This window comes from Pezoporus flaviventris, unplaced genomic scaffold (genome assembly GCF_033815535.1).
Source record: "Pezoporus flaviventris isolate CSIRO_AGI_PZ_B2104156 unplaced genomic scaffold, CSIRO_AGI_Pfla_v1 ptg000001l, whole genome shotgun sequence".
Taxonomy (NCBI): Eukaryota; Metazoa; Chordata; class Aves; order Psittaciformes; family Psittacidae; genus Pezoporus; species Pezoporus flaviventris.
In genome coordinates, this window is record NW_026892549.1 from 58,713,974 (window position 1) to 58,858,152 (window position 144,179).

The 144,179-nt window shown below is 46.1% G+C and overlaps 2 protein-coding genes and 1 long non-coding RNA gene across 18 annotated transcripts in view; all 3 read right to left on the reverse strand.

Moving 5' to 3' along the window:
• Nucleotides 1-5,523: 5,523 nt before the first annotated feature.
• On the reverse strand, nt 5,524-57,332 carry LOC133272762 (uncharacterized). 2 transcript variants are annotated; one of them, XR_009744561.1, is made up of 9 exons: nt 57,123-57,332; nt 50,950-51,069; nt 16,928-17,121; nt 16,009-16,198; nt 13,824-13,962; nt 9,204-9,324; nt 8,819-8,961; nt 6,170-7,432; nt 5,524-5,613 (listed from the first exon to the last, which is right to left on the reverse strand). It is a non-coding gene; the product is annotated as an uncharacterized LOC133272762 (long non-coding RNA). The 2 variants fall into 2 exon arrangements; XR_009744562.1 differs by lacking the exons at nt 50,950-51,069; nt 57,123-57,332 and adding an exon at nt 22,374-22,532 and having other exon boundaries at nt 8,819-9,324.
• A 19,607-nt stretch (nt 57,333-76,939) lies between these two features.
• SPP2 (secreted phosphoprotein 2) lies at nt 76,940-91,766 on the reverse strand. Of its 3 annotated transcripts, none has more exons than XM_061460130.1 (7): nt 91,568-91,766; nt 91,354-91,478; nt 90,208-90,330; nt 88,578-88,688; nt 86,974-87,028; nt 85,933-86,040; nt 76,940-77,171 (listed from the first exon to the last, which is right to left on the reverse strand). In XM_061460130.1, the coding sequence occupies exons 1-6, from the start codon at nt 91,749-91,751 to the stop codon at nt 85,943-85,945; spliced, it is 696 nt and encodes a 231-aa protein (XP_061316114.1). In that variant the 5' UTR covers nt 91,752-91,766; the 3' UTR covers nt 76,940-77,171; nt 85,933-85,942. The 3 variants fall into 3 exon arrangements, with proteins under 3 accessions (XP_061316114.1, XP_061316110.1, XP_061316123.1); XM_061460126.1 differs by having other exon boundaries at nt 76,940-77,256; XM_061460139.1 differs by lacking the exon at nt 76,940-77,171 and adding an exon at nt 77,554-77,927.
• A 7,098-nt stretch (nt 91,767-98,864) lies between these two features.
• Nucleotides 98,865-144,179, reverse strand: part of TRPM8 (transient receptor potential cation channel subfamily M member 8) — a 50,349-nt gene continuing 5,034 nt past the window's right edge. Inside the window, exons 2-26 of one of the 13 annotated variants that reach the window (XM_061459746.1) lie at nt 138,118-138,222; nt 136,815-136,888; nt 134,277-134,433; nt 130,574-130,751; nt 130,055-130,209; nt 129,280-129,454; nt 128,245-128,312; nt 126,648-126,845; nt 124,204-124,306; nt 123,254-123,372; nt 122,623-122,913; nt 121,930-122,025; nt 120,909-121,038; nt 117,870-118,015; nt 117,283-117,395; nt 116,604-116,820; nt 113,676-113,767; nt 112,518-112,656; nt 111,563-111,734; nt 111,141-111,318; nt 108,313-108,503; nt 105,550-105,649; nt 104,173-104,206; nt 101,917-102,003; nt 98,865-99,955 (exon numbers count right to left, since the gene is read on the reverse strand). In XM_061459746.1, coding sequence (XP_061315730.1) covers nt 101,953-102,003; nt 104,173-104,206; nt 105,550-105,649; nt 108,313-108,503; nt 111,141-111,318; nt 111,563-111,734; nt 112,518-112,656; nt 113,676-113,767; nt 116,604-116,820; nt 117,283-117,395; nt 117,870-118,015; nt 120,909-121,038; nt 121,930-122,025; nt 122,623-122,913; nt 123,254-123,372; nt 124,204-124,306; nt 126,648-126,845; nt 128,245-128,312; nt 129,280-129,454; nt 130,055-130,209; nt 130,574-130,751; nt 134,277-134,433; nt 136,815-136,888; nt 138,118-138,216 — 3,276 coding nt within the window. In that variant the 5' untranslated portion in view covers nt 138,217-138,222 and the 3' untranslated portion in view covers nt 98,865-99,955; nt 101,917-101,952. The other 12 variants (XM_061459736.1, XM_061459726.1, XR_009744461.1 and 9 more) reach the window with 12 other exon arrangements.

Here is a 144,179-nt window from a genome sequence, read left to right on the forward strand (position 1 = left end):
CTGTGGCAGCGTTCAAGGCCAGGTTGGACACAGGGGCTTGGAGCAACCTGCTCTAGTGGATGGTGTCCCTGCCTGTGGCAGGGGGTTGGAACTGGATGAGCTTTAATGCCCCTTCCAACACAAACCAGCCTATGAATCTAAGTTTCTATGGACAGGCTGGAGTATAAGTGCCTCCTCTTCATGCTTCCTCTGCAAAGGCAGCTGCTTACACATGCATTGTGGTAAAGAACATCCAGGGAGAAAAGCTCTGTTACTGGCAGCTTATCAGGGAAAAAAACCAACCACAGAGTCTCTTTTCTTCACTACTTCTTCACAAGATACGAAAATGGAACCCACTGTTCTCTTCTAAATGGTCAAGGACATTCAGGCAGCATCCACCACGTCTCCTTCCCAAAAGAGACTTAGAGAAAGTCCTCTGAGGGATAACTAACTGCCTAACAGACAGGAAATGAGGATAAAAAGACGTGGAACATTTCCACCATGGAAGAAGATCATCTGTGAGATCTGTTCTTATGATCGCACTGCTCACTACAGAGTTACTCACAAGACAGCCACTCAAGCACGTGTTTGGATGCCTGGCCACCAGCAGAGAAGGGAAAGCTCCTAAATCCAAATGTCTTCATGGAAAGGTACTCCTCTGAGCTGCTGCCTGGATGGTGACATGGAGTAGCCACTTGCTCCCTGTGCCCACCTCTGCCTCAGTTTCCACATCCTACCTGCAGGATGAGAAGAGCATGCACAAAACAGGAGGTGGAAACCTTCCAGTGAAAGGGGAACAAAGTCACCCTGGGGACACCCAAAGTGGTCTGGGAGGGGAGACTCTGCTACCTCCTACCCAGCAAGGCAGAAAATGAAACCGTTGCCACGGTCTTCCCATGTTGGAGTTTTTCGAGGTTTTGCTGGGTCTGTGATTGAAGTAGGCAAGGATCCTGTTTACAGAAGGTGCTATAAAGAAAGGCAACATGGATTTCAAACAGCTCCTACCAGCAAAGAGTAGTTGGGGCAGAGCAGTGATATTAATGCGATATTAATCGCATGTCTGCAAAGCGCAGGCATGAGCATGCCCAAATTACAACACCAAGTGACAGTGCTGCCTACCCTCTGGCTTGGCATAATCTGTTCCCATCCAAAGGAGCCGTGTCGGAATTGCATCACAGGTACTTCATGACAAAAGGCAGAGAGGGCCCAGGGGCAGGAGGGAGCACTCTCAGGGTGGGTCTCTGCACCTTGCCTGCTATTTTAGTAAGAAAGGTTTGGTTAGATTCTGTCTTCTTTGCAAGCCAGAGATGGCAGCTAAGCTCTCCTTAAGCAAAGAACAGAAAGGGCAAGGAAAAACACTTTACCAGAGGACTTAGCTCTATGAAATGCATGTTCCAGTGGGATAAGGAGCTCAGAGAGATACTGAACCACCCCAACCTTGTGTAGGCAAGAGCTGAGGCTCTGCATCCTACTTGCAGCTCAGAGAAATACTGCACTGAAGTGTCTCTTTTCTTACGAGGAAGAACTCCCGTAGGTGTTCTTTGGACAGTTGCTGCAGTCCCTCTGGGACTGTCAGTCCAGAATCTGACACTGCTTTTAGGAGCAGAGCTCACAGAGATGTGATGGGGGACAGAGCCAAGCCAAGAGCCAACCCCTACCCCCCCCCCCCCCCATCCCCCATAACAGAGACTTGACTCTGAGGAGAAGCCCTCAATTTGGCTGAATGCCACTGGCAGGACTGAGCCTTGTGTGCCAGATGGGCTTGACACCCCTTCCTCCTCCCTTCTGTGAGCACACAGACATCATGATACTTTCTGTTGTAGCTACCAAACCATTCAATGCAGCTTCCCCTGCCTCTTTAACCAAATGCCATTAACAACAGTTTAAAAGAGGAAGAAACCTTCCCAATCCCACAGATTTAGATCCACTTAGGCCTCCCCATGAAGTTCAAGTGCTCCCCTATAATTATTATAGCCGCTAATGACTCGGCCAGTGACACAGAAAGCCTATGAGTCCTTTGGCAGTACCACAGTGGTCTCTGCAGCAGCTCAGCTTGATTTGAGAACCAGCAAAGCCAGGAACGATGCCAAAGAAAACCACTGTCACGAAGAGACCAGGGCTGCTGAGGACAAGGAGGAATCAGCTCAAGTGGTTGGTGGTGTGTAAGAGACATCCTACAGCAAGCCCAAGGCACTACCAAACTGCAACAGCAGCAGGGACCAGGCACAGGGTTAAAGAGAAGAGCATCTATTGCCTGTGGAACTAACCTACAATAAGGACATCCAGCCAGGGCTGAGCAGTGCCCTATCGGCATCACGAGCCTGAAGGCAGAAGCAAAACTGTGTGTGGATAGGCACAAGTGACGTGGTTTGTATTCAACCTGTGTGTGTATGTATTTGAATAAGTGATTCTCAACTGAGCCAAATGTACATGCCCATTATGCTGTGAGAGTTTAAAAGCAATTAGCAACACAAATCCTGGTGTGAACCCTGCTCTACGTTGTTCGTTTGGTTTTGCCTTTTTCTCCCCATCCATCACAGTACCCAGTAAGTAATTTCTTACAAGTCTTTCTTCCTGGCCTGAAGCTGGGATCTCACACAGCCTTTGCCCATGCATTAATCACTGTTCTTGTCACTCTCAGCCTGAGCCCCTGTTATCTCTGCTTTTCTGCCAGCAGCCAGAGATGAGAGGCTGTGCTTCCCCTGCTCCTGTGCTGCAGGACAGGGTGCTCCACACCAGACATATTCTGAAATGGGGATATCAGAGGAAAAAGGCAGACTCAGTGGCAGAGGAGATACGTGTTTGGAAACTGCATGCAAGCATGAGAGAGCTGGGCTGGTTCAGCCTGGAGAAGAGAAGGCTTCTTCAATGGAGACCTGAGAGCATCTCCAGTGCCTAAAGGGGCTACAGGAAACCTGGAGAGGGGCTTTGAACAAGAACCTTTAGGGACAGGACAAGGGGAATGGCTTTAACCTGCCAGAACAGGGGAGACTGAGATGAGCTCTTAGGCAGAAGCTCTTCCCTGTGAGGGTGCTGAGGCGCTGGCACAGGGTGCCCAGAGAAGCTGTGGCTGCCCCATCCTGAGTGAATCTTGGGGATGAGAAGCTGGAGAGGTGGGCATTTGTGTGGCCCAGAACCCGAGTCACAGAGCAGGCCAATCATGAGGAATCAAGCAGTGATGTGCTGCCATGGCAATACCAGGCCAGGATAAAAAGCTATTAGCAAGGCTTGTATAAGGTGGGTAATTAATACAGTCCTCCATGAGGGGGGGTTGTATGAGATTCTCAACCCCACTAATCATGCTAGCAGAGGAGAAGAGGCTGTGGTGGAAGCTGTCCAGGAGCTGCTGCTGGTCTTCACCAGCTCATCATCAGCAGGGCTGTCCCCCAGCAAATCCAAGCCAGACTGCACCAATGCTCACATAAAACACTCATGATCCATCGTGAATGGTGGGGTTTTGGTGTGAGAAGGGGGAAAGGGACTGGAGACAAGCTGTTAACTCTCACAGCAAGTGAGATGGTAACAGCTTTCAAAAGCTCTAGCAGCTGTGGTTCCAGCATCCTGAATGTTCCCAGAGGACAGGTGGCTTGTTGGAGGTTGGTTTTTGATTGTCCACAGTAAGCTGTTTGCTTCTTCTCGGTTTCCTGGCTTTAAGACATCCTTCTTGAGGCAGCAGGGCTGGTCACAGACCTTTCTGAAAGAGAAAGCAGGGATTCTTAGGCAATTGCATGATTTCAGAGCTGAGGCTTTAACTGAAAGCAGACAACGAGCTAGTGCTGTGGCCTGTTCGCAATGCTGGGGTTTGTTTCTGGAAGGGGCCTGCTATGGGGAGAAGAAATCTCCCTCTGCCAGCCAAGTCAGTTCCTCCAAATAAGCAAATTCCATTATTCAATCCCAGAATTGCCAGCCTGCAAACACAAGCGTTACCTGTGCTCTGCTCCGTATCCGCCTCCCACCCACCAGCTGTCTTGCTGGTGCACCTCCCATCCTGAGCCTGCTTCAGCAAAGGATGCTTTTCCTCCAGAACAGCTTCCCCCAAACACTGTCCTCCTCTCTGCTAAGGAATGGAGTCTGAGGATGGATTTCTTTGGAAGCTGGTGTTCCCCTGTTATCCAGGCTCCTGTTTTCACTCAGGCCTTTCCTTCTCGATCTGCAGAGATGGTCCCAAGCAAACTTGTCAGCAAGCCAGGTTTCTGCCCCATGCATTGGTTCCCCCATGCCAGAGAGGTTAGGGAAAGTGCAAGGATTAAGACAGGCTGACTAATGGCAACGCCAGGGACAAAAGCAATGGATTTACTAAATGAAGCAGAAATTCCTCCTGTTTTCTCTCCTGCTCTTGCTGGGAAGTATCTGCCTGCTCTCCTCCCAGCTTGTATCCAGAACCTTGCAGGAAATAAAACTGTTCAAATATAGTCTTTCTGGTTGCAGTAGTTTCTAACAGATCAAAACATTCTTTGGCCAGCAGCAGCACTTCTTCCTCCCCCCACATCTGGTATGGCAGGGGTTTATGAGCTATTCTTGATAGTGTTTTCTTCCCTCTCCTTTGACCCACCTCAGGTTCTCTACCATTAGAAATGCCTTGCCCTCTTAACACCAGCCTCCTCCCAGATGTATTTGGGGCAGAGCAAAGTAGTAGCTAATATCCTTGGGGAATGCCTGCATTCCCTCTGGCTCACTTTTCCAGGGCTCTCTGGAATCACCCTGCCAACCTGTGTGACCCCCACAGGCCATCAAGTCTTTCCAAGTACTTGCAGAAGAACTGGAAAGTTCATTTTAAAGGAAAAGCAGTGGGGTGGCTCACTCCCTGTGTGCTTCTTCCTCTGCAAAAGAAGCCATATGGCAGTGCTTAACTGCACTTACTGTGCTGGAATTATTTGGCCTTCTGGCTTCCTTCTCCAAGACTGCCCAACTGTGCAATTGCCACCAAGCTGCCACCTGCCTGCCTGGCAAGCACTGTCCCAGTCCCTGCCCTTGGAACTACTGCAGGCAGCTCCATTCCTGGGTGGCTGCAGAGTGCTGCCTTCATCTCACCTCATGTATTCCTGACCTCACCTCTGTCTGCATTAACTCCCTCAATATTTAGATTTATCTGATGTCCCTGAGGATCCTAGACCTTGGGCTGAACCAGGGCTCAGCACCTCACTGCTAATGGGACACACTGAGGGCTTGAGGTGAGGGTAGCTCCTAGGGCAGAAGCCACAGTGTCACAGTGACAATCACTGGAAAGCTTAGGAATGTTTTTCAGATCCCTTTCAACCTGCTACATCTCAGATTTATAGTGGACTGGCTCTATGTGACCTTCCAAAGAGCCATCAGGCAGGTATGTTGCTGCTGGTACCCTCCAAGACCCAGGCTCCTGGATAAGCTGTTCTGTAAAGCAGCATTTGGGGCCATCTGCTTCTCATCTGTCTTGGACCCCATGATGCTTAACAGTACTCTTGTTGTGTACCATTTGGGAACGATTTTTCCCTCAGTCTTGAGGGAAGTTACAGGTAGAAAAAAGCCTAACCAAAAAGCCAACAAACTTGACTGAATTTTGGGGAACACTGACGTCTGTTGCTTCCTCATCACACAGTGCCATGCCTGATGCCTGCACCTTAACTCAAACCATGCCAGCTCTGCCATAAAGGCTTCCTGTGGGAAGAAATGATGACATGACAAGACATCCCTTTTTGGAGCAAGAAACACTCCTTTTGAACGCAAGTCAGTGAGATTCTGGTGCTCGGGGATTGTCCTGTGTGCCAGGACCTTGCCAGAGTCCACCGAGTGCTTCTCATTCCCAGAACCACACAGAACCATGTGAAGAGCAGCTAGATCCAGCCATGTTTTTAGAGCTGAGTAGATGGAAACTGCGGGAAAGGAGAGCCTGATCTGCTCTGAAAAGAAATGCAAAACCAAAGAACATTTGAGGGGAAGCCCAGCAGTTCCTAAATCACAACAGCAGGATTCTGCCTTATGATACACAACAGCGTGAATGATAAAATCCAGGTCTCTGCTTTCCTAGCAAAGAGAAGACAGCCGGGAGGCTATTCAACATTAGAACCTAAGTTGGGAACAGGGTATGGGACCCTTCTGCTGTGCTGGGAGGAGCAGCAGGGGAAAACTAAATGATACCTACTGGAACTATATGGCTGGGTTAAACAGTACTAAGATTTAATATAAAAAAAAACATGTTTGATATTAAACTCACTATAGTTAGCAGGTGAGGCTCACTTCAGTCCTAGGAAAGAAGATCCACTGTGGGTTCACCTGCAACTTAAACAGATCACTTGACAAGTTAATCTAGATCCACTGTCCTAGGGCAGCCAGCCCTTGATTACCACATGGTGGATTGCACAAGCCTGACGAGACTGGGGTTCTTTGGCTCTGCTGTGCAGCTGGGTCAGCCCAGGCTCTGCCTCTGTGTCTGACGCATCCCCTCCAGTGCTGGCAGCCAAGCCCTGGTGCCCGTGGTGATAACACAGGCTGGACCTGGCAGAGAGGGGAGAGAAGAGCAGCAGCTTTAGCACCAGCTCAGCTGTTCGCATACTGCCTCCAGCAGCATTCACCCTCTTAATGCTCCTGCAAGCTCATACAAGCTTAGCTGGAGAGGAGGATGGGCTTCACACAGTTGGACCAGAGGCGTGTGCCAGGCAGCTCCAGCAGAGCAAATTGCCTTTTTCCTAGGCTTTGCTTGTGTCATTTGATTATCAGGACTCAAAACTCCTGTCCCAGACTTGTGGAGGGGTTACACACAGTCAGAGCACCTGAAGAGAAAGGAGTTGCTGCTACCACAGCACCTGACCCTCCAAAGAGGTGGCATTTCAGTCATGTTGTGCAGAATGTCTGCCAGGCACCATGCCCTAGGATCAGGGACTGGCTCAGAGACAATGCAAAAACAGCACCCATTAATTCCACTTGCTTTGTAAAAAAGTTGTATTTTTAGTGCTTATGAGTGGTGCCAGATTGGCAGTGTTATAAATAGAAGGTTGTATTTATCCTGCTGTCTAGGTACCACAGTGCTAAGTCAGTTTTACGACCTGAATAAATCCAGATTAGATTCTCTCAAGGATGCGTCACCACAGAAATAACATTTCCTCTTTGCATTCATATGCATGGATAAGGAGCACGGATTATGGCAAGGGAGGGGTGCTGCCCTCATAAGCCAGCCTGATGCTTTCTGATCTGCCTTGATGAGACGCAGGCTGACATTCAAACAAGACTGTGGATCCCAGCTTTAGCTCTCCAGGTCCTATCTAAAAGGTGATTCCATACCTTGCATTTTGGGGTAAAAAGCCTACGGCAGCACTGGCAGATGAGGCTAGGCCTCAACCTGGGACAGGGAGCATCACACTCTGTTCCTGGATGATGGCCAGAGCTCAGTTGGCAGATGAAGTTATAGAGTCCTTGCTGACATTGGCCATACCCACAGTGACAAAACACCAGGGTAGAATTAAGAAGGAGCTTTGCTTCTCTGCAAAAGTGAAAGAAAGGGAGACAGAAGGTAAAAAGAGTCCTATCTGGTAGAATAACTTACAGGGTATTGCTAAGGTGCTGCTTTTCTATCAAGCTGACTGCCAATAAGTATTAAAACTGAAGAATAATCCTTCCCCTCTTAAAAGAAACAGGAGAGAAGGTAACTCCCCCTCAATTCCCTTCCTTTTTTCCTTCACCTCCTGATGCTGCTTCATCAAATCCGTGGCAACATGTCAATTCCCAGCACAACAGGCACTTTCTAGTGGTCACACACCTCCCTCTTTGAACAGGCTGTGCTGCTCCCAGCACCAGGGGATGCTGAACTGCTCAGTAAATGCACCTCCTGCAAAAACCAGCCCTTCAGGATGCCTGCTCGCAAAAGTGACATCTCATTCCTTATGCTCCCATTTGAGCCTGTGTCCACCTGCAAAAACCCACACATGCAACATGCCTGAAGACTGACTGCTCTTCCTCTAGGCTCTCCTCTGCTGTCTATGGCTACCAAGCAGGAAAAGGCAAGGGAAAGGGACTGGTAGATTTCAGTTACCCTGAAATTACCTAGTTCCCTACCTGGGAAGCAGCCTGTCAGGCTGCTTTGGTGTCTGCAGTCTCCATTGGGAGCCCAGAGAGCAAATACACTGGGAAGCCAAGCATACCAAAGAGCATATGAATGACAGCAGCTGAAGGGTTTTGATCCTTTCACTCTCTGTGAGGTTTTTATAGTTCCACAAGCTGGAAGCCTGAGTGAGCACAAGCTGCTTGGCTTCACATGCAACGTTTTGTCTGGTCAGCTGCTTGGCAGGAGGGAGGGTGTTGGGTTTGGATGTACCACACTGCCTGCCTGCCCTAACTCTTGGTGAAAGCTTGCTTCTCCTCCTCATGTCAGAAAGGGGGTCTGGAGGGCTGGGGGTGCTTCAAGCCCACTGGAGCCCACTAAAAGAATGAAAAGTTGATTGTGGAGAGAACCACAGAATCACCAAATCAACCAGGTTGGAAAAGCCCTTTAAGCTCATCCAGTCCAACCATTCCCCAGCACTGCCAAGGCCACCACTAACCCATGGCACTGAGGCCTCATCTCCACGGTGTGTGAACACTTGCAGGGACGGTGACTCCAGCCCTGCCCTGGGCAGCCTGTTCCAATGCCTGAGCACCCTGTGGGGAAGGAATTGTTCCTCAGCTCCATCTAAACTTCCCCTGGTGCAGCCTGAGGCCATTTCCTCTTGTTCCATCCCTTGTTCCTTGGGAGCAGAGCCCAGCCATCCTCCCGTCAGGCAGTTGTAGGGAGTGATAAGGTCCCCCCTGAGCCTTCTCTTCTCCAGACTGAACCCCCAGGCCCCTCAGCCATTCCCCATTACACTTGTGCTCCAGGCCCTTCAATCCTTACCAGTTTTCTCAGATAGGCTCAATATCTGGGTCTAGAACAGCCACTGGAGAAGACTAAAAGATCGGCTGGTCTTGTGCTGCCCTTTGTGTGCACGGGAATGGAAGAAAAATGCAAAATGAATCAGGGTGTGAGGAAAAGGAAACCTAAAATAGTAATAATAAAATAAAAAGAAGTAAAAGGTACTCGTGCATAGCAAGATGAGAAGAACTAAAGCAAGTCTTAGTGGGAGTGTTATTTGCTTGACGTTGCTGTCTGATTTGAGACTCACATGCCTGAGCTCTAAACCCGCCATGGAGTCATCACAGAGTTGCAAACCCAGCCTGCACTGCTAAATGAGGATGTTGGTGAACTTCCCGGTATTCCCAAGTGTCACTGCTTAACTCACGTGCCAGGCTGGTGTGAGAGTTAGTCACGACTGCTTAAGGCATGGAGGCACCAGAGCTCCCTGGAGGATGACGATCCCATTTCACAGCAGCTCTTGAGGTTTCAAAATGAGTTTCCTCTGCCTGAAATGAAAGCAGCACAGAATTGTAGAATCACAGGATGGGTTGGGTTGAGGGGACCTCAAAGCTCATCCAGTTCCAATCCCCTGCCACAGACAGGGACACCTTCCACTACAGCAGGTTGCTCCAAGCCAAGAACTCATCTCAATTTCCCCTCTGGCAGGTTAAAGCCATTCCCCCTTGTCCTGTCCCTACAGGCCCTGATGAAGACAAAAAGATAAAAAGAGGGGGGTAATATGGGGAATTTTGTTGCAATGTCTATTTTGTGATTAAAAACTGACGCCTTTTCAGGACAGAGGGGATATTGTACTGCACAAGGCACTGGTCAGGAGGATGAGACACCCTGGAGGCATGGGAGTAGTTTGCTACCCCAGTAAGTTTGAACACACCAAGCTCAGCAGCAACACTGCTGTGTCTACACAGAGCCAGAGAGCCAGCATGAGGTTTGACATATAGCTCCTCCACTCTTCTTACTTGGAAAGGGAAGAAGTGGAATAAAGATTTGAAGCCACTCAAATAAAGCTATTAAGGATCTGGAAGGATTATTGGGCGTCCTGTGGCTTGCTAGCACCCTCATCTGGTCTGTCATCACTGTCAAAACCCTTCCAACCCACAGCCACCTCCTACCTTGCCTCTGGCGCTTGCCTCTCCTGCCTGCAGACAGCTCTCCTCTGCTCCTGACACGAAGAACCTCTCGCTGGAGGATATGGAAGTGAGTCTGTCATTCATTCTCCATGAGCTCTGCCTTGTGCCTGCAGTGGTCTCCTGGACAGTGGGCAGCAAATATATCCTGCAGGGTCTGGTCCATATTGTGCCCATCCAAGGCCAAGCAGCACCCTCAGCGGTGCCTGACCCTCTGGTTCCTGCTCCCCTCTGCACAGAGCAGAGCTCCCAGACATACACCAAAGGAGGAGCAAGAGGCTGGAAACCTGACAGCAAGCTGATGGTGTTGGCTTCACTTGGATCCCTCCATAAGCTGCCAGCTCTGCTAGACAGGAGGCTGCTCTCCCGTTTATTTAGTAATCCAAGTGAACGGCATCTTCTGGGAAGCCCATTTTCAATCATTTACCAAATGAGGTTACAACATTCAGGGGTTTGCCTGAGGATTCACATCATGCTGCTCACAGCACTATCAGAGCCTAGATGGAGTCAGGAGTGGATGGAAGGCCTTGCTGAAGAGGCAATCATTCCCCAGCTATGCATGATGTTAAAACAAGCTGCATGTAGAAAGGCAGCTGCTTCCCTTCTGCCATGCCCATCAGCTCATGGCATGAAGCCTCTGTGATCCTGTGTTCAGTGCTCTCAAGGGTTAATCCCCTCCAGAGGGAGCTGGGACTCTGCTCCACCAGTCTTTTATCATTGGGGCTGAGGACCAGCAAGTGAAGGAACAAAGCACACAACCCATGTTCTGGCTGCGAGACTTCTTCGTGCTTTCCTTTTCAGTGCAGAAGGAAGCTAAAGGGAACAGTACTTAAATGAGAAGCAGGGAGAGGGACAGGGAACATTGTGGCTGCAAAGACTCAACCTCCCATATGATTGCTGGGCATGTGGTGCCAGATAAATGTGCTCCTGTTAAATGTGGCACTCGCTGTGCTCACACAGCCCCACAGAGTGCTCTGGAAGCGGTCACAGCCTCAGATGAAGCAGTTTCATTACAAGATGCTGCAGGGTTAAGACTGAAACATTCTGTGCATGGTGGCTCAGGCTTGAAGGGCTGCTGCCAAGGCAGGGAAGGACACTGAATCAGAGTCATAGAATCAACCAGGTTGGAAAAGACCTTTAAGCTCATCAAGTCCAACTGCATTTAATCCATTTATTGCATTGTCCAGTGGAAAGACGACTCCTCTCCAGACCTGTGCTTCCTGCACAACAGCCATGCACTGCTTTAGACAAAGGCAGAAGAGTTTACAGCTTAGAGGAGCACCTCGTTCCATCTCATCTCACAGAGCCTTAATTGCACTCATGGGACTGTCCTCCACAATGCTGAGCTGAATCCTCCAACCCATGAGATGCAATAAAACAGCACTGAGTTTAGAGCAGAAGGAACATGGGATCCATCTTAGCTTTCTCATTTAAAATCCTTAAAGATGGACTCAAGTCATCTCTCAAGTTGACCACAGGTTATTTTCTTCCGTTGAAGCAAATTGCCCAACAGCCTTTTGCCACTGATATCCCTGGTAGGCAAAGCACACTGAGGTTCTGTGCCCTGCTGAAGGGCAGCTCCTCAGGCACAGCACAGCCCTGACCCTGGAATGGTTTTACACTGCTAATGAACACACTGAATCCCAGCCCAGAACCCAAACCAGCAGCCTCTGCTGGGAACAGCACCAGGATCTACAGCCAGCACTGAGCATTTTCAATTCCTCCCTCCAAAAATCATTGAATCATAGAACCCCAGCCTGGTTTGTGTTGGAAGGAACCTTAAAGCTCATCCAGTCCCAACCCCCTGTCACAGGCAGGGACACCTTCCACTAGAGCAGGTTGCTCCAAGCCCTGTCCAACCTGGCCTTGAACACTGCCAAGGACTTTGTGCCCTCTTTCTGGTCCTCAGACAAGAGAGATGGTCTCAGCACTGAGCAGAAGCTGGGAACCTGCCGCAGGTTCAGGGGTCCAGCCCTGTGGTGGGTGAATGCTCTGCCCAGGCATCATCCCCCTGCCCTCCAGCCTTGTGAGAAAGTGCTAACTCCTGTCTCCCCAACTCCATCCTTTGGCAGGGCTCCATCAAGAGCTGCAGTTTAGCACAACTAAATTGAAGCAGCCCCAAGAGTGTGCAGTTTATGTATTCCTACATCATTAAGCCTTCTCCTAGCGACAGTGTTTAAAAGGCACAGTGACGTCTCATTCCCCTCCCACTCCCCCCCGTTGCTGTTTGGCTCTTGAAAATTAAAAGATAAGCTTTGTAAATCTCCCAGAGAAGAGGGAACTGTCACTTCAGCTTTAGGAGAAAAGCCAGCAAAGAAACAAAATGCTGCTTTTGGCAGAGGAGAAAGAAAATCCATTCTGAAAGGCTTAGAGACAAAGGCTCTCAACACAATTAAAGGCAAACCTAAGACTTTGAAAGCAGAGGGCATGACACTGGAATACACACATGAGGTAGAGATGAAAGGCTTCATTGTGGCACTGTTGAAATAAAAGAAGTTTCAATGGCTGCATTTGCTAAACCAAAGGAGATGAGAAGCTTGCTAGAGAAGGGCTGGACTCTTCCCATGGGTATGCACAATGACAAGACCCGCTGTGCTCAGTCTTAATTAGGATCCTGGGGCAGTACTAGAATAGCTTGGGGAGAGAGGGTCACAACATTCAGGAATGGGAAAGAAAACAGGGCTCCGATATTTTCTGTGGGAACTTTTCCACCTGAGAAGCCTAAAATCTTCCTTTCCAGCCTGTTGAGCTGAAGCAAAAGGTGTTTTGATTTGTCATGTCAAGGTGTGTGCTTCACAGGACAGCTTGCTCCGGATGCAGCGCTGCATTGCAGGCATGAGGTGGCTTTCAGCCCAGCCATGGTCTGAAGAGGTGGCTGCCTCTAGAAAGCACTGAGCAGAGTAGTCCTGACTCTAAACTAAGAGCATCACAACCAAGGAGAACCACAACACACCACTGTTGGAGTGCTTGCTCCTAGCAGGCAGTGAAAACTGCCCCTTGCTCTCAAACCCTTTATCTCCAACCAGCAGCACCATGAGCCCCAAACATTCACTACAAGATACTCCCAACCAGTGTGCAAATGCCAGACTGCCAATCATGAAAGTCTGTGCTGGTAAGGGAGCAACACCATTCAGTTAAACCACAGTTTGGCCATCCACCCCCTGCTGTAACTGCCCAAAGCCAGCTCCGGCTTGACCCTAGAGAGTTGCACCATGCTGGAAAGGTGATGATTTCTGCTATCTTATCTATCCTATTCTCAATATAAGGAGGACATGGAGATGTTGGAGCAAGTCCAGAGGAAGCCACGAGGATGAGCAGGGGCTGGAGCAACTCCCTTATGGAGACAGGCTGAGAACACTGGGGCTGTTCAGCCTGGAGAAGAGAAGTTGTGCAGAGACTTCAGAGCAGCTCCCAGTGTCTGAAGGGGGCTATAAGGATGCAGAGAAAAACTCTTCATCAGGGACAGTAGCTACAGGACAAAGGGTAATTAATGGGTTAAAACTGAAACAGGGCAAGTTCAGGTTAGACATAAGGAAGAAGTTCTTCCCTGTGAGGCACTGGCACAGAGATTGCCCAGAGAAGCTGTGGCTGCCCCATCCCTGGCAGTGTTCAAGGCCAGGCTGGACACAGGGGCTGGGAGCAACCTGCTCTAGTGGAAGGTGTCCCTGTTTTCTGAAAAGCAGGGAAAAGAAAGCTCTGTAGACAGTTTTAGCTTCTTTCTTCTGTGTGTTTTCCATTGGTTGGTTTTGTCACCAAGGAGACCAAATTCCTACACATAAATCCACGTTTCTGTGCCAATGGCCATCACAGCACCATTACATAAGGCGCACGTTGTGCTTGTGAGCTATAGCTTTACTCACTGTATGGAGGATTTTCTGGGCTGTTATGTCCACCCAACATCCTTTAGGTCTGCTCGAAGCCCAGGTCCCCAGTACTGAGACAAGAAGTCACCTTGCACCTGAAGTTTCTTGCATGTTCCTCATATCCATGTAGACAGTCCTGCATAAAACACACCAGCACATTAGAGAGAGGAAAATAAACTCTAGTGTGCAAAAGGGGCTGAGGCACAAATTCATTCAGAAAATACCACCGACCCCACAGCACTTGGGTTCCTGTCCTCACTGAGGGAATAGCTCTCTCTACACTCCAATCCTGCTCTATCACTGATTTTTTTTCCCTCCCCCCTCTCAAAACAGCTCCTCAGAGCTCAGTTTTCAAAGCACTGAACAGGAGCACCATTTGATGGTGTTAATGGGAATTCTGTGCCCAGGATGCCTTTCAAGAGAGCACATGTGCTGAGTTTATATCAAGTCCCCCAGGACACAGCCTGTCTCATGTTGTTTGTGCAATGCCTGTCATGCTGACCTCCATCTCCATAGCAATCCACAGAAGCAAATACCTGACTAGAAAATGTGAGGCAGAGCTCCCCCTGCTCATCTCAGTGGGACAATGAGATGGACTGGGCAAGGCAATGTCCACTGTGGGCTGCTCAACTCATCTGGGGCAATGAAGTAGGTAACTGTGTCATAGAATCCCAGAACCCCAGACTGGTTTGGTTTGGGAGGTACCTTAAAGCTCAGCCAGTTCCAACCCCCTATAAAACGTCCCTTTATATTTAACAGCAGCTTTTGGAACAAGGAGCTAGATCTTGCCAACAGATCTGTGGAAGAGATCAGGGAATATCAATTCAGGTGGCTATCATGAAATTCAATCTGCACTTTTGGTACTAGAACCTCAGTGATTTATTCACGTGACAAGAAACCATTAAAGTTTTGCCTCTCACACTTTCTTGTACAGCATCCTAGAAAACCATCCAGCTTCAGGTTCTACAAGCAGTTGCAAATCGAATTCCTCAAAGCCAGAACTGTGTATCCAGCGTGGTCGATGGCCATGGGTCAAAGATTCTATAATGGCTTTCACAGCTGTGAAATCCCAGTGCAAGGCAAACCGACGTCAGATCACTTATATAAATGGTTACCTAATGCTATGTCTTCCTGTATCTGCATCACGGGGAACTGATACACAGCAGAGTAGGCTCCAGTAACACCTTGTGGAAGACTCATCAAGAGGAACTAAGAATCCTGAAGACATCAGAGGTGAAGGTGCTGCCTCTCTGAGCCCCCACAACCAGGCCCAAAGGAGCATCTGCGAGGAGGCCAGGCAGTGAGCTGGTGCACTATTGACAGACACCGCTCTATGCACTTCTTACTGTCTTCTAGATTTGACCCACCAACCTTTCAAAACACAGTCTGAACACATCTCCAAGGCTGTTTTTTTACATCAGCCCCACACTCTCCTGTTCTAGCATCAACAAAAACCCTGGTTCTCAAAGCAACAGCTGCTTTACATGATCTCAGTTTCAAGCCAGCTCCTTAACAGATACTTCCCTCCCCTTCTCCCCACTAATTTTAGCTGTGTTGCTGTTCCATCTGGTCCCCCTGTGCTTGGAGGATTGCCAGTACCTCCTAGGAAAAACAAAAAGCTCTCTTCGATTTGGGATTGTTGGGATAATGTGAGCAGAAGCGGTAGCATCTGCATCCATTTCCAGTTCCGACTCTGGACCATGCCAAGAAGCGGCAAGCAGCTATGAGGCTGAGCTCTTCCTCCGGTGGCAGTGCAGCATGGATGAGACAACTGCATGTTATGTCTAAGCATGTTTTCCCCATGGGTCAGTCTGAGGTACAGGCAGGGGCTGATGTCTACAGCAGAGAGAGAACTGAATCACAGAAACATAGAATGGTTTGGGTTGGAAAGGACCTTAAGATCATCCAGTTCCAATGCCCTGCCATGGGCAGGGACACCTTCCATTAGACCATGTCACCGTAGGCTCTGTCCAGCCTGGCCTTGGACACTGCCAGGGATGCAGCATTTATCACCTCTCTGGGCACCCTGTGCCAGTGCCTCCCCACCCTCACAGGGAAGAACTTCCTTATATTTAACCCGAACTTCCCCTGTGTTTCTGTTCCTAGATCACACAGTACATGAGCAGAGGTCCCACTTCCAGTAACCACTACTATGGGGAATCAGTAAGAGTTAGAAACTTACATTTCAGAGCTGTCAGACCAGACAAGCATCCTGGAAACCATCAGGAAGCCTGGTCCAGGATGAAGTAAAGGCTCTTGGGCACTTTGCATTGTTGCTGGTACTTCCGAGGAAAAGTTCCTTTGTTTTGAGGACAATAGATTGCCTGCCTCCAGGGATCCAAGTGTGGGTTCCTTTCTTCCCTGTGTTACAGCTCAGGAATGAAAAACAAAGAAGAAATTGAAGAAAGAAGCTACAAGTAACCCCAGGAAAGGGTGGGTTTGTGTTCCCCTGAGCGCAGGCTTTGTTTGGGCAATGAGGGCGATGTGAGGTTCTGACAAAGAGGCTTTTCCCTGGTGATATCAACCACCAACCTGCATGGGTCCAGCCTGCCTGGTAAAGACCTACTGCATATTAGTTAATTCCCTGTGATGCAGATACATGAAGACACAGCATTAGGTAACTATTTATATAAGTGACCTGACTTTGGCTTGCCTTGCACTGGGATTTCACAGCTGTGAAAGCCATTACAGAATCTTTGACCCTTGGCCATTGACCATACTGGATACACAGTTATGACTTTGAGGAATTAGATTTGCACCCGCTTGTAGAACCTGAAGCTGGATGGTTTTCTAGGATGCTTTACAAGAGGCAAAAATTTAAGAGTCTTGGTGTCTGGAGCTGCCCTGGTACCCCTATGGTAGGTGTGGGCTTGCTTGTTCACAAGCTACAGCTTGATGACACCCATCAAGCTGTATGGCCAGGGCTGCAGGGCCATCTCAGGGAACTGCAGCCCTGGAAGCAGTTATGAGCTAGCTCAGCTCTGTTCTCTGCTCCTGCAAGTGGGAGGAGCAAGCATCCAGCTCCTGTCCTGAACTGCCTAATCAGAAGAGACAGCAAAGAGATTCATGCTGACAGCATCTGTCTGAGAGCATGGCCATACCTGCAAGGGAAAAAGCTCTGCAGCACTTCTGAGCTCTGGGAAGGCAGGGGATGCCCTAGAAGGTGAGGAGGCAGCTGGCTTATGCCTATGAACAGCATCTTCCAAAGGGAGACCTCCTGCAGCAGGCAAATGACTTCCTCATTGAGATTTAGGTATCAGGCTCATTCAAAAGCAGAAGGAAGCCCAGGGACTTCCTAAGACCAGCAAAGAAAAGGATTACCTTGTGCTTGGAAACACAGTGACATAAGGTAGTCTTTCTTTAAAACCAATATCCCCCCCAACCCTTCCCCACTCACATTTTCAGGTCCAGTTTGAAGGGATTCACAGAATCCCAGCCTGGTTTGTGTTGGAAGGGACATTAAAGGTCATCCAGTTAAAACCTCTGCCACGGGCAGGGACAGTGAAGAAGCCACAGCTTGTGAAGCACTCAGCAGGTTCCTTGCCCTGTCCATTGCTCACCTCCAGTGTGTGCTCATGAGCAGAAGGGGGCAGGATGCCACTCTGCCACCTTCCCTGTGTAGGCCCAGCTTCCTCAGGAGCAGGAGTCACTTGAATTTTCAGCAGCTGGATAACAAAACTGCTGAACTTGTCCTGAACAAACTATTCCTTGAGGGTTTTGGCTGAACTGAGTTGTAAAGTGACTGCAGCAGGGCTGCAGGTATGGGTTTAGTGCAGAGAATTCAGATGGGCAGTCAGGCTTCTTACAAGGGGCAGATGAAAGCAAACTCACTAGTCAGAGAAATGAAACTCCTGATGCACCGGAACAGTGGGGGTTCTTGAAAGAGGGAGAGATTATGTCAGGAAACAGGAATGGAGGAGCTTAGCCTGAATATACATAGTTGGGTGAAACATGACAGAGGGACATGGGTGGTTATAATTGCAAAATCTAGTTGGCATGCTGAGAAGGTGCACGGCTCCAGATGCTAAATTCATGCTTCAATCTCAATGGCCAGACCCACAGCCTGCTGAAGGGAACAAAAAGGCTCATATTCACTTCCACAAGCCTTGGATCAGAGATGAAGTTTTAACAGCCCTTTGCACCACTGATAAATTGTTCATGGGAGTCAGTGAAATGAATTAGGAAGCTTTAGTTATGTTGCCTTTCTCCAAGAGAGAGGGAAGCATCTGAATAGTTTGGGGGTCTTGTGTCCTCTGTTGCCAGCAGTCCGGTTTAGCCGAGTTCAACACACAAGTTATGTCTGATCAACCATGCTGCTGTAACCTGGAACTCTGCTTCACTCTACCAGTGTGCTCCCTCACACTCAACACACTGCTTAAATCCATCAGGACAGAGCTATTTTCTGAGTGCCAATGCTTTTGCTCCTAGTTCACATGCACAGTGAAGCTCAACCATGGCTGACAGCAGAGTCACAGAGGCTGTTACACTCCATCTGCTTCCCTAATAACCACTCCAAACAGTCATTTATGAGGACTTTTGCCTTGGACTATTGCATTTCTTCAATATATGTATTCCTCCCTCACCTCAATAGCTGCATTACCTGCTTCCTTTTTTTTGCATCTTCTCTCAGGCATCCCTGCTGATGCAGAGGCTTTAGAGATGCTGGTGTGTCTCCAGCAGACTCACCCTTTTCCTGGGTATCCTCACCCAAGCACATAGCGGAGAGTTATTGGGTTTGGTTACACACAGGACATAGTAGAGGTGCTGTTCCAGCAAGATAACAGACTTACTATGGACCCAGAGGAGGTCATGGAGAAGCTGCAAGGGCTGGAGCAGCTCTGCTCTGGAGCCAGGCTGAGAGAGCTGGGCTGGTTCAGCCTGGAGAAGAGAAGGCTCCAGGGACATCTTAGAGAAGCTTTTCAGTACCTGAAGGAGGTGACAGGACAAGGAGGAATGGCTTTAACCTGCCAGAACAGGGGAGATGGAAATGAGCTCTTAGGCAGAAGCTCTTCCCTGTGAGGGTGCTGAGGCGCTGGCACAGGGTGCCCAGAGAAGCTGTGGCTGCCCCATCCCTGGCAGTGTTCACGGCCAGGTTGGACACAGGGGCTTGGAGCAACCTGATCTAGTGGAAGGTGTCCCTGCCCATGGCAGGGGTTGGAACTGGATGAGCTTTAAGGTCCCTTCCAACACTAACCATTCTGTGATCCTATGAAACAGATGTATCAGGGTGCTGACTGGCTCTCAAGAGCAGACCACACTGCCTACGTATAGGCAGCACTGGTTCAATATGCTGGAAGCAACATGGCTGCTCCCCCTTTTATGCCTTAGAAGCTACCTTAAAACTGTATCTTTGCTCCTGTCAAACTCTTTTATTCCCTCTGCCCTTCTCAGCAGGTATCTAGCACACCTTGCCCTTCTCTCATTAAGGTCCCTCGTTTATCCTGTGCCAGCCACTCTGACCTGTCCTTTGTGGTATCCCTGGATGTTATTTATGTGCCCAGGTGCTCCCTCCTTGTCTCACCTTGCAGGGAGGATTGATTCTTCTCTTCTACCATCTCCACAAGTCAAACCTTGACAGAGGCCACAAGAGAAGGAGCAGAGCTGAGGGTGTCTGCTGCACACACAGCAGTGCTGGGGGCTCACAGGGTGATAGCATGACAGCTACCCCAGCAAGGAGCAGCACTGAGTCCTGCTCCTGTTGGTTCTGCAGCTCCTCTGGACTGCAAATAGCATTAAAAAATGAAGTATATGCAGCATACAGGCACATTCCTACACCCATCCCTTGTTTGGAGGGTTGTGTCTGCCTTGCGTTCATGGCAGCTCCCTACAGACAACCTTAGGTCTTGGTCCAGTCTTTGACAACATCAACCTTTGGCTTGCTAGATCACCATGACACAAGTCATTATTCCAGGTTCCTCCTGCTTACACCTCACCCAAAAGCATACACTTGCACTGCACTCATCCAAACATTTTGCCTTCCTATGATCCATACCCAGCATCCACATGAACCAGATGCAGAAACGCAGCCCCAAATCATGCACAATGAGACATTCAAGCAGCAATGTCCATCAGGGCCACCCTTGCTGCCTGCCTTCTGCTGCTCAGGTGTACAAGCTAGAGCCCTCCTTCCCTTTGAGCCACCTTGGAATGTTCCTTCTGCTCCACATGAAGCATGACTCCTTAATAGATTAGCCTGGATCTGTCACTCAGTGAAGCAACACAGCAGGCAAACAGAAGGCCAATGCAGTTGTGCAGAGACAGACCCCAGCCTGTGCAGTGAGGAAGTAATCCTTCTTCTCTGTAGGACCCTGGTAATTGCATCTGGATTTCATTGAGCTCATGGCAGGCCATTCCCAGAAAGGCTGACAAACCCAAGCAAGCTCAAAGCTGATTAACAACACACAGCCAGGGTCTTGAGGGATTGATTTATGTGGAGAGATTCACAGAGCTCAGTAGGGCTTGCTCAGCCAAGTTATGATTAAAGGAGATAAGAGTCTGGAAATACCTGTGGGCTAAAAAACTGATGACCCATCATTGTGGGGCTGCCCAGAGGTTAACTTGAAAGCCTGAAGATAATGAAATACACCGTGTACCAGGAGGAGCCTGCACCAGGCTCAACCCTGCTGAGAACTGAACACACATGCAGCAGCACCCATGGGTCAGAACATGCCCCAGGGGACAAAGCAATAGGGCCAAGATGGGGAGGACCCCTTGAATGGTCCCAGAGGGGCTGTGGGTAGCCACTGGGGAGGGAAGGGTTGTCTTTTCCACTGAAGGGTGAGGAGAAGGGCATTGGCTGTCATGCAGCTCTGGGACAGACCATGACACTGGGGCTCTCCTTGCTTCTCCTCTTGGTGTGGTGTCCCCCCAATATGGCCAGCTGTAGACTGGTGCTGCCTGCTCCATTAGCATCAGCAAGGCTTGAGCTGGCCCAGCAGTGAAGACTGTGCAGCAACTGGACAATTCAGTTTGCAAAGTGATTCAGCGATATATTGATTTAACTCTCTGCAGACAAATGACCTCTCTCTGGGCTCCAGTCATCAGCATTAATATCTTAATAGATTTACTGTGTAGTCACTTCTCCACAGGGTGAGGGAAATGTGGGCAGCAATGGGGTGAGGCAGAAGGGGGCTTGGGCAAATCAACCCCATCCCTGGCAGTGTTCAAGGCCAGGCTGGATGGGGCTTGGAGCAACCTGGTCTAGTGGAAGGTGTCCCTGCCCATGTCAAGGGGCTGGAACTGGATGAACTTTAAGGTCCCTTCAACCCAAACCAGTCTGGGATGAACAGAGCACAGGCTGCAAGGTTGGGGTTTTCTGAAAGCAGGCAATGAAAAAAAGGGGTGTCAATATAAAGAGGCACCACTTCCTCCTGGTCTTCAATTAACATTTTCTTAACCACAGTCACAAGAGCAACCCACTTGGCTCAACTTCTCCAGCCTGCAGCTCAGAGGAGGATGAGGGACCAGGACTAAATGGTAGCAGACACCAACTGGACTGTGCAGGGGGCACAGCCAACAGCATCCTATGAGCTGGGTGAGGAACACACCTCACCCAGACAGCTCACAGGCTGTTGTTCAGCAGCACAAGAACCCTGCAGAGGGGGTCCTACATTAATGCAGAACATGTTTTCTTGTACACATACAACCAGCACACAAGCCATAAGCCAGGATCTAAGCTGTTATCAGTCATCACAGCCCTGGAGAAATCCATGCTGATTTACACCAGCTGAGAGCATGCAACTTCATACTGCAGGTATTTCATGACCACATAGCTGCTGTGACAGTTAAAGATGCCATCTTGTACCACAAGGGATCAGCTGTATCCCAAATCCAAACAGTCTGTATTATTCTCTGCATCAGTAACCTATTGCTTTTCACTATGAGCTTTCAGACACTATGATTTAGCTCTCTCTTGCCTCCTGCCAATCTATAACCAGGATAGTACAAGTGTTCTGCTCAGAGTAACTGTCATTAGGATACCACGTAGATGTGATACATCAGCCCAAACTCCCAGTCCAGCCCTGACTCTCACTACATAACCACACATACACATAATTATACACAATTACTCTTCCAAGGAGCCTATTTCCAAAGTAAAAAATAGATGTTTGGGTTTTTTCAGACTGCTCTTTCCTGGGCTCCCACAAGCCTCTTCTTTTCCCTGGGATCACTCAACCTTTTCTTCTCCGCACAATGGAAGGGATCCCAAGTTGCTTTTCTCCCCACTCCCCGAATAGGAATCTTCCACAAAAATGAGGTGTAGCTGAGACCTTCTAATGTAATAACCTTCATTTTTCAGCACATTTATGGGACTATCTGCTGCCAGGCTTGGCCATCAAGCAAATGAGCTTTGATGGAAGAATGAGGTGGGAGCTCTATAGTTATAGAAGCTCAAGTCACCTTGAGAGAGCTCTCTCCTAACCCTTTCCTTACATTGAACCAAATGCGTTTCCTCACACCCAGGAGAAAACACCACCATCCATCTCCATTACAAAGAATGCTACTTGGAATGTCCAAACTCCCTAAGATACTTGCAGCATCTCAAACCTGTTCAAGTCATCTCAGCTCTTTACCCAAAGCCAGTCTGTGTGTGAAGCACCAGCGCAACTTGTTGTCCAGCTCAAGAACAAGGCAGTGGGGCCAGGGAATCACACCTCTCACCTGCTCTCCTATGCAAACCTTCAAGGTTTGGAGGAGAGCTTTAATAACAAAGCAAAAAACCCAAACCTGAAGTGAGAGTCACAGATAACACCTATGGCTCCTTGGGAGTGACACAGACAGGTTGGAACAACAGCATTTTCACCTGTTACTCCAGCCTCATTCAAGGCTGCTGATAAGGCACCTACCCCACTCCAGGAGGTACAGGTAAAGCACTTTCATGACACAATTGCCCTGGATACACAACACCAGGAAGACTGCACTTGCTCACAGATTTCCAGGAAATAAGTCCATCAGCATATAAGAAACACTGGATTGAAAAGGAGAATGGGAGTTCAGAAGATTTCTTTTAAAGACAGCAATCAGAGAGAGCCATCTGAGCTGCAGAAGTTACTCAGTTTGCCCTTAGGCTTCAGTGAATGAGTAATTTTCCTTTTCTCTCAGTATTAATATCATTCTTTAGTGACTTCACCTTCTATTGTAGTTTCCCTTTCTCTGCATAGCCAGAAGGTGAAGTGGCAAGTACTGTTAACAGACAGGGTTTTAATACAGTAAAAGGGCTGGTGGTTCCCTGTCAGGTGTTTATTATGACATGTTCCTCCTGTGTCAGGCACTGGGAGTGGAAGGATCTTAGAATCATAGAACCAACTGGGTTGGAAAAGACATTTAGCTCATCAAGTCCAACCTTTACCCCAGCACTACCAGGTCCACCACTAACCCATGGCACTGAGGGCCTCATCTTCTCTGCTACTTTGGCTGGCAGGATGGAAGGAATGCAGGAGGGCTTCCCAGCAATTCCCATCAACTTCATCTTGCTGATGCTGGCCTTGTAACCCAAGGTCCAGCTAAAAGATTTTCCCATCTAGATTTCAAGCATGCTTGCTTCCAACCCGGTAACTTGAATCATAGAATCATAAGATAGTTTGGGTATGAAGGAACCTTCAAAGGTCATCTGGTGTAACCCCCTTAAATGTTGATAACTAGTCTAACCCCCTTAACCTTTCTAGTGAGGGTCAAGTACCAGAGCTGACACAGCCTCCAAGTAACTCTGATTGTTGCTCGAGGTGTTAACAGAGGTGCAGACTCCAGCTCTGGGTATTTTACAGCATCATCCCTCCCTTCCATGGCTGAGAGGTGTTTGCCTGCACTTTGGCTTCAAGCAGGCTAAATAACACAATAAGCTGATATGCAAAATGCGTGTCTAATCCTGGACAGTTTTCTCCAGCTGACTTTTAATGCAATGTGGTCTCCCTCCCTGCCAAGCCCCCTTTTAGGTTAACTTTGTTCTCTGCCTGACAGACTGAATCCCCTCATCAAACACATGTGAGAAGCTGCTGCTCTGTGGCAGCAAAGGAAAGGCATCCTAGAGAAACACACTTTCCCCTCCACATCCATGGCGTTCGCATGCAGAGCACCACCACAGCAGAGGGAGGCAGGGAGAAAGCTGAGCCCGTTGCTGGAGGAATCACTGGGCACTTAATTGCATGCACTGATTTATCCCACGTGCACACAAGTACAGCTCCTGCTTTGATGCACCCGCCCAAGAAAGCAGAGCAGATGTGCCTCATGTTCTGCAACCCGCATCGGGAAGCTTTCAACACCATGAGGCCCGCAGGCAGGGAAGAAAGCTGCCTTTGGCTGAGGATGAAGGCACCTTCTTGCTCTGGACAATGACAGCTGGACCCAGCTCACGTTCCCTTCAACTGCTCTGGTCTTTCAGTCCTTGCCTCTCTAGACAAAGCAGAGTCTGACCTTACTTGAGCAGTGACCGCTGTTCCTCCTTCCCCTGGAGATGAGACTCCCATTTAAACTCCCAGCCCAGAGAAGCTGTGGCTGCCCCATCCCTGGCAGTGTTCAAGGCCAGGTTGGACACAGGGGCTTGGAGCAACCTGCTCTAGTGGAAGGTGTCCCTGCACATGGCAGGAGGGTGGAACTAAGACTGACATAGTGTCACAGCCACAGCTCCTCTAGACCCTGCTGGTGGATGAAAGAAATCCTTTCTCTACATGGCTATGAGCTAAGGCAAACTCTGCTCCTCCCCATCAATGTTCAGAAGGGAGAGAACTATATTAAGTTTTGCAAGAAGGAGGATATTCCTTTTCCCCTGTTACTAAGACACTATTTCAGTATCTGGGGTGACAACACATGGGACATAGATATCAATGAAAACTTAGCTTCCCAAACTTTCTGCTTTGCTCAAAAAGGCATTTTCCACAGGGAGAAGATTCAGTTGACTCTAGCACAAGGTCTCACATGCACGCAATGTCCTTTCTAATGTTGACATCCCCTGATTCCACACACACAAGGCTGCAGACATGGATGAACAGAGGTGGATGGACTCAGCTGCACGTGCATGAAAGGAACTTAAGAGAAACATCTCACAAATAAGTATGCAGGTTCCTTCTTGCCCATCACATCACCTGAGCGCAGCCTTGCTCCCCACCTCCTGGCTACCCAGCTCACTGCAAGAGCCCCTGCAGTGGACTGATTCAAGAGAAGCAGGAGTTGGCTTTGCAAGAGTATTTCTGACAATGGCCCATCCTGATTTCCCCATCACTAGGTTGTAGTCCACTTGCCCCCTGTAACAGTTAAGGCTGCAAGTTCTCCAAGCCAGCCTACCTGAGCCCTCCAACACCAGATCCAGCTGTGGAACCCTCAGTCAAGACATGCTCACCTCAGCACCCAGATGTGCACTGCTCCAACTGCAATGCTATGGCTGCCCTCCTGGCCTCACAGAGCCACTGTAAGTGAAGGAGCAGAGCTTCTCACAGCACCAAGCAGAGGCAAGAAGAGATGTTCCAGGAGCTGCCATCAGAGTGCTGAGAAGTGGCTCAGGCACCAGTATGACTGCAAGCTCAAGACCTAGAGCCCATCTGACCTTATCTGCAGTGGATCTGTGGAGAGAAACACACGGGTTTGTATCTCAGAGGAGCAGAGAACAGGGGCTCCATCCCCTCTGTGCAGCCTGCTTGCAGCCTGGCTCTCTTTGAAACACAAAATACATGGCTGACCTTCATGTATAAGCATATGGACTCCTCTAAAAGTACTGTTTGGCCTGGCTTTTGCAAGAGTTTTAGTTACTGCACCAGCTTCATAACAGTTTTCTTTGGAGGGGAGAAATGCCTTGGTAACCTCCAGAGTAATTACAACGTTCAGCTTCCACGTCTTGCTTCCTAAAGGCCAAGGAAATTGCTAGGGGCAATAAATAGCAAAGGGTGGCCTGGCAGTCTGGTCCCCAGTGCAAAGTCCATCATTTGAAACTGGCAATGAGATGCTAATCTGCCTTTTTTTAAGGACCAAAGAACATGGATGCATTTGAAGTGGTTGTACTTAGAAGTCCCACACCAAACACAGCCCACTCTTTTCTTCAAGACAAGATCTTTTGGCTTTGATGTGTCCCTGAGAAGCTTCCTCCCAGCCACTGTTTCAGCTTGTGGGGGTAGGGGATCACTTGCTATCTCAAGAAGAAAAAGAATTGTCTAGGTCTGAGCTCTCTGTAACTAACCATACACTCACAGGACCATCCATGCTACACCTGTACATGCCTTAGTACAAGAGAGCTGCCCAGAAAGCTATACAGCTCCAGAGCCCACTTACCTGTGGGTTCCCAGATGCTGCTATATATAGCTCAATACAGGAGCAGCTCTCAGGGCACCCCTATTTTACAGAGAATGTGAAGGGCCAAGTGGGATTTCTCAACCTCTGCCTTACTCCTCCAGTTTCCAGCAGCACACCCTATCCATAATGCAAGGCTGGTTCCTCAGGAAGAATTAGGAAGCACCGGAGATTTCCTCAGCCACAAAATACTCTTTCCTCCATCATATTGTATCCCTGGGCTCCCAAGCAGGAAGATGCAGAGGCTGAGAAGCCCGCATGTGGTTTCCCATAACAAGCCTGGATTTCAGGCTGTGTACCCTGCAGCAGGTCAGAGAGCCCTGCCACATCTCCAAGCAGGAGCCATGTGTCCCCTTGTCACATAGCAATTCCCCAGTGTCAACAGGAATGGCCTGGATGATGTGCTTGGTGTTGAGGAAGGATTACACATGGTTGCTGGCAGGTATCAATACAGAGCAGCCATACAATTACTGAACAGGCTGCACTGTATGGCGCAGAAGAAATAAAAGATATTCACAAAGCCACTGGCAGCACAAAGAAAGCACTGAAAGGTGCCAAGTCAGAATACAGGCCCATGGAATTTGAACTTCCATTACAAAGGACCCCTCACCTTTCAGCAAGATAGCAGGATGAGCCAAGCAATTTGCTACCTTCGAGGTTCTCCTGCTTGAAGATGTGGTGGCCACTCAGGCTGGTCAGAAAGCAAATGCACTTAAGGACATATGCTTGAATAGCTTTACTGCTCTGCCACAAGGACTTCTTTTAAATCACCTCTTTTGGCTGGAAGCAGGCCTGAAAACATGAAGGTTGCTCTTGCCCGCCAGCCCTCTGTGGTTTAATGTCATGGGTTAGTGGTGGACTTAGCAATCCTGGGGTAAGGGTTGGACTTGATGATCTTAAAGGTCTTTTCCAACCTCACTGTATGGTGCCAGCACTTGTGCTGGGTGGGTTTGCTCCTCTTTCTGAGGAGAAGCAGGTGCTTTAGAGCATAGATATCTTCCTCTCTTTCTGTTAGCTAAGAACCACTTTCTTACCTTACTGAATGTGCATTCTGCCCCATCTCTGTTCCTTTTTTTCCCCCACTATTGGCCTAATTCCATCATCACTCATTCCTGCCAGAGGTCACAAATACAGGATGCAACAGCGAGCAGCATTCTTCACAGATCAATGTGGAGATTTCAGTGATTTGCTGTAACGTCTGACCATCTTACATTGCATGTTACCTGAGAAGTTTACACCAGTAAACACCTAGTAGTAAAAATAGCTAATACCAGTGAAGCACCAATAAGAGATCAAAACCCACAAGGAAAAGGCTAAACCATGCTCTGGTCTATGTGGAAAGGCTGGTCTGCCTTATAGACTTCCAAAAATGCAGCTTGTATTGAAAGTCTGACTGGGTTTAAAAATCACTTTAGTTGAATTAGTTTTAAGTAAGACAAAGTGTCTCACAAAAGTAAACATGACTCTTAGTGAAAAATAGGACCCTGTTAGTCTCCATGGGAGGGTTGTGCGGTCTCAGCATGCCCCGAGTGACTTGGAAGTCAAAGAAAGTCAAGAGTCAGTTCAGGTTTTGCTCCAACTTCACAGAAACATTTACTGGTACTCGGGTAGGAGTTTGCTTGCCAGAGCCACTCTCAGAAGAAACAGGCTTGATTAGACCATGCATCACTCCAGTGAGGACACGAGTCCTCCCGCTCAGAGCTTGTCATTAATCTCAGACAGCATCACCCATATGTGGCACAGAGCAAAGGACCAGGCTGGGGGAAGCACAAGCCTGTCTCATTAGCAAGAGCCATGGTTAAGCACAGCAGTCCCACTGCTGTGAGCACTTAAGGTTTGTGAGCACTGCTGTGACACTTCCCTGTCCCCTCAGCTGACTCTCCAGACCTGCAGGAGGCAAGAGGCCTCCTTTGGAGCCAAGCTGGCAAGTTGCTCTCTGCTGCGTTCAGCATTTAACAGCCTCTGGTTGTTTATTGCACTTAAATGCGATCCGGGCGGGAGGACTCGGCCCATTTGCTCTCATTGTGCCTGCTCTTTGCTAGCCTCCTAACTGCAGCATGGGCAGAAACATGCCTTCAATGCAATTAAGACACAAACACAAAGCTTGTTTTATTTGAACCTGCTGCAGGAGAAATGCAATAAAGTCCCCCAGTGCTTCATGCTGGACAGTAGCACTGGGGCAAGCACAGGAAAGACCCTTGCTGTTGAGATCTGCTTTCACAGCAGGAGTGAAGAAGGATTTACACTTGGTTAGGGATACCCAGGAGGCAGATAGCTTAGTTCAGTCCTACAGGGAGTCAGTCAGCAGCAGTGGATGGACAAGTGGGGCACTTTACAGTGGGGGATGAGAAGAGATGCTGTAGAGCAGGGCAGTGGTGGTATCTCAGGGATGGTGCAGTGTACTCTAGATTTAGGGTCCAGCAGACCTAAGGTCAGTACAAAGCAATACAGGGTCTTAGATTTGGGGCACATGCAGAGAGTAAGGCAGAGGCCCTTCACAGCATCCAATGCACCTAGGCTGTGTGATTAGCTAAGGTCTAGCATGAGGCCAGCCCTCTGCTTGCTGACAGCACGAGACAACTGCTTTTTCAGCTCCTTCAAGGACAGATATTCAATCAAGTCGTGCATATGAAATAGAAGGATCCCGATTAACTGCATCTTTGTGAAGGTAAGGATGTAAGGTAATCATAGTAGAGGTTTTGCAGGAAGATCAGAGCAACTTCCAATAAAATCCCTGTGCTTACAAATGAAAATGGGACAGACTTCAAGAGGAAGGAAAAATTTCTTTGGCTCAGTCTGGAAGATATTGACTTTAGTAGTCAACAGCCACTGTTGGCCAAAGCTGGACCTTGGGCAACAACGACAGAGTACTGGAGGGGTTCATAAAGCTGGGGTTGTAGTCTTGACTTCCCATGTATAGTAACAGTCAGGTTTTCTTTGGAAAGAAGCTGCCTCCACACCTCACCTCAGAGGGTGCACCAAGACCCAAGAACATGGAGAAATTTAGTTCAACCAAGGGTGCTTCTACTTCTCTCGCGAGCCACCCCTCCCTTGCAGCACTGTGTGCAGTTCTGGTGTCCACAGCATAAAAAGGACATGGAGCTGTTGGAGCAAGTCCAGAGGAGGCCACAAGGATGAGCAGGGGATGGAACACCTCCCGTATGGAGACAGGCTGAGAACATTGGGACTGTTCAGCCTGGAGAAGAGAAGCGGCATAGAGACCTCAGAGCAGCTTCCAGTGTCTGAAGGGGGCCACAAAGATGCAGAGAGGGACTCTTCATCAGAGACTGTAGTGACGGCACAAGGGGTGATGGGCTCAAACTGAAACAGGGGAAATTCAGGTTGGAGGTAAGGAAGTTCTTCCCTGTGAGGGTGCTGAGGTGTTGGCACAGGTTGCCCAGAGAAGCTGTGGCTGCCCCATCCCTGGCAATGCTCAAGGCCAGGTTGGACACGGGGGCTTGGAGCAACCTGCTCTAGTGGAAGGTGTCCCTGCCCATGGCAGTGGTTGGAGCTGGATGAGCTTTGAGGTCCCTTCCAACACAAACCAGTCTGGGATTTTATGACTCCACTGTAAAAGAAGGCCAGGTCAGCTTATGGCCAAATTGTCATGAACTTTGAGTGCCTTTGCTCTGAAATATGCTCAAGCCCTATGGAAAGCTACAGATCTGTATAATTAGAGGGGACTGACAGACGTGCTATGGCTGATGGCAAGTTGAACACCCAGGAGTTCTCACTCATTCCTGCAATAATCAGCACAGCTACCATACTGCTGCAGGATTTCAATACGCAAAAGGCCAGTTTTTAATGCCAATTAAATTTAGGATTAAATTCCCCCCTCCCTTATTTTTCCTTTCTCCAGAATCTCTCGAGGCTTCAAAGGCACCTTTCACATCACACCAGGATATTTTCTCATTACAGGGAACAAGCTTATCAAACAAGTGCTACTTCAGTCCATAAGCACTGACCCAGATTTCGGGTCTCTGTTAGGAGAAGTTGTCCCATAAGTATTTCAGCCTGGATAACAAGGACATGGCACAGAATAAGGCAGAAGCACATGCATCAAAGGAGCCCAGGAGCTTGGCCTTCATGTTGGTCAGATGCATAGAGATGGGCTCATCTCCAAGCCCAAGGAAATAATGCCCCATACAACAGATGAGATGTTTTTCACATGCTGCTGCAAGCTCAGACCTAGTTTATAAGGGCTGTAGTAAAAGTGTGTGGTGCGATGTTTGAAATGGGCTGGGAATGGCATCAATTGACTGGTTGGCTAAGCCTCCTCAGAGTCTAGCTTCCAGGTTGCCAGGCTCAGGAGGGGAACATGGAGTGTGAAATAAAACATTGAGAAGTCATAAAGAAACCCAAGGAGATGAGCAAAGCAACAAGATGGGTTCCTCCCACCCCAGCTCTGCTAACTCAAAGGCTGAGCTACAGAGGATGAAGTGCTCCAAGAAGCCTGGGACTCATTTTCTCAGAGCAGTGGCCTTTTTCTGTCAAACAAAAGCAAAACCCACAAGAACATGGGGGTTTTGGCACTGGAATTGCCTCTTTTTATCCAGAGTCTGGCACAGGAGCACTTGAATAGATTGCTGCATGAGTGCTAAATAGCTCTTTCCTAGAAATCCCTGCTCCCTGAAGCCTTGCTCGAGATACTGACTGAGCCCAACGGAAAGACTATGAGGAAACAGAGCTATAACATCTTGTGACTCGCAATTGCCAATGCTAACCTATCATTTAGGGATATCTGCCCAGGGCTGCAGGTCTCTTTCTGCTGCTCTCTCTCATCCTCAGTCTGCCTCCTGGCTAGTTTTGCTTTTGTCATCTGCTGCAACTGAGGTTCTGCCCTGCCCCATCTCAGCCTGCACACATGAAAAGCTTCTTCCTAACCCATTAAAAAGTGTAAGACTGGGGACAGAAACTGCATATTTGGAGGTTTCTGGGGAAAGGACAGTTCAGACTTGCTAAATCACAACATTCAGCTATTGGTGAGCAAACTCCTGTTGCATCTCCTAAGGTCCAAGTGACCCACCACAGTGAATATGGCCATGGTTAAATCCTCTCCAACTCATCTGCAATGCAGCCCAGAGCACCCAGACACTGCCACTGCAGGCAGCTCACCTCCCAGAAAGCAGGGCTTCAACGTCTGCCCAGTTTTCTTTCCACATTACTCTGCATGACCCTAGAGCATCTTCTCTTACTTTGACAAGTTGCCATCAGCTCTGCCTGTCCCTCCAGGAGCACTTGGTGCTACCAACCAACCTTGCATTTTGCTGCATCTTCATCTCTGTCAGACTGAAAGGGATCAGTCAGGACTTATTTGGAATCTACTTACTCATAAAACACAGCTAGCACAGAAGCATTTACCATAGTCCTTCCTAAGTCACCACAGATGCAACATGACCTGGAGAGAGGACTGTATTCACTCTCCTCTCTTGCATGCAGCACTGCTGAGTGCAGCACTGGGCAGGGATTAGAGTGGGACCAGTGGCAGAAGGATACTGGTGTTACCTTGTGGGGCACTTGTTCATAGAGGGCCCCTATTCTGTCAGGTAAGGACAGGCATCTTGAAAGAGCCATCCACAAGGAGGTAACAGTAGTAAAAGCCTGTCAGCACCCAAGGAGAGGAGAGCAGGGGTGATCAGCAGCTCATCACTCCCCCTCTCTGCTCCAGGACATGGCTACACATCTGTATTTCAAAAGGCAATGCAAGGCCCATGAGGTCTCATGGAACATGACACTCCAGCATCCAAACCCATTAAAGCAACCACTTCATGGTCTCACCCAGCACATGGGCAAGGGCTAAACAAGCTGTTCCATGCATAGAAACACAACCACTGGGCTCTCCTGGTGCCTTTTCTACTTAGATGTCACTCCAACCAGTGATTCAAAAGAATTAAAGTAGAAATTAAAGGGGAAATACTGATCAAAAGAAGGAACATTGACCTGACAGGCTCTGCCACCCCGTCTTGAGGAGCTTAGCTTGGCTTCTTTGAGCTGGCTTAAGAGTTTCTCAGCAAAATAAAATAGCTTTGTGCTTAAGGACCCTGAAGTAAAAGTCCAGTCACTCCTGGCTTGGCAACACCTTTCCATGGCTTAGACATGACAGGTAACTTTGATGTAATTTCATGCCCCATGTCCATCCCCTGTATGTGTCCATATAGGGATTCTTGGCTGCAGAAGGAAGACTGTACCATCAGACAGAGCAAGCAGCATGAGACACAAGTGTCTGGGGGTGGAGGGATTGGATAGCATCCCCTGGACTCTCCTTTGTGGCTGCTTAACAGCATGCAAATCATCTCCAAGTGCACCATAGTCTGTTGTGACCCTAAGTGAGACCCTGAGGTTTTCCAGCTCCTTGCACACTCTTTTGGCAGAAGTGGCACTGCACAATGTGGGCAACCAGCTCTGTTTAGAATGTCCCACATGAGCAGACTCATTTTGCCCAGACAGGATACTGTCTACACTAAGCATGTGTACACAGGGAATCATTCATGCTGATGCACAGTATCTGATGCTCCTGGCTTTGACCCCAGATCTGGAGAGCTGCTTCTGCCACCTGAGTCACCAGAGGAGCAGCCAGGCACAGCTGCCATCACCCCAACACACAGGCTGGAGACACTGCAATAGCAGTGACCCTGATTCTAATAGACCATGTCACCCAGACAGGCCAAATACAGTCAGATTTGTCAGCACAGCTAGAGCCAGGATATAAAGAAAACAAATCCTGAAAGTCCATGGTGGATCACAGCTGGGCCCTGCAGTGAAACAGATGTCCAAAGCTCAGTGAAAGGATAGGCAAAGCACATCAAAGCTTCAAACAGCTATTTTAATAAAGCCAGTCAGCTGCCTAATGCTGTAGCAACCCTTCTGAGGCATGGGAGGTGAAATCCACCTCCCAAGAGCCAGCAGACACAAGCTCCTCCATCCTCACTACTCATCATACTTCAGGAGGCAACATGCTGTTCCTTTTTAAGGTCAGGACAAAATTTGGGATGGGGGTGAGGCCATCAGGACTGCTCATGTAAAACAGAGGCAACTCTCCCTTGGCGTTGCTTACCAAAAGGAACATATTCCAGCCATGAGATCCATGAACCAGCAGAGCACACATCAGACCAGGCAGATAAGCTCCCAGCAGTGCATTCAAATGCTACTTGGCATTAGCTTTTAGGACTCCATTGCTGGGAATCCCTTGTATCAGCGACTGTTAAGAATCTGCAAGAGGGAAACTACACAGCAGCTCTGATTGCCCAGCTCAGTTTGGATGTGATGGTACCCAGGTGTGTTTGTATCAACAAGCCTTGGAGCTCTGCTTCAGGGAGAAGCTCTGATGTATCCCAGCACTTCCAGTTCCCCGAAAGACACAGATACCAGTTTCTGACACCTCAGGACTAACTGCATAGGAAAGATGGATTTCCCTGTGAAAGGAGACGTGAGAGGGGAGCAGAGACCAGCAAGTGAAGGACAGGTCTCTGTCACTATTTGAGCCCCAGAGCATTTCATCTGCTTCCCTAATGGCTTGTCTACAATAATATTTCCTTGGAAGACTGCTCACTGAAAGCAGATAATTGCTTTAAAGCAGCCAGAATTATTCATTTTGAATACCCCAGCTATCCTCCTCCCTGCATCACCATGCACTTCTGACCATCCCCTGGAGCTGTCATTCCCTCTCCTGCCCCAGCAGCAGCAGTCTGCCTTTCCCTCCCCCCCCCCCCCCCCCACCTTTTCCTAGAGATACCATTCTCCAGGCTGAGGCCAGCAACCCAGAATTCCTCCCTGAGGCCACCTGGTAGAAGACAAGTATCCAGGTTGCTGGAGGCATCCATGCATGCCAGAAACAAAACCAGCCACGCTGGACCCATACTAGGATTTGTCATTCCAGCTTTGTCTGGTATGGGTCTCCAGAGACCTGGGGGAAAGGTTGGAGTAAGGAAGATGTACTTCTGATGGAAGAGGATCAGATAAAGGGATACTAAAGCAAACTAGACATACATTTGTCCATGAGCCCTGGATGGGATGCACTCATGAATGCTGAGGGAGTTAGGAGATGTCATGGCAGGGCCACTTGTTACCATCGATGGATCATGGTGACTGGAGAAGTGCCCAAGGGCTAGAGAAAAGAAAATGTCACTCCTATATTCAAGAAGGGCTAGAAGCAAAACCTAGAGAAATACAGGTCAGACAGTTTCACCTTAAACCTTGGAAAGGATGGAGCAGCTAATCCTGGAAACCCTTTCCAAGCACATAAGGACAAGAAAATCATCAAAAGTAGGCAGCACAGCTTCACCAAAGGGAAGGTAGCTTGACCAGCATGTGAAACTTCTACAATGAACTTACTGGCCTGATAGATGAGGGTAGAGTAGTGAATATTGTCTACCTGGACTTCAATAAGGCCTTTAACACCATTTCCTGTAAGGCATTGTTGGGGCTGACGTTCCACAAAGCAGCTCTGCAGATAAAGATCCGAGGGACTTGATAGACACCAGGTTGAAAGTGAGCCAGCGATGTGCCACTGTGGGCTGCATTAGACAACATACAGCCAGCAGGACCTCCTGAAACACAGGAAGTTCCCTCTGAATCCTGGGAATATTACTGTATCTTCTTCAGAATTAAAACCATGCACTAGCTCATCAGTCTTCATGCATTCAACTTGCCAAGCCACCAGCCACCCTCACTGCCGCATCCTGCCACTAATAACTGTTCAGAAGCACAAGTGACACTTCATGCCTGAAGATTATGTCAACCAGGACACCTGAATTGTCTTCATCATCTGATTTATGGTGTTTGCAGTGGTTGTGCTAAATCATTAATGGGAGGTTAGCACTGAATTCATTTGAGGAGTGCTGAGCTGAGTCACTGTTACTCTCCCACTTCACTTTATCCTTGCAAATCAGCTTCACTTGAATGGATTCCTTATTCTGCACCCAAAAATAACACACAAGTAGAGGTTCATTCGTGAACTTTGCTGAGCAAGTGCTGATTTGTGGCACCAAGTACATTCAAGTTGATAGGACACATTCAGCACTTCACAGGCAAAAACACTCCATGAGAACCAAAGGTTTCCAAGCAAGACAGATTTGATATTGGGAATTACCTTCAGCCTCTGGAATTCACCCAGTGAGTCATACAACTCCCTCCTATCCCACTGGTGCCAAGGAAAGCGTAATTCTCTCTTCAAGGGGCTCCCAAAGGGTTTGCCATTACCCATCCAGACTTCATGGCCAATGAAGAGGGCAAATCCACTCCTGATGGTGAAACAACTAGACATGCCCCAACAGCCATTATGGCGGTCACTTAATCATGCCATGTGCGTGGGGTCAGATAAGCTGACCTGGAGAAGTCAGCCACAGATCTGGAGACATGGTTTCACTGTGAGGTGCCAGAGTTGACACTGAACAAATAATCAGAATCCCAGACTGGTTTGTGTTGGAAGGGACCTTAAAACTCATCCAGTTCCAACCCCTGCCATGGGCAGGGACACCTTCCACTAGAGCAGGTTGCTCCAAGCCCCTGTGTCCAGCTTGGCCTTGAACACTGCCAGGGATGGGGCAGCCACAGCTTCTGTGGGCATCCTGTGCCAGTGCCTCAGCACCCTCACAGGGAAGAACTTCTGCTTAAGAGCTCATCTCAGTCTCCTCTCTGGCAGCAACATCACCATCATAGACATAATCATCAATAAAACTATCACCAGTCACAGCAAAGAGCCCATCAGATTGAAACAGGAACTTCCTCCCTTCTCTTCCAGCACAAAGCTTGGTTGCAGCAGGCTGTGAGCAGACAGCAGGGCCAGCTGCCTGGTTACCCACTGCTGGCCTCCAGTTTGAACCTGGAATTGCCACCAACAGTTCGCAAGCTCCAGAGGCAACAGTTAAGATCTAGCATGTACCCATTCATTCACACACAAGTGGGTGCCTGCTTCTTGGTCAGAGAAAGATTAAACCCAAATCCCAATAGCCTCTTTCCCACAGAAATGACATTAACATAAGGACTTGTAAGAGTATGCTAGATCTATCCCAGAAACTCATGTGGTTGCAGGGATCACCTTACATCAGCATCATTCTGAAACCCTGCTGGGGACCAGCTGGAGCTGCTTCAGTTGTGTTCAGAGCACACTGCGCACACAAGCTCCAGTCATTATGCCTCTAAATGACTCAAGTAAAGACTTGTTGCCATTGCTACTCAATTGGATCCCTGACCCAGCATTGGGCAACCACCAGTACATCCCACTCTTTCAGTGTCTGTCATGGGCAAAGAGCCTTTGGAGGAAAAAAAGCCTTAATATTCCCCGCAAGAAAATCCTGAAGAGTATCTGCTGTGCAATCATTCCCTGCAGGGATGCTATTAGGAAATAAGTGATCATAACCCAAAACCTACTGCATGGAAATTATTGATCACACAAATATCCTGGCATTCTCAGGCAGTACGTGCATAGATACTGTCACACCAGAGCTACTCCAAAGAGCAGCTCTGCTGCTTCCGTAGTTGCTTCACTTCTTTATTACAAGTTTCAGTCTTGTGTGTGACTATCAGAGCAGAAGTCTGCAGCAGGATGGAAGACAGAGCTCTGACTTCAAAGACTTGTAAGGACAGGAACCAGCCCAGCACTGGTGCAGATCCTGACTGCTGACAGGCAAGCAATCCTGCTGCAGACTGTTTTGATTGCAAGGCGAATGTGACTTCTACTTCTGTAAACACAGCTTATTTTTTACCCCTCTTAAATAAGCCGAACAAAAGAAACCTCTGAAACAACCCAAAGTAAGCAAGCTCCAAGTGATTCTGTCACTAGGTGATAGCTCTTAGGGCACATGAGGAGTTGCCAGGAGCCATGCAGCAGGATGCCTGTGGCTCTGCAAGAGAGCTCCTGCACCCGGAAGGATGCAGAGGACATACCAAAACCAAACAGAGGACAATTCCAATCTGTCATTGCAAGGCCAGTAGAGCGTGACCTAAATGCAAGTTAGCAAAGAAAGAACTGCAATAGAGTCTATCTCCTCTGCAGAGTCCCATGGAAACTCATGGGAAAGGAAAGCCTTCCAGGTTTCCTCCAGCAACAAGAGCTGCTGGAGAGACAGGACAAGCATGCTTATTGCTTTCCCCACATCCTGGTTCTTGCATGTTCTTGAGCACCATCTGCTGGCATTTGGTCCATGAGCTTTCCACACAGCTGGTACACAAGGCAGGAGATTTGGGCTGAGGATAACCCACACCATGAGCAGTAGCCCTGACATGGCAGTGTGAGCACATCCCTGGCAGTGTTCAAGGCCAGGCTGGACACAGGGGCTTGGAGCAACCTGCTCTAGTGGAAGGTGTCCCTGCCCGTGGCAGGGGAAGTGGAACTGGAGGGGCTTTAAGATCCCTTCCAACACAAACTAGGCTGTGATTCTAGGCTATAGCTTGCTGCTTTGGAAAGCACAAGTGTTCCCTCCTCCATCCTCCCTGAAACCCCTCTCATGTAGTGCCCATGCTGCCCTCAGAGGGCAGGCTCATACCAAGAACACGCTGCATGCCTTGGCTGATGAATGGCTGCAGGAACAAAGGATACCAGTAATGTGCAGAGCCAAAAGCAGCTTGGCAGCAAAGCTGATTTATCACTGATACACTGCTCTGCACAACAGCTGGAGTTAAATCACAACCTGGCTCTTCCCTGTTACAGCCATACTACTGCTGCTTGCCACCAGATATATATGCATTTGCAGTAATTTTCTTTGAGAGTGACACTAGAAATTACATGCACAGTGCAGATAAGGAGCCCTTTGCATTATTACAGATAATGCAATGACAGAGATACTGGGGAATCTATTCTCTATCATTAACCAAAACAGCCTGGGAGAACACAAAAGCATAAGCACATTCCCTTTAGGAACAAGTTCTCTGTGCTTCAGGAACAAAACACCTTTGAAACATTACAGTGAATGAAAAAGAAATGAGATGTGCTGAAGGAGGAAGGGGAGACCTGCTTTCCTTTCCTGCTTCTCTGGGATATTTTAATGGTAACCCTCCCAAGGTAACTCAGAACTCTTCAGTAGGATAGTTCAGGACAGTGGACTGTTGAACCAGCAAGGCTTCTACTGCCATGGGTGAGCAGTGTGAGGACAGAGACACCTAAGAGCATAAGTATCTCCTCCCCATGTTAATAATAGCCAGCATAGCCAAAGGGAGAGGAATTGCTACTGGGGCTTAGAAGTTTCAGTTGACTTTGCAGTCATCATATCAGAGAGGCTCATCAGAGGCTTGTCCCTGCCTTCTGAGCAGTGTGGTCCTTGCACTGTGAGCTTACACATCATGGGCTTTTTGCCATCAGCCTCTGGGTGACATCCTTTGCCACATGTGTCCCGAGACTCCATTCCTCTTCATGCATTTTTCCTCCTGGAAATACACCTTTGTAGGGTACGGCCTGCTATGCCCATTCCCCTGTGATCTGCATGTAGTGTGACCACAGCTAAGACCAAGGTGGATAAATGCACCTTTGATTTCCTCAGCCATAAGCAACCTCACATCTCCATCCTTCAGAAGGCAGAGAAGGTCTCCATCCTCCTCACCTCACAGACTACTTTGCTGAATAAAAGCATAGACATTTGCTGAGGCCTGAAGCAGCGTCCACAGAATGAGGAACACATCTAAAATCCCAGCCCAATGCATGGTGCTCCATGCCTAAGGCTCCCTTGCTACCACACAGATGCTGCTCTCTTGGTTTTTAACCCTAATTCCTCTTACAGATGCCATGAGGCCACATAGACTGGAGTGAAACTGCCTGTGCCACATTTCCCTTCACCTCAGCAATAATTCATAATCCTCAGCTTATATCTTATGTCATGGGGGTTATGAAGAAAAGACAGGCAGAGGCACCATCAAGACCTCAACAATCACAGACCCTGTGTGTTTTACTACTGTTATTCTAACTCCCCAGGCATATCCTATACATTCATGGCCAACAAGGTTTTGTATTCCAGTTCTTGTCATCTCTTGCTATTGACTTGAGGCAAACCCATGTGTGGATGAATGTAACCCAAGTAACTGAAACCCACTGCTCTCTCTTGCAGTGATTTCCACAAGATAGCTCTGTACTTCCATAAACAGAATAAATGAGTTCAAAATTGCAGCCATTCAGATGGAAATTACTGCTGGACAACGACTATGTTGTAGTTACTATTCAGTTGTTACTATGTGTAACCAAAGTAAAGACGGCAAAATTCCAATTTCACCAGAGCAGGAAAACCTGCATGTTTCCTCAGCTCTAGAAACATAAAACCCCTGGCAACATAAAACAATGAAAGCATATTGGGATCCAGACATTTACACCAGTCAAACCTGAGCCACATTTGCTTGAGTGCTCCTTTACTCTGATGCTGAGTAGGAAAATAACATCCAGCTGCCAATGGTATGAGAAACCTGGGAAGAGAACCCATGAGAAGAGCTCCACTCACACACTCCCTGATTAAACAACAGCCCTGAACAAACAGCCTGGGCCTCAGTTGCTAAATGATACATCTTGTTCACCAAATGGAAAGAGGACACGAGAGAGAACATTGCTTTGAGCTCATTATTTCCAGGCTGATTCAGCTGTCAAAACACTGTACAATATCCCTGTCATGTGAGAAAAGAGCTAGAGAGTTCAAGGTCCAAGTTCCCTAACCATGCAAAGTCAGAGTCCAAGACATCAGAAGTATCTCATCACCTAGGACTGATGTACTCACCTACACACACTGAAGCACTAGGCCTAGAAATGCTTTTCAGTGGGATTCTTGATTTCCTGTCCCTGAGGGTCACTGCTATAACATTAGTCTCAATGTCTCAACAGAAACAATTCTCAGCAAGGAAAAACAGAAAGAGAAAAACCCACAAAAGGATGTTAAGGATGCTTAACACAGGCTCTTCTTCAAATCCACCAAGTTATTTTTGATCTCTCGGTTAGGGTATGAGCACTACAGCCAGTTTCAGGATCTTGTGTCCTCATCTCTGCTGGGAGCAGACCTACAACACAGGCAAGGTAAATAAAAGCCTTGCGAGCCAAGGGCTAATGGAACTTGGGCTCTGATAGATGGGTTTTCATGGTTACAGCTATAACAGTTTCATGTGTATGGGGTGCTTCTTGTCTCTTCTCTATGTGGATTTGCAGGCATGGAGAAAAACTGGAGAGAGTAAAGGATTTACGCAAGTGTGGTTGAAACTAGTAGCACATTTATCCTGAGCTTGTTTATTCAGGCTTTTGGCTATGAAGAGCTCTGTGGATGGTACTGGTTTTCAGCAGTCAGGACAGACCCACAGCCTTTTCAGTCCTGCGGCCTGGGCTATCCCTAGAGAGGAACATCTCCATCCTCTCCTGCAGCTAAGCACTGAAGTGAGCACAAGCAAGGTGGCATTCCACAACTACCTGTGTGCCTGACAGGCCCTGCCTGCTGCTCTTCCCATCTCCCTGCACTTCTGGAACACATCTGAAGCCCCACGGGGTCTGCTCTGCTCCGCTCCTCCGGCACTGTCTGATGAACTGCATATCCATTAAACACATGCACACAACAGGAGGAAGGTGTGGAGCAAGCAAAGCAGCTACCTGAGATGTGAAACACAGCTCAGCAAATATTTGCTAGGCTCGAAAAAAGGTGACTTTCTCCTAGCAGCAAACCAGAACTCAGCCAGGGAGAGGAAATGTGCTGCACTCACCTTCATCAGCCTCCACAGGCTCAGCACTCTCGCAGGACCTGGAGGCAGCATGAGCTGCTGCAGTCCTCCAACAGCACTTGGAAGGAGCCTTGTTTTCCCAACGACTGCACAGGAGAAAAGCAGGAGTGCTGTGGGATCAATGCTGAGCACGTCTCTTCCCCAAGCTATAAATGTGAATCATTTCTCTATTATCATGGCCTGGAGGAAGTAAATGCGCTCGCCTGAAATTTATGTCCCCAGATCCCTGTACCAGAAAGTCTCTAAGCAATTGTCTGCCAGGACACAAACTGGAAAAACAGACTTTAAAAGATACAGAAAGGGTTACATTTGATCAGTTGGTTGTTCTCCAAATCCAGCCTTTTCAGGCTGGGATAATAGCACTGGCAGTAAGATTTGGAAAGGATCAGGGAGATCTCTCCAGGGAAGCAGCAATGGAGCAGGATGTTGACTCCAGTCACACGATGGACACAAGGCCATAAAGAAGGGCCTTGGGATGGGAATTGCAGATGATTACTCTTCCCCACTGGTGAGAAAGGTGATGGTGGGTCACCTGGAGAGGGACAGCTTACAAATCTGTGTTTCTAGCTCAGAAGAAATAAGTTCAGGAGGTGTCTATATTTATTCACTGGGAATACAGGCCTGAAATTTACACCCAGAGCAGCTGACAAGGCTTGTATTAGCTTAGGGCTAATGTGCACCATCTGTCAAAGTCAGAGCAGAAAACAACAACTTGTCTCTTTTTGGGTTGGATTGCCTTTCTGCTGCTGTGTATTCATTGCTTTGCAGAAGTGCAAATCATGCTCTTTATTGCAAAAAGCCATGTTCTTGACTCCCTAAGTGTATCTGATACCTACAGTGAAGAAGCTAGTCCACGCAATATCATGACAAACCCACCCATTTAGTGCAGCTCTTCTGGGCTTTTCCACCTTGGATTCACAAATGCTTCCACCTCCGTCTCTCACAGATATGTCCTTCCCTGAACAGCCCTGGCCATACTCCAGGATGTCATTCTGAACTGGAAATCAGCTGCAAGACCAAACTACCTGCATCTCCCTGCCCGTCACTGAACCATAGTCACAGCAGGGGCTGAATACATCCTTCAAGCATCAGTCAGCAGGTTACTCATCTCTGCACTTAGACCTGCACAGCATTCAAAGTAAGGCAGCCTCCAAATAGGTTCTGCATTCCCTGGCTGGAGCAAGAGCTCCTATTTCTATGCTTGCCCTAGTTGCTGGTCAGAATTCAGTGCTGCATTAAGATCAAGGCTGCTCGGAGCACCTGCACGGCATTTAGAAGAAGAGGATTTCTCCAGAGGGAGTTTTAAAAGCAACACTTGCAGCACTGGTCAAGTTGAAGATGTCCCTGTTCATTGCACAGGGTTTGGGCTAGATGACCTTTAAATGTCCCTTTCCAACACAAACCATTCTATGAATCCATGATGAGTGTATACTAGAATCTGTTCAGAGCACTCAGTTTAAGATCCTGCAATCAGCATGAAGTACCACATCTCATGACAGTGCCCTGCACATTCATTTGAGCAGGAGAAAGCAGGAGGAAGGGCTAGACAACCTGCTGGTAACTGCTGCTGCACAAAGGCACGTGGGTATGGGGTGGTGGATGACAGGCTGGGTTTGTGGGCTACTCCAGTCAAACTGCATGAGGGAGGAAGGATTTTAAATACCAGGAAGCAAGGAATGAAAGTAGGGAGGGGAAGGAGGAGGAAGAGAATAGACAACCAACAACTATTTATTTAGCACAAAGAAACCAAGATGTCAAGAACAACATCAATCAAGTCATCAATTGATGAGACAAATTCTGTAATTGCCTCTACACCGATGTGAGAAGCTTGGGTAATAAACAAGAGAAATGGGAATTGCTCATTTACAGAGCATCAATTTGACCTAGTTGGTACCACTGAAACCTTCTGGGAGGAATCTGCATGATTAGAATGTGTAAAAGAAGTCAGTGCCCATAACCTGTTTGGGAAGGGGAGGGATGACCTGTGATGGCACTATCCATACGAGCCACGGGTGGTTGGAAGGACATTATCTCCAGGACGTACCCTGCCCTGTACTGGCTGCTCTGGAGCTGATGGGAGAAGGGGCATTAACCTCTTCTCTACAAAACACAAAGTAAACTCTTTCCAGGGGGCAACCCAAGTGATTCATCCTGACATTTCCAAAGCCTCTCCCCAAGACTGTAAGTCTTATCTAAGAAAAGCTGTTCAGAATTGACCACAAGTGTCTCTAAAGCTGCCCCCTGCAGAGCTCTGCCAACACAACCCTTTGTCTGTGAAGAGAAATAGGGGAAGCAAGCTGAACTGAAAGCCAGCCTTTGCTTCAGTGCAAGCAATCAAACTAATCTTTTAATGCACAGACAAAGCAAATGCCAAACTAATGAAACACTGGCTTATGCGTTCAAAGGGGGAAGTTTCAGAGTGAACATACTCAAGGGAAAATAGTTGTGAGAAGTTAACAAAAGTCAAACTGAGGATATTTCCCCACAAAACCCCTCCAAAAATAGAGCTAGACAACCACAAATACCATGAATCAAGACTGCTGTTCTGAAAAGCCTGGGGCTGAGAGGCCCGTTGAAGTGATGGGCAACATGTAATCTTCATGAAGAGAAGGAAAATTAAGGAGGGATTTGATGCAAATCAGTTATTTCATTCCTAGATCATAGTCATTGGGAAGGGAGGGGTACTCAATTCAACATCCAGGAAACTTCACAAGAGCTTAAAGAATCCTTGCAATAGAGATGCTATTTCTGGTATGCCAAGAATAATACAGGGATTAATGATTTGCTCTGCATTTGGGAACAGGCACAGGAATTGCCTTCCCTCCTTATGGCTGACATCCCTAGAAACAGCCACTCTATTCCATTTCTTTTGCACCCTCCAAAGAACAAGCAAGATTTTCTACATGCTTTGGGGCCATTCTCTTAGGAACCAAACTCACTTCCAGCACTGCAGCCTCACAGTCCCAATCTTGGTACTCCACATACAAACATTCCCAGTTCTTGTACCCCCATTCAATAAAGTCCACGAGAAAACAAACTCTCCAGCCCCTTTTGTTAAATTCTTCTCTGTGAAGGTGCTGAGGTGCTGGCACAGGGTGCCCAAGGAAGCTGTGGCTGCCCCATCCCTGGCAGTGTTCAAGGCCAGGTTGGACATAGGGGCTTGGAGCAACCTGCTCTAGTGGAAGGCGTCCCTGCCCACGGCAGGGGTTGGAACTGGATGAGCTTTAAGGTCTTTTCCCACCCAAAACCTATTCACTGAACGAAGGACTTGTACATTTATCACATGAACTACCCGGAGTGTAATCTATCTGCTTTAAAATGTGTCTATACAGGCATGAGCTCTACACGGTAAAGCATTTCCTACAAGCCCCATGAAACTTTACAACTGCAAAGGATTTACACTGCTGCAGCTGCCTCCTCTTCTGTTTTCCAGCCTTTCACTAGAGCCAGGGTGACAGATCAGGGAAGCCCATCATGTTCATGGACTTCAGCTTGTGAGCTTGTCATGTACAGTACCATCTTTCTAGCTAACTGATGCCTTGGTGAAGCTACTTTGCTTCTGAAGCTTAAGACCAATCCAAGCAAAATAACACTGCCATGGTTAAATAATCCCATAGTGGTCAGAAATCCTTTGATGCTCAAATTCATGTAGGAAGAGCCTTAGAAAAATTGGTGGCTTTAGCTTAAAAAGAGTCTACTCAATATGCTAATCATCAAGTGATGAACAGATAGTCTTACCTCTAAATCATGCTGATCTGAAGAGACTCCAACTTTATATATGAAGATTCTTGCCAGCTAATTTAAAGAAGCAAAAGTGAACACAAGCAGAAGTAGCTGCAGGAATGAAAGACTACTACACATCAATTCAAAGAGCCAACATTTTAATAAGAAAGGAAAAGCACTGGATGCAAGAGGAAACAATAAACATCGATCTAAGCATAATAAATACACCAAGTCATATACTGCAGCAGAGAAACATGGGTTAATGTTTCAATGAGTCTGGATCTCCCAGGATGAGTAAGCCCTGCCCTGCAGACGACTTGTGAAAATCAGGTTGCCACAGGTTCTCAAAAGAATCAACTGTAGAAGAGCATCCCCATGAGAACTGAGTCCAAGTGTTGGTAGCTGGGCCAAAAGGGTCCCACAGCTGTAAAGGTGTAATTGAAGACAAGCACTAGAGAAGCACCAAGAATGACAAAGGAACACTTAGAAACATACTCTCTCACATTCAAGCACTTGCAGCAGGCATGACCAACCATCCACTTCATCTTAAGACAGAGTTTGTCCCAAGACCAGCAAATGCTGGAATTTACTTTAAACCAGCCACAGCCTTTACACTCCAGAGCAACCACTCTGCAGTCATGTCTTGACTTGCTGCAGGTATTACTTGGTGACAGGAGCTCTGCACCTCCTGTTGTCCAGGGCATGGGACTAGATGGCTTACCATCTTCAAAACTGCAACTTAAATATCTTCCTGGCCTGACAATCTTTTGAGTCAAGAAAGAGAATGAAGAGAATATGTCAAAAGACACTTCAATTCTCTCTCATTATGCTGCAAATGCAGCTGCATGTTTGGTGCTTCATTATTCATCTCCAGAAGACTACCTACTTACTGTCCCTTCACATATACAGCCCATGACATGAAGGAGGTATATTACTTTAATAACTTGCAGAAAGAAGTTCCTATATATGCCCTTGACTACCCAGTTTGCATTATGCAAGCTGTCCATGAGCTCAATAATTTTTCATCTCTAAGCTGGTTTAAAGTGCTCTTATCTCTTCCACACCAATTTAAATTCACTTTCAGCAGCATTGCCAAAGATGTCATCTCACAGAAGGCTTGGCAAGTGAGTTTTCTACACAGCTATGTGGTTTTTAGCCTCTTAAGCACATTCGTTCATTTGAAGATCCAGGGATGCAGTTATTCATCCAAATGAGCTATAATATTACATAGAAATATGGAACTTCTCTATTGACAGAGGACAGCACATCTGAAAATATTTGTTCCAGATAGTGACATAAATTTTTCATGATGCAAAATAAGTGGATTCACTTAAACACCTCAAAGCCAGGTTGGACGGGGCTTGGAGCAACCTGCTCTAGTGGAAGGTGTCTGCCCATGGCAGGGGCGTGGAACTGGGTGAGCTTTAAGGTCCCTCCCAACCTGTTATCCTGCTTGTCCTGGGAATACTTTACAACCCCTGAAGACAGATCCTTAAGTCTTGCAGTTCATCATCAGCATCATGGCATCTCAGATCCAGCCAAAGTAAATACACAGATTCTCTAACACCTTTTGCCACTAATGCAAGAAGGGTACAAGGATGAGGAGAGTTCTAGTTTCTTCTCTTTTAGTGCTTTAGTTTTACTCATAGAGTAAAAGTTTTATGCATAGAGTAATTCAAATTCATCTATACATCACCACCTGACAGTTCTGTACCTTTCCCCCTTCCCAAGATGGTTTTCGGCTGTATCTTTATTTCTCCATCAAGGCATCTTAAAAGCTCACCATTTCATTTTGTAATTTATGCATGTTAAAGTTGCCCACTGAAATTCACTACTCTCCATCCCCACTGCTGTGGTGGTTTATGGGGCAATTGCTTTGATATACAGCAGCCTAGCACAAACAGAAGTTTAGCAAGCACAGCAAGGCACCAAGATTTAGAAAGAATTAAAAGAGTCTCAACAAGAAAGCTCCTCAGAGGCAGGCGATTCATTTCCACTTCTTCTACTACTATTTTAATTAATATTTATCCTACCTACTTACATGCAATAATCTGTGCAATGTTAGCACTGGAGTATTCAACAACTGATGCTGTTAATTCTACCCACCGTGGTGTCTCCCTATTCCAGATGCAAACTGAAGCAAACACCAGAGAACATTTATGTTTTTGCAGCCTCTCACTGTGCTGAAAAAGCAGCACCAGCTGTAATAGCATGCTAAAGCAGATAGACATTACAACACAGGAAAGCTTCCCATGTACATCTTTAAAGCATCAGCTTTGTCTTCCCTTCATTTGCAAGAAGTGCCTGCTGTCAGCCTAACAACAGCATTTCAGTAGTGCTTTGCAAAGCAAACAGCTAAGAGGCCACTGAAGAGCTCTTCAAAGATTCAGCTTGCAATGCTCCATAGAATCATAGAACGGGCTGGGCTGGAAGGGACCTTAAGATCATCCCGTTCTAACCCCCTGCCATGGGCAGGAACAGCTCACACTAAACCATGTCGCCCAAGGCTCTGTTCAACCTGGACTGAAGCTGCATAACCCCCAGAAACAAGGAGCTGGTATAAGTCAAAGCAGCTGTTCTCCGGGTTGCTCTGGTAGCCATCTGACCACGTAAGACAGGAAGTTGGGAGGTGTCCCTGCCCATGATGAGCTTTAAGGTCCCTTCCAACCCAAACCAGTCAGCCATCCACAAACCTTGTTCAGGTTTCAAACTGTAGAGCATTAGAAGCAGAAGAATCCTGATATGTATCAGGGATCCCTATCAAGATAATTATTTACTATCAGAAACTCTTCAGGCAGCGTGCAGCCTCTTCTAAATATAGATCCATTTAAAGCTTTGAGGGTACAAGAAGAGGAGGGGGAGGAAACCAAAGTTAACTTGGGATGAGAAGTGGCATGAAGACAGAGCCACAGCAGCACAGACAAGGCAAATCACTCCTCAGGATGGAAACTGCCTTGCTTAGATGCTCTACTGATAACTAGCACATAATAGCTCATCACTTAGCCCTTGACCAAAACCAGTTTCCTGGCCTTATGCACCCCTACCAAGGTCTCTGCACTATAACAGTTCCCAAGAGCTGGGTGCCTATCTTTTACAATTGAAGTCAGCAAGAGCTAGATTTTGTGGACTGCAGCGTTTACCTCTAACAGCACCTCAGGTGAGAGGAAACCTGAAGGGCAGCTCTCTTTACTTACATGTACGCTACTGTAAATATAACTCCTCTGTTCACATGCAAGTCCAAAGGACATCCAGAGAAGGGTTTGTTCAGAGTATATGCTTCCATAGACACCATGGGTATGAAGATCCTTTTGAGAATAGCCACTTTGGAAGCCAATTAAACTAAATCAAATAAAAAGCTACTCTGATTCCAAAATGGTGATTTTAATCATGTTGGGTTTCTCTAATTAAAACAGATTCATTTCTACTGCATACATAAGATACAGTATCCTTATGTCAGTGTATTACCCTCACTAGTCAAAAGATATTAACACGTCCATGGTAAAGCTCATTTTTTTCCCCATATCCAGCATAAGAGTTTAAGCCCTTCCTGGGTGTCAGGAACTTGCAGATAGGCTGTAACTGGAATCGAACCCCTTCTATACTAAACATCCACCCAGCTGGGTCATTCCTCTGTGTAACTACATGATGTTTAGTATCAAGTCATATAAAATCACCTGGTGTTCCAGCAGCCACTTCTCTCTTGCCTACCTATTTCTTGCAGAGGGCACTTTGGCTTTGCACTACAAAGTGAGCTGGCTTGCTTGCCTTCAGCCTAGGAGAGCTTATGGTGTAAAGCTCACCCTGAGCTGTACCCCAGGTAAAAGTGTACTAAGAAGAAAATCCATTTCACCCAACACAGGACTGAAGTTCAGCAGCAAACCAAGCCACTCAGCAGCCGTCTCTGAGGTTGGCTTCAGTGAGAAGAGACTTGCAGCAGGATTAGTGATGCTCTCTATAGGGCTGCAGGCAAACAGTCAGTTTCAGATTCTTCCAAGAGGGACAAGCAATTCTAATTTGGAAGATGCTTCGTAATACAGTTGTGGGGCCTTTTTTTCCTCCTGCTTTTTAGAAGTCTGGTTTGAGACTAAAGGAAAGCTTTGAAGCAGCACTGAATCTTAATTGGCCTTGCACGTGCAGAGGCAGCTGCTCCCTGCCACACTAGAGCTGCTCAGAAACATGTATATACCTTTTCCTTCAAAAGACAGTTAAAAGCAGCCTTAAATGCCTTTCTTTATTGCACACGGAACAACTGACTCCACCAGTCCAAGACCATCCACCCCACTGCAATCGATCTCTCTAAAGGAGAATAAAACCACTGGATCAAAACTGAAGACAGGCGTTAAATCACAGGAAATCCAAGCAGCTTTGTGGCAGAGGAAAACAAAGCAATAGAAAGGTCAGTACTGTTCTCTCCCTCCAGGAGAGTCATAACTAGCTGGATACCCTTACCAGTCTTAGGAGAAATGCTATAGCCTTATCCTGTACCCAATGCAAGGAACAGCACGAAGGTCCCTTCCAACCCAAACTATTCTATAATTCTACAATTCATGTCACAGGTGAGGCACAGTGTGAAGTGAGGAAAATGCAGTTAATGAAACTCCTGGTTTAGGTCTGCCAGCAGGAGCAGAGGAGAGGTGATGCAGAGCTCCCGGAAGAGTAATCAAAGCTGCCTAGCACAGGATGTAGTCTATTTCTTCTTTAATGAGCTGCCCCATTCCCAAGGGATGTTTCTTTGCTGCATTAGCTGCAGTAACTAAAAATCAGCTACCAGATGAAACCAAGGTCTTTCCAGAGTACAGGCATGGCAGAGGAGCTTGGAGAGGCCACCACACCTGCATCACACCCTGCAGGGATCACCTTGCCTCCATCCCCTGCCCTGTGTGAGCTCAGCCTTCCCACTCTTGTTTTCCTAGGACAACTATGGCTACTGGTACCTCAGCAGCAGTTACAATGACCACTTGCCAAAGGCTCTGCAGTTCATGCAAGGGTGCCCATGCTTCCTTCAGCATGGCTGCAGAGCTGTAGGACCGGCTGCTCATGACCTCAGCAGTCTCACAGGGAGTACTTGGGCTCCCAAGTTTTCTCTAGAGATGTCTGGTTTGCTTCCCAAAGCAGAAGCCACCCCTGAGGATGTTCCAGATCTTGCATCCAAGTGCAAGAGCTCTTCCCTTGTGCCCAGTACTGAAGGGAAAGGCCAAAGCTTGGTGTTATAGAGTCATATGATGTATTGCAAAGTGAAGAGTAGCTGCTCTGACACACAAAGCAGAACAAAGAGGATTTCTCTTCACAGATGACAGCTGTGAGAAAGCCTGGGCTGCACTCCACTGTTTGTCCCCATTCCCTAAGCACATCCCACCACTCATCTGGCCAAAGCATTTCCAGTAACCATGTGCAGAGTCAGCATTCCTGACAGCCATCGTAGAGGCAGCAAGCAAAGGGACAGCACCAGGGGCTGGGGACTCCACAGTAGAATGTGGAGCATTGCTCAGAAATGCATACAGAAGCTGTTGCTCAGGAACTGTTTGCAAGCTGGCATACATAGAGGTACATAGGACATACAGGTACATGTGATATACGCAGTACAATGTCAATTGAAAAAGTCTATAGATGTACAGTGGTGCAGCTCACTTTAAAACAAGATGCTACCAAATAAAATAGACCTAGGGAAGAGATCAAGTGATCCAAGAAATCCTTAAGTATTCTCTTCATGCTAAATGCAAATGTCACACATCTGAGAAGCCAGTGGCAGCTCAAGTTCAAAGCCCTCTGCAAATCATTTGTCATTTGAGTATAAATGATACTAAGCTCTATTTCTGAGCCAAGTCCCAGAGCTGGCACTGATGACATTCAATTAATCCTTAGAGTAAGAGTCTAATATCACTTTTTAAACCCCACAAAATGAGATGACTGAATATTTTCTAATACTTGTACACAATACAATTTATGAAAAAGATAACAAAACCCATCCATCTTCATTTCTAAGTCATGGCTTGTGCCTTTGTTAAATTTAATTGCTTCCCCAGTGGCTTTAAATCAAGGGCAGATTCTATTAAAAGTAATTACTTTGCTGTGCAGCTGACATAGCAAAGTTGCTTGATAAAGGTTAATCTACTAAGTGATGGCAGCTACTAAATGAGGATGATGATTTCCATTAATAACTTCATGGTAGAGATGATGCTAGAACTTCCACATACATTGATATGATAGCCACAGTGACAGCTCCAGAGCATCTGCTTAGCTCTTGTATCCAGAAGTCTTCGCCCCAGCTAAGTGGTGAAATGGGACACAGAAGACACTGCTACCATGGGGTCTTGCTGCAGATGCCAAGCTACTTGCAGAGGACAACCGTGGACCAAGTGCTGGCAGCTTGCTTGTTGCCCATGCGGTTGCTACTCACACTTAATTCCAAGGATGTGCAGCTTGGTGCGTAGTCTTGCCAGGGTAAAGAGATTAGTACCTTGCTGCTAGTCCAGTGTAGAAGCACGTGATGAAGTTGCTCCAAGGCATTTGCTTTTTGGGGTTCATTTTTTCCATGGGAATAAGTTTCTGCTGCAAGGAAAGCAGGGGCAGAAAGCTCCTAATGACCAGGAGATGTAGTGGGACAAAATGCAGGAGAAAGGAGGGAGTTATATTGCTTCAAAACCAAGCAAACACCTTCATTTTACTTTCTGTACTTCCTTCCACTTCATCTCTTTTCCTTACAGAGTAGCAGCCATAAACATCCAAATGCTGCAGCAAACCCTTTTTTCTAATACAAATTTCCAGCTATTTCCATGTCTCCTGGGGGATTTTGTCACTTCTGCTGCTCCTGACCCAAAGGAACAGATAGGCAAAAGCACTGCCATTCACTCCAGACTAATTCTGCTTTTAGGCCCAGCATCCCACCCAGGACATGGCTGTTCAGTGCCTACTCTGGCAGGTTTTTAATAAAGCAAGTCTTGTCATGTTCTTAACAGGCAGCTCCTGGAAGCACAGAACCTGGTTGTAGAAGGAAGATGCAGAATGTCATAGAAAGCTAGACTAGCTCTCAACTGCAGGGAAGTTTCACACTGTAAGTCACAAACGACTCTGAATTCAGAAGCGCAAGCAAAAAAGTAAGAATTAGAAGTTTAACACAGTAGCTATTTTTAACATAATGCTTAGAGTAACACCCTGCAAGTGACATGCACACATGTTCTATGAATACAGTCAAAATACAGCCTTCTGCACATGCCTGCCCCTCTGCAAAGGGAGCTGCATGCTGAAAGGATTCTTTTCCATATGTCATTGGGCACCACTGAGAAGAGTTTGGCATCATCCTCCTGGGACCTGCACATAACATCTCCAAGCTCCCTGACTCTCACAGAATCACAGTATGGTTTGTGTCGGAAGGGACCGTAAAGCTCAGCTGGTTCCAACCCCTGCCACAGGCAGGGACACCTTCCACTAGAGCAGGTTGCTCCAAGCTCTTGTGTCCAACTTGGCCTTGAACACTGCCAGGGATGGGGCAGCCACAGCTTCTCTGGGCACCCTGTGCCAGCGCCTCAGCACCCTCACAGGGAAGAACTTCTGCCTAAGAGCTCATCTCAGTCTCCCCTCTGGCAGGTTAAAGCCATTCCCCTTGTCCTATCTCTCCATCCCTTCTCCAAAGCCCCTCTCCAGGTTTCCTGTAGCCCCTTTAGGCACTGGAGCTGCTCTAAGGTCTCCCTCTAAGGAGCCTTCTCTTCTCCAGGCTGAACCAGCCCAGCTCTCTCAGCCTGGCTCCATAGGTGAGAAAAGGTGTTTCAGACGTGTTAAACCCTCTTTGTTTCTACGGCCAGGACAGGGTGCACCAAAGACAATGCACCTTCCCAAATCTCTCCTATGGTAGCAGGGACAGGCTGGAGACTTCTATAGCCACACACAGGTTTACACAACCGCATCTCTCACAAAGCCCTGCAGTTGCACAAGCAGCACATCCAAGGCCATGCAGAAAAATGTGTGTTGCAGCAAGACATACAGGTAGAACTCTTATTTTCGCAGCATGCCCAGCATCATCAAGGGCTGACTAGAAACCAACTGCATGTGACAGAGAAAGAGGAAAGAAGTTCAGCAGGGAAACAGATGCAAATACTTAAACCAAACTACGTTATTTCACACAACAGCTCCATTTGCTGGCACAGGAACCCAGTTAAAAGGAACCTCCCTGGAGATAACATAACACTAATTGCAGCCCAGTATTTCAGGGTCTCAAACAGTGCCCTGAGGCTGGACCTCACCAGAGAAGCATCAGCTAAAGATGACACTTTACCAGTGCCTATCTCAGGAATAAACAAAACACCCCCAAAACAACCACCCTTCAGATCTTCAGCTACAAACAGCATATTAGATGGAAATTCTTCTGCAGTCTGTATAAATCAAAATGAGAAAGAGTACACCCAACCTCATGGTAACCCACAGAGTGGGATGCTCATGAACACGAAATCAAGATTTAGGAACTAACTCAAAAGCAGAGCCTCTAATTCATCACTCTTTAAATTGGTTTCAATCCCACAAGAAATGCCTCAGGAACAGTGAACTGAACCTGGCAGCCACACAGGGATAGCAAAGAAGCACACAGCACTTCTAGAGAGAACCACAGCACTAAGCCTTGGACACTTGAACTGCTTTCTGTGGAATAGCTGTAATGAAGTTTTATGTCTCCTTTACAGCCACAATAGGATTGGCTGGATTTCAGCAACCTTCAGTGAAAAACATACATAAACCAAACCTTTTTAAAGAACAAAGCTTTCTGCTTTACAGATGATGCAGTGAGAAGTTAAAGAGAAACTGGAAAAAAATGCCCTTCCCCTTAATCAAAGGGGTTTTTCCTCCCTTGAGGCCCCAGAAAATAAAGATAATAATGAAAAAGCTGAATGAAGCACAAGTTTGGCGGAGGTTCACATGTGGATTTGACCTACATACAGTCACTTGCTTGGGATTCATTTGTAGGTTAGAATGTTATAGCAGAGTGCTCGAACTCTGCCTCTAAAACAAATGGGACAGAGCGTCCGATTTCTCTCTCACACCCCTTGATAGACCACTCAATATCTGCATATATTGAACAGATCAAAATTCAGTCTTTTCCCTTTGAATCCTGTATGAAGATAGTTTTCTTTCATGCCCTGCAAATTGCATTTGACTACAAAGGGACTGGGATACTAAAGGAATATGAAACCCTTTGCCAACATGTGAAAAGGCTGTGGGAGGCACCAGGTGCTTATACCCACACTGAACATTCCACTCCACCTCAAAGATTGTGTAAAGCTCTTCAAACCAAAAACGCAGGTGAAAAGGGTTTAAAAAGAGAAAAGAGAGCAAGTGAATAGAACCATAGAATCAGCTAGGTTGGAAAAGACCTTTAAGATCATCAAGTCCAACTGAATAGGGCTATTGCTTCTTGAGTTTCACCTGCAGGTGTTTTCACTAGTCCCAGAGCTCACTGAGACCCAAACACACAATACTTCCCCACTTCTGCTCCCACCCACAACTGGGTTTCTGCTTTTCAAGAGGCTGGTTCTAGTCTGTCTCTTTCTTATGCCACCTTAGAAGAGCCCATTCCCACCCATGGGAAGGCAGCTTTTGTGGATCTCTGGCCTGGCATCACCTCACCTCACTGGTAAGTGGAAGTTACATCATTCCTTTAGCCCGCTTCAGACACTAGAAGCTGCTCTGAGGTCTCCACACAGCTTCTCTTCTCCAGGCTGAACAGCCCCAATGTTCTCAGCCTGTCTCCATACAGGAGGTGCTCCAGCCCCTGATCATCCTCATGGCCTCCTCTGGACTTGCTCCAACAGCACCTGAACTTATTTGGCTCCTAATGCAGCTATATAAGATTGCATAGCTGGCTTCTCTTATCACCAGGACCAGCAGCAGGCCAAAGACAGACATTTGCAGTAGATACAGTAGGGAAGGAGTGAAGTAGTTTTTATTAGAAGAATTGAGCCTCCTTAGATATCTATTAATTTCCTATGAGACACGTTCACCAAGATCTGAAAGCAGGGAAAATACTTTGCCCTCCCTGATAGGTCCCTGGTGATACATTCTCACCATGCTTTAGGCAACCACATCATTAATTTAGATGAAAAATAACAAATGAGAGCATCTCTGCCAGGGCAGAGGTAATCTAAGGCTGGTTTGAAGATTAAAACCCCTGCTTTGGCTTGACAGATGCACGCATCTCATCAGACCATGATTCTTAACCCTTCTTGAGCTGACTGCTGAGGTTTCCTTCATTTGCACCAACTAAGCTTTCCTGGCTCACCTATGATCATTCCAGGACTATTCTCCCAGTTCTAAGTCAGCCCTGGATACTCAGGTCATGTTCCACAGGTTTCTGCAAGCAATTAGTCTCTTGATGCCAGCCTGAACAATCAGGACACCCAAAGCCTGGCCAAATAAACCAGGTGCTAGCATCACAAGCATCTCTTTCTTCCTCCCCCAGTGTCTCAACACCCCCCTTGTGAACGCAGCCTCCTTTTCTCCCACTAGCCACAATGACACTGTTTGTGCACAGTGAGAAACAGGGCAGGCAACTTCACTGGCAGATACCTCTTGCCTGGTGAGGAGTAAGCAGCTGTAGACAGGGCTCATCCCTAAGCTTGGAGTGGAAGACAGGAGGGAAAAAGTGCTATGAAAATTTACTTTATGTTAATCTCCTTCATGGCTAAGGTTCAGTTACCATTAGTCTCACCTTCCAACTTTGCACATATTTGCCTGATCTCAGGAAGATGAAACCTCCCAATGGTCTCTCTGCTTTGCCAACATGCAGCCCAAGTCTCCCTTGGTGTAATTTCAAAGCTCAGATATCATTTGATTTGCCCTATGAAGAGACCCAAACAAGGGAAATCCACAGATTTCCATGTGAAGCAGTAACACGGAACTCTTTGTGGGTTCATGAGCTTTGCACCACTCTGAGGTTGCCTTTTGCAAGATGCCATTTGTGGGGACAGAACAAGGCTGTTTTGGAGAGAAGGAGGCAATATCACAGCAACAGGCAAGGTACATGAATACCTATACAGGTATCTATATCTCCCACACGCTTTGCAGGACCAGGTAGCACTGTTTAAAAGCAGGACAACCACCCCATTTGGCCCCTTCCTCACCTGTTTTCACCAACAAAACAAGATGGAACTCATTGCTACCATAGTCTGAAGCTCATCAGCTTTTCTGCATTATAGCCTGATTATTTGGCCAACCTCAAACAGGAGAAGATCCTGAGCAAGACATGACAAAGAAAGCCCAGAAGCTCAGGGAAAACTTTTGCTCGGCTTCAATACCAAGGCACTCATCGGCAAAACACAGCAGAAAGAGGAAAGGTGATATTCTCTACTGCTAAACCAGCATGGAAAGTTGCATTTCTTTCTCTGTGCCGTCTCCTGCGCTGCTTGGCTTTCTCTTTCAGCCAATAGCCTGGTATTTTTGTGGGTATCTCCCTCGAGGTTCTTATGGAGAAGATTCTTCAACACTACTCTCACCCTTTCCATGGGGAGCTCAAAGCCTTTCTAATTCTCCTAGCCCACAACCTGCATGGCTATCCAGCTGGGAAAGCGATGTCTGTCAACAAACCACAGCAAAGGCCTATAGATCTGACCTTCAGGACAAAGGATAGCAATGGGAAGGAGACACTGATGTCAAAGAAGGCAGCCAACTCACATCGGCATCTTCACGCATTTCATGCTTTCACCTGGTATGGATTTGCCTTGCCCTAGAGAAAAGCATTTTAAATAGAATAGAGGAGAAAGTTCCACTTCTTACTACTTTGTGCCCAGAAGGCCAAAATCAACATATCCCTGAAAACAGACTGGAACAGGTACTTAACAGCTGAAGAATGTACTTTCCCTTAGGCTATATATGTCTAAGTGACATTTGATTCAAGTAATGGCAGACTCATTAGTATTTAGAAAAGTAAGTGTGAAACATGAGCTTATTTTGAACAGAGTCAGCATTGTGGTAGCCAAAGCTCATTAATTATGAATTTTATCAACTGCTCACTGAAATTTGTTCTGCTAGCACAGTGTAATTGCCTGCAAAAACAATGGCTTTGCATGAAGACATACCATGCTCAAAAATAACACATATCCTTCCTTCTCCAATAGCTATCCCATACCTGTTCCAGAACAATTACAATGTTGGGAAAACCGTTGAGGTTCTTTAATCTTATCAGAGGAACCACAGCAACAAATACTGAAGGGCATAAATTCAACGCCAGGTTGGACAGGGCTTGGAGCAACCTGCTCTCATGGAAGGTGTCTCTCCCCATAGCAGGGAGTTGGAACGGAATGAGCTTTACGGTCCTTTCGAGCCCAAACTGTTCTGTGATTCTATGATAATCTGGCAAAACATGGATGCAGAGCACTGGAATGAACTTTCCTGATTGTACCTTAACTGCTACATGCATGTAGCACACACCAGGGTCCCAGCAGGCTGCCTGGCATGGTAATGTAGTCCCACCACTCAAACATCATGTTACGCTCACTCTTAAGGCTCCTGTTTAAGCACTGAACTAACAGAAAACAACAACTGACAACTCTGCAGGACACAGGCAGCATTTAACATTAAAGTTATTTATAGACACTAATTTTAATCAGCAAGCAAACCCTCACTAATTAATTTAATTTCACATGCACACACAGACCTACCTTTAGAAAGGGAGTTCAGCATTTTGGTAGTGATGAAGATCACTCTCAACAGAACAGCATTTTTACATTAGATGCTTTGGGAATGCACAAGTACAGCACTTGCAAACACCCCTAACTCCTTGAGTGATTTGATTTGAACAAGTTGCCATCCAGTTCAAAGTTGCTTCACTAATAAATTACGCCTTACACATAGGCTGCTATCAGCAGCTTCTCCCTCCACTCCCTATTGCTCTCTGGGGTGTTTGCCCTTGCTTTAAACACCGTTTACCCAGAGGCACCCCTCGTGCCAGCATCGGGGCACCAGGACACCTGCACCCAGTACAAATCACTTATAACAAAAGGACAAGTAAGTGACTCATCTGTATTCAAAGAGAAGCTGGTGGGCTAAAACAAATTCCTCCCATCTCAGAACTAATAAAGGGTATTCAGTGTTATCCCAACTGGAGTTAGTGAATTAAATCTAACCTGGGTAACAATGATGTCAGGAGTCTTGGATGAGCTGGCTGAGATCTTCATTACCCCCTTAGAACAGCAGGAAAGCTCTAAGTGTCTTGCTGATGTGGTGGCACCACTTCAGATTCAGATTCATCATGATTCAGATTAGGCTACTGAGATGATGACCTTCACAGTGACATTTCTATTAGACAGGGACACTGGAAATGTACAGTGAGGTTTAACTTGCCTCCTTTGTTACCCTAATGAAAGCATTGACACAGCTCATTATTAGAGAGGCCTCAGACAGGAATGTTAATGACTATGAAAGAGTTTCTGTTAATCAGTTGTCAATGAACAATGATATTTCTAGGATCATTTCCAGGTGCAAAGCTGTGAAAGAATATTTTCATCGACGCTCTGCATTACATTTCTTCCTAATCAAGTTCCCAATGATATTTTGATTGGGATGAAAGGAGACATAGAGTATTACTCAAGCTGAAAGAGATCTATTTCTCTCATTAAGTGGAAACACTTCAAATAAAAGACATGTAAATGTCATGAGATGCAAGCCACTAGGACACACATCCCACCCAACATGGGAGAGAAAAGCAGTGGGGAACCAAATTTGAGCTGACAGTTCATAGAATCATAGAATCACAGAATGGTTTGGGTTAAAAGGGACCTTAAAGCTCATCCAGTTTCAAGCCCTGCCACGGGGGCAGGAACACCTTCCACTAGAGCAGGTTGCTCCAAGTCCCTGTGTCCAACCTCGCCTTCAACACTGCCAGGGATGGGGCAGCCACAGCTTCTCTGGGCACCCTGTGCCAGCGCCTCAGCACCCTCACAGGGAAGAACTTCTGCCTTATATCTAACCTGAACTTCCCGTTTCAGTTTGAACCCATCACCCCTTGTCCTATCACTACAGTCCCTGATGAAGAGTCCCTCTCCAGCATCCTTGTAGCCCGCTTCAGATACTGGAAGCTCCTCTGAGGTCTTCACGCAGCTCAATGTCACTATAAAAAAGAACTGTGGTGAGAGCACTGGATATAAAATGTGCTAAAATGAGACAGATTCACAAAATACCACCAAGCTACAAATACTCTGTACTTGAAGGAAGCGACTGCAGAATGGGCAGCCATCTGTGCTTGGTTTCACATGCCCAGCCTGCCAAAGCCTGTGATTAACGCTGTCCGGACGGATCTTCTCCTGTCTGCTGTCAGCAGTGCTGTCTGTTCCAGAGCCTGCCCATGGCACTAACAACAGATGTCCTTAGCATTTCAAAAGCTTGCCTCAAACTCCAAGTTTGCATTACAGTTTCTACTGTGTAAGGTCTATCACTGGTAGAGATGGGAAACTTGAATTAAAAAGAAAGTAATTAGTTAAAAATCCTCTTCCTAGTGTATTAATAATTAAGCTAAAATTGTCCACTTGGCATCTTCTCCACACTGGAGGAAACCTCAGCAGAATTACCACCAGGTGGGACAATCAAGAAAGCAGCACAGAAAGGCAGACAGGGCCAGAGCTGAGCTGTTAACGTGAAACAAGGATCTGACGTGTTGGATCCTCCTTCACAGGCAACTCTCAATGCTCCCTACTGCTATTTTGATAAGATTACAAAGGTTATGCCTCTTCTTTTCAACCTAGGATTTTTTTGCAGTTATTCCTAGAAGGTACCATACACCCCATTGGCATTGCTGTTAAAACATAGGAAAGATCCTGAAAAGCATCACAGGATGGTTTTTACTAATTACACTGCTTTCAATTAGTGCTTTTCAATTTGTTGCCACAGCAGTGTATTTGTTGCCACAGCTTCAAGCCCAGCCAGGATAGATCTGACTTGTTCAAGCCCATGTATCAAGGCACTGATGTGCAGAATATGCTCTCCACTTGCACTCTCCCAGAGAGAATTCCACAAGTAAAGAGAAGAGAGAACAGATTCACCATAAACCAGTCAGCTGAATAAGAAATAAACAGTCCAGAGGTACGGCAATAGTTAATGCATATTTGAAACACCCAACAGCTACAGGGTGTAAGCTGTGAGGCCAGGTCTCAGTAAAACCTTCTGGGAACACTCAGTTGTATTAGCTCAGAGGAGCAACCACGTCAGCAGCCTGACAACAAACACTCATATGAAAAGCCTCTACAAACCCACTGATAGCTGTCAAGTTTGAAAGGAAGCAGGAAGCAAGCCAGGGGCAAGTTTGAGCGGATGTGCAAGTTGAGAGGTCCTGGAAAGTATTATGTTAGTAAGCAAAATACTCATCTTCAAATGCAATTGGTTGCTGCTATCGATTAATAAGTAGTGTACTTAATATTAAGGTCTAATTTGAGTAGCAAGTCAGAACATTAATAATTTGGCAAATGGAAAAGCATCTCTAGCTATGTGCATTACAGAGGGCTCACTCTAAAGGTACACAGGTAGGTAGCCAGGTTAGTCTCATCCCCCTAAGTGCTCAGGAGACAATACGAGTTTGGTGCTAAATTGATTTGAAGGGACATGAAGAGTCTCAGGGATGTCTCTCAGAAACCTGCTGCAAACTGTACCGAACCCCTGATTCCTGTCTGACAAAACACCCACAGGACACACAAAACATCTTCCCACCATTTGCAAGATACCACACTAGAACATGACTGTAGGTGGCAGAGGTCTCAGTATTGAATAAAATGAAGGAAAGAACAAGGATGTCCAAAGATCCAGCTGAAAACCATGGGAGACTGGAGTTATGAATGGAGTCCAGGGGTTTGTACCCAGCAAGTGCTTTTCCTACTCAGGAAAGAAGCATTCTGGACCATAAGCTGACTTTGTTTCATGCTCTTCAGAAGTACTTGACCATGTACCTCAAGCATGCAACTCCCACTGGCATTTATTCCAGCCTACATGAGGTAACAAGAGCATACACCCTCCTGCCTGTTTGCCAAGTTCCTCTTGGGAAAAACTGATGTCTCGGGCAGCTTTTACAACCTTCCATACAGAAGGAACCCCAGCATATCAAAGGTGATTTTAAGACTCCTTGCAGGCTGCTCAGCCTTGGATCCTGCAGAATCCAACTTCCCACAATTACTGCTCCAAAGAAAGGTTTTGAAATCCCTGTCCAAGTGCATTTTATCACCTTGGCGGTAAAGCGACAGGCAGCAAATCTGACCCTGAGTTTTGAAATCCCACTCCAGTTTGAAGTGTAAAAACCTAAAGGTAGGTTTTTTATTCCCACTTTTCTGTGACTTCCTGGAAAATCAGCATGCAGACACATAATCAAAAATAGAGTTTACATGTGACACAAAGTGCTTTGCTTTCAGAAAGCTGAAGTGCAATTGGGACTGGAAGTGTAACAGGGTATTTGACAGTCACTCTTCCACACCATTTCCAGATCAGAGTAATGATGGGTAGTACAGTCAGACATGAGCCAGGAATGTCAGCAAAGGGTGGTGCTGGCTTTGTCCCTGGGAGTCAGCATCTCTATTGCCACAACAGCATTACTGTTTGCATTCAAAAGTCGCAGCACTTCTTGGTTTATATAAGGGAACCAAGCTTGGTTTTGCAGAGTTAAATTTTAGCTGGTATATAACTGGGTGGTAAAAACACTTCTGGAAATCAGGTTAATTAAACAGTGCCAGAAGCTTATGCATGCATGGTCACTCGCCATATGATCTCAGCACTTTACAGGCTCCTACAGAATAGGAAACCCTGGCTAGGGGTACTTTCCCCTACTTCCCAACATAATTGAATTGTATAGAGGGACTAGTAGCTTCAAGTAATGTTTTGCTCCATTTGACAGCCACTTCTGTTGGGGTTACCAGCATATGGCTGAAGGCAAACAGCAATGACTCCCATGTTGTGGGTCTGCTTGCTTTTACAAGGACAAAACTGATTCATTCTACAAGACAAACATTTCTCTCAGGGCAGAAAAATCCTGAAGGTTGCTAAAGACAGACAACCTTGATAGCTCTGGCACTATTTTTGCATTGAGCCTATCTCTGTCCCAGCTGTTTATTCAAGTCACACCATTTACAGTAGCCTCTATCACCCACCCCTAAAAGTCCAAGTCATACCACTACTGAAATGACTATTAATGCTACGAAGACTTTAAGAAATAGTAATCACTGCAGGAAGCTTCTGAGGGCTATACTGCTCAGAGCCAAGACCATCCACTGCTGCACACATTGGGTGTGAAAAGACTGGAAATAAGAGAACGTGTTATCGTGCAGTTGGAGACCAGGAACTGATGCTTGGTGCCACCTGCCACTGACTCTCACTGAGGTGGTAAGTGGCAGTTTTCCAAACACATTGCTCCCACAGCATATCCAAAGCCACAATCCATATTGAAACAAGGTCAGCCCCTCTTGCAGAAGGTAGAGACACCCTACACATAGCCCAGCCCCTCCTGTGAGCACAGCAAACCCTTTCTCATCTCAGCCTGATAAAAACTAAATATTGGAGAAAGCGTGCAGGCAATGCAGTAGTAGATGCCAGTGTTCACGTTGTTACAATCACAATCTGTCGCTGGTGGATCAGGAAGGATGAAGGGAAGGGAGAGGGGTTTTTCTTCACTTGTGACTCAAACAATCACCAAAATTTCCACGTCCACGCAGGGAATGTTCAGCTTTTAATCCTGATGAAGGCAGAAAAAGTCAAACACGTACATTGAGGCTCATTTACTTCTCAAGTTTCTGAGCCACGGGTCAAATTTTAGTGTCTGCTTAAGTCATGAGGTAATGACTTAAGTCATCAGGGTAATGAAACAGGAGCCCTTTCTGGATGTGCAGGAGTAGCAACACTGCAGCAGCAGTTGTTGCTGCTATGGAAGGGCACTGATTGCTCCAGGGAAGCAAATGGGAAAAGGATGTGGATAGGCTTGGACTGTCACATTTTCACCCCTTGTTTTTGTATCAGGGTTAGGATTAAAGCAATTTTAAGGAGCTACCACAGTGCCACCAGCTCTCTCCTGCTTTGCAAGCACAGATCTCAATCTCTAACTTCTTGTTGTTGAACTTCTTGTTCAACAAGCTACTATTTCATTCAGCCTGAATAATTTAGAACCAGAGAACATGAACAGCACTGAACACACACATGCAAAATAGGAGAAATACTTCAAGCCTCTCTAATTGAGCAAAGGTTTTGCAAGCATGATCAGAAGATAAGACGGGAGCTGTTTCTAAAATGATCACTTCAACTCTCAGCTGCTTCCCATCCCTGCTCAGTGAGCTGCTCTGATCAGTGCCCTTCTTGCATGCTGCATTAATTCCAGCATCTCATTAGCTCCTTGGGTTCCACTTCTGAATTGGATGCGTGGTGTTCACATTTACATCTGGTGTGGCTAAAGGGTATTAGTCTGTTTTCGTTCTCCACATTCCTCCAGCTGCTGGCTTCACCTCTCCTTTTCTCACTCTGCCCTTACTCTCTGAACTGCAGAAGTCCCCAGGGGAGCTGCCTGTGCACAGCAGCTGTGACCACCCTCCTCACATAAGAGCAGGGAGCATTTTCCTGCAGAAACCCAAAGATATCTCCTTCCACAGCTGGTGCAAAGTGGAAGTGTCAAGTTTCCTCATGGCAATAAAACCCCAAACAAGTAAAACTGAAGAGTATTGAATCTGATATTGGCTCAGTCAGATGTTTTGAGGTCAAGAGGAAACTAAAGTGTCTCCAAAAACAGAAGGACTGGGTTTAAAAGAGCTTTCAGAAAGAGCTGTGTTTAAATGTGGGAAAATGGTCAGAAACCAAGACTACAAATGGGCTCTATCCACGGTGTTTTTCTGACTGACACCTGCTGTTTCTAGAAATAAACTAGGAACTAGAAGAGTTTAAGGGATCTGCCTTAGAGTAAGAAAGGTACCTGCTGTTTCTAGAAATAAACTAGGCACTAGAAGAGTTTAAGGGATCTGCTGTTTCTAGAAATAAACTAGGAACTAGAAGAGTTTAAGGGATCTGCCTTACAGTAAGAAAGGTATCTACATATTTGCATCTATAGGCCAAATAAAGATGCTTACTGTGAGTTTTAGAACAACTGAGATGAGCCTAGATATAATGCAGTGTAAGAACAGATAACAGGGACAAGGGGAAATAGAGTGCTAAATACTTCTAAATACCAGAGGCAGGCAGGCAGGGGTTTGGGGAAGAAGTTCTCCTCTCAGATTAGCTTACAAAGGCGATCTCAGGCGAATTCCAGATAAGAAAATCTGCATGAACAGGAGCTCAACATCCATTCTGTAACAAAGGTCCTTTCTCCTCATTTCTTGGCAGGCAGAAAGCATCTTGAGCCCTGTGACACAGAGGTACACTGCATCATCATTTGGAGTGCAGCTTCTTCTGCAGTCCAGCTATGAGAACTCACAGTTCCTCTTGCCTGCAGTGCCTTCCTGGTCTCCTCCTCTCCATCATTTCAGCTGTACTACTACTGTCAAACTGAGCACTCACTGTCTCATCCAGACACCATCAAGACTTCATTACAAATCCTTTTTTCCCTGCTATCTAATATGCTTTAGAAGCCTTTGTGCAATAGGAGATGCTTGGAGTGTGCATCTTGTATCACACACGCCTGGTTTAAATCAGGGCACTGTGGTTACTCAACATGTTCACAAATCTTTCAGGAAAGGAACCTCAGCCAGTTCTGACTGGCATAGCCAAAAACCTCCTTCCAAATAGAAAGCGAGGTCTACATCCAATATATTACAGACTGTTCTCTTAAAACACATCTTCCTGAGCAAATGTGTCTGCTGCTTTGCAAGCTAATCTGAGAGAACTTCTTCCCCAAGCCCCTGACTACCTGGCCACGATAGTTAGAAGTATATAGCACTCTGCTTCCCCTTGTCCCTGTTACCTCTTATTATGCTGATCGCTTATTAGGGAAAACAAATCCAGGAGGAGGATAAACAGGTTCTTTTTCCAGATACCCAGCTGAAGTACTGGCAAGTTCCAGAGACTTGGAGGTTTTGTTCAATGAGCCATCCATCTTAACTTGGTATGATGTGACATTTAACACAGATGATAAATCAGGCCCAGATTTCTCTGTTCTGGAACAAGATCTCAGCTGCCTGGACTGGAGAAACAGCTCGTACAGCAAAGGCCCATGAGCAGCTGCTAGTGCTGTAGTAGCTGCCAGGAAAGAAGTGGGAGGACCACAGACTTGAGTCAGCTTCAGATACACTAGCCTGGCTGAATCAGAAGCAGCCTATTTTTACCAGCATGTAGCTGCTCTGAGGTCTCCACGCAGCTTTTCTTCTCCAGGCTGAACAGCCCCAAAGTTCTCAGCCTGTCTCCATACGCGAGGTGCTCCAGGCCCTGGTCATCCTCGTGGCCTCCTCTGGACTTGCTCCAACATCTCCATGTCCTTCTTATGCTGTGGAGATCAAAACTGCACACAGTGCTGCAAGTGGGATCTCACGTGTGTACATGCACATACACATTTAGTCTCCAGCCATCCCCACCAGTCTGCATTAAATAACCACACTGGCCATGGGAACCCAATGCATGTTTCTATGCTTCTGGAAATAAAGAAGTCATCTGATGGGCCCAAAGAGACTGGCTCTTCAAGCTAACTCCTCATGAACAGGAGTTTGATTGGCAGTATTTACACTGCAAACATCTGGACCTGAGCAACAGTGATGAATTTGTGTTTTTAACTGCAAAACCCCCCAACTTTGTGGGCATAGTTATGTCATTGCAAAGTCTGCATCTATAAATCTAACAACAGATGCAACGAGTTCCCACAAGCCACTCTTCCCTCTCCAAGAAGTTGGTGGGGGGTGTAAACACAGATCTCTCTTCTATTTAGACTACACTGACACAACTATCAGCATGACAGATTAGCTGTGATTTGTACAACTCACACCAACATTCCACTTGCCTGAAAGAAGTATCTGCCAGGAGAAAAGCAGAATGAGATCTGAACCTCCAAGGCTGCTACTGCTTCTATACAGAAAGCCACTGGAAGCCCAGGAGATCCAATATTCCTAATACACCACAAAACCTGCTCTGCCCAGGGGTTCAGTGGGTGACAGCAAAGCTAAGTGCAAATACCAATAAGTAAAATGAAAAATTGTCTTTCCAAGCTGCCTAAACAGAGAAGGAATAGCTGTACAGATGGTAAATCCCAATACCAAATGATGAGTCAACTCTCAGAACAGGGTAGTAGTGAGGAGACCCTGCAGTGCGCAGTAAAGCCAACACGAAGTTGACGTAAGGGAACTACTTGCCTTCTGGGAGATGCTCTTGCGGTCTTTCCTCTACATCATTCACTCCCACATGGCTCCTCTCAGTTTGTGTCTTTGAGATCCAAACAGTAATGCAATCCCGTGATAGGCTAATCACACCATTTCATTAATCATTTATTTCATCAATCATTTTGAGCAATTTCCCTAGGGCCACCCAGCCTTGCCTCCAGCTGCCAAATTTCAGGCTCGTTTCATCTCTAACCTAGTTTCAGAGCGGCCTTGTCTCCCTGCCTTTCATGTTTGCAGCTTGCATCTTACTTGCACATTTGAACTGGCTGTCCCTGATCAGTGAAGAGGAGAAGGAAGGGGGAGAAAAGAGGGGAGCCAGATTTTTATTGGTTTTTTTTCTGCATTCAGTGTCTTGGAACCAGATGGTGGCTGACTTGTTTAATTCTACTCTAAAAGTGCACTCAAAATGAGCAAGTAACTTCAATCTAGGCAGCACTCCACACCAGCAAGCACCTACAGGTCCCTAACAATTGCAAAGCATTTGTTCACTGTATCTTCATGCAACAGCATGTCTTGGGGTTACATTAAATGGGATTAGTGCAAGGGAAAGTGGCAAAGAATTTTGGTCCCTGCTAGGCTCAGCCACTCAGAACATTATTTACCACCTCCGTCATGAGCAGATGCAATATTTTATTAACATATTAGTGGCTTGGGAGGTGTATTTTTAGCACAGCAGCAGCACAGCAGCCACATACGCTGAAGTACAGGGACAGCAGGTAAGAGGTAAGACATCTGAAGAAGGATAAGACAAAGTGCTTACAAGACTTTCAGCTTAGCCTTTACGGAGCTCTGCCATGTGTCATGGGCTGCTAAAGAATAAACTTCCCATCCTGGCAAATCACACATACGGGCAAAAAAAGCCTTCATCTTCATGCCTCCTTTTAGTTGGAAACTGAAAAGGAGCAATTCCATGCAAATACAGGTCTCTGCTGTTTCTCCTTCTCTCTAGAAAGAAAGAGGAGGTACAAGGACAAGAAACCCCCTTGTGCCAAATCAGTCCTTGGCTCTGACAGCTCCTAGGTAAAACAAGCCCACATCCTTCCACCACCGCACATACTGGGGCTGTATAAAAGATGTTAGACGTAAGAGTGCTCAGAGTTAAATGGAAAAACACTTAACGCCAGGTGTCACAGATGCCTTATTCTTAAATGAACAGCCCTAGCATCAAGTACCCCAGACACAAGAGATAGTTCTAAAACCCAGACATGAGTCTTGCAAATTCTCAGGTTGCTCAGAGGTGCACATTGCAGAGATCACGCTCCACTCCTACCAGTCAGGCTTTTGGGTGCATCGGCTTTTGAAGCCCAGAGCCCTTCAGTATCACCAGAGCATGGGTATGAATTCAAAACAGATGGAAGTCCCTCCAGCAGCATTCACATTCAAACCGTGGCAGTTTCCAGCCTACCAGCATATCCCTGTGGAAATCCAGCCCTCTGCTCTAAGTTGCTCTTCCCCAGCAGAGCCAACACTGCAAATGTCAATGGATGACAGGCATGAGCACCATGCTGAGCCTCTGTGCTTTTGTTCACAGTGGGACCACACAACAGTTTCAATAAATAGTAAGTTCTCCTAAAAATAGGATTTTTAGGGAAATTCAATTATTGGCAACTTCTTGCAGACTTGTTTCAGCCAGAGAGAGACAAGAAATCCAGAAGTGTCAGAACATCAGCTTGTTGTGCAACAGTAGATAGTAACAAAACAGTGATTTAATGATATGCTATATGCTGTGGCAGTCAAACCTCAGGTTTAAAGGGTGGGGCCAGTTCTGCACAAGCTTCACTTCACCTAAAAAATCCACTGCGCAGGCTGGAAGGGCTTACTCTCACTTGTCTGTTTGGACAGGCGAGGGTCGGTAGGTGACAAGGTGCATAGGTGGCTGCAGATCCAACCTTGCATGCGGGCGGACCAGCACATGGGTAGCTCGAAATCGCTCAGGAGATGACAGCCCTGGTTGGACACTTCCTGATTGTCTAAGCAGCCTTTTTTCCAACCAGATTTGCATATCCTACTTGCCCTTGGTCATTGTGCTTGTAGCAAGCGTGGTTAAAGCCCTTCCCAAATCTTCGCTTGTGAAGCCAAGCCATCATATATTTCATTATATAATATTTCATTATATATTCAAATAGTCATAATGAATAGCCATTTTAAAAAGGATTCGGTCATGTAATTGGACAGAAAACCAAGGCCTAACATTTCAGCTTCAGGTTCTTGTTCCACCCTCTTTCCACGAAATAACTGCATGTGTGATACTCTTTAAACCATGGTCAAACAGCAATAAGCACCCAACCATTAAATGCCCCATTCCTGGCAGGAAATTTCAAGGCCAGGCTGGACAGAGCCTTGGGTGACATGGTCTAGTGGAAGGTGTCCCTGCCTGTGTCAGGGGGTTGGAACTGGATGATCTTAAAGTCCTTTCCAACCCAAACCATTCAATGAAACTATGATTCACTTCTGGTCTTCCTCCAGACACCCCCACTTCATTAAGTATATTTGCAAGCTTTGGCACATAAGATTTTGGACAAAAGGTTGTGTTCTGGTTCTGAATACGTTGCAGCAGCACAAATGCGTTGCTCCGAATCTTTGAAAGAGGTAGGTTTCAAATGCTGCTCCTGTTCCTGTGACAGTCTCTCAAAGCAATGACTTCATCTAAGTCACATTCATTCTGCTAGAAAGGATGCTGTGAGGCCTGGGCTATCTTTTGATACTGCCTGTTCCAGAAAATTCACCATCAGGACCTGTGAATCCTTTTAGTGGAACAGGCTGCCCAGGGCAGTGGTGGATTCACCGTTCCTGGAAGCTAATTTCAATTTATATTCTTGATGTGGACACAAGGCTCTAATTCCCAGGTTTCAATGTTTCTGGCCTGCATTCTTCCCTTTGTGATGAGATTATGGGCTTTTTTCCCCCCATTTATATCAACAGCCTTCAGTTTGGAAGGCTGTCAGTTTTTAATCCATTATTCATTCCAGATCAAGGGGCTCAGCCAGCAGCAGCACCTCCCCATTGCTCAGAAAGAGATTGTCTCCAAAAGCACATAAGATTCTTTTTAAGTCCTCATTAATCATGGCCTGTAATCCCTGGGATCCTGCCAGGCTCTGCGGTTTTCCTGGTGGTCTCCTCCTTCAATTCCAAGTCTCACAGATAGCTAATGCCCTAAAACAGATTGGTCTCTAGAGTCCAACAAGAAATCTCCATTTCCTTCTTAGGCTCTGTTTCTTCCAGCTTAACCTCCCCCTGACTTAATCTGCAGTGAACATCTAGACCACTTCCAGGAGCCTGACTTCCTTGAAAGAGTTAAGACCTATCATAGCATTAACTAGATTGGAAAAGACCTTTAAGATCATCAAGTCCAACCATTTTTTTAAGCCTCCCTTTCTAGCACTGGCTTTCTGCACACTCTCTGCTTGTCACAGAGAACAAGTAATGCCCTTGGAGGCATTGTGTCACCATGCCCATCTTCTCAGAAGCCTTCACCACATGGAGGATTGCCAAGCGCACTATGGGCCATCCAACATTACCTGGATGGAAGCTGTAGGGGAGATCCACTGCTGGTCCTCACAGCAAGTACCACACGTGTTGACAATCAGGCAGATGTGCAGATAATCCTGGCTTCAGCATCGATCTGCAAAACAAAGAGTATTGGGAAGATGGGGAGAGTCATGAGCCCAGGTACTCCATGACCAATCTGATGGCTCCCCAAGCATTTTAGTGCTTGAGGGATTAAACAGGATTAGCATTCTCCTAATGCTATCAGCATCTCAGCCTCTCAGTAAAGGACTGACTTCTGTCTTGCTGCTTCCTCATGGAAGGAAAAGTGTTTGTTTCCCAACAGCTCAGTTGGGAAGCAGTGACAAAGTAAGGACTGGACTCAGGTGCTGCAGAGATCCCTGATGGTGAGCTCCTGATTCACCAAGGAAAGTGACACATGAGATGGTGTGAAGAAAACCCAAAGTAAGCGGGAAAGGAACATCCCATTCCGGGAGAAGGACCAGGTAAGCTCAGGACAAGCACACACATAGCACTCCCTGTCCTGAGAGATGTTTTGAGCCACCCCTGACTGAGACCATAAGCCAGCAAGAGCATGATAGAAATACAGAGGCATAGAATCAACCAGGTTGGAAAGACCTTTGAGATCATTGAGCCCAACCATTACCCCAGCACTGCCAAGCCCACCACCAACCCACGTCACTGAGAGCAAACTGATCTCCCCTCATGGCTGCCCCTCATGATCTCCAGTCACAGCCACCCCTCATCTCATCCCCATAGTGGCCCCACACTCCATAGCTGCCGCCCCTACCCCTCATGGCCACCCCTTGTCTCCTCTGAAGATCTCCCCTGATGGCCACTTTTCACATACCACGGCCACCCCTCCTCTGTCCTTATGATCTCCCCTCACAACAGCCCCTACCCCTTATGGCCACCCCTCATGGCTACCCTCATCTCTCATCATCTTCCCTAATGGCTGCCCCTTCACTTCCCTCACCATCTTCCCTCACGATCTCCCCTCATCGTCTCCTCTCACCCCTCATGGCCACCGCTCATCCCTCATGGCTACCCTCATCTCCCCTCATCATCTTCCCTCATGGCCGCCCCTCTCCTTCCCTCACGATCTCCGCTCACGATCTCCTCTCACCCATCATGGCCGCCCCTCCTCTTCCCTCACGATCTCTGCTCACAATCTCCCCTTGCCTCTCATGGCTGCCCCCCTCCCCTTCCCACCAACAGAAAGAATGGCCTTTCCCCACCGAAAGACAGCCACAGGCACAGCTCACCTTGGCCAAGATGCTCTGGGCCATCCCTCCAGGGCCACCCCATGGCTGCGGAACCCCACCAGCCACACGTGCAGATGCTCACCCAAGAGAGCTGATCCAAGCTCCCACTGATGTGCTGGTGCCATTTCTGGCAGTGGGGCTGAGGCACCTGGGAAGAAAGGGAAAAACAGAGGATTTAAAAGCCAGCAGAAGATGTGAAAGGATAAAACCCACTGGCAGCTGTGACAGCATCTCATTTCTTCCTGGCTGGGCAAGAGCTCTTAGGGCACCTCATCTTTAGAGCCATCATGATGCCTGTGCTAATGTCCACCAGCAGCGGAGCTCTTGAATAAGAGATGGGAATAATGGGTGAGGGCAAAAGGTACAAAACTTCTACTATAAGATCAAACTCTCTTTGCAAGCAGTGTTTCTCTCGCTTTCCTCTTACCAAAGGCACCTTACAGCCTGTAGTGCAAGGCAAGGGATGGCTGGGACGTGTTATTTAAAGCCATTTTATCAAACAGGACCTCCTGACACACGGGAAAGAGCAAACCCAGATTTGTGCCTGGAGCAGAATTAAGCTCTGGGTTCCCAAGTGCAGAACAAGCACTCTAACTTGGCCAGGGTTTTTTGTCCTCATCCACTGCTCTCTTCACCATTGAAACAAATGACCTTTCCCAAAGGTCAACTGATCACACAGCATGCCAGGAATCAGAAGGGAAAACAAAATAATCCCCATCATTTGACGACTGGGGCTGTCTCCCTGTGCCAGCCTTGAGTTTATTCAATTCTGACACCTAGTGGGCATCACCACTAGTGGGAAGCAGGAGCAGAAGGGGCCCAGCCACGTTCAGCAACTGCCCCTGCAGTGATTAGCACTAATTCTGCCCCGAAGGCTCTTCTCCATCCTTTACACATCTGTGCCTCCTTAAAACCCTCCCAAGCCTCTGCGTTGAACTTGCACATGCAGACATCCTGACATCTGCATGTTCCAGGGGAGAATCAAGACTGGAAAATGCTCAGGACTTGATCCCAGCATCTCACTATGAATCAGCACAAGGGTTTGGCGATTAACGCCTATCTTTCATTTCTGAGAGATCATCTAGGGTTTAGTCTGGTTTGTCACCCACCTGAGGTTATGTTGCTGACAGTATTGCGCACACCCGGAAATCTCCGCATTCCTTCAGGATGAGCAATAACCTTTCTAACAAGGGCTAGGCTCCATCCAACTTTCACTTGAGGTGATCTCTGCTCTCTCAAAAACTTTTAGGGCTAGTTTCACATAGCACTGAGCCCTTCTTAGTTGCTGGTAGCTCTACCCCTTCCCCAGCTAGCACCACATGAGCAGAATTGCTGTGGGGCTGCCAACACACCACACGCATCCTGTGGTGGCACAAAGGATTTGCTCATCCTGAAGAGAAGGCTCCTTAAGGGGAGACCTTAGAGCAGCTCCAGTGCCTAAAGGAAGCCTGGAGAGGGCCTGTAGGGACAGGACAAGGGGAATGGCTTTAACCTGCCAGAACAGGGGAGACTGAGATGAGCTCTTAGGCAGAAGCTCTTCCCTGTGAGGGTGCTGAGGCGCTGGCACAGGGTGCCCAGAGAAGCTGTGGCTGCCCCATCCCTGGCAGCGTTCAAGGCCAGATTGGACAACAGGGGCTTGGAACAACCTGCTCTAGTGGAAGGTGTCCCTGCCTGTGGCAGGGGTTGGAACTGGGTGAGCTTTAAGGTCTCCACACAGACCAGGCTGGGATTCTATATGACACTAGTATGAGTCTATACTAGCATCAAGCAGCAATTATCACTGAGCACGTATGGCATGATGCCAAAGATTGAGTTTAGGAAATGAAATGCTGTGGCACCCTGGAGCCCAAATACTACAGTTTCCCCAAGTGTTGACTGAAGGGCAAGAAGGGAACTGAGCCTGTTTTTATTGCAACATTACCACATGGTGTTGTCTTTCATCCACACCACACCATGGGAAGTCCTGCTCAAAGACTGCCAGCATAAAGAGGGATTTCGTTTGAAAAAAGGAGGGAGAAAACACATGTGAAGAGGATCAATTCTGCCGTGAGTGTAGGTTTTACTGCTTTTGAAAAGACAGCAAAGAGTCAGCAGTTTCCCACCTTCCACAGGGACAAACTGAGGTACTGGAGGTCTGCATAGGACATGTTCACTATGCAGGGACAGGTCCCCTGACACTGCCTAAGCAGCAGCTGCAGATGCTCCTACTAATTCCTTATGTTATTGAACAAGTCCAAATCAATGCTTCTTCACTTCCTTCCTCATCCTGCAACTGCTCTGCATTGAAAGGTGACTACATTTTTACCTTCTGGTGTGGCAAAGCTCAAACAATCTGCACAAAGCCCCTGTACGCAGCAAGCCTCAGTCTAAGAATTTGTGGTTTTGCTGTCTCCCTTCAGACATAGCTCTCTTTTTTGCTCTCTCAGAGTTTCTGAACAACCTCAAAGTCTACGAGGGGAGAATTTCTACTCTGCACATTCCTTCCACTGCAAGTAGTATCTCTAAGAGGTCAGGGAAAGCTCTCTCTGTCCCTGCTGCTGCATAGATCTTCACTCTCCAAGGAAAATCCAGCAGCAAAACTAGTGCTCTGCTTACACAGATCCTGCCTCCTCCTAGGGGTACTTTGCTCTGCATCTTGCTCTTGGCAGCATCCCTCCTTTCTCTGCTAAATGGAGAATTCTGAGGTGCCTTGTACAACAAAGAAAGGTGGTACGTTACTTGATGAACTCCAGTGTAACACCCTGGTTTTTGGGGGACTCAGAGCTTGGGAAGAGTGGCCATGGACAACATAGCATGCCAATGGACAAGTCAACACGTTTCTTGGTGCAAGACTGCAAGAAGAGCTTGATGATAAAGCTTTCTCCCTCTGAGGGAGGCAGTTTTGGAGTCCACATAAGGCTGGGAGTCTCAATTGTGAGGATGTGGCTGAATCCAAACAGAACCACGACTGCGGTAGGATTCCAGGTTGCAGTCACAGTGAGGGTAGATTTGCTCTTGGCACCGCTGTGATGTTTCAGACCAATCTCTCAGACATGGGAGTCGGAAGGGAACATCCGTAGCAATTACCATTGTTATGTTGGAGCAACAAGTGCTTGAGTCAGCACAGAGACTTGAGACCACAAAAGACTTGAGTAATGCAGGCAAAGAAAATATTACTCCCTAGCGCCAGATAAGCATCTGCACAGCAGATGCCACATCAGCTTCTAGGTGTGAAGGTATTTGTTTCTTGGCAGCAAGGAGCTTAAAGTACTCGTAATCCCTTTTGCTGGGGGAAAAAAATGGGGTTTTTTTTTGGATGCTCACATATGATTATATTCTATGATTCTATGATTAGCATAGAGGTGTCTCAAGCAAGCTGGAGAGGGCTGGGCTTTCATTGTTTCTGTCAAAAGAAGGTGTTAGACCCAATGCATGTGCTACAATGATGCCTGCAGACAAGCTCCTGCTCTTGTTCCCAAGGGACATGACTGCAAAGAAGTCCTGCCGTCTAAGTTTTAGCTTGTTTTAGCAATGCTAAGAGATCAGACCTTTCCTATACAAGGGTCATATCTGGAGGTCAGATGCAAGCTCAGTTTTCATTCATTCTTTAATAGTAGTAAGTTGCTTTAGCTCAGGCAACAATTGTGAATGTAGAATAATCTAAATGTCCACACATTGCCAGTGACAAGGTACTGGCAGCTTATCCTGTGAGTGATGGAAATCACTGTGGGGACAGATCCCTGCCACCAAACTTCTGTCTGCAGAGGGCAGAGAAGATAAATTGATGATGCTGAAAGTAGCTTCCTGAAGAAAAACATTGCTCCACTCTTGTTTGCTTACAGATGGTTATTTCCCCAAAGATACAACACCTGAAAGAGCTCTATTCTTCATTCCAGGGTCAGCTAGCCCATCCTTAGCTCAAAGACAAGTTTTCTACTCCGCTGTCAAACTCAATAGGCTCTTCTGTCTCTTTCCCCTGATGTACAGAGCCACAAGATAAGGATTTTGTACAAAATGCTCCCCACCTACTTCACTGATGCAGAGGCCTGACACGACCCTCCACCAGCAAAACACAATGCTGCCTGTTGGGAACTGGGAAAAGCAAGAATGAAATAGGGAAGAGCACAAGCACAGCTGAAGCTGGCTATTGTGTCAATCCACCTCATTCCATCCAGGAGATAAAGTCAGGTCCTGGAGGAACAGCCCAGAAAGTTCTGCTCACCCATACTTTGCCTAGGACAGGAAGATACTCGTATCTACATGAGAATATGAGGTGCATGATCACTTGAGCTCAGGAGGTTCAGAAAGTAGCTAAGCTGGTTCTTTCTACCAGCTTTTAAATGAAGAGTCATGGGTCTACCTAAAATCAGCGCAAAGGTGTGAAATCACTGCTATTAGGAAGAAGATGCTCAGCAAAGATTACCTGAAGGGTTGATGTTCCCACTCCTGTTGACAGAGGCAAAGCAAAATCACCACGAGAAAGGAAAACAGCCCTTCCCCTGCTGGACCTCTACATGTTAACAGTACCTTCCACCTCCTTCTATTTCCTACTGCTAACCATCGAGGGCTCTGACTACATGTTCTTACACTTTTGAGATAGAAATTGGGTTACCTTGCAGCAGTCAGTACAGTCAGCAGGGAAAATGAACCGAGAGTCAAACCAGATGGGAGAGCTGCTTTAGTCTGAAAGGAGGGACAGTTACATAACTGATAAAGAGCTGATGATCCATTCTGCAGCTCCCATGACCACCACTTACTGAGCAAGAGAGCTGGGTACTAGCGAGTGCAGCAGCAAAATGCAAACCAAGACAGTGTGCTGGGTGGGGGGAGGGAACAGAGATGGGAGCAGATCTTCAAACTCAGCTTTATTATATCCAAGTGTTTTGAAGATTTCTACAGCACTAAATGGCACTGTTGTATTCCCACCAGACATCCAACTAATTTGCCTGTTTCTATCTTAGGAAATTCACCTCTTATTTTGATCCAGTTTGCCACAAAGCCATCATGAGCATGAGAGAAAACACCTAGCTGGATATCCAGCACTCAGTCAATGGGCATCTCTCCCAGAGGCCTCTTCCATTCAGTAGCAAAGAAACAGAGCTGGAAACAGGAAAGCAAAGACATAGAGAAAGACAGGGGGAAAAACATACTTGGTCCCAGAACTGCAAGCTCCTCACCTGTTTTCTTTGCACTGCATCCAGGTGCAGTGGAAAGCCATTCTTCATAAGGTGCTTCATAAGAGGAAAGCTATTTCATTGTGATCTTAGTGTCAAGTAACACACAGGGAATCAAACTGCTGGCTGCACCAAGAGCTTCCTGTGTGCAGTTTGAAGCAGGGCCTGCAGCTCAGTCAGGAGAAGGTCCCCTTCACCACAGGGCTGCTCAAGCTTTATAATCCTGCTGATACAGGTGCCTGTGCACCAACCCAGCATAAAGGTGAACCTTTGCTGTTACACCAGCTACATACAAAACAACTCTTCAGTACCTCACTATGCACACAACAGCTTCTGTAGGAACAGCTTCTGTTGCCTATTTACAGATGACTTGTGTGTGTCCAGTGGGGTCACATCTGCACTAGGTGAATTAGGTGTGCAGACCCCTAACGCCAGCCTGCACCATAACGAAAGAGCCCACTGAGGATTACTGAGAAAGCTGATGCATTTTCACTGCACCCAAAGGAAATTTTTAACAGGATTCTTTATATATACATATACATTTTTGCATGCATACATTTGTACATATATATATATATCTTTGTGTGTGTGTACTGGTTTACGTATTGGATTGCAGCTGTGTGTGTATTAGCTTTAAGTCAAGTTAGAAATCTTGTGATTCATCTTCAAACTGTGAATGAAACCTGCACTGCTGCTGGACACACATATAACCTCTTAACCCTAGGCATAAACTGTTGACCAAGTTTGAGACTAAGACTGGATCCAGTCACGAGTTCAGAAAGCAAGGGTCCATGCTGAACCTTGTGACTCAACAGGAGGATCTCCCTTATCCCTTTATATCCCCAGTTTCTGTACACATCACATTACTCCAATTCTATATAAATCATCACCAATTTTGATAGTTTCCTTTTGCATGTTGTAGAGTGAACCTTGCCATCAAATTCTGTTGAATCAATAAATCTCTAACATCACTTTTGCTGGTATCTCCAACACTGATTCTTTGAGCAATTCTAACCACTCTTGTCATGACAATTAGTACAATCACTGTCACAGATTCCCTCAGCTCTCCACATGAGTCAAGTATCCATTAAAGCTTGATTACTTGTGGGCTAAAACTTGGATTTGCAGGAAGACACCTTGTCTATAGCTGCTGCACCCCAGAGAAAAAGAAATGGAGTGTTTATTAGTTTGACTAAAGATTACAAGCAACCAGAGAGCAATGCAGAACAAACAGATGGAATAATGATCCTTTAATAGCATCATTAGAGGATGGTGCACCACATACCGGACATGTAACTGTGTCTAGGTGTCTGAGAGAGTCCGCCCACTGAGATCTAATGCATCAGAAGGCAGCTATCAACTCACAAGTGTGGGCACTTAGCGTCTCACGAGCTCGTCCACTGGCCATTTGACATCACAGCAGAAAGTGAGCTTAGGGAAAGACTTCCATTTCATTATGGAATGGTTCTGTCATGGCAAAGGAAAGGAAATGGCATCAGCTTCTTTATTTCCATGCTCCATCTTTGAATCTTGATTCTTCTCATTCTCCGATCTACTTTAAGACAAGGGAGGGGGAGAAATGGCATAGCTCAGGATTTTTCTCGTACTTGACAGAAATAAACAAACATCCATGGCCTCAGATAAAAAAGTGCATCCAGCTTCACTGAGCTGCTTATTGATTGGTTTAGCATCAGAATCACACCATGAGGAATCTGTCATTGTGCATCCACAAACCACTCCACATGTGCACAGATGAAATGTCAGCTGTTCATTGGTGTAAAGGCAAAAAAGAACCAGACTGATAGAAAAGATAACAACAGGGACGTAAGTATAGGACACTGATCAATAATACTGCAAAGTCTCAAAGCAGAGCTGGCTGAGGCTGGAAGCTGATTTCTCAGATATGCATCTGAATTAAGAGCTACAATATGGGGAAGAAATCTGGGATGTGTTTTTCCAAGGGAGCATATGACTGCTTCCACAGCAGTCTGTAGCCTGCAGTGTATCTTCAGCAACTTTGTCACCATGGCAACCTGACATTCTTCTGTAAGACACATTGGTTAATAACATTTTAGGGATAGATTTGTGCCAGAAGGGAGCATCCACACATGACAGATACAGCAACCCTCTGAGAGGAGCTTGTCCAGGAGCACCTGGGTAGTGCCCAGCCCTGCAGATGGGGGATGCAGGCCAAAGAACCAGGACCAGCTGCAACACTAGGCACTGGGAACAAAGAGATGAGAAAAATAGGAACAAGTGAGAATATGGGAAATTCCAGCTCAGTTTAAGAAAAAATCTTTTGCTGAGAGAGCTGGGCTGGCTCAGCCTGGAGAAGAGAAGGCTCCTTAAGGGAGAGACCTTAGAGCATCTCCAGTGCCTAAAGGGGCTACAGGGAACCTGGAGAGGGGCTTTGGACAAGGGCCTGTAGGGACAGGACAAGGGGAATGGCTTCAACCTGCCAGAACAGGGGAGATTGAGATGAGCTCTTAGGCAGAAGCTCTTCCCTGTGAGGGTGCTGAAGTGCTGGCACAGGGTGCCCAGAGAAGCTGTGGCTGCCCCATCCCTGGCAGTGTTCAAGGCCAGGTTGGACACAGGGGCTTGGAGCACCCTGCTCTAGTGGAAGGTGTCCCTGCCCATGGCAGGGGTTGGAACTGGATCAGCTTTGAGGTCACAGTATCACAGTATGCTAGAGATTGGAAGGGACCTCAAAAGATCATCTAGTCCAATCCCCCTGCCGGAGCAGGAACACCTAGATAATGTTACACAGGAATGTGTCCAGGCGGGTTTTGAATGTCTCCAGGGAAGGAGACTCCACAACCTCCCTGGGCAGCCTGTTCCAGTGTTCTGTCACCCCCACTGAGAAGAAGTTTCTTCTCAAGTTTAAGTGGAACCTCTTGTGTTCCAGTTTGTACCCATTACCCCTTGTCCTATCACTGTTTGCTACTGAGTAGAGCCTGGCTCCATCCTCGTGACACTCCCCCTTTATATATTTATATACACTGATAAGGTCACCCCTCAGTCTCCTCTTCTCTAAACTATAGAGACTCAGCTCCCTCAGTCTTTCCTCAAAAGGGAGATGCTCCACTCCCTTAATCATCTTTGTTGCCCTGCGCTGGACTCTCTCCAGCAGCTCCCTGTCCTTCTTGAACTGAGGGGCCCAGAACTGGACACAATACTCCAGATGCGGTCTCACCAGGGCAGAGTAGAGGGGAAGGAGGACCTCTCTCAACCTACTAACCACCGCCCTTCTAATACACCCCAGGATGCCATTGGCCTTCTTAGCCACAAGGGCACAGTGTTGGCTCATGGTCATCCTGTCGTCCACTAGGACCCCCAGGTCCCTCTCCCCTACGCTGCTCTCTAACAGGTCATTCCCCAACCTATACTGGAACCTGGGGTTGTTCCTGCCCAGATGCAGGACTCTACATTTTCCCTTGTTATATTTCATCAAGTTATTCCCTGCCCAACTCTCCAGCCTGTCCAGGTCTCGCTGGATGGCAGCACAGCCTTCTGGCGTGTCAGCCACTCCTCCCAGCTTAGTGTCATCAGCAAACTTGCTGATAGTACACTCAATTCCCTCATCTAAATCATTGATGAATATATTAAATAATACCGGTCCCAGTACTGACCCTTGAGGCACTCCACTAGTTACAGGCCTCCAACTAGACTCAGCCCCATAGACTACAACTCTCTGGCTTCTCTCCTTCAGCCAGTTCGCAGTCCACCTCACTACCTGATCATCCAGTCCACACTTCCTCATTTTAGCCGTGAGGATGCTGTGGGAGACTGTGTCAAATGCTTTGCTGAGGTCAAGGTAGACCCCATCCACCGCTCTGCCATCATCCATCCACCGTGTTATTTCCTCATAAAAGGCTAAGAGATTGGTCAAACATGATTTCCCCCTGGTGAAGCCATGCTGACTTCCCCTCATAACCCTCTTATCCTTGATATGCCTTAAGATGGCACCAAGGATAAGGTGTTCCATCACTTTCCCAGGGACGGAGGTGAGGCTGACCGGTCTATAGTTACCCGGGTCCTCCTTCTTGCCCTTTTTGAAGACTGGAGTGACATTTGCTTTCCTCCAGTCCTCAGGCACCTCTCCCGTTTCCCAAGACTTGGTAAAGATGATGGAGAGTGGTCTAGCAATGACTTCCTCCAGTTCCCTCAGCACCCGCAGGTGCATCCCATCTGGACCCATGGATTTATGGATGTCCAGATTGCTCAACTGGTCTCTAACCCATTCCTCATCGACTAAGGCAAACCGCTCCGTCGACCTGACTTCATCTAAGGTCTCAGGGGTACAGGGCTCTTCAGGACTGCCTGCAGCAGAGTAGACAGAGACAAAGAAGGCATTCAGTAACTGTGCCATCTGTGTATCTTCTGTCACCAGGGCACCCATCCCGTTCATCAGTGGGCCTACATTGCCTCTGGTGTTAGTTTTGTCTGCCATGTATTTGAAAAAGCTCTTTTTGCTGTCCTTGACCCTTCTCGCCAGATTTAATTCTAAGGAGGCCTTAGTCCTCCTAGCTGCCTTCCTACATTCTCTAGCAGCAGCCTTATACTCTCCCAAGTGGCCAGCCCCTCCTTCCATGACCTGTAAACTCTCCTCTTCCACTTGAGCATACCCAGCAATTCCCTATTTAGCCACACAGGTCTCCTGGCCCTCTTCCTTGACTTCCTACGTGTCGGGATGCTCCGATCTTGAGCTCGGAAAAAGCAATCCTTGAATGCCAACCAACTATCTTGGGCCCCTTTACCTTCAAGCAGCCTTGCCCATGGGATTTCCCCTAGCAATTGCTTGAAAAGGCCAAAATTTGCCCTGCTAAAGTCCAGGGTTGCAATTCGACTTGCTATTCTACTGGTCCTACCACACAAGATCCTGAACTCCACCATCTCGTGGTCGCTGCAACCAAAGCAGCCCTCAACCCTTACTGCTTCAACCAGACCCTCCTTCTTAGTGAGGATGAGATCCAGCAGTGCTCCTCTCCTGGTCGGCTCATCCACCATTTGCAGGAGGAAGTTATCATCCATACACTGAAGGAACCTCCTGGACTGCGGCTGGGTTGCCGAGTGGTCCTTCCAGCAAACATCAGGGAAGCTAAAATCCCCCACGACGACGACAGCCTGTGACTGTGAGGCTGCTCTCAGCTGCCTGTAGAAGGCCTCGTCAGCTTCCTCACCCTGATCTGGTGGTCTGTAACAGACACCCACAACAGTATCCCCCCTGCCAGCCTGCCCCTTAATTCTCACCCACAGACTCTCAACTCGCTCGTCATCTGTCCCTGGACAGAACTCGGTGCATTGTAGTTGCTCCCGTACATGAAGAGCAACCCCACCACCCCGCCTGGCTGGCCTGTCTTTCCTGAAAAGGACGTAGCCCTCCATGACTATATTCCAGTCATGTGAGCTGTCCCACCACGTCTCTGTAATTGCCACCAGATCATAGTCTCCTGACTTAACACAGGTTTCCAACTCCTCCTGCTTATTTCCCATGCTGCGCGCATTGGTGTACAGGCATTTCAGGGAGCGAGCTGAGCACACCGATTTCACCCTAGGATTATAGGAGGCCTCCCAGTCTTCATTAATTCTGGAGCGCTGCCCCACTGGGGCAAGCCCAGCTACAACCCCATCCCCTTTGAATCTAGTTTAAAGCTCTCCAAATGAGCCCTGCTAATTCGTGCCCCAGCATCCTTTTGCCTCTGTGAGATAAACCTTTCCCACTTGTCATTGTCCAGACTGGTGCCCTATAAAACCAGCTGTTATCAAAGAATCCAAAGCCCTGCCTGCAGCACCAGTCTCGAAGCCAATCGTTTATGGACTGAATTTTCCCATTCCGTCCCACATCATCAATGAAAGATGGAAGGAGTGAGGAGAAGATCACTTGAGCCCCAGACTCTTTCACCATCCGCCCCAAGGAGCTGTAGTCTTTCTTCATCCCCCTCAGACTGCGGGAAGCAGCTTCCCCCTCACCTGTCTGGAAGACCAGCAGTGGGTAGTAGTCTGTCGGGTGCACCAGGTTGGGGAGCGTCCTGGTGATATCCCTGATCCGGGCTCCAGGCAGACTACACACTTCCCTATGATGAGGGTCAACTCAGCATATTGGGCCCTCTGTTCCTCTCAGAAGGGAATTGTCCCTTCGAACCCAAACCAGTCTGGGGTATTCAAACCTCATGAACATGGCCCTGTTTGAACCAGTGCTGGGCTTCCAGAGGTCCTTCCCAACCTTTGTGATATTTTGACAAGCTCATTTTTATTGCTTGCAAAATCCAACATTAAGCAGTAACCTGGAAGACAGTCCTCAGTCGGTCTAATCCTTCAAAACAGATCCAGAAGAGGTGGACAAAGAGCAAGGCAAAAATCACTGCCATTCAGAATAGCGATAAGAGATTATCACAGCAGCTCTCCTCTCTGCTGTAACACCTCTGCTTCAACCCAGCACCATGATCTGACCTGAGCATCAGGAAAGGTCCTGCCTCGGTCTGTTTCAACTTCAGTCCTTCATTCTGAGAAGATGAAAGAAGGGTGACTTCTCTGCTATAGAAGCCAGATGACACCAAGGACTCAGCTATCACAGACAGGCTCCAAGGCAGCTTGTCATTTCCTCCACGTTGCCTAAGTGATAAATTGCTCCAGCTTTCACTCTTAAAACCGATTGGATATGGAGCTCAGGCACTGTGCAACAGATCCCATTCTGCTGGGATTTTCCTTCCCTCTGATGCTTCACTTCTTTCCCCCAGAAAGCAATAAGATTATTTCTGAGAGCTGCAGAAAGTGGAGTGGGTGAATGGAGAGGAAAAGACAAAGGCAGAACATATGAAGCCATGAGAATACAAAACTGGAACTAAAATCAAGCAGCTTCTCAATGAGGACACAGAGGATAAAAGCCCTGCTTTCCACACCCCAGGAGGGTGATGCACCCTGCTCCGTTATTGTTTTTGTAGAAGACACCCCAACAAGCATCCATTTCACTCTGAAGGTTGGATCCTGGATTTCTTGGGTTTGACAAGAGCCCTGATATTATTCTTCCACTGAAAACAAACCACTACTATTCAATGATGCCAGGCCATTCACTTCTGCTTCTGCAAGGCTGCTAATCAGCTTCTAACAACTGCCCTTGCCACATTCCCACCGGCTGTGGGCTCTGCCTGGTGAGAACTCAGCCAAAGAGCCATTGTCACAGTCCCTTGGCTTGATGCAGACAGAATTTGGCATTAACTATACTTTCCTTGTGTGATTAACAACAGTAAGAATCAGCATTCACAATCTCCATGCATATTACAAGCAAAGGCAGGAGCTTTCTTCTCAGTTTTCCTGTTCAAGGAAATGAAGCACTGCTGGCGAGACTCCCTACAGCAGTCATAGGTCAGACTCCACCCTGAGGAACATAACCTGCCTTAGGCAGTTGATTTTGGAAGAGCAGAGTGTTGGGGCCCTTTTCCTTTGCTTTCTGGGGTTCAAGGTGTTAGTGAGTTTGAGCCACTTTTTCAGCAATTCAGAGCCACAAACACCATCAAGCGGGTTCCAACCCAATGGAACCTACCATTTGCTCACACTGTGGTGACCAACACAGCTCCAACTAACTCTACACACACCTGGCAGGCCAAGCTCACTGATGACCTTAATGCCTGTTGAAGGCTAAGGCTGTGAGGGTGACCAGATGTTGTGCAGCAGCTGGCTCTCCTGCTATCTCTCGCTGACGTGCCTGAGCTCCTTGTTGGCCCACAGCACAACATGTGAATTTTACAGTTCCGGAGATGCACTAGGAAGTAAATCCAGCAAATCTGATTAGGATTTGTCACTGAAGTAAGCTCGTTAATCACTGATGTGGTTCTTTCCTATGCAGTTTGCTAACTCCTGCAGGCACCAGCAGGGTCTGAAGGCTGCAGACTTGGAAAAGTTCTTTATATAACCACTGCACTGATCTTTTTTTCCTCTTGAATATTAATATTCTAATAAATAAAGAGCCACAAAGCACTGGTGAGCTACTTTAGCCTCGCTTTTTGCATAGACTCAGGCACAGGATATTCACATTTCCTTACTTAATTGACGATTGAACTTGTCTTGCTTTGCCTCTCAACAACAGGTTCTTTGAATTACAGCTGAAAGTCACCTAGTATTAAACTGCTGCTTCCTCAGCCTCTGCCAAAATACTCTCAGATAAGCTGAGCTCCTGCCGTCTCAACACACAGCATGTATTTTCCATTACCCACCAAACACAGCCATCAGAACATGGCTTGTAAGGATGCCAGCCATGATCCCACAGGTGCCAAACAGAGGGGAAAAAGCCAGGAATAATATGAACTCATCTGGATATGTGCAGCTCCAAATTGAAGCCATGGATGAAACGCTCTAATTCTAAATACAAGTGAAACTGAGAAATAAGACTTCTCTCCAGACTTTAAACCTAATAAGTCAAATGAATAAAAACAACAGGAAAAGGGAGTTTTGAGGGGGTTTGAAATTCTCCCTTAATCTCCTGATGTATCTGCCTCTGAGATGGCCAAAACCTAGGACACTGATATAAAACACGGCTCTATAAATGACACTTACAACCCATTTTCAAAAGCAAGCAGAAAGTATTAAAATCACAGAATATCTTGAGTTGGAAGGGAGCCATAGGAATCATCAAGGCCAACTCCTGCACAGGATTTCAAGAACCATAAATCCCTCCCCATTTGCTTCAAATTCTCCTTCCAGGAGATTCGACAGCTTGTTTCTAGTGTAGAAATCTGTTAGACATTAGATACAGGAACACAAAACATTTGTGATTACTGCTTAAAGGGGTCAGCTCCCCTTGTGAGCCACAGAATTCATTTAAGATACCTGGCACTTTCCAGATGCCAAGACAAGGATATCTCACCATTCAGAGCACATGGATACCCTTGCACACAATTCTTCTGGAAGACCAGTTGAAGAAAACCCAAATTCACTCAGCCAGACTGAGAGATGCCACTCTTCAGTAAGCCTCAGTCTTTTCACACCATCTCCTTGGATGAAAGGTACCCAGAAAGACACAGAGTGCACACCAGAATGGCACTGCAATATGCTCAAGGAAGTTCAAATACACTTAGGAAAGCTAAAGGTTCTTATGAGAGGAAAGGCAGTGATTACAACAGCCTATCACCTTTTCTGGCTCATAGATAAACTAAAATAGCATATGGTTTAATGAAATCCTTCTCACAAATAAAGACCTGCCTCAGCAGAATGACTGGGTTTTCCTTTCAGATCTAAATTTCAGGAGAGTAGGGGTTACATCTCCTTCAGCACATACAGATATATCACAGATGTGCTTATGAGTAACATGTTAGTTTTCGGTGAGTCATCTAAGGCTGTCTTGTTGCCAATGCAGCAGGCCTGAACTGAGCTCCATGCACATGGAGCATTAAGTTCTGGCACTTTCCGCAGGGACAGGGACCTGCTAATGAGATGTACCCAAGCGTGTGTGCAAGCCTTTTAATCACAAAGACATAGTGCTAAGTGATTTCGTCTTCATTTTCCAGCTACTTTAGAACTGGTTAGCATGCCAAAGAACATCCTCCATTCTGTGTTCCTAAAGCTCTTTCTTCCCTTTAGATTAACTCCATCAGACAGCAGGTGAAATATCAGCAGCAATTACAGCTGCTCCCACATAAAGCCTTAGAAGTAGAACAGCAAAGCTGGTTTGTGTAGGATAGACCTTGCCAGCTGCAATGAAGCATGAACACCATCTAATATCATTCCCATTAACTCAAACATCTCCTTCACAGCTTCTCTGCAACAAACATGTGCAAACAAACAGAGTAAACCTCATCTTGGTCCTCCCAGATACCATATTACACATTCGCTTTTTGTCTGCTGACCTGTGTAGCCTCAGTGCCCTGTTGCATTAGATTCAGCACAAAGACATGGCCTGCAAACGAGCTTGCAGTATAAACAGGTACAACAAGCCAGAGCACCAGCACAAAAGTGGTGGGTGACTTGCTGAAGGACTGGGGTACCCAACAACTCTTTGCCAATACACAGCCAGAGCAGTCCACTGGCACTGGAGGTTGCACCCCATCCATGGTGCTTGTAGTGCTGTTTGTGTCCCTGAATTTCTCCATAAGCAAGTCCTATAAATGCTGGGAGTTACATAGCTTTTAACATGTTCACAGCCAAGAAGCACATTCTCAAAGAGGTCCTTTATCCTGAGTCACTTGCCCACCTTGTTGCAAAACTGCATAAAAGCTACCCTTTGAATTTTACTTACCCAAAGGGTATTATTCCATCTTGTCAGAGCTGAAGTAGCTGGGTTTATGCCAGTCTCCACGGCTGCTGCTTCTTCCCCTTGAAGGGAAAGCTTCAGGAGCAAATATGTCTTTGAAAAGAAGAATACAGAGACATACATGAGCATTGCATACTTTCAAACATGCATTCATTCAGCACTTCACATAACAACAAAACAATCTCAAGGATGCCCAGAAGTACTCATTACAGAATCATAGAAAGGTTTGGGCTAGAAGGGACCTTAAAGCTCATCCAGTTCCATCCCTTGCCATGGGCAGGGACACCTTCCACTAGAGCAGGTTGCTCCAAGTCCCTGTGTCCAACCTGGCCTTGAACACTGCCAGGGATGGGGCAGCCACAGCTTCTCTGGGCACCCTGTGCCAGTGCCTCAGCACCCTCACAGGGGAGAACTTCTGCCTGAGTTCTAACCTGAACTTTCCCTGTTCCAGTTTGAACCCATCACCCCCTGTCCTATTGCGACAATCCCTGATGCAGAGTCCCTCTCCAGCATCCTCGTATCCCCCTTCAAACACTGGAAGCTGCTCTGAGGTCTCCACACAGCTTTCTCTTCTCCAGGCTGAACAGCCCCAATGTTCTCAGCCTGTCTCCATACAGGAGGTGCTCCAGGCCCTGATCATCCTAGTGGCCTCCTCTGGACTTGCTCCATCCTTCTCATGCTGAGGACACCAGAACTGCACACAGTGCTGAAAGGGGGGTCTTATGGGAGCACAGCAAAGGGGCAGGATCACCTCCTTTGAGGTGCTGCTCACACTGCTGGGGATGCAGCACAGTTACAAGAGCACAAATCTGGTCATCCAGAAAACATGTACACAGACCACACAAGCCTCAGCATTGCCTGCTTCACACTTCCTCAATGAAACATCCCTCTGCAATGGAAAAAGCAGCTGGCTACGACCTGAGCAAACTGCTTTCCTTGTCCCTCAGATAGATGATCTTCAGGTGGTCCAAGCAGATGATCCAAAAGGCAAGCACATGCTAGTCCAGCATGGCAGGAATGGCTTACCTTCTCTGGGGCTGCTGCCTCGCCTGTTGGGGTTCATTACGGGCATGTGCATAAACTGTAAAGGAAAGATGTTTCTTATCAGACCTTATCAGAAGTCTCCCTCTCCTCCATTTCCCCATGTACTGTGTGATCACTCCCAAACATCGTTATTCACTCCTCTGAAAACAAGATCTCTGCTGATACTATTGCAAAGCACTGATGTTGCTAAGGAAATCTGCAGGCTCTCCAGTCAAAACCTTTTGTCCTTCATACCTTACCTGACCTTCTCCAGCCAGGCCAGCAGAGCCTGCAGAGCAGAGTTAGTCTGCTGCAGTCACACAGGGCACCTTTGTGACTCATTTAGCCCAAATTACTCTTTTAAAAGCTCTCTGTACTCTTCTTTTGTTGCTCTCTATCCAAGTAAAATGAGCCCAGACTCAGCCAGTCACAATTCCTTCTCCTATTCAAATGCCACCAGCCTACAGGAGCTACACCACATCATCTCAGCCAGGTTGAGTTACAGCTCTAGAGCAAGAGCTACAGTGCAATTGCTGCAGGTCTTTGCAGAAAGAAATACTTCCCTTTTCATGTGCAATAATTCCCTTTGGCATTTATTTCTTATTAACATTGCAGGAAATATATTCCCTAGCAGGAGTATTGGCAGCAGGACTGAATTTTAAGTGATAGTTAAAGAAGACTTGCAGAAAGATGCCTGCTTGTAAAAACAAGTGTTTATACTGAGTGCCCTATTAAACAAGAGTTATGCTTAACCCACAGAGGACAGACTGAGCATCCCAGACTATGTTACATATTTCAGTACTTCACATGCAGCCTTTCTGTTCTGCAAAGCAAGGCTTCCTGTGGTGCATTCACTCCATGGTTGTGAATAGAGCCTGAACAACAAAGATGTAAAAATAAAACTAAATGGGAAGCCATGTTGGCAATTCAAAGCAAGGAAAAGTGACACAGAATCCCATTTGCTGCAAGTTATTCATTCAGTTACTCGCACTTCCCCAAAATAAAGGCTGTCCATATCCTCTGGCACCTTGCTTGTGAAACTATCCTGGCTCCCTGTATATAATCCTCAAGGACAACACCCTCTGCAGAGCTCCGCAGCAGGCACCTAGGTTCATGTGTCAGTTCATGGAAAAAGTGGACATGAGCATGATGTGAAGAGCTCAAGGAATTCACAGGTTGGGTTGGCATTTAATCACACCTTAAACCCAAATAAGAGCTCAAAAACAGCATACAAATCTCAGTAGAGCAAATGTTCTTCAGCTGTACTGTGATTATGCTCAGCTGGGAGCTGGCTTTGGTAACAGAGCCAGAGTCAGGGGTATTTGTTTCTGCCTAAGACGTGTCAATCACTTTTCTCCAGGCATTGTGTCAATGAAGAAGGAGTGCTGGAGCTGGTGGATGTGCCAGACTGCTGCAGAGATTCACACTCTCCCATGGCATCCATCAGGCAAGGTCAAACTTCTCAGCTGATGGCAAGTGAAGTGTTACAGGAGACAGCTGGGTCTTGTGATCAAAACCTCAGCTGCAGCAGCACCTGACCTCCTTTAAAGAGAATGAGCTGAATTTTTGCTCCCCAAGCAGTAAAACTGAGCTTTCCCCTCCCTTACCTCCTCACTGCTCAGTGATTCGGAGCTGGATGCACCTTGATGGCACTGCACAACAATGTTGGAGATGAGCTCATCGGAGACTTCCACAACACTTCTGCAGAAAGTGGTTGGCTGTAACAGATCAAACCAGAGCAAATCTCATAGAGCAAAGCCACAGGACAAACCCTCTCACGGGGCCTTCACTGGGGATGGGAACTTGTACAGGGATTAAATTCCAAGAGGAAGACCGTACACCTCTCACATTATCAGAGCAGACTCTAGTCAGGTAAATATATTCTGACAGCACATGACTACACCCAAGTCATTGCTCCACAATTACATGTCAGCTGCATGAAGCCTTCAGCCTGCTTGAGGTAGAAGAAAATCTCTAACTCCTTTTCATGGCTTTGGCATCACCAAGCACAAGCAGAAGGGCTGTCCAGGGCTATGCTGATGGGAGCTCCAGCTCTACAAGTTAAACTACCTTTAAGTCAGCTACCTTTAAGAAGCTCCAGCAAAACCTGCACCCAAGTTTGGAAACAAAATATGTCCTCACACTACCTTTCATACTGCATTTCCCCAAGAAGAAAAGCAGAGGGATGGTGTCTGTCCAGGATATAGTGATAACTTCACAGCAGCCAACCCTTGTATCATTGAAGAATATCTAGCAACAACCATCAGTTTCATGTTATCCCACCTACATGCACACACAAGGTGCTTAGCTCAAGAGTAGTGATACTCTGAGATGTTTGCTCCACTCTTCATGGAGTGGACTACCTCCTGAGGTAGTAGCATGACTCATAAGCTATGACGAAAGCCTTTGCAGCATCTGTCCTGCGTCTTCCCAGAATCCCTCCTGCTTCCTAACAATTGTGCCCAGGAAGGACAGGTAAGGTTACAGACATTCACAGAGGAAAAATAGTGTTTCAACATCTCATAGAATCATTGTAGAATCAGACTGATTTGTGTTGGAAGGGACCTCAAAGCTCATCCAGTTCCAACCCCTGCCACAGGCAGGGACACCTTCCACTAGACCAGGTTGCTCCAAGTCCCTGTCTCCAACCTGACCTTGAACACTGTCAGGGATGGGGCATCCACAGCTTCTCTGGGCATCCTGTGCCAGCGCCTCAGCACCCTCATAGGGAAGAGCTTCTGCCTAAGAGTTCATCTCAATCTCCCCTGTTCTGGCAGGTTAAAGCCATTCCCCTTGGCCTGTCTTCACAGGCCCTTGTCCAAAGCCCCTCTCCAGGTTTCCTTTAGCCCCTTTAGGCACTGGAGCTGCTCTAAGGACTCCCCTTAAGGAGCCTTCTCTTCTCCAGGCTGAACCAGCCCAGCTCTCTCAGCCTGGCTCCAGAGTAGAGCTGCTCCAGCCCTCGCAGCATCTCCATGGCCTCCTCTGGCCTCGCTCCAGCAGCTCCACATCCCTCTTGTGCTGTTGCCCCAAGAGCTTAATCAGGACTGCAGGGGGGTCTCCCCAGAGCACAGCAGAGTGGCAGGATCCCCTCCCTGAGCTGCTGCTCATGCTCTTGGGGTGCAGCCCAGAAACCACCCGTGTCCTGTCAGGTCACTGGGAGCTTCTCCCCATCCAACACCCTCAAGTCCTTCATCCTACATCAGTTTGGGGTTTCACATTCACACCACATTCACTTACCACAAAAGGCCCAATTCTGAAGTCACATGTGAACGGGTCTCTCCCTGACGCTTTCGTGCACTCTGTTTCACGGATGCTGAACTGCAGCTCCAGTCTATAGGCATCACTGTTCCACATGTCAACCTGGTCAAAGGAAGGTCAAGACAATACGTAATTAGTGCCTGTCATTCCTCTATGCCTGCTACATGGCAACCTTGCTTCTTTGTCAAGCAGAAGCCGACATAAGGGCATTATGGCTCAGTGCCCAATTTAGAGCCGATTACTGTGTGTGAGAAAGTCTCTTTTATTGTGCTCAGGAATTTGTCTCTTAGTCAGCAACACAGAACAGCTTTCCATGGGGGTCTCACTTGAATCCCTACAACCACTGCAGGATCCTCCTACTGCTCAGAGTCAGCTGGGGGGACTTAGAGCTCTCAGAGGTAGATAAGCATACCATTACCCTGTGTGCTACCCCATCTTCTAAAGGAAGCAGGGGGCTAACAGCTCTGCTTTGAATATCTAGACTGCTGGGAAGCCTATTGTGCAAGTAAATAGGCTTAGAAAGTAAATCCCACCACTGGAGGCAATTGAATTAACACAGTTAATACAGTCTTGCATTGTCTGCTCAGGTGCCTCATGGGCAGTCTAAGCAGTGTTTTAGCTCAAGCCGGGAAACTCACCCCACTCCCCACTGAAACCAAAACCCAACAACCAACAACCAACAAATCCCCACTGTTTTCAAGTAGTTTTCCAAATTAGATCAATCCCAAAGTCATCTTGCCATTCATCCTTGCAGAGGATTTGATACATGCCATCTATAGAAACAGAACAGTTACAGCATGTTACTCCTTAATTCTGGGTACCCAACATCATTCTTAGCAATGCAAATTAAAGCAGATAAAGAATTTCCTGCCTGTATTTAGACACTAACAGATTTAAACCAGCATTGGTGCATGGAGACAGAAGACATAAATAAAGACTGGAGAAAGAAAAGAACATTTCAGTTCCCAAAGCCATCATTCCAGATAATGCCCCAAACCCACCCTCTTCCAAGCAGCATCAGAAAACTCCAACTAAATTTGGGGGTTCAGGGTTGGATGAAAAAGAGTTTTCCATCAGAACAAAGCATATTTCAGGGAAAGGAACGCTGATTCTCTGTGCACTTACTCTTGTGACGTGGCTCCTGACAACACCATACAGGTTTGTCCCCCGTGACTGAGAGTTGATCCTTGCAATGGAAGCATTGAGAGCCTCTTCTGTGACAGGGAGATCATAGTCGTACACTGGAAAGCCTGAGATGAAGGCACAGTTCCGTTACAGGTTCATTGTGGTCTCCTAAACCACTGTAAGAAAGAGGCCACGGCTCCTCTGAGCAACTTACCTGAACATGAGAAAATGCCCAGTGTGAGGACAAAGATGAAGCTCCTCATAGTGTGCCTTTCCATATCCTCTGGCCTTTTCCCTTTCCAAGCAAGGATTTCCAGTGCATATTCCTCTGTCTTTATATAAATGCAGCCTTGATCCTTACACCTGACCTTCCTGTGTCCAAGCTCTGCTACAAACATTGCACTTTAAACAGAATTGATCTGACAGTAAATATTTGATGTCCGCTTTCCTCCCTTTAGCAGCAGCTCTTTGATAAGAGATGGGCTGCAGTGCCTGTTTCCCAGTACTGCGACTAAAAGGGAGCACTGAATTCCTGCTATCTCCATAGCCAAAAGCAGAATCTGGTTGTTTTGTTCACTTTTTAGCCCATAGTTTCCCCGGTGGAGAGTCAACTCATTCCTTAGCACTAGATCCAGCATGTTTGTGCCTCAGCAGCGACTGGAAGCACTTACAAGCGGGTGTCTAAGGAGGGGACAATTCCCCAGCACCAGACCACAATGGGGTGAGGTGTTTATTATACCCTCTCCAACACATGGCACTCAGCACTCGCAGGTCTTGCTTTCCAGATACAGGCAACGATCTCATCACTGTACCACAACTACAACACAACAGAGCCACTGAAACACTTCCAGTAAGGTTGAGATGCACCTGGGCTTTAAGTGTTTAAAGGCTGCCCATAGGGGTTGGGAGGGAAACTGCTGCCTTCAAACAAGGTCACCCATTGCTGACTGTTCACAAGGCAGAAACGTGCCTCAGCATTTTCACTTTGGAGATCCCATGTATGAATGTCCTCCATTAATCTTCAAATCACAGCGCCATGGGAATGATGCGGCATTTTAAGAACCTCCCAAACAACAGGCATTCGAGGAAGGACACAGGAGGCGTGCGAAGTACCAGGGGTCAGATTTAATAAGGAAGAGGATAAAGTGGCTTCTGCTTGTAAGCTGTCAGATTGGAGGATGGCATCTGATCACAAAGTTGTACACTGGGGGAACAGGACTCCTTGGGCGACAGAAGGAGCTGGGTAAGTTTCACTCACACTGCAAGTATTTAAGGGCAGAGACCCATAAAGGCAACACACTTGTAAGTCACAAAAGAAACCACTGCCCAGTTGTGGGCCCTGATGGTCACTGGATTCATTTCTCATTATTGCTGCAAGATCCTAGAAAAGGAACCTGATGAGCCATGGCACATCCCACGAAAGACTTTGTGTCCTGGTTGGCAGAGCTGCATATGAGCACAGAGCCTCTGCTGGGAACAAGCTGTGCCTGGAGGGTGACAGGTAGACGCAGCGCCAAATAGAAACCTGCCTGAGGCCACATCACAGGCTAGTGCCACACCATGTGTGTGCCATCCCACCCAAGCATTGCTTTGAGAGAGGAGGAGGTGGGTGTCAATTCCAATAAAAGGGGTGGGCACTTTTTACCAGCCAACTTGGATTCCAGCATTGGGAACACACTCAAAAACACCGACTGAAACTTTGCCCAGCCAAAAGCCAGAGCCTCTGTGTACAACCATTCGCCTTGTTCACTGCAGCTGAAGACGCCCTTTCCTGCCTCTTGGACATGCTCATCTATAGCAGGGCCTGACCTTTCTGCTTCCCAGTTCTCCTCAACTGCTGTCTGTGCCAGGGGAAGGCTGGTAATATTCTCCTGTGGCTGCAGCCATGCCAGAACACCACAATAGGGAGGATTCAGACTAAGCTAGAGGTTCTCAAGAACAGAGTTTGCGGTGCTATGCCCAACTTCCCTGCAACCACAGCCACGACCATGCTGCCTCAGATCCAGGAGGAAACCCTCCCGTTCACTGTTTGATCTGCTTCTACAGTGGTTTCTCTGCAATCAGACATGCTGCTGTTGTGGTAATGAAACACAAGAAATGAGACTGCTTAAACCACTCCGGGAAGAACTTGGCACCTGCAGCCCCAGGGAGCTTGGAGCAACCTGCTCTCATGGAAGGTGTCCCTGCCCACGGCAGAGGGTTGGAACTGGATGAGCTTTAAGGTCCCTTCCAACCCAACCTGTTCTACGATTGTTTTCCAGCACACTTCACCACCAACTCGCTGCAGTAGTCTGGATAACATTTAGCTTCCAACTTCACCCCTAGAGAAGGAAGCATCTGCCTCTCGTATGCTGGGATCCTTTAATATTCCACCAGAACCTGAATATGTAAAAATGCTTCCTACCTGCCAAGCCACAGCGTTATAGCCAGTCCAACAGTCATTTTAACTATTGAACCCACTGTGGGGCTTCAAGATATTCCTTTTAGAGTAGCTACTAAGAAATGCTGCCAGCAGGACTGGAGTTAATGCTGAGTATTAAAAGTGTTTAATGAAATGAAAGTTTCTCTGCAGAGCTCTGTCTGCCTTACAGCATCCAGAGAACAGAGATGTTTGCTATTCCACCTCTCTGAATCCTGACTCATTACGTCTCTATTGAAACTGGTAAATATTTTTCCTCTCTTTACACAGATCCATTACACACTCTAGTAGATTCATGTTACAGCAGAATCTGCTTCCTCCACTCTCTGTGTTAGAGGCACGTTTGGGTTGAGGATGCTCAACCCAGAGACAGGAACTGGGGGAGAGTTAGCAACTGGGGTGGGCAGGATGGGAATGGGGTGAAGGAAGAGTCTCTGGGGAGAATAGGCTGGCAGGAGGAAACGCAAGTCTGAGCAGTGTTGTCCACCTCCCAGGGAATGCATCTGCATGGGTACCACCTGCCTGGTGCTAACAGGGCATGTGCAAACAAGAAGAGAAGGAGTGTTTTCCTTTGGGGCAGGGGTTGAGAAAACCATTCTTGGGAAACCTCAGCTTTGGGTGCACTTAAGCAGTGGAACCAAATTTATATTCTCAGACCTGAAGTGTTCTGAGGGGCTCTGAGTCTTTCACCACATTCTCTTCAAACTGGAGACTAGAACTGAAGTATCAGGTTGCTTTAGTTGAAACACCACTGAATTTGTGAAGCCAAAGTGGAATTGAACCCAAAATTCCATCCTTTGCAACAGATTTAAGAGGTCAAATTCCCAAACCCGAAAGACACTTCTGCTATTGGCATATTCCAAATGGAAAGTTACTGCCTCATCTATGCTAAGGAAACAACAGGCATGGTCACACAGACTGAGGACAAAATCCTCTTGAAAGAGAAAAGCATCCCACCAATGAACCGGGCTGAAGGAGTTTGAGAAGACTTTTAGAGAGGGATGGTAGAGCAGAGAGCAAAAGCATCTGGGCACATATTGAGAGGGGGCAAGATGGAGACAGACTCTTCACAACTTAAGGACTCAACTTTGTCTCTACTACCAGCAAGTAATAGATGTCAAGCACCTTGGGGCAGAGGGAGGGGGTTGCATCCAGTTCAATCTACACAGCAAACAGATATGTGTTATTTAAGAAAAGAGGAAATTGAAGAGCTCCTGTTAGAGGCTTATTTTCAGCCCACTCTCACTCCCTGCAATCAGGAGTCAGCTCTGTTCCCAGACTACTGGAAGAACAATCATTTCTCTTTGTGAGTGAAACACTGATAATTACAAGACAAGTTTTCATTTCAAATGTAAATCACACAGCATCATGACATGCTGAAAACCATCTAAACAGCGGCTAAATAGCACTGAGGATCTCTTCCTGATCCCTTGTTTCCTGCACATTCAGATGACAGACAAAAAGTTAATGGTCCCTTCAGATAAAAGAAAATCCAACTAAATTCAAAGCAACATCTTCCTTATTTTCCCCTAGCTCTTGCAGTGTGTCTCTGGCAAAACCAAAAGGCTACCTAAAAGTTCTTCTCTATGGGTAACCTCATCACACATGCAGAACACATCAGCTGATAGAGGTAGGAGAAAGGCCTCTAGATTTTGCTCAGCCTAACAGAGGCTTTGAGACTTGATCAGTAGTTCACAAACACCAACAGAGACTCAGCTTTGATTCCCTTCAGCTCTTGTCTGTGTGTCCCTTGAGAAGCTAGCAGACAACCATAGAGTCAGTACAGACAAATGCTGCCCATAGGCTGCTCACTGTTTTCCAGCGCTGGACCACCTGAGAAGGAGGAAACATCTTTTTTTACTCCAGTTTCTCTATTTGCTTTCGTAAGATCATAGAATCACAGAATGGGGGGTTGGAAGGGACCTTCAAAGCTCATGTAGTGCAACCCCCCTGTAATGAACAGGGACATCTTCAACTAAATCAGGTTGCCCAAGATGTTACCCTCTGCCACACTGTCTGTGTTTCTCAGTGCCAGATAAAGCCTTCCACTGTGAAGCACTTGAAGATTAGGCAGTCAAAAGGAGGTTAAAGTGAAGTGACTACAGTGACACCTCAGCTTCCCGCATCTACACTATTAAGGATGAAACCAGGTGTATTTCCTAAGCCTGAAGTTTATACCATGGAAGTCTCATTGTCTGCAAGGTTTGCCATTGGAACTTATGTCTTAACAGTAATTTTCCTAAGATTAAAGGAAACATCTTTGTAAATGCACCAAGGCAGAGCCGAAACCCTTTCACTCTGCACTTCTGAAGCGCACCATACATGCAGCTCTAATGGAGGCAACCTAAACCTACACAAGTTCTACTGCTGTGGCAGGAAGTGGACTTTGGGAGTGAAGCAATGCAAAGCACACATTACAGCAGACAAAACCCAATAACACATCCTGCATGACTGTTCTGAAACATCACAGCCTGCAGCAGAACCTCAGAGCTCTCACTTCACTGCTTTGAGCCTTTGAAACTCTAAATATTTAGATTTGCTGTGCCTGCCAGGTCAGCAGTTACAGCTCTCAGGGGTCACTGGCACATCACTGCGGCTAACACAAGGCAAACATTACCTCCAGACCCACAGACTGTTACCTGAAAAGCCAAGAGCTGTATCTGGGTTTAAATGTATTTATTTATTAAGCCTTGCTGACCATAATCATACTTGTCCAGGTTTTCTCCCTCCTCTCTTCTGAGACGTCAGTGTTTGAGTGCCTTGTAGTTCTACTGGAAGTGTTCAAGTTGGACAGGGCTTGGAGCAACCTGGTTAACACAAAATGTCAGGGTGCTGTTGTGGCCCAGGTGCAGGATCCAGCACTTTGCCTTGTTGAACCTCATTCCATTGGCCACAACCCATTGATGCAGTCTTTCCAGATCCCTAATGTCTATTTGGTCACTATTTTGTAACCAGAAAAGGAAAGAAAGATGAAGTTTGTGACTAAATGGTTCATTATAAGTGAAGCCCTTTCCTTTAGCATCTGAGTGCACTCCAGCCAAAATGGGGCATGCTGGAGAAACCAAGCAGCACTTCACTTCCACACAGCCGTGTGGTTACAGCCTCATCCTGCAGTCTTGCTCCTGCTAGGAGGAGGAAACCATCCTCTGTTTATGAACCTGAAATTTCACTGAAAGCAGATTTATTGCAATCAAGGTTTTATTATGGCCCATGATTAATTCCTCAACTCCCTAAAGCCCTTTTCCCAGTGCCTGCATACCAGGCACCAGCTTAGGCAAGCAGAATACTTTCAGCCTTCACTTACTCAGATAGCCTTTCTCGAGCCAATACTTTTAACTGTCATTTCATTGTCTCCTTGACTCAGCCCACACTGCAGATAAAACACAATGGCTTTCAGCTATTTACCATAAAGAGCAAATCTACATCTTTCGAGCAAAGTAAATACCTCTTCAAGAAAAGAAAGGGCATTTCATATGATCTCATTAAGATTCCTTTTCACCAGAAAGATTTCCTGATTGCAGAAAACTCATCTCATAAATTAACAGGGAGAATATTAGATTTACGTGTATCTTAGCTGACAGCTTTATAATGCTGGTACTGGAAACACATTAACATCCTACACATAAGAAAAATAGGAATGGCATAAAACAAGAGCTACTACCCAGTTATATGGTGCTGCAGGAAAAGAACTCGACACAAATCTGCCTTGAGACAGTATCATATCAATGTTTTAAATCAAATTAATAATGGAAAAGCAGGAGACAGCCAGGGGCAAAAATATGTAAGCTACCTCCTCTGTGAGGAAAGCCATATTTACAACACCCAGGCACCACTTTCATGCTAAGATCCCCACGGCAGGCTCCAGCAGCACACATATCCCTCCTTACCAAGAGGCAGGGTCATTCCTCCAGGAGCCTCAAGTATCAGCACTGAGCCATGCTGCATCCTCCCGTCCCTGTGGTTCTCCATCCCACACCAGGGCCTCCACCCCTGGGGACAGATGTAGGACATTTCCACAGGAAAACAACCTGCACTATAAGATGTTGAAAGCATCCATCAGGTTAGGGAAGAGTCGTCCTAAAATCAATGCCCAGGACAGCCCAGTGTTGAGCAGCACATGGATGCAAGGTTGCCAGGAGGCTCTGATGGGACCCAGGGTGACAGGACTGGCTGCCTAAAGGCCAGCTTGTGTACACATAGTACCCCCTCATACCCACAACAGTCCAGAGTCATCCTGAAACCAGCCAAGCCCTCACACGTCAAGAACAGCAGACAGCATTCAGCTCCTTTCAGGATGTCTGAAACGGATGAAAAGGATGTCAGCTCCTTTCAGGGCTGAAGCAGCTCTGCTCTGGAGCCAGGCTGAGAGAGCTGGGCTGGGTCAGCCTGGAGAAGAGAAGGCTCCTTAAGGGGAGACCTCAGAGCAGCTCCAGTGCCTAAAGGGGCTGCAGGAAACCTGGAGAGGGGCTTTGGACAAGGGCCTGTAGGGACAGGACAAGGGGAATGGCTTTAACCTGCCAGAACAGGGGAGACTGAGATGAGATCTTAGGCAGTTCTTCCTTGTGAGGGTGCTGAGGCGCTGGCACAGGGTGCCCAAGGGCAGGGACATGTGTGGGATGCAGGCAGGTGGTGATGGGATGCAGCAGCAGGCAAGGTCAGACACCAGGGTTCTGAGCTTTCAGAACATGGTTCCAAATGACATTCACCATTTGAGAGAAGAACAGATCACCAGAGCTACTGGCGAGTACACTGCAGGCTTTATATATGAAAGGCATGAACTTAAAAGCACAGTTTTCACATTCAAGGCATACAAATAACACAGGAAAAGTAATTTCTAGAAAGGAAACTTGTCATAGTTTATGATGCAAAGCCCAAGAAAGAAATGAAAGCCTGAGCCCTTTCTAAACCTTTCAACAGGAAAACACAAAATATTTCCACATGTAAACAAGTAACAGTGCTATTGGTAGTGCAGCAGGGCTTCATACCCCAGCACTGAAGCAAACACCCAACCACACAAACCAGGCTTGTCTTCACCATCTTGGACCAATTTGTTGCCACAGGAGACCCAAACTGGAGCATGCTCTTATGCACACAGGCTTTTTGGTCAAGTGTATGGATTATGATAGCCCTTGCCAGGCAAAAGGAAACTACCTCAACCTTCAAGAATCTAGCACCCTGGGAGATGGTTCATTCATTGTTCATGGGGATGAAGACAGACACAATGCTTTGCAAGGTAAATAAGTGCTATTTGTAGCAGTTTCCCTTCAGTTAGTCATGCACCCAGCTCTACCACACCAAATGCCACACAATTCTGCTGCTATTTCAGACAGAAAGCAGGAAGAGCAACTGTGCCATAGAGAGCATCACGATAAAGTCTTTCCTCCATTTCAAAATGCAAACATCTGCAGTCACATGTTAAAATGAATTGCAGTGATCCCAGTATACAAATTGTCACTAAAGAAACAAGCAAGGGTTGCACATCAGGCCTTTGGAAACACTCTGTAGATTAACTCAGTCTCTCCCATGTGGGGCTGTAATAGCTGAGCTTCTGCATTGCTGCACAGTTCCAGGAAGAGCAGGAAGACGTCCCCACTGGTCATGTAGAGTCAGAGCTGTGGATGCAGGGTTGGACCAAAGGCTGCCTTTCCTCCAGGGGATGATGCTGAAATACATTGTATTGTGGCATGCCAGCATTACAGACCTCAGCAGGTCTGACAGACAGGCCATGCAGTGAACAAGCTCGATCTGGCTACTACACAAAGGAAAGAGAAGGGAGATTGATTCATTAAGACAAGTAATTAGTGGCTAAAGGAAACCCATGAACAGGCCCCTTTGAGTGAAATTGAAAAGCAAAGTGATTTTGGCAGCAGCAACAGAACTCTTGGAATAAGGAGTGCTTTTTAACAGCAGCTGACAAGGACTAATTGCTGCCATTGAACATCAGGGGAAAGGAGGAAAAAGGAAAGCTTGGGCAGAATGGGAGCCCTGCCAGGAGATAAACAGTCATCTTCATGTTTTACCATCATCTTGCAACTAGCAAAAATGGCTGTTTGATCAAAAAAATTAAACCAACAAAAGAAATCCTAGTAACTCCTGCTGAGACATTGATGGTCTGGTGGGTCAGTTACCATTGGCTTGGTGGCTACTGCCAGCTCAGAGGAACTGTTCTTGATGAAGCTGTACCTGTATGAGCAAAAGAAAAGAAGATAGAGTTGAGCTCCTAGGCCAGCTCAACATTCTGCTTTCATCCTCATGTATCAGCTGAGAAAACTGGATGTCTTGTGCAATACTTGGGATAAAGGAGCTCTTCGTAGCATCCATCCGGAATAGGGTGTCTTAGCAGAGTAGCAGGGATACTAACTGTCAGGAACTGAAAGCAAAAGGAACACCTGCGTGCAAAGGACCTGGAATGGCCAATCCAGCAGCTCATCCTGAAGATGGTCAACGCAATATAAGTACTCCCTTTCAGATGAGATAGCAGAATACACACATTTGCTTCCTGTGAGACACTAATGTCTTTGTTCACACAATGACTGTGTGACTGGGGACTGGAGCTGTGCCAAGGCTCAGCTCCAGAGCCAGGGCAGCTCACATGCAAACCAGTTTGATCACACCAGGATGCCATCCAGACAGTTCACCAGGCATGAACTGGAAAGGGGCTCCATCTTGTCAAGGCACTACTTAGCTATAATGAGAGGCTGTTTCCACAAGCTCCATCATAAACACGTATCTTCTTTCCCAGGCTATTTAACTGTAATTCATTCACTCCTTTCTATACTTTATGTTGCTAAGGCTTCCAGTTCCTCTTGGCATTGTTCTGAACTCTCTGCAGCCACTCCATCATCTTCTTTAAAGCTTAGTGCTAACACTGGATGCTGTACCCAACAGAGGATTCATTGCACTATAAGCAGCAGGACTACTTCATACATCTCACGGACAGCAAAAGATTAGCTATTTACTATTCCATTCTATGATTTCAGGCCCTTCTCCGTGCAACTGCTGCCTCATCAGATTTTCCCCCATTCTGTGCCTGTGTAGCCAGTAATTCCCAGGGAACTGTAAAATGTGCATTTGTTCTTGCTGAATTATAACCTATTTCTCAAGCCAAACTGCAGCTAACTTTCATCTGAGTTGGTGCTGTTTGGAGCAGGGTCGCACTAGATGACCTCCACAGTTCTGTTATTCCCCTGACTATTCTCTAGGTGACCTGGAGTTTACTGCATTCAAGAATAAGCCCAGTAACTGGGGTTCCTTACAGCTTTTATTATGTGGCTGCAAGTCATTCGTAAAGAATCTGAACTTCAGGTCAAGGGAATATAAAGTTATCCCTGAAAAATGGTGAGACAATGGATTCAGGAATGTTTGGAATAGGTATAAGCTGTTTTGCAGGAAAACCTCCTATGGGACAAGGAGCCAGGCTCTGATGTTCAGGCTGATCAAGTCATTCCAAATTATCCTTTTGAACAGCTACACTTCTTAACCTGTTGTCTTTAAAGAAGTCAGCATTCTCCACATTCATCAATATCCTGTCTGGCTTTCACGTCTCACTGGAACCTGTGGTTCCAACCGAGTTCTTCCGCAGAACTTGATGACAAAGGACACAAGGCTCATGACTGGACACTGAACTGCAGCTCTGGAGACTTTGGGTCAACTCTTGACTCTGTGGTTTATTGTATAGGACACAGGCAGGCTCTAGTCATCCACCATAATGCCCCAGTGTGAGAGTGGGAAAATAAACCTCTTCCTACCTACAATTCTGTCCTCTCCATTTGGCTTTTATGTTCTTCAGACTTAAAATGAACCAAGAGTAAAGGATCCAGCCCAGCAACTCCAAATTTTCCAGAGGGCCGCTAACACAGAGAGAGCTCAACCCTGGGTTATTCACACTTATTCAAAGGCAAGGGAGCAAAATAAGATGCTTCAAGCTGTGCCAAAAACTGCTAGAAACACCATCTGGAAAACGGTGGTTTTCATAAGAAACAAACAAAGAACAGAATTTAGCTCTTATTTCTTTTCTAATATTAGACAACATCAATACAAGCATCAATAATTAATACTAAGTCTTCTTCCAGAGACATCCTGATTTAACGTCACAGATACTGATAACTTATTCAAGTCAGAGAATGGATTTAAAGAAGGCTTACCCTGCTCAGGTGGGTGCTCTTGGGTTTCAGCTGCCTTCATTTGATTTTGCTGGCAATCTCTTTGAGAAGGCCTTTCAAATCAGAGAGCTTAGAAAAGAAAAAGAAAGAAGCATCTTGGGTTATTTAAAGTCAATCTTACTCATTCCAACAGATGATGGCAGCTTAGGATGAAGGGAAAGGAAAAGAACAAGTAAGCAATAGTAAGTTCCTTGAAATACCCTAGGAAATACCTTACAACATAGCAAGAGCAGGCATTAAACCCCCTTATTAAACCCCTTATTAAACTCTTGCCTCTCTGACTACCCTGTGTAGATGCCAGTCACTACTTTTGAGCACCGTCTGCTTCTTGTATTCAGTAGTCACAGCGTGGTGTCAATGTTGTTCTCACAGTAAAGCAATGCTAATAAATCACATGCTATGAGTAACTGCCTCTCCAAACGTTACACAAAATGCAACAGTGCTTGAAAGGACACTCCCAATTGCCACTTTCATCATTGCAATTAATGCAGCGAGCATTACTGCATGTGTCGCCTAGTTAACAAGCAGGCACCAGGCTCCCAACTGTACTCCAACTCCTTGTACTCCTTTTTAAAGCAGAAACTGCACATCAGTGGAATTCCATGGACTATTCACATGGAGCTGACTCAAACCCTTTCCCCTTGTCCTAAATGAACTCTCTTATTCCTTGGGTCATCAGGTTTAAAGACAAATTTACCCCACGACCAAGGCTCATGCTTAGGACTCAGATGCATCCTCAGGGCTGCTTTTAGGACATCACTTCAAGTGAGAGGCGGTGAGGTATGCCTGGAGTGCCTGGCTCTCAAGGGCACTGCTCCTAAGCACTAGCCTCAGTGTCTTTCTCTCGCTAAAGCTGAAGGCATGGATAGACAAAACAACTTGCTGCAAGATATTCCCTCAGAGAATAAAAAGCACCATTTAGGGATTACCTTTCAGCAGAGAATTAAGGTTGCTGTATTATACTTTCAAGAGGAGCATCACTAGACACATCCTCAGTGACTCACCATTTCCACTTCAGTCTTGAAAGCAAATCATTACCTTGCAATCTAAATGATTTGACAGCAGTCAAAAGCAGTATTCTGAAGTCTATAGGGGCCTTTTCACCCTTGGACTTCTAACAAGTCTGTTTTTCACAGCAAAGCAGCTCCCTAGCATCTCAATCAAGTCTCAAAGAATACCCATTGCAAAGGTCTTTTCAGTATCAGTCATAAAATGTATACTTGTATGACACTTTTGATAATAATGTGCTCTCCAGTAGATTGGTAGCTTTATATTGCTTCAGCACAAGATATTTCTCTGAATCAGATAAGAATTGTTCATTTTAATTGTAATTAAAGGTCTTCCTGCCCTGCAATATGTATGGAGCATCCTTTGTTTACCTAGAAGATGTTGCCTGTGCTATCTGAAGCACCACCAAAGTTGCCACAATATAGCTAACTACCACTTCATTTTATCAGCAGACTTTAAGCAACATCAACAACAACAAAGTTGGGTTCATCACCTCATGTTTTCAGCACTGGAAGCTGAACTTGACAGAACATGTTTGAGAAGGGCATACTCTTAAGTGTGTAATGCCCTTTCTTCCATCAGTGCTTCATGGGCCTGTTACACAGCAGAATACTGAAGTTTTAACAGAGAGAGGTTATTTTAAATTCTATTCTATTCAATAAGGAATACCAAGAAACACTTTAGTACTAGGCAGCTATCTTTCTACTTCATTTTCCAGCACAGTTTGCAGCTACATTGAATCACAGACTGGTTTGGGTTGGAAAGGACCTTAAGATCATCCAGTTCCAACCCCCTGCGATGGGCAGGGACACCTTCCACTAGAGCAGGTTGCTCCAAGCCCCTGTGTCCAACCTGGCCTTGAACACTGCCAGGGATGGGGCAGCCACAGCTTCTCTGGGCACCCTGTGCCAGCACCTCGGCACCCTCACAGGGAAGAGCTTCTGCCTTATCTCCAGCCTGAACTTCCCCTGTTTCAGTTTGAACCCATCACCCTTTTTCCTATCTCTACAGTCCCTGATGATATTGGAAGGCTGCTATGAGGTCTCCACACAGCTTCTCTTCACATATGGGATCAAAGGTGCGTGCTCAAAAAAGCCCAGCCCAAACGGTGCCCTGGTAATAGTAACAAAGACTGCACATGACTCTCAGTGCTTGTCCTCATGAATAATACATGGATACTACTTTACTAGATAGAAGTGCATAACCCAGAACAGTCTGAAACACAAGTACCTTTGCATCCAGTTGTCTAAATCGATGCACCATCCTGAAAACAAAGAGAAAACAGAAGAAAGGATGAGTCCTGGTAATGGTGATGCCTTGGCTAACCCCCCTCCACCCTTTGCAAAACTGTGCAGAAGTCTGTCTGGAGCTAAGAGATCTAGTCCTCATCTCTCGCCAAAGAGTGGAGCCAAAGCCACTGGAATCAGTTATCAGAAGGCTGCCCTCTTCACATGTAGTCAGAGCTCAGTAACAAACCAGGCTGCTTGGGAACACCAGTGTTTCATCCTCCCAAGAAGGCAGGGCTCCAGGAGGCTTGGCATCAGTTTCATTACAAGTATATGAGTTAACATATGAATTACCATTAATGCTGTGCTATTCCATTTTCTTTGAAAAGACACTTCTGCTTCCAGAATCAAAGCTATTTTTTGTGTATTTCTTTGACTTCTGAGTGCCTCTGGGTAGTCTTAACCTAAACACTTCACTGTGAACAGCAGTGTCTACAGCAAGGCCAGAGGAGCATGAAAGAGTCTGGTCTTTCCTGCCCATTCTTATCAGCTCTTCCATTACATTCAATTTAGAGGGTCAGGCTGCTATAAGCTAGCCACAAAATTAAGCCATCAGACACAGACGTTACTGTTCTGTTTCCTAGATTTCTTTATCCTCATCCTATTACTTTGAAAACACCAAGACAGATTCCAAAGATAAAGTGTCATGAGATAGCAGCCAAAAATGAGTACTCCAAGTCACCATCATACCAGATAGCATCTTCCCCTCCTGAGGTCTTTCCTGTCATGCTATCAGGTACAGATCCATAGATTATATACATATCCATACAGATACACAGATTGGTGATGTGGGAATGCTTGACATTCCACATCTCACACTAAACATTCTATAACTGCATAATCCTAGAATCATTTAGGTTGGAAAATACTTTTAAGATCGAGTCCAACCATAAACCTAACACTGTCAAGGCCACCACTAATACATGTCCCTAAGTGCCACATGTACACGTGTTTTAAATAGCTCCAGGGATGGTGACCCAACCACTGCCCTGGGCAGCCTGTTCCAAAGCCTGAGCACCCTGTTGGTGAAGGCTTTTTTGCTAATATACAATAAAAACCTCTAACGGTACAAAACCGGTCAGCTGATAGCACTACTTTCCACAATGAGACCTCGAAACACTATAGGAACATTTTCTCTTTTGGTGAAAAAAACAGGACAAAAAAACCCCATCAACTTCCTTGGAAGAATAAAGGGCACATTTATTCTGAGTTTATTTATTACTCATTAGTTTGCAAACATTTAGAGCTGCTGAAAACTTGCCTGCACTACAAATATTCAACAGAAAGTTAAGAGAGTGAAGACAAAGAAGGGCAGACATACTCTTCTGACGAATCATTTGCTTTGGTATTGATTTTGACAAGGTAATTTTCCTTCATGACAGCTTCCCATGCCAGAATCTCATTGTCCTCATTTTTTGAGCCTGGGAAATGGATGTGAAGAAAAACAACAACACCAGATTCAGTTAATTTGACTTGCCAATGCTAAGATGCAAAAAGGCTGGGTTAGTGCTTGCATTCCAAAGCTAATGAGTCCCTTCTCTGCATCCAAAGCATTTGCAGCCCCACTTCCCACCTGTGACATAGCTCTGGTAACAAGAACATTAACACATTTCACTGTATGCTCCTGACGACCACAGTTGGTTAAAAGAAAAGAAAATATGAACAAAACCCCCTAAGAGGATCTTTTTTGGGTCTTGGTCAACACCAGTGAAATGGCAGCCGCTTCAACAGGTATAGGACATTCCAGAAAGTTCCTATCTGGGTTTGAGCTTTCCAGTTGTTTCTACATTGCCCTATATTAGATCACTAAGAGTAATGTGTTAAGACCTGTGGTGTATAACTTATCTCTGAACTAAAACAATCCAAAATGATGAGGCGCTGTCTTCTCTACAAAGCATCTCCTACTGATGTAAATTAAGGAGTGACACAGAGCAAACCACTCTGAGGCAACAAAGCCCTCCAGGATAATATTCTATATTTGATCCCGTCCCAACAGGACAGCACAAACCATGTGGGATTAATAACAGAAAGATAAGAAGCCCACAGCTAGCAACTGACTGAAGTTACATTTCCTTCACCCAGCGCTTGTCTGGTTTGAACCCATCACCCCTGGTCTTATCGCTACAGTCCCTGATGCAGAGTCCCTCTCCAGCATCCTTGTAGCCCCCTTCAGACACTGGAAGCTGCTGTGAGGTCTCCACACAGCTTCTCTTCTCCAGGCTGAACAGTCTCAGTGTTCTCAGCCTCTCTCCATACTGGAGGTGTTCCAGCCCCTGATTATCCTCATGGCCTCCTCTGAACTTGCTCCAACAGCTTCACATCCTTCTTACATTGAGGACACCAGAACTGCACACAGTGCTGCAAGTGGGGTCTCACCAGAGCAGAGTAGTGGGGCAGGATCACTCCTTTGACCTGCTGGTTATGCTTCTTTTGGTGTAGCCCAGGATATATCTTTATTTCTTTTAGAACTGCAACATCAACTGTGCATCACTCAAGCAGAAATACCTGCTGTTAAACCACCTCCGCAGCCAGGAAACCAAACAGTGATTTGTACATCCAAAACAATTTAGTCAGTGTTAAGGAATTTATACCCCAAGGCAGGCATCTTTCTCCTGAACTAGTGACAAAACCAGCCTGTGCTGCAGGGCAACAGTCAGGTTGCTGATGGATGGGAATAAGTCTGTCAATTAACTCAACTTATCCTCTCTCATCTGCTTCTAAATAGCTCTTAAAAAAGGGAGAAAAAGAGAAAACACTCCATGTGTTAGGGGGGAAAGCTTGTTAAAACAATTCATCTCTTTGCTCTCGGAGAGAATAAATAAGGGGGAATAGCTGCAGGACTGACAGAGCCACTCCTGCATTTTTGAAGCAGTCTGCCTATTTGGCCATGCCCAGAGGGTCAGAAGAATCTCAGTTCTCTTTCAGTGACCCACTAACTAACAAAGACAGGGGAGCCTCTGAAAACGACTGTCCTCCAGCAGGCTGCCCTAGCAGGTACTGTAATGGGAGGACAGAAAGAAATGCAACTCCAGAAGGCAGATTGGCAAGCAGAGACTAAGAGCACCTCTTGTACTAGTTACCTAAACATACAGAGCCTGCAAGATCAGGGATCTCTGCCACCAGATAACAGTGCATGAGGGACACCCTATCAGATGTTAATGGCAAAAGGGATCATAGAATCCCAGACTGGTTTGGTTTGGAGGGACCTTAAAGCTCACCCAGTTCCAACCCCCTGCCACAGGCAGGGACACCTTCCACTAGACCAGGTTGCTCCAAGCCCCTGTGTCCAACCTGGCCTTGAACACTGCCAGGGATGGGGCAGCCACAGCTTCTCTGGGCACCCTGTGCCAGCACTTCAGCACCCTCACAGGGAAGAGCTTCTGCCTAAGAGCTCATCTCAGTCTCCCCTCTGGCAGGTTAAAGCCATTCCCCTTGGCCTGTCTCCACAGGCCCTTGTCCAAAGCCCCTCTCCAGGTTTCCTGTAGCCCCTTTAGGCACTGGAGCTGCTCTGAGGTCCCCCCTTAAGGAGCCTTCTCTTCTCCAGGCTGACCCAGTCCAGTTCTCCCAGACTGGCTCCAGAGCAGAGCTGCTCCAGCCCTTGGAGCACCTGCATGGCCCTCGTGTGGCTGGTTTACATTTTCCATGCAGACCATGAAGATGACTTTCACCTGCTGCTGGCTCTGGATGAACTTATTCAGTGCTTTAATCCAAAAAAAAACCCTCCCAAACTCTCAAGGCACAGGCAGCCCTAAACTGATAGGATTAATGTGATTTACATATGTGAGGTAATTCTGCCTTGAAATGGCTTGGACAGGACAGCACTGGCAAAGTCTGCACAGTACACAAGTATGATTTGAATCTTGCTGAAGAGATTTCTAGCAACCCAGTGGATTTGCATTTGATAGAGAACACAATGAGCTGCTCTTCATTTTCAGTACAACCACCTCCTCCAAGGTCCACATTGCCCTTGGGTACTTCCTATCAACACACTAACCACCTGGATTAAGCACAGAATGCCATGGAAGAGTTGCAATGCCTTGGCCACAGAGCTGACTTTTAGACAGTAAGGAATGATCCAACTCACAGCAAATAGACGGCTCTTTACTTTCTTTCTTACAGCAGATTTTGATACACTTCCTCGTCACCATGAATATGTAGGCAAAGATGACGAAAGGGAAGGGGATAGTCAAGCGACTGCAGTATTCTTGGACCAAGAAGTAACGCTGGAACTTCCATACCTGGTCGTTGTTCTCTTGTACTGATCCAACAGTGTAACTAGGAGGTGAAGAAAGAGAAAACACATACAGCATTATGACCTCCATCAGAGCCAAGTAGCACAGTGTTTCCTTTCATTATACCAGCACTTAGTTTTCTAAAGTCATCCCGAGGCTGGAAGAGGGAGAAAATACTGCACCTACTTTCAGTACCTTCGCTCTAGGCAGTTTTCTTCCAGCCTAGACACATGAGAACAGGATGCTGCTTTGCAAGGTACTGTGTCTCATTAACTCATCAGCTAACTTCTTCCTAAGCAAAACAAAAAGGCCCTAAAAATAAAACATTTACAAGAGAATTAAAAGCTCCTGAGACTTTTTTAAAAGCATTAAGAATGCTTCAGGCATGGAGCAAACCTACTGTAGGAACCCGACAAAGCAACAATCACAGCTCAGACTGCCTGACCCTTCATCACTGACGCTAAATGGCAGATGGATGCTTTCAAAACATCTGTGCTGAGATCCTAATAGACCCTTACACAAGAGAAGCTGAAACCTTCACCTGGTGGAAGCTGTATTTTGGTTTAGAAGATAAATATGATCCTGAATTCCAAAAATGAGGCACTGGTTGGATTGGTGTCTAATAGACACCAGCATGGTTAAAGACTGACAAATACTATGTACACATTAGTCATAGAAGGAGATGTCACAGATCTCACACATTTCTAACTGCAGCAAGAGAAAATGAGCTGGGACTGCTGTCTGCCCACTGGGCTTCCTGACTTCAGTACAATCCAGTGCTCCTGCTTGATTTAGTTGCTCAGTTTGCCATTAAAATGAACTATGGAAAGCTTCCAGAGTGTCATTAGCAAATTCATGCTGGGTCTTTCCACAAAATAGGCTGAACTGGCAAAACCGAGGGGTTTACTGACATAAGTATCAGCTAGAGCATTTACTGTGCTGTTAAAGTAAGTGTTCTAACACGTATCAAAGACTTCTAGGGTAGAGCTGGCTTACTGCTTTACTTTGTTAATTGCTTTCACCCTTCCAAGGGAGTATAAGCACTGTCTCCGGTCCTGCGCAGGTTAGCAAAACACATGTACAATAAATAGATATACTGCACCAGTCCCAGCTGCCTTGCCAAAAATCACTTCTCTGAGTGACCCTGGAGTCCAGCTCAGCATGGGAAGAAAGGTTCAGAGCAGAGGGGAGAGCAGACCCCAAAGCTGAGGCATTCTCCACTCACCACACTAACACATCTCAGGCCAGGAAAAACTGGCACTGCCATTCAGCAGAGAGAGCCTCTTGAGGTGGATCAAGAGTTCTCAGCAATTCTGTAAACAATCCTGTTGCCAAAGCAAATTCCTGCTAAGCCTGTCACTGCCAAGGTCCCATCAAAATACACAAGTAGATGTAGTGGACCTCAGGAATATGTCCAGGCTGTATTTGTGTTATGCTGCAGGGGAGTGTGAAGCAGAAAAGAAGCAGAGATGGGCTGTAGAACAGAGGCCCAGCACCAATACAACTCTATTCACAAGTAAGAAATGAGGCAGGAGAGCAACACACTCCCCAAGTCTGGTACCAAGGACTTGCCACTGTTAACTGTGTGTCAGAGCTTGCAGTGCAAATAGCAGAGATTCCTGACAGAAGCTGGAAAGATTTTTCCCTGCTCTTGCTGGTCCCAGTGCAGTCAATATATATTAGATAATGTGCACACCAGCCACCATCTTTATTTGCAAACCACTGCTGAATACAGTCAGCAATTTCCAGCACCACATTTCAGATGCCTGATTACATGGTGTTACATCTCCCAAGATGCCAGAATAGGCCTCCTGACTGGCAGACCCATAGACAAATTACCATATCAAAATGGTTCACACAGGGGGTTGGTTTCATGCTTACAGAGGCAGTAGGAGAGGCAGCCATCCCTCCCCAGAACGTAACAAATTTGATCAGGCTGCTGTGAGAAACGTTGCACCACTTTGCCTTTGCTCACCTCCCCACAGCAAACCCTTAACTTGAGAGGTCTGTTTCAAGCTGGGAGCCCTGTCCAGACTAGTCCCAGCAATTCCTCTGCAAAAGACCCAGGCACAGTGGAAACACTGGCTTCCTGGTATTTTCCAGGACTTCATTCCCTTTCTCAGAGGGATACTGATAGAGAATCAGAGAAACAACCAGGTTGGAAAAGCCCTTTAAGCTCACCCAGTCCAACCGCTCCCCAGCCCTGCCAAGGCCACCACTAACCCATGGCACTGAGGCCTCGTCTCCACGGTGTGTGAACACTTGCAGGGACGGTGACTCCAGCCCTGCCCTGGGCAGCCTGTTCCAATGCCTGAGCACCCTCTGGGGAAGAAATTGTTCCTCAGCTCCATCTAAACCTGCCCTGGTGCAGCTTGAGGCCATTTCCTCTTGTCCCATCCCTTGCTCCTTGGGAGCAGAGCCCAGCCCCTCCTGGCTCCATCCTCCTGTCAGGCAGTTGTAGGGAGCGATAAGGTCCCCCCTGAGCCTTCTCTTCTCCAGACTGAACCCCCAGGTCCCTCAGCCGTTCCCCATCACACTTGTGCTCCAGGCCCTGCACCAGCTCCACTGCCCTTCTCTGACCCCACTCCAGCACCTCAGTGTCTCTATTGTACTGAAGGGCCCAGAGCTGAACACAGGATTCAAGAGAACACAAGCAAGTGATTGCTGCTTTGTTACATACCCAAACATGGCCACAAGCAGGTTCACAAGGAGGATGTTAGTTGAAAGCATGTAAATGCAGACCAGGGGAATGGTAATCCACTCCGGGAAGCGGGGTTGGTTGTTGGCATCCAGCTCCACACACAAGGGCTTGGACTCATTCCCAGAAAATGTGCAGCGGTCAAAGTTGTAGGTGGTACCTCAGAGGGCAAGAGAGGAGAGCAAACAGTGAGCCCGCCCTCTCCTCCTTCTTCTGCTGGGTTTAGCCCCAGGGACTGCCATTGACCACAGCACAAGCGGCCTCTTCCTTCCCCACCTCCCCATCAGACATCAAATCTTGCCTCAGCGCTTGGAGGAAAGGAATCAGCACAGGAGTTGACAGCCAGGGAAGCCTTCCCCTGCCCCCCAACCCCGCCAGGAATGATTCCCACCCAAGATAGCTACCGTCAACATCATCAGGGTACTGGCCAAACATAGCCAGGTATGGCTCATAGATGACAGATCGAAATATCCACTCCCAGCGGTGCTCGTTCTTCCTCAGGATCCCTTGCCTGGCCACCCCAAAGGCCACCATCCACACAGCAAAAAGGAAGAGGAAGAAGAAAACGTCTATCATCTGAAAAAGAACAACAAGCAGTTGCATCAGTGCCCCAGTGCATGCCTGTTCCAAGCCACACATGGCTTGCTTTCATTCCAATTGGATATCAGGGTGGAAAAGAAACAAATACTAGAAAGCACAAAGGAGTAAGCACCACCTGAATGCAAGTTTTCAGATCACTGCTCCATGAATTCACAGTCACCAACACACACATGCAAATAATTGACCGTTCCCACTTAGGGAACTTCAAAACTGCTTATGTAACCACAACACTACCAGGGATGTGTTCGATAGGAAGAGAGAAGCCCACTCTCTTCCCATTACCTTTCCTTGTCTGCTGGCAAACACCCCTTCCAGCTACAAGGACAGAATTAGCCACTCCATTAGGCTCCTCACCACCCACCTCTCCAGTTACTTGTATGATGGATGCAGTGGAAGACAGAAATCCTCCTCCTATAGCATTTACCATCCATCATGTCTTGTTTGGGGAATGCTCATGTGAGTAACAGGAGTGATGGAACATCGCTGAAACATGTGAGAAGTGGAAGACAAAAGCTACGAGGAAATATTTCCTCTTCTGATCTTCAGCCTGATCTTTATTCTCCCCCTGTGCAGAGGGATAGAAAAAGGCCCTGCACTTAATTAGGGCTTTTTAAATCTTAATTCATTCTGTTTAGCAGATTTAAGAAGAGAGAACTTGCTGCTCTCATAAGAACAGTGGCAATTTTCACTTTTGAGGAGCAAAAGAAAAGGTGTCACATCATTTATTCAGACTCTCTTGAAGAGCTGCCAGAATCTTACCATCCTCTGCAGCATAATGATTTTGGGTCCTAGATTTCTGCTAACTGTGAAAATATGGATCAGCCTCAGAGTAAAAACTATGTAGTCCAAACAGAAAATGACTCTCCCAGAATACCAAGAGCTTTCATCGGAGTGAAGCCTGATGGAGACAGCAAAAGAGAATGAAGAGAAGCATTGTGTAAAGCATGAAGAAGTCAGACATAAATACACTGAAAGGAGGAGTGGAAAATGAGTAACTGGAAAACACAGCACAGCTACCAAGGGCCCCATGCTCTGCCACCCACTCCCACCTGATGGCACTGGTTAATGTACAACATGTTTACACCCTTCCTATCTTAACTACATTGCTGCTGGGTCTCCTCTACCCCTCTAAAACTAGGATCAGCATAGAAATCTTGTACCTTTGCTCCCACAGCCCTCCAAACACATCAGTGCAATGAGCACTCTCCTGCACAGAGACAACAAAAACTAAATCACACAATTTAGTAATTTACATTGGCTGCACAATTACACTGTAAACCCTGTTTCCATCGTTCCCTTGTCATGGTTGTTAACTCACCCATTCATGTAAAACAGCTTACATGAGCTATTGATATGCTGTTAGACTGCTGTGAGTACAACTACAGTCTCCTTACATACAACACACTAAAGCTCAAAGAGTCCAGATTGCCACACTCAATAGTCAGGAAGAAGAGTCATGGAAAATCCCAAAGAACTTCTGACTCTCTCAGCTATTAAGCATCTCATCCTGCAACTCTGATACAGTCTATACAGCCAGGCTTGAAGGCAGTGTCATGAAACCTAAGTTTACTTCAGTCATACTCTTCTAAACATGCTCATCCAAACCTAAGCATTAAGAAGGTCTGTCCTGCTGGCCAGAAAGATCTGAGCTTAGAAAAGCCATCTTTGAGTCCAGGGATAGACTCAACTTCCATTAAACATAGAATAAAAACCAGCACATGCAGATGTTCCCTAATGACTTTACTCTCTGTATTTGCTTTTACAGCTTTAGAGTCAAGACTTGGCAGTATTTATGGTCTTCAAAAAGAAGAGGGAGCTTCATGAACACATCACTTCCCAAAATCTCATTACAGATTGTAATCAAAACCCAGAAAGGAAGCAAAGCATAACATAGCCACAAGAAAAGACACTACTCACCTGAACACAATCCCTGCTATGAAGTAGAAGATTGCCAGTGTATCCATAACATTCCACAGATCTGAGAAATACTTACTGCCATTCATGTACCACTGGGAAGGAAAAAGAGCAGAAAGTAATGACTATAGAGCACTGGCCAGCAGGGAGGGAGCTCATCCTTCTTTCCCTATCTCTCCCCACTGGACATCCTCATGGGTAAATACTCCACTCACTGCAATAGGAAGGATTGTTTCCTTGCCCATTTGATTTTCTGTCACACATAACAGGTACAGGAGAGATCAGATTGTTTTTAACTTTCCCTAAAAGAGGGAGTTTAATCTACCCAGGAATGCCAGAAATCATGGTCATTGAAAACATATTGTCACTGTTAAATTCTAGTAAGACTACTGGTCAAGATTTTGTGTGTTTAGAACTCCTTAACCTGGATGTCCTAAGTTACTACTGCTCTTGCACTGGGAGCAGTTAAGCACATGGGTGATACATTACACCACAGTGCAGGTTACTGTGCTCAGAGGACATAACACAACCACATGGGTGCTTCTGAATGGGGAGAGGAAGAACCAGTTCTGACAAGAGCTGAGATTGATGTACTTGGTGCTCACATGTGTACACCATTTGAGCTCATCGTGGATCATGTCATGGTCAGCAAACTGCTGCTAGGTATTACATTTATTCTTTCCATTACCTGACTTCCTATTTCTGAATTGCAAGTCTAGTGGAAATCTCTCCCCATTCTCAGTCTGATTGGTACTGCACCCTGGACCAAAAGATTGGGCAACTTCTGGATCCAATTCAGAGGGGACTAATTAAGACAAGTAGCTTAAGTAGGAGAAACCTCTGCCAGGCCTGAAGAAATAGACTAAGTCCCTGATCCTAATTCTTTTAATTTCCATTGAAATCAAAGCTTAGTAGAGTACTGACTCTATAAGCAGTGAGCCTCTGGAACTGTCACTTTGCTATTCCAGTTGCACAACTGTTGCATTGTGTTCACACAATGGGATCCACTGCTAAAAATGGACAGCCGTGGAAGTGACTAGGGTGTCAGGCTCAAGGTATTACCAGACACTATTTCAGCATCTTGAGACTCACACACACCTTTCTTACTACTGAAGCTACCAGAGGCTGTGCACTGAGTAGGGACAGCATTTCTGACACCAATGGCTTTGGGTTGTCTCTGTTTAGTAACCCCCTAAATCAAACATAAGTTGTCTTGCTATAAATGGCAGCGAGCAGTTTTGTATGAACAGCTGGATGCATCTGGTCCAAATGTCCTTCACAAAGCAGTAAGTATATCGCTGCACCACAGCTGTATTAAATGCAGCAAGTTTAAGCCTGATCCCTCTTCTATTAAGGACACAATTGTGGGTGGAGGAAAGAGATTTTGGTCTAAAGCAGAAACAGAGATAAAGCCAAGGTAGGTGTGTGTAAGGAGATGAGAACAATCAGGGCTGCAGTGCTGTTCAGTCCTTCAAATATCAAGCACTTGCCATTGCTAAAAGCTTAATGTGCATGGAGGTTTGGTCCAGACTCCTTCTCCATTTGAGAAAACAGGGCTTTCCTGCACATCCTGTAAGTTTTCCCAATCACCTCACTGGAGGCTACATCCATGCGGCTAAGAAGAGAGCAGGAAAAAGGCATCTCCCATTTCATTATTGTCATGACAGCTCTAAACAGGACATGAGAAAGTAGCTCCAGCTAGTTAAAATTCCCTTAGAACTTCCATCAGAAGTGAAAACAGGGCTGAGCCAGTCAGTGCCTTATGATTCAGATACAGCTCAGTCCCCCTGAACAGTGACACAACCTGTTTTACATTTGGAACCACGTCTAGCTGTCACTCCCGCAGACACCACTCTAATCAGAGGGCTGATTCCTCCCCAGTTACCTGACTGCAGCAGCTACAGCGTGACTCCAGGCAACATCACTCTTACTGGGACATTGCCCTGCATCTTGCCCCTTAGCAAGATAGGTTTGAATCCAAAATAGGCTTAAGATAACTTTAAACCCTCAATAAAAATCTCTGTTTTGACTCCCACAATCAAACTTTGGCCAACAAAAGTTTGGCCACCAACTAATGGGATTCCTGGGATCTGAAGCTGTTCTACCTGCTCAGGGTACTGACAAATAGTGACACTGGGAGGAAAAAAAGGGTTCTATCCCTAAGGTTTTCCCCAGGACTTTTGCTGGGTGCACACAGGAAGTGCAGTGACAGATCCAGAGACAGAGCCTAAATCAGCAGAAACAACACTCCATTGGTGTTCTCATTGCAACAGTCTTTGACTTTTTCCCCCATTTTCCTTAGCAAAGAAAGCTGCCTTAACCAGGGTACCCACCACCTTGACTACTGGAAAGGAAAAAGACCACACAGCAAGTTAAGCACAATAACATCAACACTCAGCAATGTCATTTGATCTCAATGTAAGAAATGTTATTGCAGGGTGGTCTGATCCAAAAACACTCATATGGAGACTGCCTTACAGGACAATGGGAAAGCAGCTCTGCACTGAAACCACACATCCTTTCTCTTCTGAAGAGGCAGAAATCATTTGATCTAGAGGTATGCACCAAGATAAATGTGTTAAATCTAACTTCCTGATCTCAACTGCTTTGGAAATCGAAGCCAAGCATTCCTGAGAAATATCTCCACTGGCATCAGTTTAATCCACACAGCTTCAAAGTCAATACAAATTCCTCTCGGTGCATGGACTCTGCAGCTATTGGGACACAAATAGGAGGGTTAAAAAAGAAGTTAACTGTGCCTTGAGTTGCCTGAACATATCTACCAAGAAGTGGTTCCCCTTTAACTCCGAAGCAGCCTGCACTTCCTCACGCTACTAGGAGGGTAAAAACCACAAGGCACTAAGTATTTTTGGGTTTAATTTAACTTTTTAATCTAGCACTAAATGGTTTTGGGTTGCAAGCACTGCCTACTTGTCTCACTTCATCACAAAGCAGAATGAAGACCAGGACGTAAAGGATGATCTCCAGGGCGGTAGGTTCCTTCTGGAAATCCATAAGCAACACGTAGGCGAAGAGTAACAGGAAAGCGATGTAGAAGATGACATTCCAGGAGAAGACCACAAAGGGGGAGGTGAAGAAAGACACATAATACAGAAAGAGTTTCTTACTCTTCTCCACAGGCTTTTTCCTGAGGAATTGAAAGAGGGAAAAGGTGTCAAAGCAGAGCTTTTACACCTGGAAACATTTCTGTTCTTCATCAAAGTGAAAATGAGAAAGGCTCAATGTCTAGAATAGGGCATTACTTTCAAGGTGAATGCATGCTCTGACTTCAGGCATGCAGTGAAACTGGCACATCTTAACTCCAGAGCAGAGTGAGGATATGATCTGTCAAAATTCTATTCAGCTATTAAATATCTGTTTGAGAGTGACTGAACACCGAAGCAGGTTCTCCACAGTGGATTTAGAGTATCCATCCTCGGAGATACTCAAACCTCAACTGGACACAATCCTGGGCAACCTGCTCCAGCTGACCCTGCTTTGAGAAAGGGGTTGGACTGGATCATCTCCAGAGGTCCCTTCTGACCGGAACTGCCCCACGTTTCTATGACTGACTTGTATTGCTTCTCATAATGAGAAGCCAGTTGATTACCTGAATGAGATGAAGCCACAGCCTATTAAAGGGAAAAAGAACAGACACAGTATAATCTTCCAGTTATTAGTATCTCTTGAAATCTCTCCATACCACTGCTTGGAAAGGAAATTCTGTAGGGAAAAAGAAAATATCCTCATTTGTTCTAACAGCAACAAAATAACCTGGGAATGCTATTAGATTTAGGAAAAAAAAAAAAACAAATCATTGAGATTTCAATCAAAATACCTGGGATTCCTGTTTCAAAAATACAGCAAGCTTGGTGTTACTAACAGTGTGCTGGTTCCTCAGTCCAGCCATCTACAGCCTACACAATGAGGGGTTAAAAATGAGGTTTGATCTGATGTATAAGGTACTTCACAGTGGGTAGCACATCCACACTATGCAGACACAAAGCTGTGCAAGGGAGAAGTCACTTCAGGTGGTCTTTATCATCCACCTCATCGTGATTTACAGCTCTTCATCAGCTCTTCCTCTCCTGACTTAGCATTTGTGGGCAAATCAGCCACCTTCTATTTCCAAAGAAGGGTATTTTTAAGGTATTCAGAGTTACAGTAATCGATGCACCTTCCTTTCTGTGCCGTTACCTGCACTCCTGGCTGTGCGATGAACTGCTGGTCTCTAGCTTCCACTGCTAGTTTCAGACAATTGCTCCCTCCCCAGGCTTCACAGGAGTAAGTCATCAGCTGCTCAGCCAGATCTTCGTCATTGCTGTAGCACTCAGTGAACAACTCTAGAGGGAAGAGGCAGCCCCACACTGAGCTCTGTGCTCAGATTCAATTTCCCACCAACTTGGGTGCAATTGTCTTCAGTGATTTCCAAAGTGTAATGTTCATAATACTAAAGCATGCAGACACAAGAACTCTTGCCGCACTTTCAGCATGGTAGAACAGGTTGTGTGTTGCTTTACAACCCCACTTTCATGTATGAAGAATTCACGTCTGGATGGAAAACTGAAATACTAAACCAGCCCAAATTGAGCTGCTAAAAATTGAGTGAGAAATAGGAACTTCTCCTACTCAAATGACTCAGTATATCTGCTTGTTTCATCTTCTCATTCATTTAGCATTGATCTAAGGCCAGGCTGGATGTGGCTGTGAGCAACCTGATCAAGTTGAAGATGTACCTGCTCATTGCAGGGGGGTTGGACTAGATGACCTTTGAAGTTCCCTTCCAGCCAAAACCATTCTATGATTTTAATGACCTAGTCAGTCTCAGTAGTCCCATATTAACAGTAAGGTTGAACAAGGTCAGAACCTTAATCTTTTTCACTGGGAAATGCACTACAAATATAGTTGAGTTTAGAACAGCCCCAGTCATCTTATTCTGCCCATAGATTTTTGCCACTAACATGCATTTAGAGTAAAAATATTTCTCTTTCCAGCTCTGGATGTTTCCCACTCAAAGGCACCGCTCCGTATTGGTTTATCTGTGACAGCACAACTGCCCTCAAGAGTGATCCAGCCTCTCCTAAAACACAGCAACCTTCACTAGAAGCACTTCTCTCCAACAGCACATTTCCCCAGGCATTTCAAACAGCTGCATCACCATAACAGCAAGGATGTACACACACAGCAATGCTTTTGGCTGGTGTTATCACATACCCTGCAATATGCAGACAGATCTTGATAGACAGACTTCAATGGGATGTGTTATTCACAGTGTCTTGCTAAATAATCAAGGCCTGAGGGATGTATATAGCTTTAGGAAAATCTACTGAAGCAGTTTTTGCCTTGTGAAGGAGGAGATACTTTCTGGTAACAAGCAAGATATTTTCAGTGTGGCCTCGAGCCACCCCTCAGTGAATGGTGAAATAGCTTTGCTGACATGTACACTCAAATCAAGCTTAAGTTCAACAGGCCAATCTAGTCTCCACTAGCCCAGAAAAAGAACAAACATGGTCTGCTTTTAGGAGCAATAAACCAATATCCATCTGTGGAGACTATTGTGACCTTTCAGTTTGGAAAAGGAGCCTGTAAGAAAGATGGGAAAAGGCTTTTTAACATGGCCTGTTATGACAGGACGAGGCATGATGGTTTTAAACTAAAAGAGGGGGGATTCAGGCTGATGTAAGGAAGGAGTTTTGTACAATGAGACTGGTAAAACCTGGCACAGGCTGTCCAGAGAGGTGGTGGATGCTCCATCCCTGGAGACATTCAAGGCCAGGCTGGATGTGGTTCTGGGCAACCTGATTTAGTGGAAGGTGTCCCTGCTCATTGCAGGGGGGTTGGAACTGGATGAGCTTTGAAGGTCCCACCAAACCCAAACCATTCTGTGATTCTGTGATTTCCAAGATTTGGCTAAATGAAGCCATGACTGAACAGATCTATTCCTGGGGACAACACCACCTCAACAACAAGATTGCACCTGAGACTTCCAGAAGCTGTTTCCAGCAACATTTCTATGGCTTCGTATTGAACCTGCAGGACTACTACAGTTTACCTGTCACCTAATCTGATGTATGGTGGTGACAGCAAATTGCTGGGCAGCAAAGCAGTTACAGAGATCCACTGTTTTCTGCACCATGCAAGAGAACAAGGCCATAACCTGCAACACAGCCCCAGAGGAAACACCCTGTTGTATCTCCCTACGAGTTTAGGAACCCAGGTCCTGCACCACAGGGTTCACCACAGATAAGCTTGGCTTTGTAAGTTGTGGGTGCTACAAATGGATCCCTGCTATGGTATCTGGTTTTCATTAGCATGGTTCTCTGAATAACTTGCAGAATAACTGGACACTGAGGAAACATCAGCATTATTGCTCCAGAAAATGGAAGTGCTAAAGCAAAAGAACATCCCCCTGCTCTCCTGTCACCCATCACCCCCATTAAATAAGAAGCTACTGGCCACTCAAGCCCAGGAGATGCAGAGCTCCATTCTGAATCACTTGCAAATGGGGAAACTGAAGGTTATATAGAAGAAAAAAGATACCAAAACCTCAGATAGCTCTGAATTATCGATTACCAACAATATTACTTCCCAGAATAAGGAAGGTATATGATGACTTTGCAGCTCAGAATTGAGGAATTCAATACACTTTTTTACTGCCATTTCTTCTCACTCCCCCAAATAATACCTGAAAGGTGGCTTTTCTCAACCTGAAATTACCAGCACTCACACAGAAAACTTCTCTTACTCTATATTCTCCTATTTCTGGCAACCCTGCCATTAAAGGTAGGTAGCTTTTCTTCCCAGGGAAAGAAATTCTCTACCCAAACCTTCCCCCACAACGCCCACTCTTAGAGACAAGCTGTTCAGACAGGACACACAGTTTCTGCTCGGAACAGATGGTGTGGAAGAGATTTCCAAGCAGTAAAAACACATTAAAAGGAAGCATTTAATGTTGGATATCTAGTTTTCTAAATAAAGCTTTCTTTCTACTTCCTTTGGAGATGCCATTTCTCTTCTTTAACATCCAGGCTGGATTTCTAGGCAGCATTTCAGGCAAAGTTCAGCATTTTTGCTGAACAAAACAAGCAGGGTTATCAATTTTGCCCTGCACAAAATCAAACCAGCACTATGCAACCACTGATAAAGCACCAGACCTGGAGAGCATTAAAACAAGTTGTTTTCCTGATCTCTGCCCCCTCATATTACATTTCTAAAGGACTTAAGGAAGGTACTTACCTACTGCTCTTGTTTCATACTCATTAGCAAGTTCCTCAGACTCCCCAGCAGCATTTATATCATTCTTCACCTTTGCCATGCTTTTGAGGAGCTTACTGGCCCCAAGGGCTGCCAAAGTGCAGCCTCTGGTCTATGGAGAGAGAGTTCAGTCATGCAAAGCCCTCTGCAAAGGGAATGTGACAGAGTCTTTAAAGCCATACTCCTTTCTTTGCAGCTGCTCAATTCCCAGTCAAGACTGGCAAAGGAAGATCGTGTCCCACAAAACTAAGGATAGCTATCTGACTTGATAATAGCACTGTGAGCAACTGGAAAAGGTCTTGTGTTCAACAGTTAAGCATCAGCTTTGCTGATATCAGTATCTCCAGCTGAAGAGTCACAAAATTGGGTCTGCTTTGTCACAAGCTACACTACGAATTCCACTGTGCACCCAGCTGGACTAGTTAGGTGTACCCAGAACTGCCCTAATGGACTACATTAGTCCATTCCATTCCATCTACATGTGCAGGGAAGAAGCACTTTGTTTTGGACACATGCAGTCACTTGTACAGGGAAGAAACAGTTTCAGACATGAAGACCAATGCGATCAGGAGCATCCATTAGCTTTGCTTGCATTAGCCTCGCATTTTCAGACTGAAAATATGTATTTAATACAGTAAATGTAGTGCCTAATCAAGATTAGAAATTGATTTAAATCAAATACCTGGAATCAGAACACATCCATAGTGTGGAATGGGTGGGAGGTCTGCATCCAAGTTTGAGCACAGACAAGAACACAGAGCTATAGGTAAATACTAGCTTGGACTGCTGATTCAAACATGACATTGGGAAAATGTCATCCAAAGGAAATCCACACTCAAACACAAAATTGACAATATCAAACCTACTTACAGAGTCAGCTAGAAATTATCTCCTCTAGTTTTGTGTTTGAAGATGGATCCAGAGCCTTCAAAGGCCTATAAACCAAAGACAAGGAACACCACTGTGCTGTTTGCTAAGAGGGATAGAGGAGAACTCAACTTACTTGCTCCCAGATGACTTTAGACAACTCTTTCTTGTTCTGAAGAACTGACCAAATAAACAGAGCTTGCAATGGGTGCCTTGTGATAGGACACTCATCCTGAAAGAAAGAGCAACAACTCCTCAGACCCAGGCTCACCAAACTGTTCTTAACAGGAGCAAATCCTAGGCTGCCACTCTCCTGCTTTCATACTTCCTTGCTTTTACAGCCAGATCCCATTGATCCTCTCTTTTGGCTATCTAGCACTTATCACACACTTAGGTTATATTACATGAAGTGCAAAAGGACACTCCTGCAACAAGCAAGGTTTAAGATACTAGAGTCTGTACTAAACTATGAGTGCAAATTCCTCATGCTCACCTGGCACCTCTGTATCAGCCTCTGGATTGACACTGGTATAAATTATAACTAGAGCATTGATTGCTCCAATAGGAAATACTTCAACTCAACACCCAAACTCACCCATTTTTATTGTGCTTAAATGACCCTTACATGCACTTGTAAAATGGGACAGTATATTAAATGTAAAACAAGGCTGATACAAGGCCAGGCTGGACAGGGCTTGGATCAACCTGCTCTAGTGGAAGGTGTCCCTGTCTAGGGCAGGGGGGTGGAACTGGATGAGCTTTAAAGGTCCCTTCCAACCCAAACCAATCTGGGATTCTATGATAATTTTAATCCCTGTTCATCACTTACTGAAAGCTGTATCTCCATCTCATCCTTGCTATTTTTGTCATCTCTTTTGAGACCCCTTCGGAAGTCTTCAACCATCTTCCACACGAATGTGAGGAGTGCATCGTTATAGGAGTTCTTTGCGATCTGCAGGTTCTTGAAAACCAGGCTGCTGAAGTTGTTGGTGTACAGCTCTCGAAGGACCTCTGTGGTTAGGAACTTCCTCAGATTCAAACCATTTTCCAGGAAGAGTCGGACAAATTTGGGCCTGTCTTTCACTAGGGCTGTGAACATGACATCCTGTAGGTCAGCAGACTAGGAAGAAATGGAAAAGCAACTATTAGGGAGCATGAGAGACATGTAAAGATTACTAAGGGCCTGACACATGTGGCTACCTGCCACATTTTCCTTCATGCTGCCACATTTTAATCAGTTTGTTCTGTATGAAACTACCTTTGTTGAGTGGCCTAAAGTACTTCTGGCATGGGCAGATAACCTTTGCAGTCAGTGTTGTCAGTGCAAGGAGGAATGGACGCTTGTACTTATCAACCTCAGACGGTGCTGAGATAGTGGCTGCTGTTACGATGTTCCTCTTCCCCCTGCTCCCCTTTCCCATGTCTCTGACATGACACAGTCAGACAGAAGTGGTCTGTACCTCCCAGTTTCGGTCATTAGTGAAGATCTCATCACTGGCCAGGTCCAACTGGTTCCATTCCAGCAGCAGCTTCAGCTGCCCATTCCAGTTATCCCTGTCATGTTCATTGGTGCTGAAAGCTGCAGAGAAGAAACAATCCTCCAGGTAAAAAAACAGAGGCAGAGGAGCTTCCTGGTGTACTTGTTTGTCTCTGCTTTCACAGTCTACCTGACAAGACCCATATCAAGTGTCTTTCCCCAGATTGATGCCCATCTTCCCAACTGGGTATTAGAAGATGCTGGCGACTTAGAGGCATATCTATTGTCCAACATAGACCACAGATGAACTGCAAAGAGCACATCATTAACCACAATCAGCACAATGTATCTTTCAGGCTCCTCAGTATCCTGCATCCCCTACACATAAGAAATTCTGCAGGAATTCCTCTCAGTCGGGCCCTATGCAAGAAACATCACGAGAAGCTCCAGGGTGGACAGGGCCGTGGGTGACATGGTCGAGTTTGAGGTATCCCTGCCCATGGCAGGGGGTTGGAATTGGATAATCAACATATATACCAGAAGATACTTGTTTTTACATTGGAGGATGCCGAGTAATCCATTTACAGGATAAACAGTATAACTACAGAAGATCCTTTGCTTGGCTTCCCGACTCCCTGTTGTCTTGCATACTTGTGTGCTGCTCTCAGAGATGTCACACCAGCATTCTAAAGGCTCTGCTAAATGCCTTCCCAATTATCTGGACTGTGTCTCTATCTCACCTGCACTAACACATCCCATAATGCTGCTGTAGCCTGTCCACACCACTCCAGATGAAGACAAGCTCCACACCGTGTCAGAAGCTTAAGGAAACCTGTTCTAAAAAGCAAATAGCCATCTTTGTTTCATTTATTTAACAGAAGAAACTCCCCCTGAAAACCAACCAACAACCAAACCAGAGAACCAATCACTTGCCTTTGTAGAGAGCGAAAGAGATGGCATTGCTCACAATTTCATCTCCAGCTTCTTCTATTTTGATAACTGTCAATAAATGAGGGCTCTCAAGGACTTCTTTGATCTACAAAAAGCAACAGTTCCATTTCAAAGCAATCTTGGCTGTTCTTTAAAGGAAATTTCCCACCACATCACAGCAAAGCTGCTTCCCATCAGTCCTATTGCCGTGTACAGTTAAAATTTAATCAAGTGCAGATAGCAGTAGCTTATAAGATTTATTTTCAAGTCACCAAAGTACAAGATTAATTCTCCTCTGAACATACAGCAAAGAACTGTGAATCGCCTATGCAGAATGTCATAACCAAAATGATCTAATCTCAGTAATTACAAACTACTCATCAAGAAAAAACAGATTGTAACAGCATAAGTTTCAATAAAGGTCTTGTTTGTTAGAGAACAGTTTCTACATCCTCGTGCTTTGTGAAAAACAGAGGACACTTCTCACATAACCAGCCCTTATAATGTTCCTTCCATTCGAGCATGTAGAAAACAAATAATCTTAGACAAGATTATTTCAAGATTTACTAATCTTGGACAAGATTATTTCTCTTATTACAACCTTATTACAAATTTGTTAATCTTAGACAAGATTATTGATCTTCAACAAGATTACAAGAGACATTGAGGTTCTGGAGCAGGGCCAGAGAAGGGCAATGGAGCTGGTGCAGGGAAGCAATGGAGCAGGTGCAATGGTGCAGGTGCAATGGAACCTTCTGGAAACCAGAGGCTCAGGGGCTGTTCTTCCTCTTTGGGGTTGGATGCCACAGCCCCCAGGCTCAAAGTGCAAGTTCAGATGTGGTTTCTGCAGGACTGTCTCTGCAAAAGGCCATTCCTACCCTTTTCGCTGTAAGTTTCTTATTAAAGAAGCAGAAAATTGCTGAGATTGGAAAATAGCTCTGGAGATCTAGTCCAAGCCCGTTGCTTGTAACAGGGGCAAATGGAGAAGGTTCCCCAGTGGAACTTGCAGGTTGTCCCATGGACTCACTCTGCCAAGCTCTGACCAAGAGATTTTGAGTGGAGCCTTGCCAGAAACAACAGCTGCTTGAACTTCAATAGCTGTTCAGACTTCAATTCCAGCAGCTTTGATTGGTTTATATCAAAGAAAATACAAATGTTTCACTGTCTGAATTCCTCTCTGGTGCCTGCAAACAAGTCACAATGGCGCAGTCATGAAAAAAAATACAGGCTGGGGTGCAGAAAACTGAGAGAAGGGGCCTTAAATGCAATATTCCCTTTTCCACCCCCCACTATGAGCTTCAACTGAGATTTGAATGTTCAGTGACTCCCCACTGTGAGCGTGGGTAGGAGAAAATTAACCAAGAGAGGAAAACCAAATCAGACGCCAAGCTAAAGCATTGGGCAGTTAACTGAGAAAGTCAATTAGCTCAAGTTAATGGCTTGTTCACTGAGCTGAGAAGTTCTTGGAACTAACACCTCAATATCAAGAACTCCAATGTTTTAAAGATTGCAGAAGCATATCTAAAATGAGGTTGTCCTGAAGGTCAGGTAGCCAGAGAGTTACATCAGGATTGACACAAGCAACCTAAGCTAGCAGATGCTCTCCTTACTTCTCCAGTTTTCCCAGTCTCCAGAAAACACTCTTGTAATGAACAGTTCCATATGGGTGACTATATCCTGAAAGCACTACCTCTGCTCAAAGAGGTAAGGAAGAGTAAAAGAAGATTTTGCTGATGTATATGCAGTGTTGTACCTTCAACTTCATTCCACGTACACAGTGTAGTAAGTCACTGCTAACAAAGTCCTGATGGAGATGGCAAAGGGACGCTGCTGTGGTGAAATCCTGACCAAGTAAGCCTCTAGTCCTAAACATCCCACTCCTACTCTGGAAGGGAAATCAGTATCTTAAGGGATGCAGGAAGACGGGAACTTTAGCAACAAATGAAAGAATGCCAAAATAGAATCACTCCAGTATCAAAGTCCATGAGGTAGCAGCGCTAACCCTTTGTCTCTGAGCAGGATGTAGCAGCGTGAGGCCTGATTCAGCAAACAGCCCGTTTCTCCACGTTTACAAAGCACACAAAATAGCAACCCCAACCAGCACATCAGCCAATAGACACCTACAGCAGACATTGCTCCAGAGCAATAGCAAGCATCCAGGGAGCAGACAAACCATGTGGTTTTGGCTCTCCTGTGCCTGGACATGTGCTGCCCACCCAAAAGATTGCAGTCCCCACTCTTTTTGTTCCAATCCCTGTAAGTTATAAGAGTTTGGGATTTTTCTTTTTGGAATCTCTATGGATATACCATGGCAAGGAGCCCCACACATCCTATAGGTGTATCACCAGATAACAACATCACTGATTTAGAAGTCACTAGCTGCTCCTGACCTCCTGTTTCCTCTATCATCCTCCCACTTTCAGCTCCCTGAAGTAGCCTACACTTACCCATTTGATCCAGCTTTCAGTCTCCTCTTCCGAGAGCCTTGAAATGGTGCGAGGCAGATACCTGAGCAAGCTCTCCTTGACGCATGAAGAAGCAAGAGTGCCTTCTGCCTCCATCAAGCTAGCAATAACATCAGCAATCCGACCAGAGCCTTCCACCACAACACAGGGAATCTTACTCTTGATGGCCACATTGATAGACTAGGGAGCCAGAGAAGGACAGGTGATCACTTGAAGCATGACTGTGTTAGGAGATTACTATTCAGTAAAAAGACTAGAGATTGTAGAGTTAGGTGAGAAAAACAGGAATCCATGGTCCAGAGCAGGGCATATTTAACATTTCATTTTCAGGTTTGCTCTAAAACCTGAATGGATGCTTCATTTCATCTTGGGACCTCTGATTAAGACACTGAACTCTGCATCTGTATTCACTTACAATCTATCTGGGAGCAAAGCTGAAATTAATCATGTGAATGGAACCCAAAGACCCAGGGAGCATACAGGGAGGCTGGGATAACGGCCTGGTTCAGAGTAATTGATTAATCTTAGCAGTGAAGCAGTTACAAAGAATGTCCTTTGAATTCCCATTATCATCTGACAAGCCAATCTGAAGGGCATAGCTCTGGGCACAAAAGGTAGTACCAAGATCACCCAAAAGAAAAGATCATAAATATCACCTGTTTCAGTTTTATTGACTCAAGCACTGACATACTCTTTTCACTGCATTCTACCCTCTTGCAATTCCAGCCCATTTGCCAGTTTTTTCTCAAAGTCCTGCAGCCCAGGCTACATCAGCTCCTCTTCTTGCTGTTCATTAGAGCCATCTCATCCTCACAGTTACCATGCCCTTCCCACACATCCTGACTGCACATGACCTTGGTTTGAATTCCCTGCTGCTAGGTCCCTTTGCTCCCTCAGTCACAACCCCTCTCTGTGCAGGCCACTCACCTTCACTCTTGCAAGGTTCATCCTCTTCCAACTTGTCATCTATCTGAAGGTGATGCCTGCTCCCTCCCTTTCTAGGCTTAGAAGGGTCAGAGTCAGAGGAGCCCTCCTGCCTTGCTCAGCTGCCTACACCTAAAGTAGGTGCAGACCACAGTTCTCAGGAGCAGCAACCATGAGGCAGTTCAAGCAAGCTCAAAGCCAGAGTATCTCCAGCACAGCTCCTCCCTGTGTATCACAAGGGAGCACTCATCTCCACTGAGCATGAGCAAGCCAAGTTTTCCCAAAGCTAAGTTCAGGCAAAATGGTACTAAAAAGCTTGACACCTAAATGACTGACAAAGACACTTCTGACTGCTGCTCAAATTAACACAGGAGAAACATTTCCATGCTGGATTTGCTATGGAAGAACTGAACTGTCCCAGCCAACAGTTTCCAAGGATGTCAGCCTGAGGCAGAAACTTCTTGCACAGAAAATCTTAACTGAAACAAACTTCAATCCAATTGCAAGCCAAGTCTTTCCACAGCAAGTGCTGGGCAAGCTTCAGTAATAACAGGACTGTCTACTTGATAAAGGTGCTTGTGGCATAACCTCTCTTAACTCCTAAAGCAATGTCCCGGTTGTCACTCTTGGAAATGGGTAAAAGAAATAAACTTACTTTCAAAGTCTCTTTTCCTCCACCTTGGGCAAAACACACGATTGGAATCTTCCCACCATAATTAGATTCTGTGAAACATGCCAAGAGAAAAGCAAGAAAGGAAAAGAGTGAACCCATTGATGCAGCTTGAACACCTCCTTTTTCCTGACAGATTTACAAGCAGTTCATGCAAACACTTCACTACTGGATTACTGTTGATTTTGCCAAATCCATTAACAGTTCTTCCTGGTTTCAATGGAGAGTTATTTTTGCCTGATGTTCTGCACAGCTCTCTTCAGACACCCTTCCAACAGGTGATTGTTTCCTCCTATCAGGTATCACTTTTAGTAGCTCCAGAGTCCCCCAAATGTGATTTTACTGTAGTTACTTATTGCTTTGACCACGCTGTGGTTCTTATCCCAAGCCAGAACCTCTGATTCCACACTTCCAATAGCAAAGGAAAGCGAGGAATCCCATAACTCTATGAGCTAGTGTTTAACAGACATCCCAATTTTTGTCATGATTCTGGGTGCTTAATCATGACTAACAGCAAGGATGCTTCAGCTGAGGTACACAGTAAAAACTAACCCCAAAACCTCTTTAACTCAGAATTTCCTTTCAAGGTTTTGGGTATTTTTTACCCATTTTGGCAAAGAAGGGCCTGAAATCATTCAGGAGCAGTTTGCAGATGGATTTCACAAATGGATTTCTTCAGAGAAGCCTTATTTCAGCTCCTGCAACAAGTTATTGTGCTTCAGCTACATGGAATTCAGCACCAAGGTAAGCTTCCAACAGATAGCAGAAAAGGAGGGAAGGCTGTATTGCTAAACCAGACCATTTGCTGTGTCTCACAAAGGATTACTATCACATAAAGGAAGGAAGATAAAGGGAGGGGCATTTTTCTGAATAGCACTGGGTGTGCAGTTACCACATCTCTTCCAGCTCAGCATCCAAACAATGCTATCACTACCCTTTTGTCCCCAGGAAATTACTGTACATCAGCCCCAAAGCAAGGACTAAGGAGAAGGAAGTCTGCAGCCTCCCATTCACACGTACCTGGGATAACCCGCTCTGAAATGTACTTCTCTAACTGAGTTCGTACTTTGGCTTCTGTCGCTGGCTGTCCATGGGTGCCATTATCAACCAGTAAGAGATGGGTGTGATTATTATCCAGGCAATAGAGAGGGTCTCTCTTGAGATCATCCATTATGTAGTGCGCCAAGTAGTACCCCTGGAAGCACAAGCACAGCGTTTGTTTTAACAGACCCAAGGGCAGAGCATGCACAAGCCTTCAAGGACAAGCTGGTGGCAGCTGAACCCCCCCAGCAACCAACTATTCCTCATTAGTGGTCAAGACCAGGTTGGACAGGGCTTGGAGCAACCTGCTCTAGTGGAAGGTGTCCCTGCCCGTGGCAGGGGTTGAAACTGGATGAGCTTTAAGGTCCCTTCCAACCCGAAACAACCTGGGATTCTGTGAGAACTGTTTAGTTTACTCCTATTCTAGGAAGAACTTCTGATGTTTTGTCTCACTGCTACATACACTGAAGAAAAGCTGGGCCCAGGTTGAATTGCTGAGGACAAAGTAGTCCTGTTCAAGTACACAGAGATGTGCTTCTACACAAACACTACACTGGAAAGCACTCTCCTGAGCTCTGCTTTCCCAGACATACAAGCAGAGCTTGACTGAGCACTGAGCTCAGACATCTCAGGGCTGACAGCACCAGCCTAGCACAGATACTGTTAAGACGATAGCAGCAGTCAGTCAGGGACATAACCTGTATAACTAATGGCCAAGCCTCCCCCTTCCCACCAACCCAGACATGGTTCTTACGTCAGTATCACCACTGCGGATCAGGCTTTCCCGGTTGGAAATCATGCCCCAGGCTGCTATGCCAATAGCCACCACATTCTCCTCTGAGCTCCGACTGATGGTGTTGTCTCTGACCACCTCCCCGATGTACTTCATCAGCCCGTAATGCGTGCCTCCTGTGAAAATCCAGGCCCCTGCAGAAAACATCCAAAAGCCTGGAGAGATGCACTGGAACATCCACCCTCCTAATGCAGTACCTTTAGGATACAACATCCCATATCCCTCTTAAGACTTCAGAAGAGTCATTTATTCTTCAGTTAAACACAAAAGATACGCTACACACCTTACTTTATCTGGGCAGCTCATGACTAGTTCTCAACCCTGTTACTTCCAAACCATTAGGTCACATTTGCCCCAAGTGTGCCAGCCAAGCAGAAACAAATTGAATGCCCTGCTTCCCTGCTTGATCCTTTGAGCTGCTGCCTCTCCAACAGTATTATGCAGGAATACATTTGTGCAGGCACACCTGCAGGTCTTTACCTTTGGACTGGGCGATGTAGATCAGCCTGCTGAATATCTTGCGCATCCGGGGCTTGAGGGCAAAGTTCTTTGCACCCCCAGTGACAGAGATTACAAGGTTTGGTGTCTTCAGGTGCCAGTGCTGGGTCATGAGATCATAGAGTGTTTCAGAGTCTGTGTCGCATGACAAACGGATGTACTTGGGAGAGAGAAAAGAACAAACATAGCAAGAAGTAAATAGTGATAGTTGGGAACATGGTGCTCTCTAACGAACAGTCTTATGCCAACAGCCAGCAGACAAAAGGTGATGAAGTCTTCGTTTCTTCTTCTAAAGCATCTTTATCTCCCCCAGACATCCAGCCCACCTTCCTCTAGAGGAAGGCAAGAGCACTGACCTTGGAGTTCAGAGGAACATTGGAAGGATGCACATAACACTGAAGAATCTTATGGTGTAACAATTTTAACTGTACCAGTGCTAATTATAGCTTAGATCATGGATTAGTGGTAGCATTGTTCCAAGTGATCTAATAATTACAGTTGTATGTTGATTACACTACTAAGCCTTTATTGAATGAGCTATAAATTCCAGGCTCCACGTGCGTGGTGTCCCTATTGTAACATATACCCACAACAGCATCTTAAGTATAACCCATAACTTCATTAAATACGTAGTAAAGCTTGAGCAATGTATGTGAGAAGAAAATGTTCATATCTTGAGAGACATTTAACTTCACTGAAAGGGCCTATCGATGTGTTCCAGGACAGGCTCCCAGGAGTACTTATTGCATGTGTCTCAGAAAAGCATATCATGGAGGAAGCCTAACAGGCTCCAGCAGCTACACAGGAGAGCCAGGGGACTCCCACAGCTTCTGCTCTGAGAAGCATCAGCCACATGAAGCTTTAGGTGTTTTTCAGGAGAGAAGGGCCTCTCCCCCCATAGAGCTTACCAGCAGAATTAAGTGCTCCACAGGGCCATCCCCACAGCACATTCTCTTAGCTCTGTAGTTAGAAGGCATTTCTAACTACAGAGCAAAAAGTACCTTGAACCTGTATGACTACCTCTGTTGCACCAACAATTAAGGTTTCCAATTGAACGACATGTCGTTTTCATCTATACATGTTGTTTTCATCTATACATGCTGTTTTCATCCCTATAAAGCAAGTACCAAACAAAAGATGCTGCAGCCGAGTTGCTTGTACAGCTTCCCTCATACATCATCACAGTGTATAACTGAAAGCACACTTCAATTACACTTAAGTTTCATACAAGGTACTAGCAACTACACGTCTGACGCTTAAGTCCTTGGCAAGGCTCTACTCAAGCAGCTGAACCTCCCCCCAGTGCAGGCAATTTCTTTCTCTGAGGTACAACGGTGCCATCTCCTGGTGCACACCAACCATGACCGATCCAGCCCTCCAACACAGACGATGCCAAGTGTTTCAGCACCTGAACTCAGAGAGGTGTTCAGAGAAGCATTTATCAGCTTGAGGGTACCAGAACATAAAAGACAGCAACTGCAGTGCTCTTGGATGTTACAGGAGCTGAGCTACACTGCAGAAACAGTGAGCATTTAGGCAGAACTTACAAAGTGCTGAGATGTGATTGGTCTGTTCATACCCAATAGATCTGTCCAGAGCCTTTTAGGACTCATCTGTCCTAAAAAACATGATGCAGGGTATAAAACTTCCCATCCCTCACTGATAATAGTCGGCGGTTCTTAGGTTACCTTGGGTTTGACATCCTCCCCATCGCGCATAACAGAAAGAGAAAATACTTTGCCATGTTTTAAGACATGCCTTACAGTATAGGGAATGAGAATGGAGAACAGAGATGTAACTCCAGCTGGCGTGTTGATGGGATAAATTAGGAGACTTATCTGCAGTATTTGAACAAAGTATGCTTTGAAACATGCACATGGACCTTGAGAGTCCTCCTGAAACAACTATGAGCAAACTGATTTGCAATGGGGAACACAGCGTAAGGAAAGAACATTTAAGCTTTGAGAACTCTGAAATGTGGCAATAGAGAAAGCTATTTCTCCTTTCAGTAAAGGTACACAGCAACGACAGCAAAGTACTACGAAGCTAAAAGAGACATATCAAGAAATATGTGAAGTACTTGGATATGGTTTAATCATGATTCAAAACCCTCAGTCTTTTTTTCACACCAAAATACTTCATTTCTGCTACTTTGCATAAACCAAACTCAATTAATTTACATAGCATGTTCTCATTTCCCTCATTTATTTTGATTGTCTCAAGCAAGCTGCACTGTTGGTAAATACCAGTCATTTAGAAGAGACAGATGAGCTCAGCCACATGTGACTCCTCATACAGTACCACTATAAATCATCACAAACAGCAATGCCAGCTCTTTACTTCTTCCCACCCCTCCACTCCTGTCCCCACACCAAGGAAAAACACAGGAAAAGATTAAAATCCAGCAGAATAAAACCTCTGAAGTTTCACTGATCCCTTAGATTCCCAGTGAATGTACTGTCACTGTAGGATCTCCACCCTATATTCAATCAGTTATAGGGCTGAGCAAGATGGTCTGTGAGGATATCCTCTAAGCAACAGATTTGGCTAGAAAACCTTGCAGAGCCCTTCCAAACAAAATTACCATAGGAAGATGTGGAACACCTGTCCCAGCACTGCACAACATCCTGCAGAGTGGCCAGACCAAGACCTAAAATACTACTGTATGGAACGGAGCACAGTACACCCACAGACTGCAATGACCAACACACAGAACAGCTGGGGAAGAAGGGAATATAGGTTGACAAGCTCTGTAGGCAGACACTGGATGACATGCTGCACCATGGTAAAGCCATTACAAAGCATGAATAATGACTTTATGGAGTAGTAAGCAGGTAAGTGCAGCTTCTGCACTGAACAGTGCAGATCCTCCAAAGAGAGGTCTTACACATCTACAGATATGAAAACCCTATGATTATCATCTCCTGGATCCTGCTGCACCTTCGAAGGCAAAGCATGTTACACATACTCCTCACCCAAGACTTGTACTAGTGTACACCCTCACATCATTTTATTTCTAAAGCATAAGTTAGTCCACACTGGAAAGGTGCAGTATTCCCCAAAAACCCCAGCCTTGTAGTGGTGTTAAAGTCAAACAGTCAGGAACAAAGTATCTTGATCAGGAGCTTGATCATTCAGGTACTTCAGCTTATCCTGTTAGGTTCACCACTAAAGATAGGTAGAAGGGTGCTAAGCTACTCTTCAACACCATGACATTTCCATATAGACAGGGACCACACACTGGCCACTGTAACCACACACGGACATAATCAGGGTACAGAATTCCAGTGAGACACAGATCTAGTTGAAATTTAATTCACCTAGCCCAAGACCTTTACAATTGTATTCCAGGCCAGTTGTAATAAACCCAGCTACTAGGAAAAGCAAGCAACCACCTCATCCCCCCATTCTTCTGCCCTGCCTGGAAAGAGAGAACCTCTTTTCCCTCCCATCGCCAGCCTATGAAACAAATAACAGAAGAAATTATTCTTTCTTACCTATATTCAGGGCTTGAGAAAGAAGCTTGTTTCCTTTGTAGCCTAACACCTTCCATTTCCATTACAATAATATCAACTTTGTCTTCCCCTTCCCTGCTTTTCAAGAGTTCCACTGGCATAGGGTTCAGGACTCTGGATACAGTGCTCCCAACAGGCGCCTGACATATACCCTCAATACTCCCGCTTACCTTTCCTCTTTTTCCCATGTTTTCAAACTGAATGTCCCCAAAGGCATCAGTAGGAAGTTCCTTAGTGTGCTTCTTGTAGTTCCATTTTTCATTGGTATTAATCTGAGTGCCCTCTATGTGCTGATTTTCAGGGTATCCACATTTACATAAGTTACCCCTGAAAGAAGAATGAACACACACAGAACCCCAGGTTATCATCCTGAGCACGGAAAAACAAGTTCTGACATGTTTATTAACAAAAGACAGAACATTTTCACAGTTTCTGCTTAATGAGGAAATTCCCAAGAGGTGTTATGCCCCATCCCTGGCAGTGTTCAAGGCCAGGTTGGACACAGGGGCTTGGAGCAACCTGCTCTAGTGGAAGGTGTTGCTGCCTGTGGCAGGGGGTAGGAACTGGATGAGCTTTAAGGTCTCTTCCAACCCAATCCATTTCAGGATTCAATGATACTGCAATGAACCCAGAGCTTGTAGAATAAAGGGTGCCTAAAGCAGCAGTCACATGAAGCGCAAAGTCTGGGAGCAGGGTTGTACCAACACAACTCAAGCCAAGCAGCAGGTGGAGCTGCAGAACCAGTTGTACGAGGGACTCTACTCGGATTTGCAGCATGACAAGTCAACAGCTAAGAGACCAGCTACTTCTTATCAGCTTCTATATAGCACTGGGCAATGGAGTGGAGCATTATCTCAGGAAGCAGGCTATGTAGAGAGATGAGCTGACACTTCTGGATTGCCTTGCATATAGGCCCTTTTTCCTTATCACAAATAAAGTTCGGTCACCAGCTGCATATCTGAAACTACAACTCTACATAGAAATGAAGAACATGAACCAGAACATCAGACACCATCAGAAGTGACCTAATCTGCTGCTAACCTGATGGATACTTATGATTTCTTTCCCTTTTTGTGCTCTCATCCATATGAAGAGCTCACTAAGATGACTACCAAGAGTAACCATTTTCAATGCAAAATCCGGGCATGACTGACGGCTAAGCATGCTTAAGACATATTCAAATCAAGAAGCAATGGGAATCTGGTCTCTGAGCAGATTTTACAGGCAGTTTACTGTGTTCCTAGCATATTTCCACCACCACCACCTCTTATCTGATGCACGGCACGGTGTGCAGTCACTACCAATGCCCTCCTCACCAACACTGAAATTGCATCAAAGGTAGGAAGAACTAGGACTTCAGTTGTGCAGGACTAGGGAAAGCTAGGAAAATTCAGATCTTGGGCAGAAGCTCTTCCCTGTGAGAGTGGTGAGGCGCTGGCACCAGGTGCTGATAGATACAGCTGAACAGGAGCAGCTTGTACCCAGGCAGCCAAGAAACCACCAGCATCCTGGCCTGTATCAGCACCAGTGTGGCAGCAGGGCCAGGGCAGGGACTGGCCCCTGTACTGGGCACTGGTGAGGCTGCACCTCGAATCCTGTGTTCAGCTCTGGGCCCCTCACTACAAGAGAGACATTGAGGCGCTGGAGCAGGGCCAGAGAAGGGCAATGGAACTAGTGCAGGGCCTGGAGCACAAGTGTGATAGGGAATGGCTGAGGGACCTGGGGTTTCATTCCGGAGAAGAGAAGGCTCAGGGGGGACCTTATCGCTCCCTACAACTGCCTGACAGGAGGATGGAGCCAGGAGGGGCTGGGCTCTGCTCCCAAGGAACAAGGGATGGGACAAGAGGAAACGGCCTCAAGCTGCACCAGGGCAGGTTTAGATGGGGCTGAGGAACAATTCCTTCCCCACAGGGTGCTCAGGCATTGGAACAGGCTGCCCAGGGCAGGGCTGGAGTCACCGTCCCTGCAAGTGTTCACACACCGTGGAGACGAGGCCTCAGTACCATGGGTTAGTGGTGGCCTTGGCAGTGCTGTGGAATGGTTGGACTGGATGAGCTTAAAGGGCTTTTCCAACCTGGCTGATTCTATCAAGATACTTGTGTATTAACCCCAAAACCTGTTATTTCCAGTTTTTATACAAACCCCAGAGTCTGGAGCAGTGAACTCCAAAGTGAAAGGTGTTTATTAAACAAACTTGAAAAATGTAATATCAAAACTGTTGTTTATTTCATCTTTCTCTCATCCTTTTTTGATTGCTGTGTTTATGTCTGGTTTATAATGTATTATTACTATAGTAGATATATCTAGCTCATAAATAAACACATACTGGGGGGTATGCTCAGCAAGTTGTTACTGATGGGCTGTGCAATGAAATTGTTTGGAGATCACTGGTCTGGAGCTGGCAGAAGCACCCCGGCATGCCCGTCCAACCACCGGCCTTCCTGTTATTTTGACTGTGACTGCAGAATACCCCAGGCACATGCAAACAAGCCAAGCAAGGAAAGAAGTTGTCCTGAGGTCAGGCTGCATTGCTGGGTTCAGCCTCTTCATAAAACCCTGAGAAGTTTGCTTCCCATTGGCTTAGCAATAAGAATTATAATAATCATGATACTATAGAATTATACTATACAATTCTAATTAATCATTATAAGAATCACAGAACATCCTCAGCACCCCCATGCCCATAAAACATGAGAATATCTGCTTACATTGACTTGGTGTCCTTTGTAAAAAAGACACATTCTCTCTTCTTAAAGTTCTCTTGGATGAAGCTGACCAAATCCTTGAAAAGAATTAAAGAGAAAATTTTACTTACAATAACTCCTAAACCAGAAGAATAGATTTCATGCCCTAAGAATTGCTGGAGAGCTTATTTTAATGTCAGCTTTTAATCCAAAAGACCCACATAGAAAATACGTTACTTGATTTCAGTAGCACAATCCAGGTAGCTGTAAACTATGAAGCATTCCCATTTGCATGCACTGCCATGTTTGCAGTAACTTAGCACTACCAATATCTTTGGGGTTAAGTGATGCAGACTGTGGCCAACACTGTTTCTTCCCAAGGAAATACAGAAGTAGACTTTAACACCCTCTAGGGTAGGAGCTATTTTCATTCAAAAGACCCCAGCAGGAGACCTGAACAACTTAAAAGTGGAGCTTTATGTGAGCTCAGTGGAATGCCAAGTCTCTCCAGCTTGTTTAAGCATTAACCTGGAAACCACAAGCACAGGGGAAGCTTTCACATTTGGGAAATGCAAATTCATTCCTAATATGCCCTTGCAAGGTAGGAAAGCAATAAAAGATTTCTCACTTGATGATAAAGGTTTGGGAGTTTTGTATTGAAGAACAGATTTACCTCGGGATGAAAAGGGAAGACGTACAACTATTGTTAGTTTCCCACTTTGACAGAACCCTAGTAGTTAAACAGCAGTTCAATTCCAAACAGAAAAGCATTAAAAGTATAAAATCCAAAAAGAAAATGGAAAAGAACATAAGCAGCCACAACGATGCAAGACCAGAAAAATAAAAGGGAGGGGGAACCACTTGCTAACGACCCAAGAGCTTGTCATTAGGCCTTCAGAAGCAAGAAAACTGCCAGACAATCGCTGTGATCAGCAAAGCATTGAGGCTTGAAAGGGATGTTTAACATAATGATATGTTGTCTGCCTTTGCCATCAAGTTGCATGAAGAGGTTGGGGAGTTCTTTATAGAGACTTCGAGATGAGAGGATTTGTCTCTGAAATAGGAAAAGGAATTGAAAACCAGAAGTGACTAAGAATGTACATAAAAGTTACAGGGATCAAAAAGGAATGCAATGCATCTTAGACTTTAACCATGCTAACAAAGCACCAGGGCTACTGTTGCAGGGTCACTGGCTAGGAAGACTTTCTCCATAAAGGGAAAATTGACAAATCAATCCCTCTCCTTCTGACATGACCCAGTTCATAAAGGACTCTAGCTCACTCCCAAGACAACAGGCAAGCTTAGCAAGGAAGGAGCAGCTACTCACAGCGTCACTGCAGGACACATCGATGCTGCGAGACATGCTGGAATAAAGGAGTCTGGAGCTCTCAAAATTGCCATTTCTTCGGTGCCGCATGGTGCTCATCGAGACCTGAAAGAGCACAGCGGAGGGGGAGAGGTACCAGTACCCTAGGAAGGCAAAGGAGAGGTTAATTTGAATCCAGCATAAAGAATGAGGAGGAGTACTGATCCCTAAAAGGTGAAACTAACATTTAGAGAAAATATTTTCTTTCACACTACACTTTCCTCTTTCTTTCCCTGCATGAAAAAGAACTCCAAGTCAACATGCTTTGAGAAAGGAACATACCTTATATGCCACCCCATTCAATTCATTGCCATGTCTCAATTTGCCTTCCTTTCTGATGGGCATGCTTGCTATTCAGTATTCATATACAATAAGCAATTCCTAATGTAGTGTATTTACAAACTAAAGGGGATGTTAAGGAGGAACAGATCCATCACAGAGAAAGCAAACTGCAGCTCACGTGGCCTCTCAGTACACCAGAAGCTTAGAATAGCTACAGCACCTGAACACTGATCCTTCAGGACTCCTCCTCTAACAAGGATAAGAGTCCATATGTGTGATCTGAAGAACAAGTGGATTTTAAGTTTATTGGGTCCAAAAAGTTAAGAAGTTACAACACTTCATTACCCTTGAGAGCAGACACTGGACTGACCTCAGTGTCTTTGAAGGAGCATCCCTTCATCTGCACCAAAACACAGAACAAAATCCTATTTATGCTAGCAGCAAATACTTCAGTTCCCTTAATGTTCCTTTGTGAGCACTGGAAAAGGTCTTGCTCTGAAAGGAAGGCTGGCAGCCAGCTAATGTGGTGACCTCAAATCCTACTTTCCCTCCCCAAACTGTTCTCTCTCCTTTTCCCTCTCCTTGGGCTTGCCTCTCAGGTGGTCCTGCTGCTCTATGGATTCCTGTCCCTCTCAGACGCAGGAACACACACTACACTCTCCAGGTCTGATGAAGCACTCCTGTATAAATATATAGTTTCTGAGATCCAAAAACTAGTGAGTGTGAAACAATTTACTTAGGGCACTTGACAAAATAGGGATGGCACAGGCAGTGGGAAGCTGTAGTCATAAATAGAATGATGGAGTGTCGTATGAGCAAGCCCTAAAGCAAGAAAGAAAAGGCAATTCTCCACAACAAAAATGTACATTTCTACTTCACAGCTATTTTAAAACCACTTCATTCTAAGGTGGAACACAACTGACTCAGTGTTGCTCACTGTGCATGGTGGAAGTCCACAGCTACTCCCCCACATTCTTCAGCACACTTGGGATCACAATCACTCTCCCACTGCTAAGTAATGGAAGAGCATGGAAAAATCTGCCTTCTTCCTTCCCACCTTCTGCACGCAACAGGAATGACTTAAACCCAAGAAAAGGCAAAAGTCTAGAAAATGTATTTCATCATGGCTGTGGCCAATGGGATGAGGTTCAACAAGACAAAGTGCCGGGTCCTGCACTTGGGCCACAACCCCCTGAAACGCTCCATGCTTGGGGAAGAGCGGCTGGAAACTGCTCATGGAAAAGGAGCTGGGGGTGCTGGTTGATGGACCTGAATATGAGCAGCTTGTGCCCAGGCAGCCAGGAAGCCACCAACATCCTGGTCTATATCAGCACCAGTGTGGCAGCAGTTACAAATCTCATCTCAGGCCTCCCAAGACAATACTGAGCTAGCCTGCATGCCATGTGAAAATCATGTAATAGTGTGATTCAGGCACAAACCCAAATACCAGGTACATGATCTGGCTATTTGGTTACGTTCCATGTGGACTTCATGGGTACCTTGAGCTTCTAAGCACCACACCACCTTCCACAGACGCCCACCACAGCTATTTCCTCTTTCAGCACTGCAGAAAGTTGATACACTGCTTCTCAAGTAGAAGCTGCAGCAGGAAATAAAGCACTCTCCCTGCTTTGAAGCTTGTGATCTCCTTTGCATTACTAACTCCATCACATCCTATCTTCAGAGCAAGGACAAAAGTCTGACAAGCTTTGCACCAGATTCAGGAGAAGACTTTGTAGAAAGCTCACTAAAGCAGCTCATCATCAGCAGAACACAAGAACAAAATGCCCTCCAAAGAGGCCACCAGCCTGGTCATGCCCTGCTTCAGAAAAGAAGCATTTCTTTATTTGCCCAGGAATTGCAAGAGTCTGTGGAAGGAGAGAGCGGATGTTCCTTTATGGGCATCTGCTCAAGGGGCTTTTCAATGGGAAAAGGGTTAAGAAAAGAAGGAAGCCACAAACAAGAACATGCAGGAAGGAAAACCTGACTGACAGACAGTAAGGGAGCAGACCCTAACCTAGTCGACCGCATTAACTGGTAAGCATATGGGAAAGGTGGGAACACTTATTCCAGGGAGGTTATCTGATGGGGCAGGCTTGTCAAACGGCACACACTAAGGAAAAGGGGGAAGCCATACACATATGCAGAGGCTTCAAACTGACAAGCAAGGATCACGGAACTGCAGAGAAGCAGTTCCTCTTCTACAAGGACACACTGCTAGAGAAACTGAGATGCCTCCAGCTACAAAGAAATCATCCTGCCCTTGTGAAGTGCTAACTGGTAACAACTAAGGTGATGCTGAGAGAGAAGTGTCCCTAAACCCACCAGGTTCTTTAAAACAAAGAAAAACCTCACAGGCACCCCCTCTACCACATCACTTATTTCACTAAGACTGGCAGCTGTGCATTGAGAGACATATTTCTTAACCCAGAAAGCAATTCTTATTATTTCATAATATTGAGGTTTGGTGTAAAGAGGTTTTTAAAGCTGTAATTCAACATAAGGCTAATACATTTTGGTCTAGATCTAAGCAGCTTATTTATTGATAGGGCTTTACTTTAGTTGTTGATTTGTTTAATAACTTAACACCAGACAAGTCACTATGGACACAACTGTACAGAGAGAAGATGAAAAGGAAACAAGGAATTATTCATTCCAAATATGAAAGGATTTCAAGTTTGCCTCAGTGTTTTTGTAAGTAATTGATATTTGCTATAACTGCAGCAAAGTCAGCAGGAGTACAAAGGAACCCTGAAAATCCTGGCCTTAAACTTCAGCGTTAAGTTCTCAAGAGCTGCATTGATACCACAGTATTCAGCTGGTGTTTGTAAGCAAAGCTCACGAGCCCCATGAGTGTTAGAAACAGCACAGCAGTCCCATACTTTAAAAGATGTGACACAGCAGTGGTTTATGTACAGGCAAACACAGTTCATTTTCTATTGCATTTCTAACCTGTTAAATATATACAAAGGCATTTATAAAGCACAGACTAGTGCATTAAAGCATGACTTTAAGCTAACACAATTCGAGAGTAATAACCATTAAATAAACAGCAGAAAATCCTCTAAGGTATAAGACTAATACTATGACTTCCACAGCAGTTGAAGCAGCATATCCCCAAGGAAGTCTTCAGCTTGGAGATGACTAGAAAAAAAGCAAAGAAGTGACAAAAAATAACTAGTTCTAAAGACACCTCAATAACTAGGCTTTTAACAAGTTGGCCGCAACTGAAAAGCAAGAGCAGTTCCCATCCTCAGAAAGCTTTCAGATAAATCTAACCACTATTTGCATTAACACAGTTCTAGCAACTGGCTTTATGTGAAAGCTCCCAGAAAAGACAAGGATGCTGCCCAACTTCAGCTGCACAGCTACCTCAATTCCAGCATCTCAAAAGTATCTATTCCTAAGTACAGAAATCAGCATCTGAGAACACAGCACCATGGAGCACTTACCAAAGTCTCCAGAATGTCCCCCTGCAGTCCTACTGAAATCATGACTCAAAGAGGAAGGGTTTGATATAGTTCAGCTTGCAAAGCCCCTCCTTTTTTAACAGTGTCATGCTTTCCTTTCAGGGGAGGGCAGGGAGGAAGAGACAACGCACCAGAGCAAGCAATGGCAGGATTATCCACCAGTTAAGGCAGGCATAATTGCACCAGGGTGCAGGAAATAACAGTTGCAGGTGATGGGGAAGAGCACAGCAACACTGCCAGTGTACCACAGGAACTGGTAACGATGCTGCAGCTAATTTAGGCAATCAACAACACTATTAAAAAGCCAGAAGTATAAGAAAATGCCTGTGGGAATAAATGATTAGGTTTTAATGTATCAGAAGATAATGAAACAGTTCTAAAATCAACACCTATTAATCTAATTTAATGCGAGGTCGTGGAAACACTGGTGGTTGCAAACCAGGGTTTTACAACTGATATTTTGACTCAATAAAAAAATCTTACTCTCTGTTCCACAGTTTTTTGCTTGACACTCATCAGTGCAAAGTAATCTGGTTTTCTTCTGCCTTTAGATTAAAGCTATTTGCTTTAGTAAGAGTAATATCTGTTGGATGATATTCACAGTGACTCCTTGGAGAGCCAGACTGTTCCTGGTCCTCTCCCATTGCAGAAAGCAGACTTCTTGCTGGAGAACCTTCTACATCATTTCAATCTCCCTCTAAGGGGATATATAACCACCTCACAAGCTCAAGCACCCCCCCAATCCTACTTTAGTTTGCACTGCGGTGGATGAGCATGTAAGGAGAAAATACATCTGGCTCTTGAGGGCAGAAGCTCCTGATCCAAAGTAACTCCAGAACAAGAGGGAAAGAATAACACCCAAGCCAAAACAAACAGGTTGGAATTAAAGATCTGCTGTTGAAAACACAACCATTAAAAACAAGCTGATGTGGTTTGAATTTCTGCTGATGGTCAAAAGCTCACAGTGCTATTTCTTGGAATGAGGGGTGGCACTGAACTGCACAAGTGCTTTCCAAAGCATGATCCCAAAACATCCAGACTAAAGAACCTGATGCCATGCACTTTGCTCCCTCCACTCACCCAGCCCCAGGCTTTACTCCTCTTGGAAACCAGGTGGAGGGAATGATGCACATAGGAATGTGTTCCCAGCACACAGCCAGTGGGCCAGGACGTCTAAGTGGATAACCAGCAAAAAAACCCCTTGCATTACCTTGCCATATCCACATCTGTATTTGCACAACCCTTCCCTAGTCTAAGTTCTCCCAGCAGACCACCAGGAAGAACAAAATGCCAGATCCTGTCATGGAACAGCCAGGGTACTTCCTAACTACAGAAGCTAAACCAAAACCTTACATGGAGATTCACAAAGAATATTTCTATCACAGAAATCCCTCTGGATTTAGTTTTCTTTGGCTGCAAGCTGGGAACAGAAGCTGGGAACAGAAGCAGAGCCAGATGCAGACCCTGATGCAGTTGCGTGTAGAAGCTCATTTACTGTGTGTGACCTGCCTTCTGTACCTTCTTTTATTGCTTGCTACAATGACCAGCTTTTCCCCTTTATATCCAAACTGCAGAAACTCACCTTGAGCAGAGGTACAGCTTGCATGGCTCCTTACCCTTTTTATGTTGTGATTTTGGATTCATAACCACTGGGGAGAACAAAGAAACACCAGCTTTCCAGCTTAGAGACTGAATTTCTCAACAACATTAGAAAAGGAGGAGGAGAAAGCCATGAAAGTTATTAAATGGGAACTGTGAGACAATACTTTAGCACTTCTTATCCTCAAAAGCACCTTGAATGCAATTAGCATGAACACAATAAACCTGGTGAGAGACAAAGCTCATTAGCTGCCATTTCAACTCCATGCCCTTTGGCTCTCTACCTCACCTGGCTCCTTACATACCCAACTGCTCTCAGCAAAGCTGAGAAGTTCCCTGCTTGTGGCTTTTATAATTTCCCAGCTCTGGCTAAGGAGAAGCAACCCACAAAAGCACTGAAATAAAGCAGAGGAGACTCTTCAAATCAAGGACAAGGACAGATGTTGTCTTCTCCTCTTCTTCTCTCCTCCCCTTTTGTTTTTTTTTTAGCAAAGAAAGGGAGATCTGATTCCTTTTTCTGTGTGTGTAATCCACTAACATGCACGTAACTAGCCACTGCAAGTTTCTTTCCTTTCAGATAATACAGGAAATTTGGTGGCTTAACTTCTGGGTTATATTTACATATATTTATATTATATATCAAATGAGGAGCTGCAGAAGGTATTTTTCTTT

What these genes read in the sequence shown, in the direction of transcription:
- SPP2 (XM_061460130.1), bottom strand. Translation starts at nt 91,751, where the DNA reads ATGTTTGTAGCAGAGCTTGGACACAGGAAGGTCAGGTGTAAGGATCAA. An exon ending in AATCACTGAGCAGTGAGGAG is followed by an intron (nt 87,029 to 88,577) that starts GTAAGGGAGGGG and finishes TTTCCTTTACAG; the next exon opens with TTTATGCACATGCCCGTAAT. An exon ending in AGGCAGCAGCCCCAGAGAAG is followed by an intron (nt 86,041 to 86,973) that starts GTAAGCCATTCC and finishes TTCTTTTCAAAG; the next exon opens with ACATATTTGCTCCTGAAGCT.